Genomic DNA, 144179 nt, shown 5'->3' on the forward strand with positions numbered 1-144179 from the left:
TCTGGCATTGTCATTGCTGTGACTTGGGTCGATGTGATGGTTTGATCCCTGGCTGGAGCGTAGAACAAAAAAAAAAAAATGAATGAATGAATGAATAAAAATAGAGACTGATCTGCCTTTTCTCAAGTTTGACATATGCTCCATACACCGAGCTCCTAAATTGTTTGCATTATTGTGTCTACGCAATAAAAATGAAATGTAAGCCTGTTCTATTTTTACTTTGCTTGTTCTAAGTCATCTTTCTCGGGGAAAGGGGCTACTGCAAACCTAATTACATTGCTTCCCTCCCAATGAGGTATGTTCAACTTGCCTTACCTTAAACACTTAATCCAGTTCCATGGGGAAATAATACTTGACATGAATTCAATCATCGGTTCCTTACTATCTGCTATTCCTATTCCCTATTTGGTGATAGCCCACATCCCAGAGTGATCATCCCAAAATTTTCACTTCTCCTTACTTGCACATATCCATTAGACACCAAGTGCTGTGGGAGCTACTTCCTACTTATCTTTTTAAAAATTTTAATATGCTCTATTTAACCCAATATATCCAAAATATTATTATTTCAACATTTACTCATTATAAAATTAACAAGATATTTTAATTATGGTATGTAACAAAATGTTCTAAATATCTTCTTTCAAATCCATCCATCTGCTCCAGCCCCACAGTCAGCCCCTTAGTTCAGAACTTGATCTTCTCATACCTAGATCATTGAAATATCTATAGTCTCTCTCTATTATCTTTCATTTTCCTCACATTAGTCAAGCTGATCTTTGAAAATACAAATATGTTCATGTCACTTCCCTTTCCATGGCCCTCCTTTAGGATAAAATCCGAACTCCTTATCCTGGTGTAGAAGATCCCATTCTTATTTCCCTTTTTAGCTTCATCTTGTGATGGTACCTTGTTTTTTTTCATGTCTCCATGCCCTGCTTTCCACGTTCCCTTGTCTAGTACACACTTAGCCTTTGCTGACTAACACCCCCTATTCATCTCTCAGACTTCAGCATCATCTTTTCTAAAAATATTTCCCATGAACCCCTCCACCCCAAGTTGGTTTAATAGTCCCTCTATGTGATCCTTTACCCCGCATTCACTTAGTAGTGCTTAACACACTGGCAATTATTTAACTACATGTCTGTCAATACCTTTTCACTTTTAGAGTGAGAAACTGTATCTTTATCCCTTCTTTTCCCAGTGCTTAGCATAGAATACAGCATACAGGAGGATACTCAAAATAGTGTGTCCTGGGTGAGTGACTAAGTGAATCAATGAGCTCATGAATGGAGTATATGCTTGAATTTGCTTACCTACATAAGACTGATATATGGACCCTAACCCTTCTTGGGTTGGCATATAATTAATGAGAGAAGTTTTTTTGCCATTTTTCTCCTTCCAGGTAGGGCTGTACTGGGCTATACCCAAACCACTCTGGAGTGATTAATAATAGAAACAGATGAGCTGGCCTTTTGAGTCACAGGCCCTCCTTAGTCCCTAAAGCTATAGTTATAGAAGAATAGAGCTAGCCTGGAATTAATTAGGGAGGAGAGGGGAGACAAATTCTGTCCCTGAGAGACACCAAGTTCTTCTACACCATCCGTCAGCCTTGAGCACAGATGGGATGGAGGCCATGCCTAAAAATATGTCAGCCCTAGGTGACATCAGGACTGTGTTCTTTTATGTCTAACTCACCCCAGATGGAAGGGAAAGCACTTGATGAGTAGTGTTTGAAACTGGCAGAGAAACGTATTGTGCTAGGAATTACTATAGGGGCAAAAGGCCACTGTGGATTTCCTTGTCAGTAAAAATAAACTCTAATAGAAATTTCAATAAGGAGCCAGCAGAAACATCTTTTTCATCATCATCTTGAATTTGCGTTTATTGAGTGCACAACATATTCTAGTCTCTGCTCAGAACCCTTGATGAACACTATTTTTTGGTATCAATAAGGGACTAGGGAATACTTGCCACTATTTTGAAGCCAGTCACCCAGCCAGAACACAAAATGAACTCTTATGAATATTCTAAAGCATTTAGTAAGGAAGAGATCTTAGGCTTTATGTAAGCATCCCTGATTAGTGTTTTCCCCACTAGGAGTTGCCCTCCCCACAAGTTCCTCACAACTGGAAAGGAAGAGAAGCAGGGAAAAAAAACAGGAAGAATTGAGGTATGGTCCTGAGAAAGTCACAAAAATTTAGGCAATGGCACTCCACAGATGTTTAGAGATGGCAATAAACATCATGGAAGGGCCAAAGGAATGGAGTGGTAGGAACCAGCCTTGTCCATTTCCTAGCCCCTCCCTATACAAGTGTTTTTACCCATCCTTTGAGCTTTGGGGCAAGTGAAGAACTCCTTGATTGTACAGTTACCTTTCAGTTGAGGATCTTTTTTTCTTATTTTGTATGAAGGATGAGGTTGGGGCTTGGGTAGTCCACCAGCTAGGTTAACATTTGAGAGTATCATTGTTCTTAATGAATTTTGTAAAGAGTCACTGACCCACTGGCCTAAGGGAAAGTGAAAATGAATGACTGGTGAGTTGAAAAGCATACAAACTCTGGGTTATACTACTGTCAAGTGATTAGCAACTGGCTTAGTCTTGGTAGCTCTTTTCAAGGCTCCCTTCTCTCCTCTTCCCCACTCTCTCCAATCTTCTGCCAAAGCTCAAGGTTTGAGGCAGTGGTCAAGCTCCATGGCATAAGAATTGGTGTTCCTCATGATGCTCTCCACCAACATGACAGGCTTGGGGTTCCTTCCAGCAAAGCAAGAGAGCCAGGTGCAGATCAACATGGCTGCAGCTGCTCCACCTCCAGCACAGTAATAGGCCCAGCCAAGCCTACAGGTACCTATGGAAACAGCGACAGAGAGTTAGATTACCTTCTCTTATATTCTCTTTGAGATGTTAGGGTTAAACTGAGAGTAAGAAACAGGATGCAACCAGGCTTACTCTTTTCTCCTTTCCTCCTTTGCTGATAGCTGGTATTAGCTTTAGCAAAAGATTATAAAATTTTATTCTGTTAAAGTAGGAGCCTGGGGATGGTGTGGGTGGTGGTGGTGGTGGTGGTGGTGGTGATGATGCTAATGACAATGATGACAAGAACAACTCGATCAAGTGTCAAGAACAAAGGTTAGCTCCTTAGACACATATCTCATTGATCATTGCAGTAACTATACAAGATTGGTACACTTATGATCCCTGCTTTATACAAGATGAAGCAACCAAGGCACAGGTTAAGTTAATTGTGAAAAATCACACAGATAGAAAATGGTAGAGTCAGGATATAAACCCTGGCTCAGCTTGACTCTATAGCACCACATTATTATTATTATTGCTGTTTTAGGAATGCACCCGTGGCCTATGGAAGTTCCCAGGCTAGGGATCAAAGCTTCTGGCCTTCAGCCACAGCAAAGCCAGATCCAAGCTGCATCTGTGACCTACACCGCAACTCATAGCAACACTAGGTCCTTACCCCACTGAGAAGGGCCAGGGATCGAATCTGCATCCTCATGGATACTAGCTGGGTTCATTTCCGCTGCACCACAAAGGGAACTCATGAAGTGCCACATTATTAACCACATTTATATAATACAGTGCATGGACTGTTTTAAAAGAACTATGTTCTACAACATAAGGAAATTTGCAGGCAAAATCAAATTTCTTGCTCCTTACTACATGTCTCTATCCTAACCTAATTTTTCAACTTCCAGGAAGGAAATATGCATTGGAATCAAAGCCAAGTTTCTAAGGGCTAGTTTCAGTTTGAAGGATAATGGGAAAGGTCACCTGACCAAAAACATCTACTGCGCCATTTATCATTCATTCTACCAGAGGTAGTTTCTTTCCTTTGAAATATTTGAGTTTTTTCTATCTATGGTCATAGCACCCTGAACACGCCCGACCTCATCTGAAGTATTTGAGTTTTTTCAGAGATCCATCAGAAAAAGTCAATGCCCCCAAAAAGAAAAAGAGCTACTATATTACAAGGGATCAGAATAACAAATGCTAAAATTAAGTGCTTAAGCAAAAAGGACTGCAGAAATTTAAGCAGATGCTCAATGATAGAAAACTGCAAATGACTTCTGAGGAAAAAGCTGGGCAGTGACCTTTACCTATCTCACAGATATATATTTTCACATATATACCCAGGGATAGAATTCCTGCATCACATAGTACTTCTATTTTTCATTTTTGAGGTCTCTCCATGCTGTTTTCCATAGTGGCTATAGCAATTTACATTCCCACCAGCAGTGTATGAAGGTTCCCTTTCTTTCATATCCTTTCCAACATTTGTTATTTGCAGACTTTTTGATTCTGACAGGTGTGAGGTTATGTCTCATTGTTCATTTGAATTTCTCTGACAATTAACGATGCTGGGCATCTTTTTATGTTCCCGTTGGCCATCTGTATATCTTCTTTGGTAAAAAAGCCTATTCATACCCTCTGTGCAACTTTGATTGGGTTGTTTGTGTTTTTGATATTGACTTGTATGAACTATTTGCATATTTTGGATATTAACCACTTATAGATAGATATGATAGATATGATAGATATGATAGATCATATCATTTGTGAATATTTTCTTCCATTCAACAGGTTGTCTTTTGTCAATAGTTTGCTTCTTGTTTTTTGTTTGTTGTTGTTGTTGTTGTTGTTGTTGTTTTGCTGTGCAAAAGTTTTAAAGTTCAGTTAGGTCCCATTTGTTTATTTTTTGCTTTTATATCTTTTGCCTTGGGAGGAAGATACAAAAAAAAAAAACTGTTGCTACAATTTATGTCAAAGAGTGTTGTGCCTATGTTCTCTCCTAGGAGTTTTATGGTTTCAGGTCTTATATTTAGATCTTTAACCAATTTTGTGCTTATTTTTGTTATACGGTGGAGGAAATCATTGTTTTACATGTAGCTGTCCAGGTTTTCCAGCATCACTTATTGAAGAAATTATCTTTTCCCCATTGTATATTCTTGCCTTCTTTGTCATGGACTGATTGACCATAAGGGTGTAGGTTTATTTCTGTGCAATATATTCTGTGCAATATATTCTATGTGTCTGTTTTTTTTTTTGGGGGGGGGTATTTGTTTGGGGATTTTTTGTTTGTTTTTTTGCCAATACCATGCTGTTCTGATTACTGTAGATTTATAGTACTGTTTTAATTACTACAGCTTTGTAGTATAGTTTGAAATCTGGGAGGGTTATACCTTCAAGTTTTTTTTTATTTTTTTGCAAGATTTATTTGGCAATCTTTGGAGTCTTTTGTGGTTTCATGTGGATTTTAGGATAATTTTTTCTAACTTAGTGAAAAACGCCATAGGTATTTTAATAGGAATTGCATTAAATTGGTAGATTGCTTTGGGTAGCATTCCAGTTTTGCAATATTAATTCTTCCAATCCAAGAACATGAGATAGCTTTCCATTTCTTCATATCACTTCATCAATGTTTTATAGTTTTCAGAGTATAGGTCTTTCACCTCTTTGGTTAAATTTATTCCTAAATATTTTGTTCTTTTGATGCAATGTTAACATAGATTTTTAAACTTTTTGGATAGTTCATTAACAATCTATAGAAAAGCAATAGATTTCTGTACATTAATCTGATATCCTGAAAATATATTGAATTCACTTACTAGTTCTAATAGTTTTTTTTTATGGAGACGTTAGGGTTTTTTACATATAGTATGATGCCATTTGTAAATAATAATAGTTTAACTTCATTCCAATTTGGATGCTTTTTATTTCTTTTGTCTCATTGCTGTGGCTAGGATTTCCAATACTCTGTTAAATTGAAGTGGCAAGAGCAGGCATCCTTGTCTTGTTCCTAAATTTAGAAGAAAGGATTTCAGGTTTTTACTGCTAAATATTATGTTAGTGTGGGTTTGCCTAAATGGTCTTTATTATGTTGAGATATGTTCCCTCTATACCCATTTTGATGAGGTTTATTTTTTATCATGAATGGATATTGAATTTTGTCAAATTTTTTTCTGAATCTATTGAGATCATAATGTAATTTTTATCCTTCCTTTTATCAACTTCTTTATCACATTGATTGATTTTCATCCTTGCATCCCTAGAATAAACCCCACTTGATCACAATGTATGATCCTTCCCATATATTGCTCATACATTTGGTTTGATAATATTTTGTTGGGGACTTTTGCATCTATATTCATCAAAGATATTTGCCTTCAGTTTTCAGGTTTTTTTGTAGTATCTTTGTCTGCTTTTGGTATCATAGTAATGGTGGCCTCATATAATGAATCTGGGAGTCTTCCCTACTCTTCAGTTTTTTTTTTTTTGAACACTCCAGAATGCTATGTATCAGCTTTTCTTTATGTTTGGTAGAATTCCCATGTGAGGTCATCTGATCCTGGGCTTTTGTTTGCAGAGAAGGTTTTTTAAAAATTTTTATTACAAATTCAATTTTACTACTGGTGGTCATTGTATTCAAATTATCTGCTGCTTCTTGATTCAGTAATGGAAAATTGTATGTTGCTCTTTCTTCTTAGGCTATCTAATTTGTTGGCATGTAATCATTAGTATTCTCATTATTTTTTGTATCTCTGTGGTATCAGTTGTCATTTCTCCCTTTTGTTTCTTATTTTTCTTATTTGAGGACTCTCTCTTTTCTTCTTGGTGAGCCTGGGTAAAAGTTTATCCATTTTGTTTATCTTTAAAAAAAAACACATCTTGGTTTCATTGATCTTTTTTATTTTTTAAATATCTCTTTTATTTATTTCCTCTCAGATTTATTATTTCTTTCTTTCTGCTAACTTTGGCCATTCTTTGATCTTCTTTTTCTAATTCCTTTAGGTGGTTGATTAGATTTTTATTTGAGATTTTCTTTTTTCCTGAGGAAAGCCTGTGTTGCTATCATCTTCCATTTTAGAACTGCTTTTGCTCATAGATTTTGGAGTGCTGAGTTTCCATTTTCATTTTTTTTCAATTTTCCTATTTGATTTCTTCATTGACCTTTTGTTTTTTAGTAGCATGCTGTTCTAACTCAACATGTTCATTCTGTTCCTATTTTTATTTCTATAGCTGATTTTGAGTATTATACCATTATGGTCAGAAAAGATGCTTGATGTAGGAGTTCCTGTCATGGCTCAGTGGTTAGCTAACCTGACTAGCGTCCATGAGGATGCAGGTTTGATCCCTGGCCTCACTCAGCAGGTTAAGGACCTGGCATTGCCATGAGCTATGGTGTAGGTCACAGATGTAGCTCAGATCCAGCATTGCTGTGGCTGTGGCGTAGGCTGGCAGCTATAGTTCCAATTGGACCCCTAGCCTTGGAACCTCCGTGTGCCACAGCTGCGGCCCTAAAATACAAAAAGACCAAAAAAAAAAAAAAAAAGATGCTTGATATAATTTATAATCCCTTAAATTTGTTGGAGCTTTTTTGTGATATAGTATGTGACCTATCCTGGAGAACATTCCATATGCACTTAAAAAGAATGTATATTCTACTGTTTTTGGATGTAGTGTTCTATACATATAAATTAAGTCAAACTGGTCTATTATGTTATTTAGGATCTCTGCTGCCTTATTGATTTTCATCCTTGTGCTTATGATTATTACAGACAAGACCACAAGACTGGTGGACTGGATGATCTGTCTAGATGATATGTCCATTGATGTCAGAGGGGTGTTAAAGTCTTCTAATATCATTGTATTGTCAACTTTTCCATTAATGTCTGCTAGTATTTGCTTAATAAATTTAGGCACTCCTGTATTTGGTGTATATATGTTAATGAGCATAATGTCCACTTCTTATAGTGCCTTTCAACAATATTTAATGCCCTTCTTTGTGCTCATTATAGCCTTGTTTTAAAGTGTTTTGTCTGAGAGGTGTTTTGCAACCCCTGCTTTCTTATCATTTTCATTGGCATGAAATGTCATTTTTTATCTTCCCTTTCAGTCTGTGTCTTTCCCTGAAATGAATCTCTTGTAGGAAACATACTGAAGGGTCTTGTTTTTTTTTTTAATGCAATCAGCCACCATATCTCTTTTGATCAGAGCACTTAGTTCATCGATATTTAAGGTAATTACTATAAGTATGTACTTGTTGCTATTTTATTCCTCATTTTCCAGTTGTTTTTGTAGTTATTCTTTTTTTTTTTGGTCTTTTTTGTTGTTATTGTTGTTGTTGTTGCTTGTAGTTATTCTTTCATCATTTATTTTTGTTTTTCTCATTGTGGTTTAATGATTTTCTTTTGTAGTATGCTTGAGCCTTGAGTTCCTTTTTTTTTTTTTTTTTTTTTTTGGTTTTTGTGTATCTATTGTAGGTTTTTGATTTGTGGTTATCATGGGGTTCATATATATTGACCTATAATGATATCTACTTGTTTTAAATTAGTAGTCATTTAAATTCAAACACATTTTAAAAGATATACATTGTTTACTCCCTTCCCCTACATTCTGGGGTTTTGATATATTTTACATCCTCATGTTTATCATTTAACTATTTCTTGTAGTTATAGTTGCTTTTTATATTTTTTTTATCTTCATACTGGCTTATTTAAGTTGCTGATCCTTTCCTGGTGAGAGTTTTCCCTTTCCTATAGATTCAAACTTCTCTTCCACTTGGAGAATTCCCCTTAACATTTATTTTCAGGTAAGTTTAGTTTTAATGAACTTTTAGTTTTTGCTTGTCTGAGTTCTTTATCCCTCCTTCTATTCTAAGTGATAATCTTGTGGGTAGGATATCCTAGATTGCAGGTTTTTCCTTTTTAGCACTTTGAATATATCATGCTACTTCATTCTTTCTTGCTAAGTTTCTGCAAACAAATAAAAAAACTTTGGGGATATCCTTACGGGGATTCCCTTGTGTATGACTCTGATTTTTTTTTCTTTCTGCCTTTAGCATTCTCTCTTTAATTTTCACTTCTGCCATTTTTTGTATTTTTTTGAGGGGGACACAGCCATAGCATATGGAACTTCTCAGGCTAGGGGTCAAATTGGATCTGCAGCCACTGGCCTACACTGCAGCCACAGTAATGCCAGATCTGAGCCATATCTGCAACCTATGCTGCAGCTTGTGGAAATGCTGGATCCTTAACCCACTGAGCAAGGCCAGGGATTGAGCCTGCATCCTCATGAATACTAGTCAGGTTCTTAACCTGCTGAGCCGCAATGGGTACGCCCACTTTTGCCACTTTAATGTATGTCTTCATGTGGGTTTGGGATGTTCACCCTGTTTGGAATCATCCGTGCTTCCTGTACTTGAATTTCTGTTTCCTTCTTCAGATTGAGAAGTTTTTAGCCATAATTTCCTCAGATACATTTTTGATGCCCTTCTCTCTCTTATCTCTTTCTGGGACTCCTATAATGTGAATGTTGGTATGCTAAATGTTATCCTAGAACTCTCTTAAGCTGATTTAAATGTTTTTAATTTATTTTTCTTTTTGCTGTTCTGCTTGGGTGATTTCCATTATTTAACCTTCCAGATCACTTATGCATTCTTCTGTATCACTTAGGTATTGATTCCTTCTAGGTATGTTTTTATTTGAGCTATTGAATTCTTCATTTCTGATTGGTTCCATTGTCTTTTTTTCCCCTCTTTTTATGGCTGGCTGCAGCTACATATGGAAGTTCCTGGGCCAGGGGTCGAATTGGAACTGCAGTTGAGACCTCTGCCACAGCTTGCAGGAATGCCAGATCTTTAGCCCACTGAATGAGGATCAAACCTGCATCCTTACAGAGGCAATGTCTGGTCCTTAATCTGCTGAGCCACAACAGAAACTCCTGATTGGTTCTCTTATATTTTATAGTTTCTTTCTAAAATTTTCACGATGCAGTATTTTTTTCCCTAATTCAGTTAACATTTTTATTACCAATGCTTTTAATTTCTTTATCTGGTAAACTGTTTATTTCTATTTCATTATTTTTGTTGGGGGTTTTCTCTTGCTCTTTCAATTGACAGCAGTTCTTCTGCATTTTCATTTTGCTTAACTTTCTTTTTTTATTTTATAATGATTTTTATTTTTTCCATTACAGCTGGTTTACAGTGTTCTGTCAATTTTCTACTGTTACAGCAAGATGACTGAGTTACACATACATGTATACATTCTTTTTTCTCACATTATCATGCTCCATCATCATTTTGCTTAACTCTCTATGCCACTATGTGTTTAGGCGAAATAGTTATCTACTGCAGTCTTGAAGTGGTATTTTTATGTGGGAATGTCCCTATACAGACTGCGTGTGCACAATACCTTTGTTGGGAGAGCTGGATTTGATGTGGATACAAGTCATGTTTTTCCTCAAGGTGTGCTGACAGCTATCACTTGCTAGTGGGTGGGGATGGATATTGAGGGGCTACAGCTGGAGCTGGTATGAAGAAGACTTCCCCTCTGCTCAGTGTCCATCACCATCCTAACAGACAAGGGATCTGATCACTTGTTGCTAGAGCAGAAGCTCCATAAGTTCAAGCCCAAGCTGGCTCTGTTGCCTTTATTTGCGTTTTACCCTCTCCCCATTTCAGGACCCTTGCCCCAGAGGTGGGGAATGCTGAAGCAAGGGGGCCCCATGCAGGCTCTCTGCTCATGTCAGCAGCAGATAGAGATCTGAGTTGTCTCTGATAAACTACCCACAAATGTTTCTCTGCTCAGACACAGCCTGATATGTAAGTCCCCTTTGTTCCTTATAGCTGATCACTACCCCAGCCTCTGCACCCCTGCCCTGAGGTGGAGCTTACCCACACCACAGGGCAGAAAAGGGCTGTGTGGAATCTCAGTGTGTATTGGAGGGTGAGCTATGGTGGAGTGGTCACTGGCAGAGTTCTGGGCTGTTCTGATGCATTGCTTGAATAAGCACCGACCATAGCTACTGCTACTCCACCCAGGGTCCTGGGTCACCCCTGCCTCCCATGGTTGAGTCTTCTCCTCAGTCATGGCTGTCCCACATACAGTGCTGCACTGTTACTTGGAGTGAGTGGGGCTGCAGTGTTTGCTTGGCTCAGGTTGTGGCTCTACAAGGCAGTCGTGGGAAGCTCAACAGCCATTAGAGCAGATCTCTCTCTTCTCTGCCTAGAAAGCAGGCACGCATGCATGCATGAACACATGTTCCTCACGAGTGGAGTCCAGCCTTCCCACAGCCCTCTTGTTAGTTCCAAGGGTTCTCCAACCAGCCAAGGTGTTTTGTCTCCTATATGTAGTGCCCCAGGACTAGGGAACCCAATATTTGGCTCTCACCACTCACTTCTCATGTCAGGAGAGCTTTGCATTCTCCTTTTTCCTCTGAATCCCTTCCCAGAGGCATAGGTCTTGACTCGATCACTTTTCTTCCTTCTACCCCTACACAGATATCATTCATACAGCCTTAGTTGTACAGGAATCCTTCTGCCAGTTTCCCAATAGTTTTAAGTAAGAATTGTTCCAAATATAGATGTACTCTTGGTGTTTATGTAGGGGGAAATGAGCCTCATGTCCTCTCACTCCACCGTCTTGGTTGATCTCCCCCCATGACAATTTACTTGTCAATAACCAGTCTTTTTTTTCACATGGTTCACAGTGAACCTTAATTTTCCTTCTTATAATTGTCTGGATGGCATGTTATATAAAGAGTCTGATTTAACCCCAAGATAGGCTTCTTTTCTTTTCCATTAGGATCAAGATAATTTATCCCAAATTTTCTACCTCAGAAATAGTCTTTCTACCACCAGGTTATCACACACATTGCCTCTCCATGCCACAAAGTTTCTTTCCTCTTATTCACCAATTCATATCTTCCTCAGAACATTCTTTAGGACTCAGAACCTCCAGGAAGCCTTCCCTGAATAACTCAGTGGGCTCAAGTCACCTCAACCAAGTAGGCCACCAGGAATTCATGTATATACCCTTTACATGGGTGTACTTGTTAGGCAAAATGCTGGAAGGAAGATTTTCATATATGTATTTTTTGTCTGTCCTTTATCCCCTTCCAGACTGTTGGCTCAACAGTGTAAATGTATTTGTTTCTTTCTTGATAATGCTTCCAATGCTCTGTCAACAGTGGGTGCTCAGTATGATTTAGCCTAACAATACTTCAAAGATAGCCATACTTGTATTTTAAACACCCAGATCCATGACTTTCATTTTGAATTAAAATTTAAAACCATCCATAGTCTGTCTGTTTCTGGAATGTGCTATAAGGTCATGCGCATTCTGTTCCCTTTGCCTAAAATGCTTACTGCATGTGCACATGTATACATACACTTCCCACCACTCCCTTTGCCTAGTCAATGTTTAATCACTTTTCAGAGCTCAACTCAATCATTCGTTCCTTAATGAATTTTCTCCAGACCTCCCTAAAGCCAAATTCCGTCATCAGAGGCCCTCATTAGTACTGTGCACCTTTCTTTCTGTACTTGAATCGATGAATATATCCCTTATACCCTCCCATGGCAAGTTTCAAATCAGTTCTTCAGAGAAGATGGTACTTTACCAGTAGACTTATACAGTCATATGATTTCCTGAATTCCCACAGCCCCACCCAAAATCGTGGTGATAGCCAGACCATAATAACTATCAAAACAATGTCATCATCAGAGTAGGGGCTGAATTTGAAAAAGAAGTCTTCTTAAAGAAAGGAATCTAACTATCTACAAAGTAACCTCAACATGAGCAATAATGGTTGAACTCTAGGAAGAGTAAACTGAAGAATGCCATATTGAGGCAAATAGCCAATAGATCTGGATCCCTCCTACAACCTTGTCACACCTACCCTTAGACACTCATTCATTCATTCATTCACTCACTCATTCACTCATTCAGTAAAAACAGGAGGTTTTATACAATGTTTTGGGTTTTCTAGTGAAAACTCTAGAGATAGGCAAACCTTCAACTTTTGCCATTCTTGGGAGGAAGGCTACATACAGGCTCTACTACACCCATTTCACAGACAAGAATGTGAGGCTCAGTCAACAGCTCCAGGAATGCTCTCAGAGGCAGAGATAGAGGCAGGGATCCAGATCAAGTCTCTTTACTTTCAATCTGGTTCTCTGCTCTCTACTGTTTTTCTCATCCTCCTGAAAGTCAGTTTCCTCTTACAGGACCTATAACCTGTAGGCCCCAAAGAGGGGGCTCCTAAATCAATTTGCAAGAGATTCACTTGAACTTCTCTCCTAGCCCTGCCAACCAAAATCTCCTGTGCTTACATGGCAGAGTAGACAGGAGCCAGCCCTGGGGTGGGCCTGCTGTCAGGAAGCTTGCTCCTCTCTGACTTACTCTCAATCTAGTCTAGACAAGGCATCAGAAGTCTCATTCTATTTTTTCAGTTGCCTGTTATGTCACCCCCCCCCCCCATTGGAGTAGCAGGGCTTTTTTTCTATTAGATACATGCACACTGGGAGTAGGAAAAGACTTGTTTCTGTAACTGAAAGGAATAAATATACAGCATACCATTACCCCCAAAGCCTTAAGCAGGAAGAAAGCTGCCAGGGTGGGCAGCTCTGGAGTGAAGAGTTAGCTGGAAAGGCCTTAATAAACTTTATTTAAGTCAAGTCGGAACCAGGTATCATTGGGCTAGGAGCCAACACCAAAATGCCTCCTTTGCCACCCCAGTGCAGACACCTATGAGGTTACTGAACAGCATCTAAGCCCAAGGCTGCTGCTACACAGGAAACAAAAGAGAAATAGAGGAAATATAGCTTTTATTCAATCCTCTCTCCACAAACCTACCTGTTACCTACCTGCTTGAGGGAACAGAGAGGTTACATTACTAGCATTGCAAAAGGGTAAAAAGGAGAAACCTTTTAAGAACTATATTTCCAAGTTGAGAGCTGCTGTCATTACTTATCTACTCCACAGAAAGCTTGGACACAGATCTGATGGCCTACAGAAGAACTCATGTTTTCTATGGAAGGATGCAAAAGTAGGGAGCAGTGGCAATTAGCTACCCTACATTACCTCCAATCACCTTTTAGTGAAGTCCCGTGGACCATAACCAATCCCTAAATCCTATTCCTTGAAGTAAAGTTGATCCTTCTATTCATCTGAGAAATATTTATCAAATACCTACTACATGCCAGACATTTTGAATACACCATTTCATTTGATTCTCACAACAGCCGTGATTAGTTACATTTACAGCTAAAGAAACTGAGTCTCAGAAAGGTAAATTACTTTACCAATTTATGAGTATCAGAGTTAAGATTTGAATGTCATAGTCACAAGTCCATGGTCATTCATTTCAACCATGCCAGGAGAGTGGAGTCAAGGATACAAATTACTATGTTTCAAGTTTTATGAGAAAGCATGATATTTTCAACTAATCACTTCACCTTTCTGGATCTCAATTTCCTTTTCTTAAAGTGAAGGGAATTTTACTGGAGAGATGTCTAAGTACCTTCCAATTCAAATTTTACATTCTACTATGAATGTGATAAATGCTTTAAGAGACATATGATTAAAGCATTACATTAACATCCAGGGAAAGAATTATTTGTGGCTGGGAGAATTCAGGCTCAGGTAGGGTTTTATAAAGAAGATAACATTTCAACTAGACTTTAGTAGTGGAAAGTGGGCCTTCTAGGCGGTGGGAGTGGCTGCTGTAAGCAAAGTTACATAAGTGAGAAAGTAGACCACATGTTTCAGAAACAGCATTACATTCAGTTGTTTCAGAAAAGAAGCTGTATATGGCAAATAATAATCTGAATCTAGATCAGGAAGGACTATGAAATTTGTCATGTTTCCAACAAGGAGTAGGAAACAAAGGAAAATTTCTGATCAGAGGATGATATGATAGAGCATAGCTTCTCAACCTGGGTATAATTGACATTTTGGGCCCCCAAATTATTTGCTATAATGAGGGCAGTGGTTTGTGGGGAGGATTGTTTGTGCATTGTAGTACCCTGGCCTCAATCTACTTGGTGTCTGAAACATACCCCCGCTCCCATAAACACACTGAACTGCGGAAACTAAAAATAACAACAGGTATTGCCAAATATCCCTTGGGGTAGAAGTGGTGAGGTGGATTACTTTCCATTAAAAACCAGTGAGTTAGAGGTACGGTCTGGGACGTTTAACCTAAAAATTCTGTGTGAAAGGGACTGGAGATAGTTTTATGCTATAGACAGAGACTGGTTAACCAGAGGTCAGGGATGCTATTATACATCCAACAATGCATAAAGCAGCCTCCCACAACAACAAAAAATTATCTGGCCAAAAAGTCAGTATTTTCAAGGTTGAGAAACCATCAAATTAATCTTGATTACTGAAAGATTATCCCCAACAGAATGGATTATTCTCTCTTAAGAATAGCTGTGCATGGTTCCTCATTGACCTGGGAAGCTGGTTGGAACTAGGGCATGGTCAGTCTTGAGCATTCTAGTGTGCTAACCCAGGGAAGCTGGGGAAGGTCAAGGACAGAGAACTCATGAGGTATTGAGAAGGATTTATTGATTGTTTGGGAGTCAAAAAACTAGAGTTTTTAAAGAAATCTCTTAACCCCACTGGATTTAAGCTCTCTCACTCCTAAAATGAAAGAAAACAATGAAATACCTGGGTAAAATAGAACGATAGGATCAGAGAAGTTTTTGTGATCTCCTTCATAAATAGCCAGGCTCACTGATACCTTGTCTTTCAGATTGAATGCACTGATTCTGAGGCTCCATGCTAGAATTGTTCCAGGGCCTGTGTCTTCAGAAAATACTTCAGTGAGCTGACATTACCCCTGGGCACTATGTCTACATATATGCAAAGGTATTTGTGAAGAGAAAGATTAGGTGGCAGGATGGGGGTAGAGAAGAGGTCCTAACTGCAAATTAGCTTTAAGCAAAGCTTCTGGATAAGCCCTGAGATAAGCCTGTTCCTTTTTATGCTCTTCTGTATCATTTCTAACACCCTATCTGTGAGTCATTCTATTCCAGTGTTGAATTTGCTGTGACAAGATCCCTCATAAAAGTTATTAAATCATCACTCAGCAGTGGGCCTGACATTTAAATCAAGACATGTTGCTTTTATTCCAAGTTGCAAATCAAATTGTTTTGGAGTTTGACTCTGTTTCCTTTGATTCAGCATTAAGTTATGTTACTATATTTCTGCTGTTTAGAGAACAAACTGTCACTGCCTGCTACTTAAATTGACCCCCTCCCAGTCCTGTGCCCTTCTGGGATGAGGTGTCTTGCCAGATGTCAATGGTTTGTGGTGAGCTACTGGGAACAGTTAGCAACAAGCTGATGTTCTTGGTGGGGCCCAACACTGGTGTGAGGGTCAGAGTTGGGAATCAGAGTAGGAAAGAGTCTGACAGAATATTTCTTTGCAGGGAGGCATGGTCATAGTTCCAGCTTAGAAGCCAAAAATACCAGAGAAGTAATCCAAAAAAAGAGTCTTCATTGGAGGAAGAAATAAAAGGCATAAAAAGAGAGTGTGGCCACTTTGGAAGAAAGTTTGTTTCTTAGAAAACTAAACATGCTCTTAGCATATGATTCAGGAATCATGCTATTTTGTATTTATCCAAAGGAGTTGAAAACTTAGTGCCCACACAAAGACCTGCACACATATATTTACAGCAACTTTATTCATCATTGCCAAAACTTGGAAGCAACCAAGATGTCCTTCATTAGGTAAATGGATAAATAAACTGTGGTACATCCAGACAGTGGAATATTATGCAGTGCTGAAAAATAAGCTATCAAGCCATGAAAAGACATGGAGGAACTCCAAATGCATATTACTAAGTAAAATAAACCATTCTGAAAAGTCCACATACTATACAGTTTCAACTATATGACATTCTGGAAAAGGAAAAACCATGGAGGCAGTAAAAGGATCAGTGGTCACCATGAGTTAGGAGTGTGGGGTGGGGAATGAACAGGCAGAGCACAGAGGATTGTTAGAGCAGTGAAAATACTCTGCCATAAAAAAGAAAAAATAATGGCATTTACAGGAACATGGATGAAACTAGAGATTCTCATACTAAGTGAAGTAAGTCAGAAAGAGAAAGACAAATACCATACAATAACACTTATATGTGGAATCTAAAATACGGCACAAATGAACCTATATATAAAACAGAAACAGACTCACAGACATAGAGAACAGACTTATGGTTTCGATGGGGAAGAGGTGAGGGAGTGAGATGGATAGGGAGTTTGGGGTTGGTAGATGCAGACTATTACATTTAGAATGGATAAGCCATGAGGCCCTACTGTATAGCACAGGGAACTTTATCCAATCTCTTGGGTTAGAACATGATGGAAGATAGTATGAGAAAAAGAACATACATATATATATATATGTACAGCTGGGTCACTATGCTATACAGGAGAAACTGGCACAACACTGTAAATCAACTATTCTTTAATAAAAAATAAACAAAAATCACAAAAAAGGAAAAAATACTCTGTACAGTACTATAATGATGGATGCATGTCATTATATATTTGAGTGAGATAAGTCTGTCTTTTGTCCAAAGCTATAGAATGTACAACACCAAGAATAAACTCTAAAGTAAACTATGGACTTCAGGTGGTTATGATGTGTCAGTGTGTGTTCATCAGTTGTAACAAATCCACCCCTCTGGTGGGGGATGTTGATAATGGGGGAAGCTATGCATGTGTGGGGATAGGTGGTATATGGAAAAATCTATATACCTTCCCTACATTTTTGCTGTGAACCTTAAAATGTTTACCAAAGTCTTAATTTAAAAAATGAGAGTGAGCTAAGTCTGTCTTTTAGGTTTCTCAAGTCTTCTCTTTTAGAGAATCATCTGATAGAATTCTAGATCCTGAAAGGTTGGAGGAGAAGACAGAGAAGCAAGGATATAGCAAGCACATAGCCACCATTAACACCTTGAAACTGACTAGGGCTAGATGAAATGTAATGGAATTTTCAGATACACAAAGTTTCAATTTGATGAAAGCATTGACAAAAGTCAGGTTCCAAGAGATAATATTCCAGAAAAAGATTTGCTTATAACTTTGGGATCAGTGGTAAGATGCCCTGAATATTAGTGTGGTAGGGGAGAGGCTGATGGAGGCAAGCCTTGGGGTTGGGCAAGAAGGAATAAAGATGTTTTAAGAATGTAAACTCCTCAAGGGTGTAGGGAGGGGACTGAATTCCTACACAAATATGAGATTCAAATTCTAGGAACTCGTGGAGATAGGCTGTTGGGAGGTGGTACACTAGACTACAAAGAGAACAATATTAACACCTGGGTATTTTGTTTAATATATTCCAATAACCAGAGAATTTGAGACTCGGTTCTAGCCTTAGATAGGCAAAATAAGGGGAGGAGTGACTGACTGCAAGGATGGAAGAAGACCCGCAACAGGAACCAGCATATTGCCCTCAACCTCACCACCCAGAGCAGGACTGGACAGATATGTAGAGATATCTCTCTGGGGGCCACCTGGAGGGCCTTCACAGCCATAATCATATTAACTCAGGCTTCTTGCACTTGCCCTGAGGGCAAGACCCTCAGCTACAGAGAGACTCCAAGTTTCCTTTGGAATTCTATGGAGTGGGTGGGGAGGACTATAGAGAGATAAAGGAAACAAAGAGGCTAAAGGAGGATCAATGCAGTAGGGGGAAGAGCATGGGAAGAAAGGCAGGGGGAGCTTGTTTAGATAACATTAGGAGAAGATTAGAACTCTTGAGAACACTCATGATGCACAGGGACTCTGGAGTGGAGAGATTGAGATGTTTAGCAGACCTCTTCCTAGTGAGGCTCTTATTTTTTCCAAAGCAGACCCAGCTCAGGAAAACCAGGTGCTTCTCCCATCACTGCAGGATCATCTAGTCTTATGAAACCAGGGCTGCAACCCACCTCCCCGGTTGCTATTTGGTGTGTGTGGTTGATGTGGGAGTGGAGGGCAGGACAGTGAGGTAGAGGGCAGATTAGTATCTGTTTACTCAACATATTTTTGCTACGAGGACCTGAATTTAGTGCTAAGAAGACAACAGGGTTTTGGAAGAGGCTTGTGGTCCCATCTGTTCAGAGAGATACTGCTGACTTTAGGGTCTCTATAGGTAGCAGCATAAAATACATTTTCAATGCAGCCAAGACCAAGGCAAATGAGCAGAGAACCTTCTCTGCTAGATTCAGCACAGATGAATAATTGTCAAAGATAAAGCAAAGTCAATGAATTCCAAAGCAATTGCCAAATACTCTTCCCCCCACCACACTCTCCACAGCCCCAGTAAAAAGATAGTCTAAGCCATGAGACTAGGTGAGTGGGCTGGGTGTGAGTGTTAGTAGAGCTCAGATGGGAGGCCCAGAACCTACTGAAGATTCCAGGGGCCTATCAGGCTTCCCTGTCAGAGAAGAGGCCAAAAACAACAACAACTAAATCAAACCAAACCAACAAATAAAAAAGTATCTGAAAATTTCAGGAGTTCAGGTAACTGTGTTATTGCTAGTAGCCACTACTAGCCTCAGTCAGGTCTGTTATGGAGGTAAGAGAGTCTGAGTTGCCAATTCTCTCTTGGTCCATCCCAATGCTCTAAAAGACCGGGGCACCTGCTGGAAAGACAGGGTAGCACTCAGTAAAGAGCCAGATTCTCATGGTGACAGAGATGCCCTAATTTGGTTGATTTTTTTTCTCTCTCGTATACAAACTTCTACTAAACAAATTGAGTCCTTCTATTGAAGTCTTCTCAGCCACGACTGAGCATTTGCTTCTGACCTATCCTCATGCTTTGTCAGCCTGTCTTTCCTATTTATATCATTTCTTACACAGCTAGCCTGAGTTTTAACTACTTTGTTCATATTTTTATTCCATTGGGGGTGAGGGAGAAAAAGTATGTCTCAGGCCAGTTTAAACTATGCTACTGGGTCTTTCCCAAGATTGACCCCACCCCCCCCACCAGGCTGCCCCTGAAAAAACCTCCACGTCACTCTGTCCTTTGAACAGTCCATCAACTACACTTGGAGCAGCTTCTCAGAAGAGCTCTGGGAACTGCTATAGACTAAATGTCTCTGTCCCTGCCCCCCCCCAATTCATATGTTAAATGCTAATGCCCAGTGTGATGGTATTTGGAGGTGGAGCCTTTGGGAGGTGATTAGGTCATGAGGCCAGAGCCTTAATTAATGGGATTAGAGCCCTTAGAGTCCCAGAAGGCTCCTTTGCCCCCTTCTGCCATGTGAGGCCATAGCAAGAAGAGGGTCATGAATGAAATTAGGAAGCATTTCCTCACTAGACATTGAATCTGCTGGCACACTGATCTTGGATTGCCCAGCCTCACAAGTGTGAGAAGAACATTCTATTGTTTATAAGCCATCAGTCTTTGGTCTCTCTCATAGCAGACCAGACAGACTAAGACTGGTACTCGCCACAAAGAGATAGGTTAAAAAAAAAAAAAAAACAGCTAAGCAAGTATCAGACCTATTTGACTCAGCATGAGCTCTCTAGGACACTTGGCCTCAAAAAATTTGGCCCTTGTCCTTTAACGTCTGCTCAATAGACCTCTTCTTGTATCTACTTTAACTTTCTCAGCTAAGTAAATATGTAACTGGAATAGAAATAGCAAATATTGGTCAAATGCACCCATGTACCAGGCACTGTGTTAAGCTCTTTAAACATTTTATTCTCACGTAAGATCAAAAAATCAGAAGAGTGAAAGGGTGCCATAGAGAGATGTGGAATGAGTAAAAAGACCATTAGTATGACAAGTGTTATGATATAAGTGATAGAAGGATACACATGAGGGGCATTAAATCCAGTTTAAGGGCAGGGGGAGTTTTCAAGAGAAAGTAGAAAGTTAGGAAGGTGAGGAAGTTGAGAAGGGTATTTCTATCAAAGGTATTTTCAGAGGGGCTGGGCAAGACAAGCTTGAGCGATGATGGAAGTAATGACCAAGGTCCCTATAGACCATGCTAAGGAATCTGGAGTTTATCCTGAGCACAATGGGGAATCATTGATAAAGAGAGGGGAGTTCCCGTTGTGGCGCAGTGGTTAACGAATCCCAGAACCATGAGGTTGCAGGTTCGATCCCTGGCCTTGCTCAGCGGGTTAAGGATCTGGCGTTGCCGTGAGCTGTGGTGTAGGTTGCAGACGCAGCTCGGATCCTGCGTAGCTGTGGCTCTGGTGTAGGCCAGTGGCTACAGCTCCGATTGGACCCCTAGCCTGGGAACCTCCATATGCTGCGGGAGCGGCCCAAGAAATGGCAAAAAAAAAAAAGACAAAAAAATTACAAAAAAAAAAAAAAAAAAGAAAGAAAGAAAGAGAAAGACATCAGATTTGCATTTCTGAAATATCACTTTGGCCACAAAATGGGAGACAGATGAAGGTGGTAGTGTGCAGTATTTTAAGGAATAGGGGGGAGAGAGAGAGAGTTAGGGGCTATTTTCTGTAGTCCAGATGATAGTGATACTAAGGGAAAGGAGATAGATTATAGAGTTCTCATCATATGCCTTTGCTAGGAGCATTTATGCCTTATGATTACCATCATCATGGTTTGGGATTGACATTACTATGGTTTATTTCTTAGATGTCCCTTGCTTAATGTATATTATCATGTCTCCTCAAATAAACTGCAAGCTCCTTAAAGGCTCTATTCTTATAATCTATTAATTATATAATAGTGTTCAATTCAGTACTGTGTATATAGTAAGCATCCAGAATATCCTTCTTGAGTGACTATAATATATTTTTGACATAATTTTCAAATATTTATGAGTGCTAAAAGGCCAGACCCAGCGAGCTGACCAACCTCAGAACTCAGGAGTGAGTACACCCTCATTCCAGCCATTGACTTCACCCCATACCAGCAAGGCCAACTTTGAGCATCAGCTGTTTGCATCTATGCTCCATTGCTCAATAGATGTACACCATAGAGACTTTCCTAGGGCCCAAGCTCCCTGAGCAACGATCAATGCCACAAATAGTAAAATATGCATATAGCACTTTACAATTCACAAGGCAATTTTTCCATCCATTATCTCATTTAATCTTTCATTTGTGTTATGCATTCATCATGTCCCAGCCAGAGGCAGGAATACTATTATAGAGGAATCAAATGAGCATCCAGATGAAGTGTTTAACCAAGGTTCCCACTTAGACGATAGATACCTGACCACGCACATGTGTGCTCTGTTAAGTCATGTGGTACATACAAGGAGAAGGGCCTGGGGATGAGGGTTACAGGGAACTGCATTTAAAGCCATGCCCTGTCATTTATAAACCAAAGCTCTAGGCAAGTGATTTAACATTTCTGAGTTTCAGGTCCCCCATGGGTAAAATGGAAGTGATACCACCTACCTCAGAGCACCTGTGACAGTCAAATGAGATGATACAAATAAAGCACTTAGCACAGCACCTAGAATGATCAATACTTCTCAGCTCCTTTTTCTCTCAGGTAAACACTTTTCAGCTAGTCTACCAGTTCCCAAAAATGTTTGGGGAGAACTTGACAATAAGAATCCTAGGTCCTACCCCATATCTACAGAATCATTACCTCTGGAAAGAGGGCCCAAATAATTTTGACGCACAACTCAGTGGGAAACCACCTGAACTAGACCATAGCATTAGCCCAAACTGGTCTAGCTTTTACATGAAAAGTAGAAGGGAATCAACATTTATTGAGAATCTACAATGTGCTCCACACAGTGCTAGTGGCTTTCACATGAAAGCTATGTTTGTGTCCAGTTCCTCCCAACTCACCTGGGTAGGGCTTGGTGAAGACAGTTTGAAAAAGTCACATGACACAACAGACAGACATATATTTTCACCCTCATAACACTAACTTTGCTAGAAAATTGCTCATAGGATGTGCAGGAGTTGTCTCTGGTTTTCTTTCCAGTTCCTGCCTTTGAAACACATTTCATTTTATTTAAAAAAAAAACACCTTCTGGGGAAGTCTAACCTTAAAAATTATAACAATAATAGCAGTTATCACGACCATTTATTGAGTGCAGACCCTGTAATAAATGTTTTAGATATATCATTTCATTTTATCCTCATGAGAGCTCTGCGAAATCATTGCCGCTGTATTAACACCCCCAATTAAAAAATGATTTCTGGGAGTTCCTGTTGTGGCTCAGCAGTAAAGAACCTGACTAGTATCCATGAGGACGTGGGTTTGATCCCTGGCCTTGCTCAGTGGCTTAAGGATCTGGCATTGCTGTGAGCTGTGGTGTAGATCACAGACCTAGCTCAGATCCCGTGTTGCTGTGGCTGTGGCGTACGCTGGTGGCAACAGCTCCAATTCGACCCCTGGCCTTGGAACCTCCACAGGTGTGGCACTAAAAAGACAAAAAAAAAAAAAAAAAATTTCTGGTTTTAAAACAAAGACTTAGGACATAGTATAATTCCAGAATAGACAGGGAAACACAAACACTCACTAAAGGTGAGGAGAACAAAGAAAGCTAATGCTGAGGTTTATAGAAGAAAATCGAGTGGAGGAAACAGAAGCAAAGAAATTAAAGGTGAATCACATTCTTTGACCTGAGGACCAGAGGCAGGGCCAGGAAAAAAGCATAGAACAGAATGAATCTGCCTGACTTTACTGCCATCGTGTGGTGGTCTGATGTACAGACAACCGGTTCACGATTCTGCCCTCCTGTTTTAGTCAGTGAATCTACTAGACTCTGCAGGACACTGGGAGGGGAAAATAAGGCCACATTATGCTGAAGACGTGCTCTTAGAGCCTTGTCTCCCTCTTGAGTCACCGGGCTGGAAGTCACCTTAGGAATCAACTACTTTAGCAGTAAATACCTCTTCTCCTATGGGCAATTTCAAGAAAGACGGAAATATTTATAAGCCCCATCATTTTTTCTACTCAAAATGAAAATGGCTTAGCACTCCATGTCATGTATCGAGTTTCATTACTTAAAGTTTTTCTCTATTTTTAATAGAAGTCGGTCAGTGAGAAAACTAGCACTATATATCAGCTCCTGAAAGTAGATGGAGGAGGAAGTTAACAGATCAGCTTTCTCATTTTTTACACTTGTGGGGCATTGTTTTCTTAAAGCACATTCACATAAATTTTGTCATTCCGTAGCCAAAACAACTTCTGAGGGTAGATAAAAATCATCCTCACTTTAGTATGTAGAGGAATTCCTATCATGGCACAGCGGTAAGAAACCTGACTAATATCCATGAGGATGTAGGTTCGACCTCTGGACTCGCTCATGGGTTAAGGATGCAGCATTGCCATAAGCTGTGGTGTAGGTTAAAGAGGAGGCCCAGATCCCGCGTTGCTGTGGCTGTGGCATAGGCTGGCAGCTGTAACTTCAATTCGATCATTAGCCTGGGAACTTTCATATGCCACAGGTGTGGCCCTAAAAAGGGGGAAAAAAATCTATATGTAGAATCTAAAAAAACCAAACTTATAAAAAACAAAGACTAAAGTGGTGGTTACCAGGAGTTGAGGAGGATGAGAGAATAGGATAGATGCTGTTTAAGGATACCAACTTGCAACAAATATTAACTAAGCTCTAGAGATCTAATGCACAGTACAGAGAATATAGACAACAATACTGTATTATAATCACCAAACTTGCTAAGATGCTAGAGCATAATTATTCCAACCACTAAAAGTATATAAAAATTATAATTATGTAATGTAATACAGATGTTGATCACTACAGAGGCAATTATATTACAATATATGTATCAAACTAACATGTACAGCTTATATTTATACAATGTTGTATGTCAAGTGTATATCAATTTAAAAAAACACTAAAGATGAAAGGAAATGACTTGGCTATTGGTCACAGAGTAAAATGGTAACAGAGCCACCCTACAAGTTGTTCATTCCACTCCACAAGACATTTAGAGAGCACCAAGAGTGTGCCAGTCACCAGGGATATATAATTGAATTAAGCTGCTCTCTCACCCACCGACTCCCTCCTGCCTCCTCCAGCTTAGCACAGCTTCTCCTCTGGGTGGAGACTCCTTTCTGCATGGGCCAGGAGGGCAACTGAGAAGCTTTAAGCAACACCTGAGCCATAAGTTTTCCAGAAGGACTGGCTGCCCAGGGCATTCTAAGCAAACGCTTAGAATGAATGAGTTGCTTTCTGCAATCCCCCCTTGGCCAATCCCTGGCCCCCAGTCTCCTCTCCTCCAGGAGGGCTGCTTAAGTAGGCTGGTTTATCTCTTCACTACCCTGGTTTTTTAAGAACAAAATAAATACGAAATTAGATCAAAGATCTCACCACAAAGGTAGGCAGGTCACGACAGGGAGCCAGGGAGGTATCTGGGGCCTCTGGTTGTTCATCAGTCTAGTCCAATGCTCTCCATGTAAAAACCGGGGAACCAAAGCTGAGTGGGACAGGGATGTGCCCAAGCAGGCTTAGGAAAATTAAAACCTAGTTGCTGTGATACCCAGGAGAGGGTGGTTTCTACCACACTCTGCTGCCCCTCTGTGGACATGAGGATGCATTAAGCTGCCTCATTGTGCTCTGGTGAGCACAAGAAAATGCTGTCCATAATATGAGAAGGAAACTGACAGAGAGGAAAGGTAACAGGAAATGCCTGTAAACTGAACCCATAAAGGCCAAACCCAGAGTCACCGTAAAAGGCTTTGAACTGGCAAGAATGAGAGGAAATGATGGGAGAAAAAAGGAAATGTGCTTCTGAGACAGGAAACACAGGGAGCACACACAAGGTCATTAGGTAGCCTCTGTTGTGGGCCTTTGTCAAATTGAGTGTGTCCCACCCCTGCCCCCAGAAGCCAAGCCTGGGGCATCCTCTCCAAAGAAGCTCTTAAGAATTGGATCTTTACCTACTAACAGCAAGTTATATTTTATGCAACCAAGTGAGCTAAATGTTTTGTATGTATGTTTTACTTCATTTAATCTTCTCAATAACCTTAGGGAGAAAAATATTTTTATCCATTCCCATTAATGGAAGGAAATACAGAGAGGTTGAGGAGTGTGCCCAAAAATGCACAGCTAGTAAGTGGTGGGGCTCACATTTGAATTAACCTGTGTGATATAGATCCATCAAGCTATACACAAGTGGCTCCTTGTGGTAATAGGTGCTTTTTCTGAAAATTCAAGTGTTGGAGACCTTTTTATTTCAACAATTGGTATCATTATAATGATGACTATGATGATACCAGACAACTTTTGATTGGTTGCTACATACCAAACACAGTACTAGGTGTTTTGCATGTATAATGTCATTTAGTCCTCATAATCCCAGAACCCCAGGAGGTAGCAATAAGTTCCCAAATGCTGAAAAACTTGCCAAGGTCACAGAGCTAAAGATGTAGGTATGATAAAGCTCCCTCTCACCACTAGGCAATACTCACGTAGGTTCTTCCCTGGCTCCCACTGTTGATGACACCAATTAGAGGCTTGGTGTAGAATAACTAGAAGGTGAAGTTAAATGCATCTATTTAATGTTGAACTGAGATGGATTCATTCGTGTGGGATCAAGTGCACGAAATCTATATTTGATGACTAGAGTTCAATTAACAACCATCGAAATACCTTTCTCAGCTTAAATCTTTCATTTACTTTGTGTGGGGAAATTTGCACTTGGCTGTTGCTATAGGAGCCTTTGTCTGACTTTCCCCTTCTTATTTAATAGGTAATTCATTCAGTAAATACTGGATTGCCATTGAGCAATATCTCAGTGCATGTGACAGCAAACTAGTCCCAAATCCCTGGTTGTGGTGGCTTAAGAAAGTCACCTGTGCTTATCGGGTTTCAGTAGCTTTAGTGAGTCCACTGATTGATCAGCAAGGTACCTCCTATTGTAGGTTTCAGTTCAAGCTCATGATTAGGTTTTTTAATCTGTTTAAAATATTTGATTAATTTCTTATTTTTATTTAGATATAATTTAAATATATTATTTTAGTTTCAGATGTACGACGTAATGTTTCACTATATGTATATATTGTGAAATGATCACCACAGTAAATCTAGTTAACATCCAGGAGTTCCCGTCGCGGCTCAGGGATTAGCGAATCCTATCAGCATCCATGAGGATGCGGTTCGATCCCTGTCCTTGCTCAGGGGATTAAGGATCTTGCATTACCATGAGCTGTGGTGGAGGTTGCACACTTGGCTTGGATCCAGCGTTGCTGCAGCTCTGGCATAGGCTGGTGGCTACAGTTCCAATTGGACCCCTAGCCTGGGAACCTCCATATGCCATGGGAGTGGCCCTAGAAAAGGCAAAAAGACCAAAAAAAAATAAAAATAAAAAAAAATCCATCCCACACATAATTATACATGTTTTTCTTATGATGAGAACTTTTAAGATATACTCTTTTAATAACTTTCAAATACATAATACAGTATCATTAAAAATAATCACCATGCTATACATTACATTCCCAGGACTTATATATCTTACAGCCAGAAATTTGTACTTTTTGACATCCTTTACCCATTTTGCTCAATCCCCACTCCCTGCCTCTGGCAACCACCAACCTGTTCTCTGTATCTCTGAGTTTGTTTTCCTTTGTTGTTGTTTTTTTTTCAGATTATAAAGTATTTGTCTTTGTCTTACTTGAAACTTAGCACAATGTCCTCAAGGTCTATCCATATTGTTGCAAATGGCAAGATTTTCTTTTTTTCCATGGCTGAGTAATATTCCATTGTATATATACCATATTTTCTTTATCCATTCATCTGTTTATAGACATGTAAATAGCTTCTATGGCTGTTGTAAATAATTCTGCAATGAACAGGCATATATCTTTTTGAGTAATTGCTTTTGTTTCCTTTGGATAAATACCCAGAAGTGGAATTGCTAGATCATATGGAAGTTCTATTTTTAAGTTTTTGAGGAAACTCCATACTGTTTTCCATAGTGGTTATACCAATTTACACTCCTACCAATAGTGAACAAGTGTTACCTTCTCTCCGCATCCTGCCAACACTTGTTATTTCTTATATTTTTGATAATATACATTCTAACAGGTGTGAGGTGATATTTCATTGTGGTTTTGATTTGCACTTTGATGATTAGTGATGCTGAGTACCTGTTCATGTATTTGTTGGAAATCAGTATGTCTTTTTTGGGGAAAAAATGTCTATTCAGTTCCTTTGACTTTCTCCTTTGTTTGTTTGTTTGTTTCTTTCTTTCTTTCCTTCTTTCTTGGGCCACCCCTGCAGCATAGGAAGTTCCCAGGCTAGGGGTTGAACCAGAGCTGCAGCTGCTGGCCCATGCCAGAGCCACAGCAATGCCAGATCTGAGCCACATCTGTGACCTATGCTGCAGCTTGAGGTAATGCTGGATCCTTAACCCACTGAGCGAGACCAGGGGTCTAACCTGCATCCCCAAGGATACTAGTCAGATTCTTAACCCTGTGAGCCACAACAGGAACTCCGACCATTTTCTAATCAGATTTTTTTATTGACATATTAATTATTTATATATTTTGGATTTTAGCATCTTATCAGACATATGATTTACATATATTTTCTTCCATTTGGTATATTGCCTTTTAATTTTGTTGATGGTTTTCTTTGCTATGCAGAAGATGTTTAGTTTGATGTAGTTCCACTTGTTTATTTTTGCTTTTGCTACTTTTGTTTTTGGGGTCAAATCCAAAAAAAAAAATCAGTGCCAAGACCCATGTCAGGGAGCTTACTTCCCATGTTTTGTGCTAGGAGTTTTATGTTTCAAGTCTTAAGTTCAAGTCTTTAATCCATTTTGAATTAATTTTTATGTATAGTGTAAGGTAATGGTCTACTTTCGTTCTTTTCCTTGTGGCCATCCAGTTTTCCCAATAACACTATTGAAGAGGCTGTCCTTTTCTTGTTATATATTCTTTATTCCTCTGTTATAGTTTAACTGACCATATTCATGTGGGTTTATTTCTAAGCTTTGTATTCGCTTCCATTGATCTATGTGTCTCTTTTTATGCCAATACTATACTGTTTTGCCTGCTATAACTTTGTAATATAGTTTGAAATCAGGAAGTGTGACGCCTCTAGCTTTGTTCTTTTTTCTCAAGATTGCTTTAGTTATTTTGCTCTTTTGCAGTTCCAGACAAGTTAATTTCTTCTTTAAATGAAGAAAAAGAATAAAGGGACTCAATCCCCTAAACTCAACCAATGATTCTGTTGAGAGAGGGCCAGGTAAGTGATTTAGGGGAGTAGAGCAGGCATGAGGGTAGGAATGGGACAACAGAAGACCTGGAAAATGGACTGAGAGATATGAGAGGAGATCCTAGAAAGAGGAGTCTTAGAAAGAAAGAGTTCAAATTTTTGGAGGGCAAGGAGATTGAGATTCCTTTTGCAACTGTAAGTTTTTGTTTTCAAATCTGTGCCTTTTCCACCTACCACCTGCCAGATCATTTATCATTTATATGACTACCCCCAACATGATCTCTTTCTCTCAAGAAGAGATAAGAAGTACATATGGAGTACACAGATTTGTGGTTGCCAAGGGGGAGGAGGGAGGGAGTGGGATGGACTGGGAGCTCTGGATTAGTAGATGCAAACTATTGCATTTGGAGTGGATAAGCAATGAGATCCTGCTGTATAGCACAGGCACTATTTCAAATCACTTGTGATGGAATATGATGGATGATGATATGAGAAAAATAATGTACATTTATATATACTGGGTCATTTTGCTGTACAGCAGAAATTGACAGAACATTGCAAATCAACTATAATAAAAATTTTAAAAAACTATTAAATATAGAAACATGGTCCTACTGTATAGCACAGGGAACTATATTCAGTATCCTGTGATAAATCACAGTGGAAAAGAATATGAGGGGTTTTGGATGGAAATGTTGTAAAACTGTGTTGTGATGATGGTTGTACAACTATAAATATAATAAAATTCACTGAGTTTTAAAAATAATTTCAAGATAAAATAAGAAAATATGAAAAAGAGTGTGTATTCATATACATATATATGTATAACTGAATCACTTTGCTGTATAGAAGAAATTAACACAACATTGTAAATCAACTATACTTCAATAAAATTTTTAAAAAAAGGTTAACTCCTAAAACAAAGAAAAAGTACATAAGGAGTAGATATCCCAGAAGACCAGAATGAGGCCCTAGGTAGATTGTATATGATCTTAGAAAGTGGAACACAAAAATTTTTATATATATCTTTATATCTTGCTTCTATGATCAAGTCTGCAGGACAATTTAAATGACTTTATTAGTGCAAATCAAACCTAGAGGCATTTAAAAATTTCCCATGTTTATCCATTCAATTGAGAACTATTGAGAATCCCATCAAGTCCTGCCACTGTCTTATTTATTTGTACTCTGATTATACTAAACTATTGACAGTGAACTCAGGCTGAGCACAGGTGGTGGGAGCAGGGTGGAGACAGGATGCAATACTGGGTACTTCCCATGGTGTTTCAGATGTTTGCTTCTGAAAACAATAGAGCTAATGTGTATCTTAGGGGAAAAAAATTTCAAAGACTCAAGATACACTGTCACCAACAAAAAGGAAAGTCATTGTAGCACACCCAAGACAGTGAATTAGAAGACAGGCTCCACTCAAAGTTCTTAACTTGCTATTTGACCTACACAAATCACCTCTCCATATCTCAGGGTTTCCTAATTATAAAATGGGTGTACTGCCATCTGCTATGCATGCACTTTTGAGGAGAAGATTAGATCATAGGCATGAGAACATGTTGCAAATGCAAACCATTGATAGCAGATACATAAAAACCCTACCTTAGAATTACGTGCTGCTGATAACACAATGGTCTTAAAAGCTTGCTTGAAAATACCTATGTACCATTAGAAGTATTTAGGTTCTCTAAATTTTCCATGGGGCTTATTTGTATGTCCAGTGCTTAGAGGCCGTTGTATGTGAAGGAGTGCCCTAATAGTTTTGTAGATCTAAGAAGATTTTGAAAATCACAGAAAAGCTGGAATACATGTATAAGGAAATCAGTTGAAATCAACTGAAATCTCTATTCAAGGGTCCTGCTCTTTGCATCTTCATTTTGTCAAGGATCTTGCCATTCTGTATCAATCTGTCTCCACTATAGAATCATTAATATCATCATTGAATGATCTGGCCATCTTAGTAAAACCCTCTCTTCATCTCACATTCTCCTGCAGCTACTGCACAGCTTCTCTGCTCTCCTTCAAAGCAAAGTTTTTTGAAAGAACTATCTACATATGCTGTTTTCATTTTCCTCATCTCAAAATACCTCTAATAGCTATAACTCCAAAACTGCTCATCTAGGTCACCTTTGTCTAGGTGACTCCAATAGCTACTTCTCTATCCTCACATAGCAACTTGCAGCAGCATTAAACACTATGCCCTTTTCTTTGACACATTCCCTTTCTCTTGGCTTGACACCACACACTTGATTTTCTCCAGCTCCTCCTTCTGAGTCTCCTTAGTAGGCTCTTTCTTTTCTATAGAGGAGTGTACCAGACCCTCAAGTCCTGCTGTCCAAAGTGGTGGTCACTAGTCACATTGTGGCTATTTCATTTAAATTAATAAAATAAAATTGATTAATAAAATTAAATAAAATACTAAAATTAAATATTTCTTAAATAAAATTTGAATTAATAAAATTAAAAATTCAGTCTCACACACCTAACATTTCAACTACTCAACAATAACCAATGTCTTGTGGCTAACACATGAAACAGCAAGACACAGAACATTTCCATCACTGCAGAAATTTCTACTGGATGGTATTACCTAGACCAGACTTCTAGAATTCAAATTACAGCTCTGCCACTCTACCAGCTGAATGACTTTGGGCAAGTTACATAGTCACACAGAAAAAAATCCCTGCCCTCATGGAATTTATGCTATTCTATAGGAAAAATTTAGGGTATGTCTAAAATGTAGAGTGGAGATCTGTAAATATTGATAGCTCTCCAAGAGATACTGGTAAGTGAAAAACACCAAGTGCAGAATAGTATAGATAGCTAGATGGTTAGATAGATACATAATATGTTCTTGGTTGGACAAACTGAAGATATGCAGAGAAACATACATTCTTACATTTATTGAAAATTCTGAGATGGCCAACAAGCACGTGAAAAAATACTCAACATCACTATTAGAGAAATACAACTCAAAAAACTACAATGAGGTACCACCTCACACCAGTCAGAATGGCCGTCATTAATAAATCCACAAATAACAAATGCTGGAGAGGGTGTGGAGAAAAGAGAACCCTCCTCCACTGTTGGTGGGAATGTAAATTAGTACAACCACTATGGAAAACAGTATGGAGGTACATCAGAAAACTAAACATAGAACTATGACTCAGCAATCCAACTCTTGGGCATAAATCTGGGCAAAAATTTCCTTGAAAAATATACATGCAACTGCATGTTCACTGCAGCACTATTCACAATAGCCAAGACATAGAAACAACCTAAATGTCCATTGACAGATGAATGGATTAAGAAGATGTGGTACATATACACAGTGGAATACTACTCAGCCATAAAAAAGAACAAAATAATGCCATTTGCAACAACATGGATGGCACTAGAGACTCTCATACTAAGTGAAGTAAGTCAGAAAGATAAAGACAAATACCATATGATATCACTTAAATCTGGAATCTAATATATGGCACAAATAAATCTTTCCACAGAAAAGAAACTCATGGTCTTGGAGAACAGATTTGTGGTTGCCAAGGGGGAGGGAGAGGGGGAGGGAGTGGGATGGACTGGGAATCTGGGGTTAATAGATGCAAACTATTGCCTTTGGAATGGATAAGCAATGAGATCCTGCTGTCTAGCACTGGGAACTATATCTAGTCACTTATGATGGAGCATGATGGAGGATGATGTGAGAAAAAGAACGTACATATGTATGTGTGACTGGGTCACTTTGCTCTACAGTAGAAAATTGACAGAACACTGTAAACCAACTATAATGAACAAAATAAAAATCATTTAAAAACAGAAAAAAATTCTGGAGAGCTACAAAAGGAATGTAATGGTCTCTGAGGAATTGTATCAGGGTCAGGAAAAAGACCAACTTTGCATTTTAAACCTTTATGTACTGTTTCATTTTGTCACATATGTAAATTACTTTTGATTAAAAATAATTTTAAATTTGTATGCATACGATTTGGTATCTGTCTGCTTACACATTATTGTATAACTAACCACTTCCAGAACACAGTAGCTTAAAATATGGCCATGCTGTTATATCTCATATACTTGGCAAGTCACAATTTTATCAGAGCTCAGCTGAGCAATACTTCTGCAATTGGCATCAAGAAGGGTCATTCAGTGGTATTCAGATGGCTAGTATTGGAGGGTCCAGGACTGCTTCATTCACATGTCTGGTGCCTTGGCAGTATTGGCTAGAAGTTTTGACTCAGATGAGCCTCTCTCTGTACCCAAGTATTTCCAGGACTTTCCATGTAGTCTTTAGCAGAGTAGTCATATAATATAAAAAATTATATGATGGCTCAGAACTCCAAGAAATCAATATGGAAACTACAACTCCTTTAGAGGTAGACCTAGGACGACTTTGACGTTACTTCTGCCATACTGTATCAGTTAAAGCAGTTCTAGGTAGGCCAGCCCAGATTCAGGGGATAGAAGGTAGAGATCGACTTGGCCTTTCTATGGGAAGAGTATCAAAGCATATATGACTATCTTTTTTACTTTTCGGCCACCCCCATGGCATATGGAAGTTCCTGGGCCAGGGATCAAATCCGAGCCACATCTGTGATCTACACCACAGCTGCAGCAATGCTAGATCCTGAACCCACTGTGCCAGGCCAGGGGTCAAACCAGCACCTCCAAAGAGACAAGCTGGATCATTAACCCACTGCACCACAGATATCAAGATTGCTGCTTTAGTACAAGTTATATCTGTGATAATTCATATTAGGACTAAAAGCCATAACTGTGGAGATAGTTTAGGGTAACTTGAATGGGAAGCCTAGGGAAAGAGAACTTGAAGCTATGAGTGTAACATCTTCACAATGGAGGTTGCAGGAGGCCATTCAAAATGTCAGAGTGACCCCCTCACATCAATGGACAGATCCTCTAGACAGAAAACTAATAAAGCAACAGAGATTCTAAAGGAAACAATAGAAAAGTTAGACTTAATTGATATCTTCAGGACACTACATCCAAAAAAATCAGAATACACATTCTTCTCAAATGCTCATGGAACATTCTCAAGAATCGACCACATATTGGGACACAAAGCTAACCTCAATAAATTTAGGAGCGTAGAAATTATCTCAAGTATCTTCTCTGACCACAATGCCATGAAATTAGAAATCAACCATGGGAAAAGCAAAGAGAAAAAACCTACTCCATGGAGACTAAACAACATGCTACTAAAAAACCAATGGGTCAATGAGGAAATCAAGAAGGAAATTAAAAACTACCTTGAAACAAATGATAATGAAGACACAACCTCTCAAAATCTATGGGATGCTGCGAAAGCAGTGCTCAGAGGGAAATTTATAGCAATACAGGCCTTTCTCAAAAAAGAAGAAAGATCCCAAATTGACAACTTAACCCTCTACCTAAACGAATTAGAAAAAGAAGAACAAAAAAGTCCTAAAGTCAGCAGAAGGAAGGAAATGATAAAGATCAAAGAAGAAATCAATAAAATAGAGACTCAAAAAACAATAGAGAAAATTAATAAAACCAAGAGCTGGTTCTTTGAAAAGGTGAAAAAAATTGACAAACCCCTGGACAGACTCACTAAAAAGAGGAGAGAAAGAACCCAAATAAACAAAATTATAAATGAAAAAGGAGAAATCACAACAGATACAGCAGAAATACAAAAAACCATAAGAGAATACTATGAACAACTGTATGGCAACAAGTTTGACAATCTGGAAGAAATGGACAATTTTCTAGAATCTTACAGCCTGCCAAAACTGAATCAAGCAGAAACAGACCAACTGAACAGACCGATCACTAGAAATGAAATTGAAGAGGTCATAAAATCACTCCCTACAAATAAAAGTCCAGGACCAGATGGCTTCAGAGGTGAAGTCTATCAAACATATAAAGAGGAATTGGTGCCCATCCTCCTTAAACTCTTTCAAAAGGTTGAAGAAGAAGGAATACTCCCAAAGACATTCTATGAGGCCACCTTCACCCTCATTCCAAAACCAGACAGAGATACCACCAAAAAAGAAAACTATCGCCCAATATCATTAATGAATATAGATGCAAAAATTCTCAACAAAATCTTAGCCAACCGAATCCAACAACATACCAAAAAAATTATACACCATGACCAGGTTGGGTTCATCCCAGTTTCACAAGGATGGTTCAACATACGCAAATCAATCAGCATCATACACCACATTAACAAAAGAAAAGTCAAAAATCATATGATCATCTCAATAGACGCAGAAAAAGCATTTGACAAAGTCCAACATCCATTCATGATCAAGACCCTCGCCAAAGTGGGTAGAGAGGGAACATTCCTGAATATAATCAAAGCCATTTATGATAAACCCACAGCAAATATAATCCTCAATGGGGAAAAACTGAAAGCCTTCTCCCTCAAATCTGGAACAAGACAGGGATGCCCACTCTCACCACTGCTCTTCAACATAGTTTTGGAAGTCCTAGCCACAGCAATTAGACAAACAAAAGAAATAAAAGGCATCCATATAGGAAGAGAAGAGATCAAACTGTCACTGTATGTAGATGACATGATACTATACATAGAAAACCCTAAGGACTCAACCCCAAAACTCCTTGAACTGATGAATAAATTCAGCAAAGTGGCAGGATATAAGATTAACATTCAGAAGTCAGTTGCATTTCTGTATACCAGCAATGAAACATTAGAAAAGGAATACAAAAATACGATACCTTTTAAAATTGTACCTCACAAAATCAAATACCTTGGAATACACCTGACCAAAGAGGTAAAGGACCCATATGCCGAGAACTATAAAACTTTAATCAAAGAAATCAAAGAAGATGGAAAGAAATGGAAAGATATTCCATGTTCCTGGATTGGAAAAATCAATATTGTAAAAATGGCCATACTACCCAAAGCAATCTACAGATTCAATGCAATCCCTATCAAATTACCCATGACATTTTTCACAGAACTAGAACAAACAATCCAAACATTTATATGGAACAACAAAAGACCCAGAATCGCCAAAGCAATCCTGAGAAACAAAAACCAAGCAGGAGGCATCACTCTCCCAGACTTCAAGAAATACTACAAAGCCACAGTCATCAAAACAGTGTGGTACTGGTATCAAAACAGACAGACAGATCAATGGAACAGAATAGAGAATCCGGAAATAAACCCTGACACCTATGGTCCATTAATCTTTGACAAGGGAGGCAAGAACATCAAATGGGAAAAAGAAAGTCTATTCAGCAAGCATTGCTGGGAAACCTGGACAGCTGCATGCAAAGCAATGAAACTAGAACACACCCTCACACCATGCACAAAAATAAACTCAAAATGGCTGAAAGACTTAAATATACGACAGGACACCATCAAACTCCTAGAAGAAAACATAGGCAAAACACTCTCTGACATCAACATCATGAATATTTTCTCAGGGCAGTCTCCCAAAGCAATAGAAACTAGAGCAAAAATAAACCCATGGGACCTCATCAAACTGACAAGCTTTTGCACAGCAAAGGAAACCCAAAAGAAAACAAAAAGACAACTTACAGAATGGGAGAAAATAGTTTCAAATGATGCAACCGACAAGGGCTTAATCTCTAGAATATATAAGCAACTTATACAACTCAACAGCAAAAAAACCAATCAATCAATGGAAAAATGGGCAAAAGACCTGAATAGACATTTCTCCAAAGAAGATACACAGATGGCCAACAAACACATGAAAAAATGCTCAACATCACTGATTATAAGAGAAATGCAAATCAAAACTACCATGAGGTACCACCTCACACCAGTTAGAATGGCCATCATTAATAAATCCACAAATAACAAGTGCTGGAGGGGCTGTGGAGAAAAGGGAACCCTCCTGCACTGTTGGTGGGAATGTAAACTGGTACAGCCACTATGGAGAACAGTTTGGAGATACCTTAGAAACCTATACATAGAACTTCCATATGACCCTGCAATCCCACTCTTGGGCATCTATCCAGACAAAGCTCTACTTAAAAGAGACACATGCACCCGCATGTTCATTGCAGCACTAGTCACAATAGCCAGGACATGGAAACAACCCAAATGTCCATTGACAGATGATTGGATTCGGAAGAGGTGGTATATCTACACAATGGAATACTACTCAGCCATAAAAAGGATGACACAATGCCATTTGCAGCAACATGGATGGAACTAGAGAATCTCATCCTGAGTGAAATGAGCCAGAAAGACAAAGGCAAATACCATATGATATCACTTATAACTGGAATCTAATATCCAGCACAAATGAACATCTCCTCAGAAAAGAAAATCATGGACTTGGAGAAGAGACTTGTGGTTGCCTGATGGGAGGGGGAGGGAGTGGGAGGGATCGGGAGCTTGGGCTTATCAGACACAACCTAGAATAGATTTACAAGGAGATCCCGCTGAATAGCATTGAGAACTATGTCTAGATACTCATGTTGCAACAGAAGAAAGGGTGGGGGAAAAACTGTAATTGTAATGTATACATGTAAGGATAACTTGACCCCCTTGCTGTACAGTGGAAAAAAAAAAAATGTCAGAGTGAGGGAGTTCCCTTCGTGGCCCAGTGGAAACGAATCCGACTGGGAACCATGCGGTTGCGGTTTCAATCCCTGGCCTCGCTCAGTGGGTTAAGGATCCAGCATTGTTGTGTCCTGTGGTGTAGGTCGCAGACGTGGCTTGGATCTAGTGTTGATGTGGCTGTGACGTAGGCCAGAAGCAACAGCTCTGATTAGACCCCTAGTCTGGGAACCTCCATATGCCGTGGGTGTGGCCCTAAAAGGACAAAAAAGACAAAAAAAAAATCAGAGTGAGAAATCTAGTCATTTACTCTAAGATCACCCTGGCCAACTGGTAATGCCTGCTTCTATTGTCCCCCGCCACGGCCCCTGCCCCCTTCATCCCTTTATCTCTCTCTCTTAAGCTAGGCAATGTCAGAAGCTTTGTTCCTCAGGTAGGGTCCATGTCTTTCTTGGCTCTCCCTTCCCAAGATGCAGAGCACATAGTGGAGTATAGAGGCTACACCAGAATCAAAGTAATGAATGTCATCATTTGACCATCTGCCCTCCAGCACATTCTACTCTGCTATCTTGTAAAGAAAACCATTAAACACTGTATTAGGTACCTCAATATACCTTTTTATTATTCACTGTAAGAACAGCAATAGAGCAAGTATTATTGGTATTCACTATTTTATAGAGAAGGAAACTGAGACACAGATATCAAACAACTTTACTCCATACTACACAGATGGCAAAGCCTGTATACCAGCTGAGACCTTTGACTCCAAAGCCTATGATATTTCAGTATACATGCTGCCTATCAAGTAAAAAAGAACAACAAGCCTGTACACTGGACACTCAAGGTACTTTTCTGCTATTTCACTCATCTATCCATACAATATATAATGTGTGCAAGGATGCTCCCATACTGCCAGAATCTCCAGAGTGTTAAAGAAAGGTCTAAGGAGAAAGGCTGTACTTCTAGCACTGGCATTCCCAAATATTAGTATCCACAAGCTTGGAATTCACATCACATTGTGAAAGATTTCCTTTTAATACTATTACATGTTTTACTGCTGCTCCTGGCACCTCTGTGTTGCAAAAGAACAACGGTTAATAGAGTTTTCATTGTCATGTATGTTTGGGGATCTGACTAGAAATGGTGGGTTAGGAATAACACAGGTTGTCTCATTTTTTTTCAGTATTAACCAGAAGTTGCTAATATAGAGGCATGTAATTGGAAAATATGGGCAGGAGATGTGGGCCTCAGGAGAATGAGAGACACCTAACACAATTGGAAGAATGCAATGCAATTCAAAAAAAGAACTGGGAGGGCTTGACTCAGGCAGGATTCTGCAATCCTTTCATCCCTTCAGTGTCACAGAACAATACAGTGTCAGGTACACTAAGGAGAGTGGAGCTACAGCCCTTAGGCAAATGTACAGTGCTGGGCAGAGGGTAAGTAAAGGAGAGAAATGCAATGGAGAGAGAAACAATAATTTTTAAAAACTGAGTAAAAGAAAGAAGAGAAAAGGAACTGTCCTGTGGTAAACAGAATTGAAGGCTATCAACTTGGGAGAGGCGACCACATACAAAATTGCCCATTTGGGAACTAGGTCCTTGGTGGTGGTAATTGGTGCAGAAAACTGCCAAATGACATGTAAATCACATCTCTAATTTTACATTTTGGCATTTTATATTAATCAAAGTGGCAAGTCCTTCTATTAGAATAAGTTGCTAATACCCAAATCCAACCAATACATCACAAGGAAGAAATCTCCAAACTAATATTCCTAGTAAATATGATGTAAAAATCCTTTACACAATACTAGCAAAACAAATCCAGCAACATATATAATGGATTACACACCATGACCAACTATTATTTATACCAGAAATTCAAGGTTGGTTTAACATATGAAAATCAATCAATAAAATACTCACTAGGTGTGAAAAAAAGCATTTGACAAAATCTAGTACTTTTCACGATGAATACACTTATACTAGGAATATATAGAAGGGAATTTATCAACCTAATAAAAGCCATCTATGAAAAAAAAAACTAGCCAACATCAATATTTATTGGTCAAAAACTGGAAGCTTTACCCTTAAGATCAGGGATATGACAAGGATATTCACTTACAAGTTCTATTCAACACTGCCCTGGAGGTTTTATACAGGGAAACTATACAAGGAAAAGATTGGAAAGGAAGATGTAAAACTCTCTCAGATGACGTGATCTCATATGTAATAAATCCTAAGTAATCTACTAAAAAAATCATCAGAATTAGTAAAGGAGCTCAGCAAGGTTGCAGGATACGAGGTAAATACAGAAAAATTATTTGTATTTCTATACACTAACAATGAGTAATCCAAAAATAAAATTAAGGAAACATTTGTATGTATAACATCATCAGAAAGAATAAAATACCTAGGAATATATGTTACCAAACAAATTTAAGACTTATATATTGAAAATGACAAAATATCATTTAAAAAATTAAAGATAACCTAACTCGCTGGACCATCATCTTGTGTTCATGGGTTGGAAATCTTTTTTTTTTTTTTGTCTTTTTGCTATTTTTTGGGCCACTCCCGTGGCATATGGAGGTTCCCAGGCTAGGGGTCCAATCGGAGCTGTAGCCACCGGCCTACGCCAGAGCCACAGCAACGCGGGATCCGAGCCGTGTCTGCAACCTACACCACAGCTCACAGCAAGGCCAGATCCTTAACCCACTGAGCAAGGGCAGGGACCGAACCCGCAACCTCATGGTTCCTAGTCGGATTCGTTAACCACTGCGCCACGACGGGAACTCCTGGAAATCTTAATATTGCTCAAATAGCGATACTTCCCAAACTCAGCTATAGAGTCAACACAACCTTGATCAAAATCTCAGCTGTTCTGCAGAAATTGACAAGGAAATTCACACGGAAATGCAAGGGACCCAGAATATATAAAACAGTCTTCATGACCTTGGATTTGGCAATACTGTATTCTTAGCACAAGCAACAAGAGAAAAATTAGATAAATGTGGACTTCATCAAAATTAGATACTTTTGTATTTCAAAGGATGTCATCAAGAAAGTTAAAATACAACCTACAGAATGAGAAATAGTACCTGTAAATCATAAATCTGAAAGGAGTCTTTTGTCCAGAATACATAAAGAACTCTTACAAATCAACAAAAAAGGACCCAGTTAAAAACCAGCAAAAGATTTGAATAGACATTTCTCAAAGATATAGAAATAGCCAATAAATAAATGAAAAGATGCTCAACATCATCAGTCATCTGGAAAATGCAAATTAGTCACAATGAGATACTATTTCACACACATTAGAATGGCTATAATTTTTAAAATGTAAAATAAATGTTGGTAAGGTTTTTAGAAAATTGGAACACTTGTACATTGCTAGTGGAAATGCAAAATGAGGCAGTCACTTTGGAAAATAGCCTTGAATTTCCCCAGAAGGCTTAAATATAGAGTCAGCATTTGACCCAGCAATTCTACACCTATCATCCTGCTACCCAAGAGAAATAAAAAAAAAATCCATACGAAAGTATGTACACAAATTTCTATAGCAGGATTATTCATAATAGCCCCAAAGTGGAAAAACCCAAGTATTCATCAAACAATAATTGGATAAATAAAATGTGTTACATCTATATAGTGGAATACTATTCAGCCATGAAAAGCAGAAGTACTGGTGCAAGCTACAACATGGATGAACTTCAAAAACATTATGCTAAGTAAAAGGAGCCGGACACAAAAAGTTGCATATTATATGATTCTGTTTATCTGAAATGTCCAGTAGGCAAATCTAAATTAAGAGTGGTTGCCAGGGGCTGGGTTCAGGGTGTAATGAAGAGTGGATGCTAATGGGGAAGGGGTTTCTTTTTGGGGGGTATGGAAAGATTCTGGAATCGAGTAGTGGTGATGAGGGCACAACCTTGTGAATATACTAAAACTCACTAATTATACACTTTAAAAGGTCAAATTTTGGAGTTCCCATCATGGTGCAGTGGAAACAAATCCAACTAGGAACCATGAGGTTGTGGGTTCAATCCCTGGCCTCACTCAGTGGGTTAAGGATCTGGCGTTGCCGTGAGCTTTGGTGTAGGTTGCAGACACAGCTCGGATCCTGCGTCACTGTGGCTGTGGTGTAGGCCAGCAGCTGTAGCTCCGATTGGACCCCCTAGCCTGGGAATCTCCCTATGCCGCGGGTGCAGTCCTAAAAAGCAAAGATAAATAAATAAATAAATAATTCACATACCTTAAAATTTGCCCATTTATTTATCAATAAAGCTGTTATTTTTAAAAAGTAGAATTATAGGACTAACAACCAATGGGAGAAATGAGTTAAATCTTCAGCCTTTTCTACCTTGGCTGGCAGCATCAGCAGCATGCTTCTTTTTTCTTCAGCACCTACCCCCAAGGTATTTACTCATCCTTTCATCTATGGTGGAAGTATTATATTTGCTAGTCAACCCAGCCCTGAGCCAGGAACACTGGACAGGCTGGGGTCTACATGCATCATATATTCTATGTAGCCCTTCCCTTATGCTATGTTGTACAGGAAAAAAACTCTTTCCTCCGAAAGCGGGTTAAGTGAAACCCAAAGAACCGTCTCAAGCAACAGAAAGAAAAGCAAAATATTAGAGCATAAGCTATAGGGAATGTGTGGTCTCATTGTTACAAAATCCTCTCCTCCAATCGAGAATACTCAAGGAAACCCAGACATTTCCCCTCCTACTCTCTCGCATCATGGTAGGTTGGAAAAATAGTTTGAAATCTTCCAGTTAGAGTCTAACACAGTCCCAATTCACAGTAGTGAACTTACGCCATTCTCAGTGAAGTTGGCAGCCCTAGGAGAGTCCATAGCTACTCCTGTCAGCCATTTTAATATTTAATACCTTTTGTCATTAACATATCAGTAACAGTGTGAAAATGCCCATAACAATTCCTGATGTTTAACCAAAGTTTCTAATGCATGATGTAAAACAATTTACCTCTTGTTATATCCTCAGTGGAGAGTGAGAAGAGATACTGTTGATTTGCATTTGGAAAACAGTGCCTAGAAGGAAATACTAATGGGGGTAAGATGTATTCAGAGGATGACAGACCAGTAGTCTCTAAGAATTTGGAATCCCTTTATAGATAGGGTTGCCCCAAATCAGTCACATGACTCTGGGTAAAAGTGCATAAATGATGTGGAGAGACATAAAGTAGAACGCAAATTGGTACCCCACTATGGAGAACAGTATGGAGGTTCCTCAGAAAAATAAGTATAGAGCTACCATATGATCCAGCAATCCCACCCCTGGGCATATATCCAGACAAAACTTTCAGTGAAAAAGAGACATGCACCCCTATATTCATTGTAGCACTATTCATCATAGCCAAGATATTGAAACAACCTAAATGTCCATCGACAGATGAATGGATTAAGAAGATATGGTACATATACACAGTGGAATACTACTCAGCCATAACAAAGAACAAAATAATGCCATTTGCAACAACATGGATGGCGCTAGAGACTCTTATACTAAGTGAAGGAAGTCAGAAAGAGAAAGACAAATACCATATGCTATCACGTATATCTGGACTATAATATACAGCACAAATGAACCTATCTACAGAAAAGAAACAAACTTATGGACTTAGAGAACAGACTGTGGAGAGGGGCAGGGAGTGGGATGAACTGGGAGTTTGGAATTGGTAGATGCAAACTATTGCATTTGGAGTGGATAAGCAATGAGATCCTGCTGTATAGCAAGGGGAACTATATCCAATCACTTGTGGTAGAACATGATGGAGGATAATGTGAGAAAAAATAATGTATATATATGTACCACTGGGTAACTTTGCTATACAGCAGAAATTGACATAACATTGTAAATCACCTACAATAAAAATTTTTTTGTCTTTTTTTTTTCAGGGCCACACCTGCAGCCACAGCAATGCAGGATCCGAGCCGCATCTGTAACCTATACCACAGCTCATGGCAATGCTGGACCCTTGACCTGCTGAGCAAGGCCAGGGATCGAACCCGCAACCTCAGGGTTCCTAGTCAGATTCGTTTCCGCTGCACTACAATGGGAACTCCAATAAAAAATTTTTTAAAAGAAGTAGAATTTATGTTCCACCCTTGTAAATTAGCAAGGCCACTTGAGTCTGACCAAGCCACCATTTCCCACAAGCTAATATAGTGGCAGACTCAGGCAAGCACCACTAGCAAGTACCAGTCTCTCCAAGAGCACTTTGAAAAAACAGATTCCCAATGAACCATCACTGCCATCCTGCCCAGGCCACCTTACCTAACTGAAATTGATTGGAGACATTCCCACATGTTTGCATTATCTCCGGGCTATTCCATCCTAAGGGGTATAATGCACAGCCTGAGCTTATCAGCAATCCTGGAAAAAAAAAAAAAGCATACACACAGGTAGAAAAAAAAATATAACAAGTTTTCTGTCACCCCAACATTCCCTCTGGATTAGCTCAGCTCAAATTCTGCCTCTTCCTCTCAGAGTTTACCTTTTCCCTTTCACTCTAAATATCCGTAACACTACCAGCTCAACAGGATTCCTTTGCCATGCTGGAGGTGGTGAGTTGCAGTATGTTGTAGAAGGGACGACTCATAAAGAAAGGACAGTATTGGGAACTTGGACAGGCTAATGTACTTTTCACAGCCAAAAGGTTTTTGACAATGACCTCTTCAGCCAGACTCCTCTTCTATCTTGGTATGATTTACAGAGGGTAAAGGTAGAGACTGATACTCCTTCCTACAATTCAGCTTTTTCTAAGAGTTAAGTCAGTCCCTCCTAGTTGAAGGTAGGTCATGATTTCTGCAACTTCAAGTCAGCTGCCAGACTGTGATCTACAGAAAGTATACACATTATGTAGGCTTCTCCCAGAGAGTGAGGCATCACATTTACCTCTTCCAGAAACATTTCCTTCTTCTGAGAAATCATTCCAACTTCATGCTAAGCATTCCAACTTTCTTTGGCTTCTAATACCTTCCACTGTGCCCCTTGCCTTCATCTCCATCTCATTTAGGTCATTTAGTTACCACAGGGAGACTCTGTGTGATCTTAGTGATAACCTTACTTTTCTGACCAGAGATACAAATCTGGCTCAGCTTGCTGACACTGCTGTTTAAGGACAACTGCCTCATCCACAGCTTTTGCTTACTGCCTAAGTTTATGTTTTATAACCTATGACTGCTCCTGTGCCTTTGGTGACCATGGATTGTACTAAGCATTGGTATCTGACATAAAAACAAAATTCATTGGCCAGGAATGGGTGACATTGTATTGTGCTCTGAAGAGAATAGCTGGGCCAAATTCTTGTCTCTGGAAATTTTAATCAGGAAATGTAGAGATGCTGAGCTATTACCAGATGGAGCAGAAGTTAGGGAAAAACACCAGGAGGTAAAATCAAGTCTAAGTCAAGTTGAAGCCAAGTTCATCCCAAAATTATGAATGGACATCAATTCTGCATAACCTGAGCACACTGATTGGTAGAGGTAGAGAACACAGTGGCAGGAAGCAGATCCACCATGAGAGAAAAATCCATACTTCTCATGAAAGAGCTAGAGAATCCAATCCTTCCCAATGGCTTTCCAGTTCCACTTTTCTTATAAGAAACCCCCTTTTCATTGGGAAAACTCGAGTAAGTCTGTTACTTACTCCAAGAAAGCCTAAGTACAAGAATTCTATATTCGAGTGTGATACCAAAGGTCATGGGATACTCACCAGCCACATGTGTGGATGTAGAACCTAACACACAACACAGAGCCCCCACAAGGAGGGTGTCTCATTAATGATGACTGGCTGGCATATATAGAGCTTCTGGAGCTCTGTTTCAGCCAGTGAAATGCAGGATGCTCCAGGGACTGTTGGCCTCACCTTAACTTCTCTTTTCTCACTGAGGAAGATTCCATATACATTCTGAGAAGCTAATAAGCCCACTTTGCTTTCTGCGGAAGGCTTTTGGAAGCTCTCAAAGCACTCCCTACGCTTATCTGCAACATGGCAACCAGCTGTTCTCAATACTCAGTGAGGCCAGAGAAAAAGACAAGGACCTAAGGGAAATATCAAGAAGAGTTTAAACAGAAAAACAGAACTTTCTGACAGAGTTTAGAAACTAAAAGAATGACCAGTTAAGTTTAGAAATTCCCTCCAGTGGAATGCTTAAAATTAGAAGACACTGTTATCTTTCTCATAGTCTTCAAGGAAATGAAACTGGTCACTCAAAAGACTTTTCTAGGCTCTGGAATTTATCCAGTGACAATTGGACAACACTTCTATTTTTTAACCACTGATAAACTGAAACCCTACAATATGAGGAGATATGAGCCAGAGTTTGCTTGCGAGCCCAGGGAATACGCAATGGGTTAAGGATAAAGTTGGAAAGGAAACCTAAGCCTTTTCCTGCTTTCAGTGTCTACCTTCTGAGAGAAGAGTTAATAAAAAGTGAGCTTTCCCACACAGATGAGGAAGAAAAGAACACGAGTTTATTAAAGAAGTTCTGTTTTCCAACCTCCACATTCAGATCCCTGGGACTAGCATGAACTCTGATTTCTCAAGCAGGAGCCTGTGCTGGCCAAGAGCCTTTCTTAACATATCAGGAGGCTCCTTCCAGCTTCTTCAATCCCCCTGCTCCTTAAACCTTACTACACCAAGGAGTTCAAATCAATTAATTACCTCCTCCAGGAAACCTTTCTTCACCAATCCCAATGCCCACCCCAGGCTAAGTTTCATATTCTTTCCCACTGTTCCAGTAGCACACTGTGCTTACTTTTGTGATTAAAATATTCTGTGATGGAGTTCCCATTGTGGCTCAGTGGTTAACGAACCTGACTAGTATCCATGAGGACGCAGGTTCGATCTCTGGCCTTGCTCAATGGGTTAAGGATTCAGCGCTGCCATGAGCTGTGGTGTAGGTTGCAGACACAACTTTTATCTGGCATTGCTTTCTTTGGCTGTGGTGTAGACCGGCAGCTACAGCTCTGAATTGATCACTAGCCTAGGAACTTCCATATCCTGTGAGTATGGCCCTAAAAAGACAAAAAACAAAAATATTCTGTGATATATATCCTTCAACAACTGTTTGTTGTCTGCGTCTCTAACTAGAGTGCGTGTTCTTTGAAGGGTGGGGCCATATTTATCCTCAACTATACACCCTTGGCACCTGATGCATAATAATTGCTAAATAAATGCACCTGTTTCAGAGTATGCTCTGCCTACCCACTACCCAAAGGGAAAGGCTTCTGAAGGGATCTCCAGAAGCTAGGGGATCATCCTAGGGGTAGGAGATCATTCTAGACACCTGATACAGCCATAGTTTTTGTTTTTTTTTTAAATGGTCGCACCTGTGGCACATGGAAGTTCCCAGGCTATGGGCCACAGGCCTATACCACAGCTCACAGCAATGCCTGATCCTTAACCCACTGAGCAAGGCCAGGGATCAAACCCGCATCCTCATAGATACTAGCTGGGTTCATTACTGCTGAGCCATGATGGAAACTCCCAGCCACAGAATTTTAGAAAAGGAAAGCCCTTGGAGATTACCTATTCCAATCCCTCCCCATTACAGATGTGGGTGTTGAAACCCAGAGAGGGAAAGCAATTTACCCAATATCACATAGCTAATTGCTGGCAATGCTTTTTCTCATTAATTAGAGAGTTCCTTAGAAGTTCTGTCCTTCTAGATACAGGTGTCCAGAAATGACCACCTCTTGATAACAATATCTCTAGCAGGCACTAGGAATGTTATTGGTATTAGAGCTGGATAGACAGCACAACATGATGGCTTAAGAGAACAGTGTATTATCTACTTGCATGTTGCTAAGAGAGTAGATTTTAAATGTTCCCACCACAAAATAATTATGTGACATGAAGAATGTGTTATCTAACCTGATTGTGATAATCACTTCACAGTATACATGTGTATCAAATCATCATGTTGTACACCTTTCACTTACACAATGTCATATGTCAACTATATTTCAGTGAAGCTAGGGAAAGACAAAGAGGGACAGAGAGAGAGAGACGGACTAGGTTGTGTAGTCAGTCAACACTTAAGTTCAAATTCCAGCTCTGCTACCTAGAGACTGTGTGACTTTAGGCAAGTAATCTTCGTGTGCCTCAGTTACCTCATCTTTAAAATGGGAATAATAGTATCTTACAGGGCTGTTTCAAGAAGTAACACTCATAAAGTGCCCAGCACATAGAAAGTGCTCAACAAAGCTTTCGTAGTAGTAGTAAATAGCAACCTCTCGCTCTGGCTCCTCTCTCACTTTCCACTTATAGTCTCCATGCTAATTTCTCCCTCACCTTTTTATCCTCATAATAAACAGATGGAAAGTCAAAAGCTGAAAAGGTCTTGATTTAAAAGCTGCCTGGTTGGAGTTGTTATCTTGCAATTTTTCACAGGCACCAGTCCAGAGACCAGGAATCCCTGCCAGGTATGCTTTCTGCCCCAGCGCCCATGGCTCCACTCTCTGCCCAACCTGCCCTAACACCCTTCCCATCCCCCATCCTACCTCCTGCCTTTTAGACCAGTGAACACAGCACGTTGTGAATATACGTCACGGAGACATTGGACTTGTAACTGACAGAGGATTCAATTACATTTGCTCACAGATGGGGAAAGACATCCTGGGAGACATTTTTTTTAATGAAGTCACTGAGTAATTTATCCTCAATTATATTTGTCCCCAACAGTTCCAATCAATTTGGGTATGTGAAAATGTGCTTCAAATAGGAACATAGAAGTCATTTTCCAGTGACAGGCCCTGCCACCTCCTGGAAGACTGCAGGCTTATTAAAAATGTAGATTATTGAGCTTCACCCATAGGTATTTGACTCAGTAACTGTATCCCAGGAATATGCATTTAAAAAACACTCTAGTGATGCTGATGCATCTGGTCCTGCTACATAGACATAAGAAAAAAATCACTAAAAATAGTAAAAGCAGGAGCTCTAGCGGCAGAGGAAACTAGTTTAAATGCCAGCCTTGTCATGTGTGAGCTATAGCCCTGGCCCCTACTTCGCTACATGTCATTCCTAACTACAGGTTTTAGTACTCCTCCAGCCACATATGCCCCTTAGAGAAGTCTGTCCCAACTGCATATGCTCAACTGGGTACGTTCCTATTCTCACTTGCTTCTAGAAAGGGAAGGCTCTTTACAGTGTCTTACCATCCTTACTCCCCCACTGCACATGTGCAGGTAACCAGTGAGTTGCCATCTTGCTTCCCTTTTTCAACTGCTCCTTCCACAAGAATCCCCTATCACAAAAAGTACCAAATGTGCTCCCCAAACATGGTTGCTATAGTTTTCATCCGCTGCCCTGACCAAGCAGAGGCCTGTAATTGGACACTTTACTCAGCTTCAGCCGCTGTGGCAACTCAACACCAACACAAACCTTCGGGCGCACAATCTCAGACAGACCTCACAACACTCCCAGCAGCTACACCCCAGCTGCCCTCAATCTTCCCCTGCTTTCAAAATTACTACTTCCCCATATCCCAACAGCTATGTAGCCTCCTCTCCCAACCACACATGCTCAATTAGCTAGATGCCTAATCTTTGTCTCTGGGCAGGGAAAACCTCCTCACCTGGGTGTTATCAACTCCCTTTACCCACCACTCCTCCCATTCACAAGTACAACTGTTGAGCAGGCAGCCGTTTTGATGCACTTCACACCCCATTCCCAAATATTTGTCCAAATATGGCTGTTTGGTGGTTTGAATTGACTACCCTGAGCAGAAGTCTCATGTGGGTTAATTTGCTATTAATTTGCTCAATTTATTGCTTTTGTAGCAACTTCAACTCAAACATAGTGGAAAATTTATGTCTGTCCTCCAGCTATATCCCAGCTTTCCTTTCCCAGGGAACTCCCTCACTCAACTCTCTCATTCATTTGACTGCATATTCTCTCTCAAAGTTATAAGACAGTTCACTTCTGCTAGAAATGTTTAAAGTAGATCAGGGGAGGCTTCCCAGAGAGGATACATTTGACCTGGCCTTTCAGAGATAGATATTTACAGGCAGAGATAGAGGAAAAAGAAATTCCAGAAAAAAAATTATGAAGAAAACTGAGCAGAGGTTCTCAAATGTTAGTGTGTACTGGAATCCTGCTGGGCAATGATAAATAACAAATCCAAGAGAATAGTTACCTCTGCTGTGGCGACAAGGATATGAAGGAGACTCAACCACATTGGTAATATTCTATTTCTTAAACTGTGTATGCATGTATCTGAAATATTTCATACTATACTTTCGACAATAAATCAGCCTGAGAGGCTGTATTAAAATGCAGAGTGCCAAGCATCAATTCTGATTAAGTAGGCTTAGCACAGCACTAAGGAATCTGCATTTAACAAGTACCCCAGGAAATTCTCATACAAGTGCTTCATGAACCACTCTGGAAAAAAAAAATTGTGATAGTATCTCTTCTCCAAAGGGGAAAAAAAAATCAATAACACCAGTGTATAAAGCCCAGGGCTGAGGGTCAGAAGCCCTGGACCTTATTCTCTGCTCTAAATTGCTACATGAAAGTTAGAAAGAGAACGACAAATACCATATGATATCACTTCTATCTGGAATCTAATGTATGGCACAAATGAACCTTTCCTCAGAAAAGAAAGTCATGTACTCGGAGAATAGACTCGTCGTTGCCAAGGGGGAGGGGAGGGAGTGGGATAGATGGGGTGCTTGGGGTTAATAGATGCAGACTATTGCCTTTGGAATGTATTAGCAATGAGATCCTGCTGTGTAGCACTGGGAACTATGTCTAGTCACTTACAATAGAGCACGATAATGTGAGAAAAAAGAATGTATGCATGTATGTATAACTGGGTCACCACGCTGTATAGTAGAAAATTGACAGAACACTGTAAACCAGCTATAATGGAAAAAATAAAAATCATCATATTAAAAATAATTTAAAAACAAAAAATAAATAAATTTGCTACATGAGTCTTTGCTAGTAGGTAAACTTCTTTAAGTACCATTTCCCAAACAGAAAGCTACTTTTATAATCCTTGTTCAGCATGTTAGGGAAAAATTAAATGGTGCCTGCTGAAACTCTGGAAAACTTTCCAGGAAATGCATGGTTTCCAGAGAAGATAATGGTTCTTAGAAAACAGCACCTTTTCCTTGAATCAAGTTCTCATGATCTGTCTCCAATGGCAAAATTCGTTCAGCTTGAAGCATGTAGCATCAGGACCTTACACGGAGGAAAACATTAGTGCCTGTCTGGGTATATTGAATTCTATCTCCTTAACTAAGGGAGGAGGAGGGATGGACTGGGGATTTGGGATTGGCATATGCATACTGTGGCATATTGAATGACTGGCCCATGGGGACCTGCTGTGTAGTACAGAGAACTCTACCCAATATTCTGTGATAATCTATATGGGAAAAAATCTGAAAAAGAATGGATGTGTAAATATATATATATAACTGAATCACTTTGCTAGTAGAAATTATCACAAAATTGTAAATTTTTATATGTCAATAAAACTTTTTTTAAAAAAAGAAAGTTCCCATTGTGGCTCAGCAGGTTAAGAACCTGATTAGTATCCGTGAGGATGCAGGCTCGATCCCTGCTCAGTAGCTTAGGAATCCAGCGTTGCTGCGAGCTGCAGTGATGTTCACAGATGGGCCTCAGATCTGGTATTGCTGTGGCAGAGGACAGCAGCTGCAGCTCCATTTTAACTCCTAGCCTGGGAACGTCCATATGCCATAGGTGTGGCCCTAAAAAAAAAAAACCATCCAGGGTGGTGTTCTCACTTGGGTTGGGGAAAGGGAACACAGCACATACATCAGAGTCATTGGGGAAATTTTTCAAAACATGCAGCCTTCCACCTGTTGCTGTGTGTATCAGTACGGAAGAGAGGACTGGAGAGTTGGGGAGTCCACATTTTTAAAGCACTCTAGTTGATTCTGCTACATTCTCTGCTCTAGAAAGATTCTTGGCCTCCCCCGAGTAACCTGATCCAAGATCTTACAGTTTTTCTTGCCAAGAGTTCCTTACATTTACTTCTCACCTATTTCTTCTTGGGTTAGCTCTCACTGAAGGTAGAGGATAATTCAAAAGCATCTTGCATATGTATGCACAGGGGAATGTAAATAATGACCTTGTTCTCAGGGACCCGGGGCCAGCTGGTTGGAAACCTCAGCATCCCCGGGGTCGAAATAATCTCCTGGCCAGATGTTTCCTTCACCGGTTGGAGCAGGGCATGAAGGTCCCAGTGGAAGGCTCTCTGGACTCTACACTTGTCCAGCTGGATCAGCTGCAGGTGGAGCAAATGGGACCCAGGGGCCCCATCAGGTCACCTTGCTGAGTATGACTCAGGCCAGCAGCTCTTTATTTCTTCCTGTCTCTCCCACTTCCCACCGCTCATCTCTGTGGGCAGCTGCCAAACTAGGGAACAAAAATCAGGCACGGGGAGGGAGTAGTTCTTAATGGATACTCCATCTCTTCAGTGGTTTGGGGTCTGGCAGAGAGCAACCAGACCTGAAACAAATTGGCTCCCCACTCCCCACCCCCGATGTATTTTGGTTAATGCAGCAGCTGCAGAGAAGCAGCCAAGCCTGGAGCAACAAAATCAATTTCTCTCAACTGAACAACAAGCTTAAACTTCACCCCCACGGCTCGTTCTCTTGTTTTTTTTTTTTTTTTTTTTTTTTTTTTTTTTTTTTTTTTTTAAATCCATGGAGCTCAAAATGCTGTTCAGGCTTGGCTTCCTGCCACTAGCAGAGCCCGTCTTTGAGGGGTCAGATCCCAAAATCTCTGAAGAACCTTGGACAATTGTTGTGTGCCCAGGGGCTTCTACAAAATATACACTCAAGCAGTCTTCACCATTCCTTCACGTCTGATGTAAACTTGACAGGCACCAGTTTCAAAAAAGGAGGTGGGAATGACTCTTAGTTGGCTGGTGTTATGGATGGGAGGCTTTGGAAACTTAGTGACCTGTCCAAAATCATTTCCTTGCCCAGAGATAAACCTTGTAGCACATCTTGGGTCTTGAAACTTTCTCTGACTACTGTCAAATGGCATTTTATTCTTGAACTCTTTTTTTTTTTTTTTTTTTTTTTGGCCACATCCATGGCATATGGAAGTTCCTGAGGCCAGGGATCAAATCCGAACCACAGCTTTGACTTATGCCATGGCTGTGACAACGCCAGATCCTTTATCCACTGTGATAGGCCAGGATCAAACCCAAGTCTCAGGAGTGGCTGCTGCAGGGATAATGCTGGATCCTTAATCTGCTGCACCACAGTGGGAACTCCTATCCTTGAACATTAAAGACCCTCATCTAAGTAAACACCGTGACTATTTTCCTATGAGCAAGAGTCAGTGGGAAACATAGAATGGCAGAATCATGTGAGATGAAAATGATACTGATGCTTCTACTGCCTTATGACACCTACACTCAACTAAAATTCTTCCACATTCAGTCTTTGAGTGTCTAAATCTCCATCATCTACCCTCTTCTCCCCAAAATAATTTCCTTTGAGTTTCTGGACCTAGAAGGTGACATCAAGCAAAATGTATGATATGGAGAATCATAACGGCTTTATACAAATCTCAGTCAAAGGGTGCAAGGTAGGAGTAGGAGCTACTGTCAGTGCTTCAAGTCTGATGGAGGCTGTAGCTATGCGCCTTCTAAATCCTACTAGTTAGCCCCTTCTCACTCTCTGCTGGAAACTCTTGAAAAGCAATGGATATGTGTATATGTATGAGTGGGTCACTTTGTTGTACAACAGAAATTATCACAGCCTTTTAAATTAAGTATACTTCAATAAAACTTAAAAAAAAAAGAAAAGTAAGTGAGACGAAGTTACCACTCTCAAGTCAGAAGGGAAGAAAATTCAGGGTGATAAAACCTTTGAATGGAGGCCTGGGAAAAAAGAAAAGGATGTGATTGAACCCAGCTTTCACATGACCAACTTATCCTAAAATACACTAGCTGTTGCCTTAGCCATCCATACGTTCCTTCTTTATTCTGTAACTGAATAACTGCTTTGTGCCAGGCACTGAGCTGGGCCCTGGGGCTATAAATATGAGTTTCAAGGAAGACCATTTTCTCCCTCCAACTAAGTGTCACTTCCTGACATAATGTGCCCATAGACGTGCCGAGCTACACAGACTTTGAAAAATTTATGGTTTCCAAAGGAGACAGTTCGCGGGGTGGGGGTATGTGCTGGGGTTGTGGGATGGAAATCCTATAAAACTGGATTGTGACGATCATTGTACAACTATAAGTGTAATAAATTCATTGAGTAATAAAAAAAATTTATAAAAAGAAGTGCTGAGCTAGCCATGACATGCTCAAGAATGCAAGTGAAAGGTCAGTCTGCTTATAGTTTATTTGTGATATCTCTGGAGTCCCCAAAGGGAAATAAATTGATTGGCTTAGACCAGCCTTAGTTAACTGGTTCTGTCCCATGCTTTTCAAAGGGAAGAAAGCAATTAATCCAATGACTTTCCAATGTGGACAGAAAATTGTTAATAGTTAAAGAGGGCAAATAAAGGAGGCTAGAATATTCAAATTTAATTTTTTTACAATTAAAAAATGAGTCTGAGGAAAGAGGGATACAGAAAATATCAGCTTAACTGGTACAACAAAGAGAATCTGGTGCTTTTTATAAAAAGGCCAGGAAACCATGATAGCTTAGCTTGGGGTTTTTCAACTTTGGCATTACTGATACTTGCCGCCAGATACTTATATGTCTTGGGGAGTGGGCAGCTGTCTTGTTCTTATGCATTGTGAGATATTTAGCAACAGCCCTTGCCTTTACCCACTGGATGTCAATAGCACCTTCCCCAACTTGTGATAGCCAAAAATGTCCCAAATTGCCAAATGTCCCTGGGGTGGGGGGAGGTGCATGCAAAATCATTGAGAAGCACTGTCTTAGCCCATCACTACTATCTCACCCTCAAGGTTACCTGAATGCACTCATGGGAGAGAAGAAAGAAAATTATGATCTGGGCTGTCTTACCAGTGAACAAATTCAAGGAAAGAAGGGAAGTGAACACAGAGAGGTCACTGTCACTTGCTTACAGCCACAGGGCAACTTAGTGAAAGAGCCAGAAGTGGGATCTAAGTTTCCTGGCTCTAGTCACTCACACTGTGCTGCTAATGGAGATGACAGTCATAATGAGGAATCATTCTAAAACTTCATGGGCAACAACAACAAACCAGCAATAGGTTCTACCAGCACTTTTTTCCAATGCCCCATCCAGGTGTAAAAAACTAGCTCACACACTTACATATGTATTTGTCTTTCAGTCAAAACTGGCTTTTTCTTCTCAGTTCAAATTAAACTGCTTCCATTGCCTTCCTACAGTCTGCCATTTTTGCATTTTGCTCTTTCCTAGCCTATCCACACACTACTAGCATCCCAGGTCTCCTGCACTAAATTTAGAGGGAGCCAGAATGAGGAAAAAGATAAATAGGGTGTCAGGGCCACAAGAAACCTGGATACACTGTTAATTGCTACCAGACAGGGCTAGCCTTAGATGTAGGCCAAATGAGCAGTCACCTACAGTCACCTAGCACTTCACTATTTGAGACATGGTTTTTTTTTTGGGGGGGGGTGTTGGTGAGGACTGTACATTAAACTCTTGTTAGTAATTAGCACCTGTGCATGCATTTATCAGATCACTGTCCTCTGAGATAATTACCAGAGATCAGGGCTTTTAGAGATGAAATTTGTTTTGGAGCAGTAATACTAGACTGTAGGTTGCCACCCCTGGAAGGCAGACCTAATACTCTTAAATGGGCAGCCTGCGGGCAGAAGAAGGTGATGAGAATGAAGGCTAAAAAGCAGATCTCAGCTCCACCTACTAGACAATCCTGTTGTGAATGAAACCTTATGTAAATTGCACGTTGGGGAGTCCTAGACTGTTTATTTCAAAGGAGTCCCCATTCATAGCCTTAGAGTTGGACAAAGGGGAGAAACTGAGAGTGGATGTCCCCATAAGGCAACAGTCTCACTACCCCTGCCCCCTCAAAGCTCCCCTGCCCCCTCAAAGCTCACTACCCCTGCCCCCAATCCCAGCAACACAGTCTTACCTCCCACGAACTGTGCAGCTCCCATGCAACGTCCCATCATTCTGGAGATGAGCTCCTCCATGCAGCAGCCCAGGACAGCAGCCAGTGCCACGAGGAGCAGCAGGGCACATCCGGCTCCTGTCACCACTGTGCACATCTGCCAGGCCAGGCTTGGGATGGCACTGAAGCTGGCATAGCGCCCACACTCTTCCACCATGATCAGACTCTGCCCCTCTCCCCTCACAGGGTAGTTGCACCTCCGGAATGTGCTGAATGACACTGGCTTCCCCAGCTGGGATCCAAAGAGCCAGTAAGGCAGGAAGTAACTGGTAGAACTGGCCACAGCAGTAACAAGGGACAGGAAGGCCCAAAGGGTCCCCAGCAGAGTCAGGCTGCTCCTCATGGTCCCAGGTTTCTCTGCAGGGATGGGGAGATGAGTTGGGTCACAGCACCAGACGCAGAAAGTTATCATGTAGGCTTCCCTGGCCTATTTTTCATGTGGCTGGCCGGTCCTGGGGCTCAGTCATATGCTGCTTGGCCCTTGCTTCTGAACAAGATCATTGTCTCAAGGACCACTTGGGTCCCAATGGGATTCTGCTTTCTTGAACTTTTCCCGTCTTCCCTTCCTTCTGCCTGATTCAGAGGTCTATGGTCTTTAGGCTGCAATGGAAGAACCACAGAACCGAATTAGTGCCTGTTCTGCCCATGCAAAGACAGCTCAATCAAACATCTTTTAGTTCTTGACATCCAGCCTGGAACGACTAGCAGAAGGGAAGCCTGAATAAAACCAAGATGCTCCGGAGAGCAGCCTCCCAACTTCTGGTGGAATGGCCTTGAAGACCTGAAGTCCTGGAAAGAAGCAATACCTCAAGAGGGCCAGGAACTACGTTGTTTTCAGAGAGTGACGGAAGAAGGAAGACAACTCACAGGGCCTGTCACTACTACAAGGGAGAAGAGGAAAATGGAGCTCACCACGGAGTTATAGGATGTGCCCCTTTGACCTTGGTAGGATGTCCAAGAGAGCATTAATGTGGGCATTCACAGTACTACATGAGCTAGGTTGTAATGAGCAAATAAAATAAGCGGCCTCTTGAAGTTCTTGTTGTGGATCAGTGATAATGAACCCAAGTAGTATCTATGAGGATGTGGGTTCGATCCCCGGCCTTGCTCAGGGGGTTAAGGACCTGGCATTGCCAAGAGCTGTAGTGTAGGTCGCAGATGAGGCTCAGATCTGGTGTTGTTGGGGCTATGGCTGAGGCTGGCAGCTGCAGCTCCAATTTGACCCCTCGCTTGGGAACTTCCATATGCCATGGGAGCGACCCTAAAAAGACAAATACGATACAACACAATACAATACAATACAATACAACACAATACAATACAATACAATACAACACAACACAACACAATACAAGAGGCCTCTAGTCTCATACACTATGCTTATCACTGAGTGAGCACTGTTTACTTTTTCCCCAAAATCAAAATGGGGAGCACCTTTCCAACCAGTGAGGGTTAATACTAGGCTGTCTACTGAGAAAAGCTGCATGGTCCTTTGCTGAATATAGTCAAGAAAGCTTTTCATACCTCTGAAATGGATTGGGTACCCCCTTCCTGGAAGCAGGAACAGATATCTATAGCTAAAAGGGCCTCTCAAGGTGCCTTTTAGAACAAGTCATCTCAGATTCAGGACACTGTAAGTCTTTTTAGATCTAATCTCCTGAGCCCAGCTCACAAATGGCTTTCACAGACCCCTCTGTCAAAAACCAACCACTTCCCTCCCAACTCCATTAATCTGCCATGGCTTTCTGGCCTGTTTCTCAATTAGGGCAGCCAGAGACCACACTGCAGCTTGCTGACAGCACTGTGAACTTCTCCAGCAAGCAGCTGGTGGAGTTTGTTTCAGAAACTTCTCCATGATTCATCACCATGGCTTAAAGTTACAGGTGGTGGGAGAGGGGTTCAGGGGTCGGGAAGGCAAGGCAGTGGAAAGTGCTCAAACAGGCCATTTGGGGTCACCACATTGTCAGTTTGGGACACTGTCAGGAGAAAGCAAAAATTGTACTCAGGGTCTCAGGGACCTTGCCCAGCCAGGAGCTCTGTCACAACCATCCTCAAACAATGCTTGGCACAGAGTAGGCACCACAATTCATGTTTGTGTAATGAAACCCATTTTATAGAAGCATCCGATTTCCAGGGACCTTAATGAATCACCTAATTTAATCTTCTTGTTTTACACATGGGGGAGAACAGCCCTGTAAAGGGAGAAATGATTTTCCCCAAGTCCAGTTAGCAAGGAGCCACGCTGGAATAAGAAATCCAACCTGCAGATTCCTAGGCCAATATTTTTGTACTACACAGTGTTAACTCCCCCTCCCCTATCACTTTACTGATGGGAATATGGAGAGGAAATGATTCACCCAAGAGTAAAAACTAGTGAACTACACTGGCCGGACCAGAGCCCAGTTATTTGATTCTTAGCATAATGCTTTTTTTCCCCTCCACCGCAATTCCCCTCCTGAAACATATGTATTGTGTGCTATATGTTTTGTGCAGGAAGGGAGCAGAGATCATAAATTGCAGGTGCTTACTTTGGAATGTTAGGGCTTGGGAAGAAAGTGCCCTGAGCCGGGCCCCAGGGAATGAGGCTTCGTGCCTGAGAGCCGGGGCGGGGGGGGGGGGGGGGGGGGGAAAGAATGGAAGAAAGATGTGATGAGGGATTGAAAGCCAACAGGAGAAGTAGAACAAGTTTTGAGTAATTCCTGTTCAAAAGCAGGTACACTTGGCCACAATGAGGTAATGCCTCTGCTTGCTCTATTAGAGCATGTAAGATTATGGAACATGCAAGCAGCCCTGTTTTACGAACTCACTTCCTGGTGAAGAAACCCAGGCCAAAGGATGAGAGGACACAAGCTGATAAACAGCTGCTGGCTGCACCATTATATTCCCTCCCAAGTCTGTTATTTTGTGTGCTCTGCCCAACAATCATATTAAGCTGGTAGGAAAGATAGGGCCCCCAATTTACAAATGAGCGAGTAGAGGGTCAGAAAGCTGAGTGACTTGCCCAAGGTTACACCGTGATTCAATGGCAGAGCCATCATATCTCACTTTTCCTCCACCTGCAACCTTCCCCCATATTCTTCCTCATCACCCCAAAAGTATTCCAATGAAAAACCTCCATGGTTTCCCATCCAGGATTTCAAAAACTATTTAAGGATGGCAAAAGATTTAGAGGGGAAGGACAGGGCAGGAAGGAGGAAGGCCACGTTCTCTAAGCAGCATTTATCTAGCAAGAAAAGGGTACTAGCTGTCTCACATTTGTAGTCAGAACTAACCTCATCTTCCCCCTCCCCCCATGAATGTCATCACCTTGAGATCCAAAGTCCCTGTATGACAGCCAGTAGAAAGGAAGAGAACTTAAGCAGAGAAATGGACTCTATCAGTGAGTGGTACCCAGACGATACTAAAATAAGAGGAGAATTGTGATATAAGGTTATCATCATCTGTGACAAATCAAGCTGTTTAAAAAAAAACCCTACAAGACTACAAATTACTGTTAACATTATTTTATTTTTAAAAAATGGCATTTTGAAGCCAAGATGTAAGAAGGCATAATCATGAAGTTCAGTTGAAAGTAAAATATTTTTAGCTTTACAAAAACCCATTGGCCTTCAGAATTTTTTTTTTTTTTGGTCTTTTATCTTTTTGGGCCACACCCTGCAGCAATGGAGGTTCCCAGGCTAGGGGCAATTGGAGCTGTAGCCACCAGAGCCACAGCAACACCAAATCCAAGCTGCGTCTGCTACCTACACCACAGCTCACAACAATGCCAAATTCTTAACCTACTGAGCGCGGCCAGGGATCGAACCTGCATTCTCATGGATGCTAGTCAGATTCATTTCCACTGAGCCACAAAGGGAATTCCAGCTTTCAGAATTTAAATTAAATACTTTCAATTTCAGGAAGAACCCATTGTCCTTATTTCATTTAGGACTAGGATGTCCAACCATGCTGGTTCATTTGGGACTGAGGGATGCAGGACTGTCAGGAATAAAACTAGGAAAGTCTCAAACTTGGCTGAGTTAGACACTCTATTTAGGGCTAGAAGTGTGGTGAGTCAGCACCGTCCATGGGCAGCAGGTTGAGAATCAGCGCCACAGGTAATTTTCTAATGTTCTCTCTCTAGGACTCAAAAAATATAAAGTTAAAAGTGATTATGAAATTTGCAGTATCCATTGTGGCTCAATGGTAGCAAATCTGACTAGTAGGCGTGAGGACATGAGTTCTATCCCTGGTCCTGCTCAGTGGGTTAAGGATCTGGCATAGCCATAAGCTGTGGTTGTAGGTCACAGACATGGCTGGATCCATCATTTCTGTGGCTGTGGTGTAGGCTGGCAGCTGCAGCTCTGATTCAGCCCCTAGCCTGGGAACTCCCATATGCCTCAGATGCATACACCCGCCCCCAAAAAAGACCCAAAAAAAGTGATCATGAAATTAAATAATGGAGAGATGCCATTTTTATATTTTGAATGTAAACCTTTCTGAATCATAGGCTTGACCTCATGCAGTCAAGAAGGAGATCTTGCTTGCTCAATATTTTCTGTGCACAGCATAAGCTCCAGCCCAGCTTCTCCTGTGGCTGGGTAGGGAAGCAATGGGCCATGTGGAGTCTACATGCACATCGCTACATGTTCACATGTACTACACAGGGAAGTGCATTCAAGAAAATGCTTTTATAGCTACTACATCACCTGCAGTGGACTAACCTCCCTTCCTGACAGACCTCCAAAGCCATCCAAGTTCATTCCCAGGAGCTATCCAATTCTCTTTACATTCACATAAATAAAAGTTGCACACAGGAGTTCCCTGGGTGAGTTAAGGATCCAGCATTGTCACTGCTGTGGTGAGGGTTCAGTCCCTGGCTCAGGAACTTCCACATGCCGTGGGAGTGGCCAAAAAAAAGAAGTAGCACATAATGCTATACCTCATTCTATCTCTATCCCTCTTTTATATTTTATGTAGCAACAGCTTTATTTCCCTGTCCTGGAATGTCTAGCCACACAGCCACACTAGATTTAGGAAACCAAGTACTCACCCCGGTGCTCCTGCTAAGTGGTCCAGGAACCAGGCATTAATAGGATTCCTACTGACCCTCTCTCTTCAGCTGTCCCATGGCCCCTCATCCCTTAGTTGCTCCAGCTCTTAAATGGGTCACAAGCCTATTTCCAAGAGTGGTTGTATGAGTTGCACTAAGTGTGGCTAGAAAGCTGTAATGACCAGGGTGGAGGCATGACGTCTGTTCTAAATTTCCTGTTTTTACTAAAGACTAGTGGTAAAAATACAATTGTCATTCTAACACAGTTCCACGGGTAGACATCATTTCAGCTTATAAGATGCAAGAAACCCACATAAGTCTTACATGTCCAACAGTTATCTATACTGCTTTTAAAGAACTCTCGAGGAGTTCCCATCATGGCGCAGTGGAAATGAATCCAACCAGGAACCATGAAGTTGAGGGTTCAATCCCTGGCCTTGCTCAGTGGGTTAAGGATCCAGTGTTGCCCTGAGCTGTGGCGTAGGTTGCAGACGCAGCTCAGATCCTGCATTGCTGTGGCTGTAGTGTAGGCTGGCAGCTATAGCTCTGATTCGACCCCTAGCCTGGGAACCTCCATATGCCATGGGTGCAGCCCTAAAAAAGAGAAAAAGACCAAAAAATAAAAATTAAAAAAAAAAAACAAAGAACTCTCGAGAATTCAATATCCTATGAGAAACTGTAATGGAGAAGAATTTTTAAAAAGAAAGTATAGATATGTATAACTGAATCACTTTGCTATGCAGCAGAAATCAACATAACATTGTAAATCAACTATACTTCAATTAAATAAGTAAATAAATAACTAGAGGAGTGGTCCCTACAATTTTTCCCAGTAGCTTGACAGCTCTCCCTGTCAATACCTTGTGTGTTATGACTCCTTTTAAACCTTTTTCTGCTGCAACTTAAGACCAATTCTCCAATTCTCTCAGAGGAAATGAGAACAGCTTGGCCACTGTCCTCCAGAGGAGAACTCTTCATCAACTCAGATGAACGCAGATTGCTGGGACCTTACATTTAGAATTTCTCTCCCCAAATGAGCACTCTGCCTCTGCCTGTGGTGTCTCATTGCCAATCCTATAATCATTTGTTCTCACCTTTTCACTCCCATGTGCACATACTCCTCTGTGGGCCCTTAGTTTCACTTACTGAAACTGCAAACATTGCTCTTTTATGTTTTGGGGGAGAAAAACAAACCAAATTCTTCCAATACCATACCTCCTCCCCAGTCCCCACAGAAAGAAAAAAAGGTTCAAATCCTTTTGTCCCCACTTGAGCTTGTCACACCACTTCTGAGTTCAGGACAATGCTGCCTTCCCAAGGCTAACAGGGGCCAAGCAAAGAAACCAGTGAGTTAATGACCAGAATGGGAAGCGGCCAGAAATGGAGATTCTAACTTGCAGCTGCTGAGGAAAGTGGGACTACAACACTCCTGGTTTGGGACAGGTTTTTGAGGAGTGGTTTTGTTGGCAAAGGAATATGAACAGGCCTTTCTCCTCACACTCCGGGGCAGTGTGCACAGACTACCTGCCAACCCTGTGATAAATACATTATACTTGCTGTTGAGACATCATTAGAAAATAAGCACTATGCACAGACATATGGTTCCAGCAGGTAGAGTCCAGAGAAATGTCTTCCCTTATGTCAAGATGGGTATATACAAAGCCTGACCATTCTCAATCTTTCTGCTTCAGACACAGCCTGAAAATCTACAACCACTTTCCCAGCATTTCTCTCCTTCTTTTCTGCCACCTGAGTCCCCCAGAAGTTTCTCTTCCTCTATGTATCTCTACTATGGGAATTGCTCCAGGCTCTCCTCTGCTCGAAATCATCTCATGATTTAGTTACCCCCAGGGCTTTGTCTACCATTTGTATCTTGGTGACTTAAAGAAGACCTCTCTTTCATGGAATTCCCCTTGTGGCTCAGCAGAAACGAATCTGACTAGCACCTATGAGGATGCAGGTTCGATCCCTGGCCTTGCTCAGTGGGTTAAGGATCCAGTGTTGCCGTGAGCTGTGGTATAGGTTGCAGACGCAGCTCAGATCTGGCATTGCTGTGGCTGTGGTGTAGGCCAGCAGCTACTGTTTCGACTCTACCCCTAGCCTGGGAAGCTCCATATGCTGCGAGTGCAGCCCTAAAAAGCAAAAAAAAAAAAAAAAAAAAAAAAAAAAAAAAAAAAAAAAAAAAAAACTCAATTTCTGTAAGCTTTATTGAGTTATCATTGATATATGAAAACTCACACATATTTAATGTATACATCTCAATGAGTTTGAACATATGCCTGCATCTGTTATACCATCATCACAGTCAAGGTACTAGACATATTCATAACCTTCAAAAAGTTCCTCATATTGATTCGTGGGTTTCTGTGTGTTTTAAAAACACTTAACATGAGCTCTATCTTGGTAATGTATGTTAAAGTGTCCAACACCATATTGTTAACTATAGGCACATAGGTATACACAAGAGCTCTAGAATTTATCTGGCAAAACTGAGACTTTCTATCTACTGAGAAACAACTCCTCATTTCCCCCTCTTCCAGCCCTGACAACCACCATTCTACCCTATGCTTAAGAAGACCTCACTTTCAGCTTAAGTCTTGTCGTTTGAATCCTCAGCTTGCTTACTGATCATCTTTCTAAGTGTTCTCCCTCCTTTCATACTTTTTTATTTTTCAGTCTAGGGTAGAAAGACTAGCAAACCTAGCTGTGTTGGGTTTCTTTCTTTCTTTCTTTCTTTGCATCTCTCTATCCTGAGGTGAAGATGTCCACGAGCAGGTAAGGCATGAGGAGGCAGGAAGCCAGGAAGTAAGTGAAGGAGGAGGACCAGCTGAGTCATCATCGACCTAGAAGATCAGTTCTAACTAATCAAGTTGGCCATGCAGAGACAGAGAGAGCCCAGAAAAAAGAACATCTGTGTTAAGTCCTGTGCTATTCCCTTTCTCTCAAGTCTGAGGTTTGAAAGGTGGGAGTTGGAATGATTCTCCTAAATTTCATGAGATTCTCCCTTCTTTGTAAAATAAATACTGCTCACTGAGCTCCCCATCTGTCTTCTTCTTTGGAAAGAGGGCTCTCAAGTAGAGATATTCATCCCAGTTCTTATTCTGGCTGGACAGGTGTCACTATTTTTAGTGACCGATTGGTCGGCTGGGAGTCCTATATTACACCCTCCACCACTTAGGAACTGCTCCCACCAGTCTGCTCTGGCAACACAGTTAGGTCCCATCAACAATAGACTAACTGGTAAAGCACTTCCCCATCCCCTTGGGTTCATAGCCCCAGCCCTGCTATTGTTGCCCAGTAGTCCCTCTACTCATGGCCTCCAAAGCAAATAAAATGCCACCATAGCCAACATTCTCCATTCAGTAAATCCAGCCAGTGTAGGAAGAAGTGGGCTGAATGCTTCTCCAACCACTTGGGCAGACACAAGAGGCAGCCTGGCATATTAGGACTATTTCTCAAGATGGGGTCCCTAACCCCTCTGCATCAGAACCACCTTCAATGCTTGTCAAAAATGCAGACTATGACATAATTTTAGGACTCACTGAATTAGAAGTTAGGGGATTTGCATTTTTTTTACATGCTCAATTGACCTGGATGGAAACTAATGATTGAGAAATACTGTTATAATGGACGAGAGTTCAAATTTTGGAATCCAGATCTGGGATAGGGTCCTGCGGTCTGCCCCTTACAGGTAATGTGAACTTGAGAGGATCGCTTAAAAATCTCTGAATTTTCATCTATTAAACAGAAATGATGGAACATAAAGTTCAAGTGAAGAAACATCTGTCGTATACTAATAGCAGGCTAGGTGTTAATTCTCCCACTGACCAGAGAGAAGAGTTCATCCTCTCATAAGTAATAGAGAAGACTCGAAGTCACCCAAGAAATACATTCTGCGATAATCCATGTGGGAAAAGAATCTGAAAGAGAAAGGATGTGTGTACGTATATAACTGATCCCTTTGTTGTCCAGCAGAAATGATCACAACCTTGTAAATCAACTAGACTTCAATAAAACTTTTTTAAAAAGTGGAAAAAAAGAAAAAGAATATCATCCCACTCCCCTCTTTCTTTCCTAACCAGTCTCTCAGTGATTTCTCCTCGCTCATAGACTTCTTTCCGCTTTCTGTTTCCAACCACAAAACAGAATCATTTGACCCAGTGTTCCCTTTCAAGAATGGATTTTGAGTTAAACTACTTCAGGTTTTTCTGGAAATCATCATGCTTGGCACACAGTAGGAACTCAAATATTTACTGAGCAAATGCAAGCTTTTATTTCCAGCCCAGCTCACTCTGCATTTCCGTTTAACCCCATCATCCTATTTCAGTACCATAACCCCAATTTAGGCAAGTCTGAGAGCTCAGCCCAGCGTTATCAGCAAATCCAATCCACTTTTATTTCTATAGACAGGTCAGAATAAAATCCCTCCCTCCACTCCCAGAGACACTGACTTCCTCTCCTCAAATTACCAACTCCCCTGGGGAAACCAGCTAGCATTTAACCCTTAGGTCTTCACACCATGTCAATATGAAATAGGAATCCAGCCCTGATTCCTCTTAGCCTCTGTGCAAACAACAGATTTGAGGAAGTTAAAAAAAAAAAAAAAAAAAACGCACCAGGCTGCCTTTGGGAAGAAAACAGCTTCTCTGAGCTGTGAGATGAAAGGAAGGGAAGGCTGAGAAAGGAAGGGGAGAAGCGGGCCTGAGCAAAGGGAGAGCAAACAGTTACTTATCCAGCTGTTTCAACTGCATTTGGCCCAAGTTGCAAATTTACCTTCTGACCACGAAGGCTGATTGACTTGTTCCCTCTCTTCGGACTCAGATCTGAGAAACAACTTCTCCTCACAGCTTGCAGAAGAGGATGGGAATCCCAGCTGCTCTTTGCAGTGATGCCTGAAAATCTTGCTTTACCTTTGGGAGAGAGGGGCGGAGTCCAACCTAATGGGAATTAACTCCAAACACGCTGGAGGCTTCAAAGTCAGTCTCAGACATGCAGGCACTTGAAGTGGCTTAGCAGGCTCTGAACCCCGCACCACCAACCTCATGGCTGCCAAGTCAGCTGTGTGTGAATGTGAGAGAGAGAGAAGGAGAGAGAGAGTGTGTGTGTGTGTGCACGAACGCGTGTGCGTGCCCACACTTGAACTGCCTATCCCTCTCACTTCCTCACCTGCTGCCCAAATGCCTGCTGAGGAATGGAGAGGCTCTAACTCCAAAGCCCTAAAGAATCTCACCATGGATATTAGGACGCAGACCTATGTGGCTGGAAATGACTCAGAAGACACAGGCCTAAAGAGAGTAAGACAGAATAAACCCCTTTTCTCCAAACGGATTTCCACTGTGTGATGGGGAAGATGCTCTCATAGAGCCGTCTATGGCTCCAAGATGTGACAAATTTACATTTAAGAATCTTAAAATCACACTTTGAAAAGGATAAATAATACCTTTTTAAAAACATATCAGTACATTTGGAATGGATGGGCAATATACAGCGCAGGGAACTGTGTGTGACTGGGTCACTTTGCTGTACAACAGAAATTGAAGAAACATTGTAAATCAACTATACTTTTAAAAAACCTTTGGGAACTATGTCTAGTCACTTATGATGGAGCATGATAATGTGCAAAAACAGAATGTATACATGTGTGTGTAACTGAGTCACCATGCTGTACAGTAGAAAAAAATGTATTGGGGAAATAACTATTAAAAAATAATAAAAAAAGAGCAATAAAAACAGCATGTTAGTAAAAAAAAACAAACAAAAAACAAAAAACCTAATGAGGAAGTTCCCATTGTGGCTCAGAGGTAACAAACCCGACTAGCAACCATGAGGACACAGGTTCAATCCCAGGCCTTACTCAGTGGGTTAAGGATCTGGCATTTCCATGAGCTGTGGTGTAGGTTGCAGACACAGCTCGGATCCTGCGTTGTGGTGTAGGCTGGTGGCTACAGCTCCAATTCAACCCCTAGACTGGGAACATCCATATGCCGTAGGTATGGCCCTAAAAAGACAAAAAAAAATTTTAATAATAATAATAATAAATTTAAACAATTTAAAAACCTAATGACAAAAACAAAAATAAATAAAAAATAAAATTTAAAAATAACAGTACTGTCTCTCAAATAACAGTACTACTGGAAGTGTCTAATATCCTCAAGCACTAATAACTGCTTTTGTGTTTGAGAAAAGAGCTGAGAAGTCTGGAGATTAACGGAGCTTGGCCTGACACTCTGTTCCAACCTGATGTCGTCTCTTCCACCTGTAACGTCCCTGGTGGACCATATTTACTTTGGGAAACTTGTTACCTTCTACCTTGTATTAGTTTTTAGCCTAGGTGTCTCATTTCATCTGAAAGTTGCCTTGTGAACAGGGAACTTTGCTGAAGAAGATGAGTTATAAGAAGGAACATTTTGGGATGGAAATGCTATAAAACTGGGTCGTGATGATCATTGTACAACCATAAATGTAATAAAATTCACTGAGTAATTAAAAAAAGAAGGAACAGTAACTAGCTTAACTTGATGGCGCATACCAGACTGAGCCAAAGCATCTTCTCTTCTGTAATGGCTCACTTGCCTTCTCAGAATGCTATGAAGGTTACAGGCCTATTATCTTGCATTTTGTGGCAATAATTCAAAATATGAGAGGAAATGAACTAGCGGTTTAGCACATTCATTATACCCTGATTATTTACTGAAGTTGCTAGGGTTTTTCCTGCCTGCTGTGCATACAAGCGGGCATCCTGTCTTCTCAGTGATACAGCCTTATATTCATGCATGCATGCATTTGTCTATTTTGCTACTTTCCATCAGCAGTTTCTAACCATTTTTTTTCTGCCCCAACAAACTGATAAATCACATTCCCATCTGTAATAATGGCTTACTAAGGCACTTTCTGGGGGAAGGGAGAAAGATGACCCCCTTAGGTGGAATGTCAGACTTTTAGCAGTGTAAGCTCCTGAGGTAAGTTTTATAATCTCCCAGTTAGTGTCCCCTTAAGAACTACTGCTTCAGATAAAGGGCTGTCTAAAGAGAAATGCTAGACCCTCTCTCATTAAAGACAAGTCAATATTAACAGACACACAATAGTTGTGTGTGAGATAGGCCTGAACATTTTGACATCAGAAAGATAGTGATTCTACTCTATAAACTGATAGTGCCTTTTGCTTAGTGGCTACACCTGACATTTGGGTAACTGATAACTAATTGCAACTCTAAGAAGAGCTCATTTTTACTGACCTCTTTTTCTCTTTTCCCTGTGCTTCCAGTTCCCTTAAGGGGAATATTATGGAAACTTAAATGTATGCTAAATAATGGTCAAATGTATTGGATAAAATTTTGTTTTCTGTTCTTTTTTTAATTAATTAATTTTGGCCACACCCACAGCAAATGGGAGTTACCAAGCCAGGAACTGAACCCAAGTTACAGCTGTAACTTACACCACAGCTGCAGCTGGATCCTGAACCCACTGCACCGGGCCTGGGATTCAGCCTACGCTACCATGGAGATGATGCCGGATCCTTAATCTCTTTATCACAGTAGGAACTCCCATTGTTTCCTTTTCTTAATTTAACAGTTGATGGTTGTCTCAGGGGAAAAAAAATTGCTTGCATCTTGTGCCTCTTGATATGTTTTCACCTAGAAATGCTCTTCAGCTCTGCTTCCATAAGAGCATACGGGAAAGATCAAGAAAGAAACACTTCTTGTTATTTATTTAGGGGATAGGATGATATATAATATTTTTAATAATGCTGAAATGGGTATTGGCCAGGGACCCAGGGAATACCTAAATTCTGCCTTTGATCAGTCTGGAATAAGAGATCCTGCAAAGATGAGATGTGGTGACAGGTCATTCTGATACATATCCCCACCCCCTAGTCCTAGTTTGCAAAACAGGCTTTCTACAATAGAATTTCCCCAGCAAAATCAACACTCCCACAACATTTTGCAGCCTAGACAAAGGGTCAGCAAGCCAGAGTCTGTGCTATGCACCAAGTCCAATAGGCTGCCTGTTTCTGTAGTTATTGGCACACAGCCACAACTTATTCATTTATGTATCATCTATAGCTGTTTTCATGCTACAAGTGCAGAGTTGAGCAGTTGTGACAAAGATGTTATGGTCTACAAAGCTTAAAATATTTACAATCTGGCTATTTACCAAAAAAATATGCTGACCACTGGTTTAGACCCACACCAATAGATTACAGTAGAGATATTATGTTGTTATGAGAAAGGGCTTAAAAAGGGAGGGAGGGAAAGTGAAAGAGAAGAGCTGCTTGCTTTCAGCTTTGTTAAGGTGCCAGTCAACCCTCGCCAATTCTTTAGAATCTCTGATGTTAACAATGCACTAGAGATTAGTATTAGCCAAATATTCAGTAAGCTTGTGAAAATGTATTTCTGTTAACTATCCTTTGAACCTGTGTTTAGGTGGTTCACCAATATACCGTAAGTTTGGGGGTTTTGTTTTAATGATAATTTTATTGATAGATAAGGCACATATCATGAGATTCATCCTTTTGAAGTATAGAATATGTTTTTTTTCAGTGTATTCACGACATTGTGCGATCCATCACAACTATCTAATTCCAGAACATTTTCATCACCCCCAAAACAAACCCCACACTTATTAGTATATAAATTATTTTTTCCTCTTTTGTCAGAGCTGCTTCTTCTTTGGAGTCTACTTGGGGTTTTTTCGAAAAATAAACTTTCTTATTACTATGGCTCTATGTTCTATTCTAGTCTTACAGGAGGGGACCATTTATCTCCATCGCCCTTGAACTTTGGAGAATTTACATTATGTGCTTACAAATTTAAAACCACATAGACTCCATGACCTGTCGCTAGTGACGGCTGAATATGGAAAGTATATCTTGCTTTTACTAGTTTCACTTCTGGACTAAAAATCTAGAGATGAAATATATTTCTTTTTTGTTTAAAAATTATAACTGACAATCCTTTTGTTGAGTTTCCTTATTCACCTCAGAGGACAGCCTTATAGTGTCACCAGCGATGTGGTGTACAGGTAAATATTTAATAACTGGCTTTGGGTGGCAGGGAAGCAAGAGAGCTCTGATTCGTGGCATTTGCTGATTCCCATGATCTAAATATTCCCACCATGGCAAATTTCAAGCTTTCAACCTAAAATAAATGAAAATAGAGTTGAGAAGATATATACACAGTCTACTCTCATGAGCTGGTATAAGCCAGTTCCGGCACACTTCCGGAAGTCACATTCAAGGACTTACTTCAATCTTGGTTTGTGTAGATTTATAACCTATACACATTAACCAAAATACAATAGGTATCATAGTTGTTTATGGGTTGCACATGGACTTTTCGCCACTCACTATACACTATGTTAGCTGGCACTGAAACATTTCCAAAAGCTTTCGCTGCATCAACTTGAAGGCTTTAGAGTACACCATGTGTATTATTCAGAAGCAGATCAAAGAGAAATTGTTCATGGATCTGCTGCCTGCTTTAACAACTTTTGAGAGAGGATCTTTATTATATTTTTAACAGATAAAAATAAACCAAAAAAATAAAAAATATAAATAAACCAGATGGTAATCTCTTTAAAAAAAAAACTTAAATAAAGTACCATATTTGTAGTCCACATTGTACAGGGTAAATTAAACTAAACTGCATTACATTAACCACTGAGTATCTCCTTATAAGCCCACTTTTTTGAAATAAACTTTTAAAAAGAGAAAAATACAGCAAAATTTTCTGTCAACATGTTAAATGAATCTCTTTTAAAAGTCCTGTGTGGGAGTTCCCATTGTGGTGCAGCAGAAACGAATCTGACTAGTATCCATGAGGATGCAGGTTTGATCCCTGGCCTCACTTAGTGGGTTAAGGATCTAGCGTTGCCATGAGCTGTGATGTAGGTCACAGATGTAGTCCAGATCCCATGTTGCCATGACTGTGGCGTAGGCTGGCAGGGGCAGCTCCAATTTGAGCCCTAGCTTGGGATCTTCCATATGCCACAAGTGCAGCCCTAAAAAGCAAAAAAACAAAAAACAAAAAAACAAAAAAACAAAAAAACAAACTCCTATGTACTAGGTGGGGAGAATCCATCACCCATGCTGATTGTTTCCCTTTTGGAGAAAGGCAACCTGTCAACAATTACTTGCTAATTGCCAACATGTGCCAGGCTATGTGTCAGGTGCTAGAAACATGAATTAAGAAGATCTTTGCCCTTTTGATGTTTCTATTCTACTCAAAGAGATTCAAAAGAGTAAATAAGCAAACAAACATGATTATAATAGATAGCGATGAATCCTGAGTTGTTTAAAAGATAGTGATATCGGGAGTTCCCGTTAAGGCACAGAAGAAATGCATCCAACTAGTATCCATGAGGATGAAGGTTTGATCGCTAACCTTGCTCAGTGGGTGAGGGATCCAGCATTGCTGTAAGCTATGCTGTCGGTGAGAGATGCAGCTCAGATCCTGTGTTGCTGCGGCTGTAGCACAGGCTGGCAGCTGCAGCTCTGATTCGACCCCTAACCTAGGAACTTCCATATGCCACAGGTGCGGCCCTAAAAAGCAAAGAAAAAAAAATAGTGATATCAATAGAGTAATGAGAGGAAGACTTACCCTAAATAGAGGAATTGGGGAAAACTTCTCTGATGTGGCTTGGAGCTAAAAAGCTGAAGGGTGAGAAGCAAAAGAAGAAGTGGAAGAAGTTGGGTAAAGATTGTAAATTCAAAGGCTCTGAGGAGGGGGTGGGATCAGCATGTTAAGGAACAGAAGGCCAGTGGGGCTGGAGCATGGTGACCCAAGCAGGAGTGGTACCAGGTAAGGTTTGAGAGATAAGCAGAGGGCAGGTCTACAATGACAGGCTATGGCAGGCCTCCCATGAGCTCAGTGTGATACACACACACACACACACAAATAGACTGCAAACATAGGCAACTGTGACAAAATGGAGTAATAAACCATAGGCTGCTGCCGTAGCCGGTCTCCAGTCTTCAGGCCTCTAAGATCACACAACTTCACATGTACCTCTATGAAAATAGGAGCAGATACAAGGAAACAGTGGCCACCAACTCATATTTTTATCTCAGGGCTTCCAAAGTGCTATTGTTCACAGATTTGTTAGTAGTAAACTGAGGGTAACCACTTAGGCCTGAGGTTTACTACTCTATCACTTAGGCTACATTGACCTAGTTTAAGTCATTTTCCTCACCAGTCTTTGACCTTTGACCAGGCTTCCTGGTCTGGCCAGCTTAGAGCAATGGGAAGACATGGCCTTGTTTAAAGAATTATCTGATTTATATTTGAAAACTGTCTTCTTTGTAATATTAGCATTCCCAGGTCTCAGGTCTTCCCCAAAGCTTTCATCTTCTCTTAGTGATCATCTTGCATTTATAACCACCAAACTTCACTTATCGTTTCCCTTTTGGCCCATGCCATCAAGGTATCCCAATGCTGACTAATTATGAAATTGATGTGCCTAGGACCGGGAAGGTCCTTTCTCTCATGTTCCGGTTAATCAAAGTTTAACTAGACTTCTATTCCTAAGGCAGTGTCCTAAATATTGGTCTACGTAGTTGAAAGAACAACTGTCTCCTCTCAAGTCTCTCAGCAGTATTTCTGCTGTCATTCTTCTGCATCTCACCTCTCTTATCTCAAAGGCATCAGTGTCTCTTGAAGCCTTTCTAGCACTAACACCCTTGTCTTCACAGTCAACCAAATCATACGGGTGAGTAGCCTCTGATAGCATAACTGATTTCTAAACTACCATGATTCACTTCCCATAGGCTAATCTAACTGGGTTATAAGAGTTTCAGTGAAATAAGAGAAACAGCATTCCGGAACCAAGAAATCCTTATTATCCCTGCTGCCTCTGATTCCCAAAGCAAGTCACAGAGCTTTGCCAATTTGGGAACCCCACCCACAAAGATTGGTTTCTGGGCATCCATTTGGTTATACAGTATTATTATACTTTCCTGGCTTGCTGAATGGTGGAGCCAGCCAAGCCATTCCAAAAGACCTGGGCAACCACAGTACCAAAGGACACTAAAAGAGCTGAAAGGGTGAGTGTGCCTCCAGCCATTTCAGTGCTGGCTTAAGAGGCTGGAGGAAAAGTGAGGGTTACAGGATTACCAAAAAAAAAAAAAAATGCTTAGGAAATGAGATGTAGTACTCAGGAAATACATGACAGCCTATTCCACAGGGGAAATCTGATAGGGCTAGTGGCTAGCCAATAGAGACAGTACTATGAGCCAGACTACTTGCCCATGAAATCCCATGAAGCAACAGCTGCAGGAAGGAAGGACCACACAATAAGAAAGGCCCTGCTCTAGGAATTTCAGCCTTGCTCTCTGGGTGTGTATTTGGGTGCTGGAGTGAGACCAGCCCAGGGCATATTTGGGCATTGGCCTAGTTACCCTGCAGTGTATACAATGTTTTCTTGTCAGCTGTCAGTAAAATACAATTGGCAGCCAAAAAAAACTTTGTTCAATCTCTTCCTGGACTGTACTTCTGCTTTCTGGAGGCATCATAGGCACATCTGTGATTCTAAAATGCCTTCCATCTAGAAGACCTGCCCACAAGACTGCCAGCATGGATATTTGTTGGGAATGTGGGGCAAACATTGCCTAATCTTTGCAAGCAGGACTTGCCTTTTACTTAGCAACTAACGCTTATATTTGAGTAATACAGTTGATCCTTGCAACAGCCTTATGAAGTAGACATTATGTATCTGCTCTGAGGGCAGAAAACTGGGGATTAGAAGAGTTAAATGACTTTACCAAAGCAGCAGAGCTCTTAGGTGATGTATTCAGAAAAGGACTTGGAGACAGAAGATAGGTTGCATGGGAACAGAGGGGAGGGGCCAAAAGGAGTATTGAGGAAAATGAATTAATTATGGCATGAACCCTACATTTCTGCTTTGAGAAACTGGGTACATGGAGATAGCCTTCACTAAAATAATAACAAAGGCAGATTGCAGTATGACCTCCCTACACCCCTTTGGTGATGGACAGTGAAGAGCAGTCATTGAGCTCAGCTTGGCTATTAGGTTAGAAGCATCTCTGGAACATCCTACTTCATAGTAAATAAATAGATACATGAGTCTGGCGCTCAGAGGGAAGTTCTTGACTGAAAGTTCCAGTGTGGAAAACACAAGTCCTAAGAGCAGATTACAAGATCAAGGTGTTTGTCAAACATGAGAGCCAAGGTCATGAATAACCCTAATAAACATGCACATTTAAAGGACAGGTAAAGAGACAAGGACCTGTGAAGGAGACATAAACTGCTTAGTCCTCCTCTCACCGTCCTGTTTCCCACATACCACAACCTCTCAATAACAAGAGCTGGCTCAGGAAGAACTGGCTCAGGAAGGATGTGCGGATATGGAGGTTGAGGCGGACAGAGTGGTGAAAAACCCTTCAGTGTTAAGTGCTTTATCGACCAACCATTGTCCAGAGGTAACCAGGGATGAGCTGTGAGAAACCAATCTCCCTCAGAAATACAATAGCATCTCCAGCTTGTTTAACAAGTCTCTTTCATTTTTAATGAGTTTTAAGGGGCCATTTTGTAGCTGATGTTTGCTGTGCTTGGCAAAAAGCCATCAACTCTGGTACCACCTTTTTTTTTTTTTTTCCCCTTGAATTTAGAAATTTCAAGGAATGTCAGGGAGGCTGAAAGCAAGTTCAAGCACCTTGGATTTGGCCTTGAACAGTCTCCTGTGCCTTTCTCCTTTACTCTTGTGGGATACCACAAGCTAAATTAATGCTGTGGGAATCACTCCACAAATCAAAGACTCTGTGTTTGACCTTGGGGAGTGACTTATACCCTTCCCAGAACTTAATTTTCCTACCTAGGGAAAGAGTTTAGAAAATTAAAAACCAAACTCATATACAATGGGAACAGATCTTTTATTAAGTACCACAATGGCTTGAGGTACATTATTGTCAGTATTATACTACTGATGAGACCACTCTATTCATTCTACAACAAATTGTTGACCAGCTGTCGGGTATCAGGCATTGGAAATACAATAATAAATTGTATCAGATAAAAAGACCCTTGCTCTCACCAAGGTCTCATTCTACTGGGGAAGAAATTAAAAAAACAAAACAGGTGAACAATTAATGAAGCAGAGTGATAAGGTCTAAAACAAAGATAAAATTTGGTCATAAGATAGAGTGTTGGGGTGGAGTAGGACAATTTAGATGAAGTAGCTGAGAGAGGCTCTGAGGGGATATTTGACATGAGAACTAAAAGAAGGAGCCAGGCATGAAAAGAGCCAAGGTAAGAGACTGCCTCAGAGGAAAGACAGATGCAGTGGACATAGAAAATGAACAGACTTTAAGTCATTAAAATGCTCAGAGTGTTTAAGGTACTAAAAGCAGATTAAGGACAACTGGAGGGCCACAGGCAAAAGAAAGAAGCTGAACTCCTACCTCACACCATATACAAAAATGAACCCCAAACGGATTAAATATCTAAATATGAGAGCTAAAAACATAAAATTCATAGAAGAATACTTCAACTAAATCTTTATAACCTTGGATTATGCAATGTGTTTTAGATATAACACCAAAAACACAAGTAACAAAATTTTAAAAAAAATAGATAAACTGGCCTTTGTCAGAATTAAAAGCTTTTGTGCATCAAAGGATACCATCAAGATAGTAGGAAGACAACTCAAGGAATGGAAGGAAATGTTTGCAAATCCTATATCTGATAATGGACTAGTTTCCAGAATATATAAAGAACACTTACAACTCAATAACAAAAAAAGAAAGCAACCCAATGTTAAAATGGGCAAAGGACTTGAGTAAATATTTCTCCAAAGAAGATATGTGTGTGGCCAATAATCTTCTGTGAATGTAAAGTCATCCAGCTGCTGTGGAAAACAGCTTGGTATTCCTCAAAAAATTAAAAATAGAGTTACCATATAACCTAGCAACTCTATTTCTACCTATATGCCCCCACCAAAAAATAATAATAATAACAGGTGTTAAAAATTGTGCATGAATATTCACAGCAGCACTTTTCATAATTATCAAAAGTTTTAAACAACTCAAGTATCCATCAGTTGATAAGGAGATAAACAAATGTGGTATAGCCATACAATGGACAATTAATCATGTATAAAAGGAATGAAATTCTAACACATGGCTGAACCTTGAAAACAAACATAAGACCAAATAAAATAAACTAGATACAAAAGATCGTATATCAAACGATTTCATTTATATGAAATGTCCAGAATAGGCAGAGACAGAAAGATAGTGTTTGCTAGGGGCTGGAGGGATGGGTGAAGGAGTGATGGCTCAGTGAGTACAGTGTTTATTTTAGGAATGAAGAAAATAATCCACAACTAGATAATGGTGAAAGTTTCACAATTCTGTGGTTATACTGAAAAACATTTTAAATGGCTGGATTGAATGGTATGTGAATTATATCTCAATAAAGCCACAATCACAAAAAAATCAGGCTAATGTTATAGGAGAGTAGAGAGGGAAAGTGATAGAAGGGGCAGAGATGGAATTACCAACAGATATCATCCTCCTAAGGCTCCCTCTAAGGCTTTTAATGCTAAATGCATGCTGAGTACCATCCTTGGCCTCTGTGCTAAGCTCAAGGCCTCTAAACTAAAAGATCAGAGAAACTTCTAACACTTTCAGGGAAAAGAATACTTTTACTTGTATCTAGAGCAGAGGTAGTCCAATTACCCTCCCTAGTCCTATCCAGGACGGAAGCTTCCTCCCAACCCCACTAAACACTCCAGGGACATGAATCCCATCAAGGAAGCAATGGAGAGGGGATACAATATGCCTTTTCTAAAATAATGCCATTTGCAGCAACATGGATGGCACTAGAGACTCTCACACTTAGTGAAGTAAGTCAGAAAGAGAAAATCAAATACCATATGATATCACTTATATCTGGAATCTAATATAGGGCACAAATGAACCTTTCCACAGCAAAGAAACTCATGGACTTGGAGAACAGACTTGTGGTTGCCAAGGGGGAGGGGGAGGTAGTGGGATGGGATGGACTTGGAGTCTGAGGTTAATAGATGGAAACTATTTCATCTGGAATAGATAAGGAGTGAGATCCTGCTATATAGCACTGGCAACTATATCCAGTCACTTATGATGGAATATGATGGAGGATAATGTAAGTAAAAAATGTGTGTGTGTGTGTGTGTGTGTGTGTGTGTGTGTGTGTGTGTGTGTGTGTGTATGACTGGGTCACTTTGCTGGGTCACTTTGCTATACAGTAGCAATTGACAGAATACTGTAAACCAACTATAATGGAAAAAATAAAAATCTTAAAAATATGCTCATTATAAGGACATGGAGTTTAATGGTTCCAACTATATAACATCAAAAGTTCTACTGTCTAGAACAGTAGCCCAAGGGTCAGCTTGGCTAACATTAACAACTACATTTTCTTAAATGCTTATTCTATGCCAGTCATTATGCTCAGTAAGTTTACATAGGTGTATCTCATTAGATCCACACAACCATCTAGTAAGACTTTTATACATTTGTATTCCCAGTTTGACAAGTGAGGAAAGTGAGACATAGCTGAGTCAAAACCTTGCCTAAGATTTCACAGATCAGAAGGAGTAGCCAAGTTCTATCAATCTAAACTTGCTCTTAAGCTTCCACGTCCTACTACCCTGTCTCCTCTGACCCCCAGGGGTGCTCCTCTTTGTGGAGATCCTTCTAGAAGTTAGGGGTATGTTCCTAACACCTTTTATTCTTTCTCTGGTTAATTTAGTGGGATAAAGAGACAATGTTTTGGTCAACCAGAAGTATAGTGGATGTCTTAGAGGAGACAGGCAGAATATCAGAAATGTCCTATCTGTATACCTTCATGATGCTGCTTCTCTAACCCACCTAAGGTTTGTGAGAAAAAAGACGAAGAGTTTTTGGTCATCAGAGTTCAGGCTTTGTTTCGCTCACCACATAAAACCTTTACTCTAGAACTGTAGCTTAAAGGTGTCTTTACCTAGCAATCATTGTTTAGAAATACTAAGCAATCATTGTTAACAAAAACTAAGTTCTTACTATCTAGTAAACACTGTGTTAAGTCCTTTTCCATAGAGTATCTCATTTAATAGAACCTTGTGTAAGAGGTACTATGTTATCCTTTTTTATAATTGGAAGTACTGCAATATAGCTGTAACAAACTTATCCTAGATCACTCAGCTCGTAAAAATGCTGAAGTTTATGTCCACTTTCAGTCAGTCAGATCTTAGAGCCCTTGACTTTTTAAAGTTTTTTTAGAAAATTATGGTAAAACCACATAAATAAAAATCTATTTATCTTAACTATTTTAAGTGTACTGCTTAAAAGTGTTAAGTATTTTCACATTGTTGTGCAAAAGATCTCCCAAACTTTCATTTTGCAAAACTGAAATTCTATACCAATTAAATAAAAACTTCCTTTCTCTTCCCCAGGGTCCCTATTAATCATCACTCTACTTTCTGTTTCTATAAATTTGACCTAGTTTAGATACATCATATAAGTGTATTTCTACAATGTGTCTATTTTTGTGACTGGATCATTTCACTGAGCATGCTGTCTTCAAGGTTCATTTGTGTTGTATCATGTGACAGGATTTCCTTCCCACTTAAGGTTGAATAATATTCCACTGTATGTATGTCTTAGTCTGTTAAGGCTACTATAACAAAATACCTTAGACTGGGTGGCTTAAACAACAGAAATTTATTCCTCACAGTTCTGGAGGCTGGGAAGTCCAAGATCAAAGTGCCATTAGATTTAGTCTTTGGTGAGGATCTTCTTCCTGGTTCATAGGTGGCCATCTTCTCACTGTGTCCTTACATGGCAGAAAGGGCAAGGAAGTTCTTTAAGATCTCTCACATAAAGGCATATATCCCAGTTGTAAGCTTTCCACCCTTGTGACCTAATCAACTCCCAAAGCCTCCACCTCCAAATACCATCATATTGTGAGTTAGGCTTTAACATAAGACTTGGGGGAGATACATTCAGTCTCTAGCAATGTATTGCCTTATCTGACCTTTATACCAAGGTAATGCTGTCCTCATAGAGTGAGTTTAGCAGTGTTTGCTCCTCTTCAGCTTTTCAGAAGCATTTCAGGAAGATTGGTATTAACTCTTTAAATATTTGGTAGAAATATGCAGTGAAGCTGTCTGGTCTTGGGTTTTTGGTTAGGAGGTTTTTGATTACAGATTCCATATTCTAACTTATCAGTCAGTTCTGAGTTGCTGCTTCTTCATGATTCAGTCTTGGTAGGTTGTGTGTCTCTAGTAATCTATCCATTTTTTCTAGCTTATCCAATTTTTTGGTACATAATTGTTCACAGTTTTTTATAAACATTTAAAATTTTTTTCTACCATCATTTATACTGTCTCCTTTCTCATTTCTGATTTTAGTTAGTTGAATCTTCTTTCTAAATTAAGCTAGCTAAAGGTTTGTCAATTTGTTGATCTTAAAAAAACAAGAATTCTGGAGTTCTTGTCACGGCGCAGTGGAAACGAATCTGACTAGGAACCACGAGGTTGCAGGTTCAATCCCTGGCCTCGCTCAGTGGGTTAAGGATCCAGCATTGCCATGAGCTGTGGTGTAGGTCGTAGACGCGGCTCGGATCTGGAGTTGCTGTGGCTGTGGTGTAGGCCGACAGCTACAGCTCTGATTAGACCCCTAGCCTGGGAACCTCCACATGCCACAGGCGTGACCCTAAAAAGACAAAAAGACAAAATAAAATAAAATAAAAATAAAAAAGCAATCTTCATTTCATTGATTTTTTTCTATTATTTTTTAATTTTCTGTTTTATTTGTCTCTGCTCTAGTTTTTGTTACATTCTTCCTTCTGCTGGCTTTGCATTTAGTTCTTCTTTTTCTTTTTTTTTTTTTTTTTTTTTTTTTTTTTGTCTTTTTCTAGGGCCACACCCATAGCATATGGAGGTTCCCAGGCTAGGGGTCTAATCAGAGATGTAGCTGCTGGCCTACTCCACAGCCACAGCAACACAGGATCCGAGCCACGTCTGCGACCTACACCACAGCTCACGGCAATGCCGGATCCTTAACCCACTGAACGAGGCCAGGGATTGAACCTGCAACCTCATGGTTCCTAGTCAGATTCGTTAACCATGGAGCCACGATGGGAACTTCAGTTCTTTTTCTAATTTCTTGATATGTAAAGTTAGAGTGTTGATTTGAGATCTTTCTTTTCTATGTACACATTTACAGCTATAAACTTCTCTCATTACTGCTTTCACTGCATCATAAAAGTTTTGATATGTTGTGTTTTTATTTTATTTGTTTCAAGGTATTTTGTAATTTCCCTTGTGACTTCTTGTTTGACCTATCTGTTGTTTAAGAATGTGTTGTTTAATTTCTAAATGTTTGTGGATTTTCCAGTTTTCATTCTGCTGTTGATTTCTATTTTCATTCCATTGTGATTTGGAAAGATACTTTGTATGATTTAAATCTTTTTAAATGTTAAGACTTGTTTTTCCATGTGTATTTGCGAAGAAAATATATTCTGCCATTGTAAGATGAAGTGCTCTATATATGTCTATTATATTTCATGGGTCTATGGTGGTGTTCAAGTCCTCTATTTCCTTATTCATCTTCTGTCTGATTGCTCTATGTATTACTGAAAGTGGGTATTCAAATCTACTATTATTGTGCTTTTATCTATTTTTATCTTAAATTCTGTCAAAATTTACTTCATGTATTTAGAAGCTCTGAGGTTGGTGTGTAAATATTTATAATTATTTTTACCTTCTTGATGAATTACCCATTCATCATTACACAATATCCTTTGCCTCTTGTAACAGCTTTTGTTTTTTGGGTTTTTTATTTATGTTTAAGTTAAATGACTTTATTCTGATCTTGTAACAGCTTTTGACTTAGTCTATTTTATCTAATATTAGTATAGCCATCCCTGCTCTCTTTTGCTTACCATTTGCCTCAGAACCCTTATTTTCAGTCCCTCACATTGCATTGTTTCCCTTCAGGAATCCTTTTGCAGCATGAGAGAGGCAGACTTGAGTTCCTTCTAGAAGTTAGGTGTGCATTACTAAGATATTTTATCTTTCCCAGAAATTATCAGACTAAAGAGCAAGTTCTAGAGTCATCTAGGGGTCTGGCTAGCCCCCCTCAGAGAAGAAGTTCTTATAGATTATCTGAGAGGCTGGCCGTACATTCATGAGGTCATTTATCTAAAACCTCCCTCTGCTACTATGTCACCACCTCTGATCAATGAGATGGTGTTTCAACAACCCAAGTTCTTTTTATAAGGGTGTCTGATATTGCTTACTACTGAAATAGAACAGAGTACAAAGACTCTCAATGCTTTGAGCCTCCGTCATCTCATCTTTTGCCAAGAGTGCTCTGTGATCTTAAAATCCAGAGTTGGCTGTGGTCAAGGCTGATACAGTTCTTTGAAGTCTTTTCTGTGACGGAAAATCAAAGTATAAAATGAGAATTCTTGCTTGATCTATAATCAACGTCTCTGAAACCTAGGTCCTCTGAACTAATGTAAGACTCTGCTTTCAAGGTGAACCTTGTTGCCCATATCTGAGTGTTTGGCTTCCAAGGCTACTCCTGGGCCCCTCTATGGAGTATAACCCTTCAAAGTAATCTCTGAGAGCACTGCTTATAAGGAAGACCACTTACAAGCCAGGACAGTGCAGAAAAATTAGTTCCTGCAGCTATCAGGGTATCAGAACGGTGATATACACTTCCACTTTTATCCCTCATACCACAGCCAGCTACAGTTCTCACTGACTTCTATCCTTTGCAGAACAATATCTTCCTATAAATGCAAATATTCAGGTTGACCATATCTGGCTTTGTGCCTGTGGCTCTTTGATAGAAATAGAGCTAATAATAGAGTTTTATGTGAAAATAGAGAGCTGAATGACATCAAATAATCATGAGGCATCCTGCTGATTAATGGGTCAATTGTCCTGAAGGTCATCTGGTCCGAGCTTGGCTAGAAATCATTAAAATGTGGGTTGTTATACAAAGCAACAGCTGCCTCTTCAGAGCTTCCATTTTAGCCCAGAATAGGAGATGACAATCAAATTTCTGACTCACAGATTGACTGTACCTTTCATTGAGGCTTGCATCAGCTTTTCTTCATGTTTCCTAAAAAAGGAACTGATATTTGATGCATATAACTCAATTTTCCCTTTGTGGGATTCCCACATACCCAATCTCCAGGTGCTCTTTTTCTTACTCAAAGTAATTTCTATTAAAATTGACCTTTCCATATATATCAAAATATAAAAATGTAGAGTATATAGAAACTGTAAAGTTTACTGAACCACTTGTGTATAAGTTCCCGGTTTTTCCCCTAGCTTTTTTTTCTGTCATTTATTTTGTTTTCTTCTTTGGCACAGGGGTAGGGAATGTTTTCCAATATTCTTCTTCGGGGAAAAAAAGAAGGACCTCAATAGATACATTGTATCACTGAAAACAAACAAAAGCCTTGCCACAAGAGACAAACAAATACACAAAACACATCACTGGAAACAAAAACATCTTTGGTAGGTTTCAATGTGGAAGCTCCCATTTTAGTGAGTTTTTAGTGTGTGTAGTGTTTGTGTGTATTTTGTTTTGTTTTGTTTTTTGCTCAATTAATTTTATTTTCCTTTTTTAGTGAAAGGAAGCTATTATTATCTTTTAGTAATAGATGACCACTTTACCTTTGCTAAAGCAAACATTCAAGACAGATCAGAAAGTTTAAGAAACTTCCTCACTGATGACTGCCTATTCTGGGCCTTCTGCTTATCTTTTCCTTGAATCGAGCCAATGGGCCCTCTAACAGGGGGTTGGCCTTCCCAGGAGGTCTTCTGCTTCTTGAATTTTCCCAGCTTCTTTGCTAATTTATTTCATCTACCCCCTCCCCTCCCACATACTCACAGGAATCAATATTCCTGAGAGACTCCTTAGGCCACACCATGTAAGACATTTAAGCCATAAAGTTTTCTCTTATAGGTCCTGGCATCACACAAAGAAATTGTGACCTTCATGTGTGTTCCCTGCAATTGATATTTGTTGCTATTATTTTTTTTAGTTTTGAAAATGTTTCTTTTATTTTAAAAATATCTTTTGTTCATCAGCCAAGATGAACCCCTGTGGGTCCTAAAAACTTAAAAGACTTTCTCACCAGTGTCTACCTATCCTTTAACCTTTACATAATAGCACACTGTACTCCTGGGTCAGGCCAAGGTTCTCTCCTTGGGGCAGACATGGCACTCTTGGGATTTACAATTTAAATTATGAACAACCTGGGTGGGGGGTCAATATGGTAGAGTCCTCTGTCTCCATTCTTTCGCTTTCTGGCAAAGGGATGGATTTCTTATCTTTAAAACATAACAGTGCCATGTGGCTAGCCAGACCAAGTGTGCAGCACGCATTGGAGATATTTCCTCATGGATGACTGTATACTCTGAAGTCCCAAATGTTTGTTTTTTTTTTTTTTTTTTTTTTTTGTCTTTTGTCTTTTTTTGTTGTTGTTGTTGTTGTTGCTATTTCTTGGGCCGCACCCGAGGCATGTGGAGGTTCCCAGGCTAGGGGTCTAATCGGAGCTGTAGCCACTGGCCTACGCCAGAGCCACAGCAATGCGGGATCCGAGCCGCGTCTGCAACCTACACCACAGCTCACGGCAACACCGGATCGTTAACCCACTGAGCAAGGGCAGGGACCGAACCCGCAACCTCATGGTTCCTAGTCGGATTCGTTAACCACTGCGCCACGACGGGAACTCCTGAAGTCCCAAATGTTTTAATCTGTCAGTTCTTCTCCCTCTTGAACCCTAACTTCAGGTCTACTCAATGGAACCTCTAAACAAGGAGTTTGCCTTTCCAGGAATTCTCTGCCTTTTGGGTTGTTTTAAGGATCGGAAGCCAGAATTTTGGCAAACTTCTTTCTTGTACCACCACAAAAATCAGCATTCTCCCTTTATTATCCAATGAAGCCATAAAATCTTTTTCTAGTGTCCTGGTGCCACAAAAAGGAATGGTCGCTTTCAGGTGTTACCTCATGAAGGGATACTAATAGTTACTATATTTTTTGAGTGTTATAATTTTTTAAATTTCTATTTCAACATCAGGACCTCAGTCATGTGGTTGGTCAGGGTGAAATAATTTGTCCTAAAAGAGTCTCCCTCATCAATGTCTACCTATTCTGTTATCTTTATTTTGTTTTTTACTTTTTTTACTGAGATACAGTTGATGTGCAATGCTGTCAATATACAGCATGGTGATTCACAATTTTTAAATGTTATACTCCACTTAGAGTTATTATACATTGTTGGCTGTATTCCCTGTGCTGTACAATATATCCTTGTAGTTTATTTATTTTATGCATACATAGATATACATTATATCTCTTAATCCTCTACTCTGTCTTGCCCCTGCCCCCTTCCCCTTCCCCACTGGTTTGTTCTCCGTATCTCTGAGTCCTTTTCTGTTTTGTTATATTCATTAGTTTGCTTTATTTTTTTTTACATCCTACATATAAGTGATAATATATAGTATTTGCCTTTATCTATTTGACTTGCTTCACTAAGCATAATAGCCTCTAGGTCTACCCATGTTGTTGCAAATGGCAAAATTTCATTTTTTTATTGCTAATAATCCATTATTCATTCTTGCACTCCACCCACTGCCTCAGGAATCAGTGGTCCCTGACAAATCCACAAAAGTATGGTGGTTCTCAAGAATTATCCATGAAAGGGATACTTCTTAGTTGTCTTCACTTTTTGAAATTTGTGCATGTTTTCTCCTATTTAGACAAGAACCCCTAAGCCTTCAGTCAGCCAAAGTAAAAGCTTGGTGGATCATCATGTAAGCTTGCAGACTCCCTGTCCAATGTCTCAAAGTTCTGTAATTAACAATGATTTGCTGTTCCAAGAGTGTCCCCAGAGTGACCCTCTAGCCAACAGATTCCTGTCATTCTTCCTTTCTCTCATTGTCGGCTTAGATCCTACTCCCAGCCTTGTTCCAAAAGAAACACACACACTCAATGTGTCCATAAGAAATGTGTAGGTCTCTCACAGGCATGTAAGTATACAAGACTGAAAAGACATACATGAGAGCTCCTTGGGGTGTTTTTTCTTGTATGTAGGATATGTGCATTGTGCGAGGGAGAATTCATTGCTTTTTTTCATTATTTCCTTATTGCCTCTTTAGAAACATCCCCACTGGTATCTCCATTCTGTGTAATATTTTTTTTTGTCTTTTTGTCTTTTCTACGGCTGCACCTGCAGCATATGGAGGTTCCCAGGCTAGGGGTCGAATCGGAGCTATAGCCACCAGCCTACATCATAGCCACAGAAACGCCAGATCCAAGCCACACCTGCGACCTACACCACAGCTCACGGCAAGGCCGGATCCTTAACCCACTGAGCAAGACCAGGAATCGAACCTGCAACCTCACGGTTCCTAATCGGATTCATTAACCACTGAGCCATTATGGGAACTCCCATTTTGTGTAATCAGAAAACAGCAACACATGCTGTCCTCTTTGGTCTGGCAAAGCTGACCTTCCTCTACCTTGAGACCATCTTACTGTTTCTCTTCTCAACACCAGACTTTTATTTCTAGCCTTTCCCAAAAACATTTAAAAAATAAAAACTTGTCTCCATGAAACACAAATTCATTAAAATGCAGGCATAAATGACTTAAAACTTTGAATATCATAATCTCCCCTGATCCCATTTTTTTACAACTTTTTTTTTGTCTTTTTGTCTTTTCTAGGGCCGCTCCCACAGCACATGGAGGTTCCCAGGCTAGGGGTCTAATCAAAGATGTAGCCGCTGGCCTACGCCAGAGCCACAGCGACTCGGGATCTGAGCCGCGTCTGCAACCTACACCATAGCTCACGGCAATGCCAGATCCTTAACCCACTGAGCAAGGCCAGGGATTGAACCCACAACTTCATGGTTCCTAGTTGGATTCGTTAACCACTGAGCCACGACGGGAACTCCTCCTTATCCCATTTTTTATGAGGTTTTTTGTTTGTTTGTTTTCATCTTTTTAGTGCTGTACCCATGGCATATGGAAGTTCCCAGGCTAGGGATTGAATTGGAGCTGCAACTGCAGGCCTACAACACAGCCACAGTGACACCAGGTCTGAGCCATGTCTGCACACTATACCATAGCTCACGGCAAAGTCTTAACCCACTGAGTGAGGCCAGGGATCAAACCTGCATCCTCATGGGTACTAGTCAGGTCCATAACCCGCTGGAGCCACAATGGGAACTCCTTTTTGGTTATTTTTAAATAAAAGATTTGATTTTTTTTTCCTAGCTTGTCTCTTTAAAGATATGTTCTACAACATAAAGATAGATTGGCCCTATGTGTCAAGCAGAGGTGACTTTCTCTTAGGAGGTATAAATGACTGGGATGGTGCCCTATGGCAGCCCCTTCCTTTTTTGTTTCCTCCTCACCCATGGTATGTGGAAGTTCCTGGGTCAGGCCACCTCCTCTGGACAGCCTTTACATCCCTAGGCTTCCTATTTATGAGATACTGACCATAGAGGAAATAAAAATATTTCCTCAGCAAACTTTCTAAGTCAATTGCATGGAGGTATAAATGGCTGAAAAAATTCATCATGGTAACCCATGTTTTCATTCATTTTCCCTTATTTCAATGAAAGGAGGGGATTGGTTCCTTTCAAAAAGCATAATATGTCACAGTTAGGTAGTGTAAGCATGGTCTGTGTATGTGAATTGTTGAGGTTTCCTCACTGAGCACCATGTATTATTCAGCCATAAATGTTATAGCCCTAGTAATCTTGCTTCCGGAATTTGATTCTAGCCAATAAACCAATGAACAGCCATCTTACATTCCCAGGCCATTCTCCTTTAGAATTAGAAATCAGCATTTTTCCCATTCTCACCTTTCCTTGTACCCCACCTACCACCACAGGAATCAATATTACCTATGATCCCACAGGCCTCCTTCCGCAGACCACTTGAAATATAAGGTCCAGTGTTAGCTACCTGGGTACCAAAGAAAATCATAGTGGGTTTCATGTATTACCTTTCTAATGAAGAATTCTTCTATAAAAATACAATGTGAATAAAAATGTAAGCCACACATGTGAGTTTAAATTTTCTAGCATCTTACATTTAAAAATTAACTTATTTTTAACAATATATTTATAGCAATACAAATGTTTTGATATGTAATCAAATATTAAAATTTATTAATGAGATAGTTTACCTAGTATAAAATTTTGTATGTAGTCTGCACTCAGAGCATATCACAATTCAGACCAGACATATTTCAAGTGCTTATTAGTTATATGTCACTAGTGGCTTCTGTATTGGATATCACAGCTCTATGTGATATCTTTTGTTGCTTGTCTAAATCTTTTTGAGTTATAATACACATACTGTCAAATTCATCCTTTTAAAGTGTATAATTCAACACTTTTTAGTATGGTCACAATTTTGTGCCAAAATCACCACTATTTAACTTCACAGCATTTTAATCTATGCAAAAAGAAATCTTTTACTCATTAACATACATTCCTCTCTGCCCTGTCCAAGCCCCAGGCTACCACCAATCTACTTTCTCTCTGTGGATTTACCTTCCAGACATTTCATATAAATGAAATATAATATGTGGCCTTTGTATCTGGCTTCCATCACTTACAATATTTTCGAAGTTTATCCATATTTTAGCTTGTCTTAGAAACTCATTCCTTTTTATGGCTGAATAATATTCCAGTGTATGGGTATACCATATTTTGTTGCATCCATATATTGGTTGATAGACATTTGGATTCCTTCCACTCTTAGGCTATTATGAATAATGCTGCTATGAACATTCATGCACAAGCTTTCGTATGGACATATGTTTTCGTTTGTCTTGAATATATACTTAGGAGTGAAATTGCCAGCTCATATGGTAACTCTATGTTTAACATTTTGAGGAACTGCCAAAATGTTTTGTATATATAACAGCTAATCATTTTATATTCCAACAGCAAGGTATAAAGATTTTACCTCCTTCACATCCTCACAAATACTTGTAATTTCCAAATTTTTTATCATAACCTTCCTAGTAGATGTGAAGTGGTATTTCATGTTGGTTTTGCTTTGCATTTCCTGAATAGATAATGATGTTGAGAATTTTTTATACACTTACTGGCCATTACTACATCTTTTGTGCAGGAATGTCTATTCATGTATTTTGCCTGTTTTTTAATTGGATTATTTGTCTTTTTCTTATTGAGCTATAAGTATTCTTCATTTTCCGGACACTGTACCCTTAAACACATGATTTGTAAATATTTTCCCCTATTTTGTCCACTGTCTTCTCATTTTCTTGATGATGTAGTTTGAAGCAAAAGGTTTATAATTTTTATGAAGTTCCACTCATCTGTTTTTTTTCTTTTGCCACTTTTACTTTTGGTGTTATATCAAAGAAACCATTGTCTAATTTAAGGTCATGATGACTGACAACTCTATTTTCTTATAAGAGTATTTTTTTCCATTTTTAAAAATTGAAGCATAGTTGATTTACATTACTTTGTTATTTTCAGGTATACAGCACAATGATTTGGTACTTTTGAAGATTATATTCCATTACAGGTTATTACAAGATATTGGGTATAGTTACCTATGCTATATAGCAAATCCTTGTTGCTTATTCATATCGTGTATAGTCGTTTATATCTGTTAATTCAGTACCCCTAATTTGTTCTTCCTCTCTCCTCTTTGGTGACCATACTATTGTTTTCTGTGACTGTGAGTCTGTTTCTACAGTTTTACCTCTTACATTTATGTCTTTGATCTAACTTGAGTTAATATTTTAGTTAATTTTTTTATATGATGTGAGGTGAAGCAGGGGTCCAAATTCTTTATTTTGCATGTATATATCCAGTTGTCCCAGCACCATATCTTAAAAATACTAGTCTTTTTTCCCCATTGGATGGCATCAGTACCCTTGTCAAAAGTCAGTTAACCAGGAGTTCCTGTCGTGGCTCAGTGGAAAAGAATCTGACTAGTATCCATGAAGCCGCAGGCTTGATCCCTGGCCTTGCTCAGTGGGTTAAGGGTCCGGCGTTGCCGTGAGCTGTGGTGTAGGTTGCAGATGCAGCTTGGATCCCGAGTTGCTGTGGCTGTGGTGTAGGCCAGCGGCTACAGCTCTGATTCAACCCCTAGCCTTGGAACCTCCATATGCCGTGGAAGCGGCCCAAGAAATGGCAAAAAGACCAAAAAAAAAAGTATTTTATAATTTTAATGATATTTTAAATGAAATTGTTTCTTTAATTCTTTAATATAATTTTAGATTGTCATTATGAGCGCATAGAAATAAAATCGATTTTTGTGTCTTGATCTTGTATCCTGCAACGTTGCTCAATTCTAAAGGATTTTTATGTGAATTCTTTAGGATTTTCTATATACAGACATGTATATATATAGAAATTAGGAATTGTTTTACTTCTACTTTTCCAATATGGATGTCTTTTTATATATATATATAATGATTTTTATTTTTTCCACTATAGCTGGTTTACACTGTTCTATCACTTTTCTACTGTACAGCATGGTGGCCCAGTTACACATACATGTATACATTCTTTTTCTTTTATTTCTTTTTGTTGCATAATGGTCCTGACAAGAATCTGCAGTATAACGAAGAATAGTGGATGGTGAGAGCAGACATTCTTGTCTTCCTCCTGATGTTAGAGGAAAGTTGCTGTCTTTTACCACTGAGTGTGGTATCAGCTGTGAGTTTTTGTTTATGTGCTTTATCAAGTTGAAGAAGTTTCCTTCTACCCCTACTTCCTTGAGTATTTTTTTTTATTAAGAATAAATGTTGCAGATCCACCTATCAGAGTATTGACAATAAAAAGAAAAATAAACAAATGGGACCTACTCAAACTTCAAAGTTTCTGCACAGCAAAGGAAACCCTAAACAACACAAAAGGACAACCCACAGAATGAGAGAAAATCTTTGCAAGTGAATCGACTGACAAGTCATTAATTTCCAAAAGTTATAAACAACTTCTGCAGCTCCATACCAAAAAAAACAAACAACCCCATCCAAAAATGGGCAGAAGATCTAAACAGACAATTCTCCAAAGAAGACATACAGATGGCCAAGAAACACATGAAAAGATGTTCAGCGTCACTCATTATTAGAGAAATGCAAATCAAAACCATGATTCCAGAATGGCATCATCACCAGCCAGAATGGCCATCATCCAAAAGTCTACAAACAATAAGTGCTGGACAGGGTGTGGAGAAAAGGAACCATAGTACACTGTTGGTGGGACTGTAAATTGGGGCAACCACTGTGGAAAGCAGTATGGAGATGCCTCAGAAAACTACACATAGAACTACCATTTGATCCAGCAATCCCACTCCTGGGCATCTATCCAGAGAAAACCACGACTCGCAAAGACACATGTACTCCAATGTTCATTGCAGCACTACTTGCAATAGCCAAGACATGGAAACAACCTAAATGTCCATCGACAGGGGAGTGGATCCAGAAGAGGTGGTACATATACACAATGGAATATTACTCAGCCATCAAAAAGAACGAAATACCAGCATTTTTAGCAACATGGATGGACCTAGAAACTATCATGCTAAGTGAAGTCAGCCATACAATGAGACACCAACATCAAATGTTTTCACTGGCATGTGGAATCTGAAAAAAGGACAGACTGAACTTTGCAGAATGGATACTCACTCATAGACATTGAAAAACTTATGGTCTCTGGAGGAGACAGTTTGGGGGGTGGAGGGATCTGCTTGGGCTGTGGGATGGAAATCTGATTGTTATGATCATTATACAACTACAGATGTGATAAATTCATTTGAGTAATTTTAAAAAATGAAAAAAAAAAGAATAAATGTTGGAGGGAATGGGGTGAATGGGCAGCCTGGGGTTAATAGATGCAATGAGATCCTGCTGTATAGCACTGGGAACAATGTCTGGTCACTTATGATGGAGCATGATAATGTGAGAAAATAGAATGTGTACATGTCTGTGCAACTGGGTCACCATGCTGTACAGTAGAAAAAAATTGTATTAGGGAAATAATAATTAAAAAATAATAATAAAAAAAGAAAAAAGAATAGATATTGGATTTCATTGAATGCTTTTTCTTTATCTATTAAGACGACTGAGTGTTTTTCCTCTTCTTATTCTATAAATATTGAGTATTATATTAATTGATTTTTATATGCCAGATCAATCTTGCATTCTTGGGGTAAACACATCTGGTGTATAGTTTTTTTTTAGTATGTTCCTGTATTCAGTTTGCTTGTATTTTGGTTAGAATTTGGGGCCTATCTTCATAAAGGTTATTCATTTTTATATTTCTCTTCTTGTTCTATATTTCAGTCTAGTTTTAGTTTTAGCATGATACTAGCCCAATAGAATGAGTTGGAAGGTTTTCTTTACTCTGAATTTTTTAGAGTTTTTTTTTTGAACAAATATTACTAATTCCTTTAAATGTTTGAAAATTAACCAGGGAAACAAATCTGTGGGAAAATTAACCAGGGAAACTAATCTGTCTTAGGCTTTCCTTTTTATTACTAATTTCATTTTTTTTGGCTTTTTATAATTTCATTCTCATTTTCTATTTCTTCTTGAGTCAGTCTTGTCAGTTTGTGTCTTACTAAGTATTTTTCCTTTTCATTAGGTAATCTAATTTGCTGGCATTCGATTGTTCACAGTATGATATTATAAACAGTTTTCTTTCTGTAAGGATGTTAATAATGTTCTCTGTTTAATTCATTTAATTTCAAATTTACTAATTTAAGTCTTTTTCCTTTTCTTTGGTCAAAATAAAGTTTTATTAATTTTATTAATATTTTAAATATTTTTATTACAGTTGATTTACCATGTTCTGACAATTTCTGCTGTACACCAAAGTGACCCAGTTATATATATACATATATATATATATACACATATATATATATACATATATATATATATATATACACATTTTTTCTCATATTATCTTCCATCACAAGTTTAGATGTAGTTCCCTATGCTATACAGTAGAACCTTATTACTTATCCATTCCAAATTCAATAGTTTTCATCTACTAACTCCAAACTCCCAGTCCACCCCACTCCCTCCCCCTCCCCCTCAGCAACCACAAGTCTGTTCTCCAGGTCCATGGGTTCATTTCTGTTCTGTAGATGGGTCCATCTGTGCCCGATTTTAGATTCCACATATAACTGATATCATATGGTATTTGTCTTTCTCTTTCTGACTTACCTCACTTAGTATGAGAGACTCTAGTTCCATCCATGTTGTTGCAAATGGCATTATTTTGTTCTTTTTATGGCTGAGTAGTATTCCACTGTGTATATGTACCACATCTTCTTAATCCAGTCATCTGTCAATAGACATTTAGGTTGTTGTCTTGGTTACTGTGAATAGTGCTTCAATGAACATAGGGGTGCATGTATCATTTTGTGTTTTTTTCTTTTCAAAAAAAATTTTTTTTCTTTTTAGTGCCACATTTGCGGCATAAGTAAGTTCCCAGGCTAGGGGTCTAATCGGAGCTGTAGCCGCCCGCCTACACCACAGCCACAGCAACACCAGATCCAAGCTGTGTCTGCAAAATACACCACAGCTCATGGCAACGCCAGATCCTTAACCCACTGAGTGAGGCCAGGGATCGAGCCCACAACCTCATGGTTCCTAGTTAGATTCGTTTCCACTGTGCCATGACAGGAACTCCACATGTATCATTTTGAATGAAAGTTTTTTCTGGATATATGCCCAAAGTGGGATTGCTGGATCATATGGTAGTTCTATATTTGGTTTTCTGAGGAACCTCCATACTGTTTCCAATTTAAAGTGGTTGTACCAATTTACATTCCCATCAACAGTGTAGGAGTCTTCCCTTTTCTCCACATCTTCTCCAGTATATGTTATTTGTAGACATTAACCTTTTTGAAGAAAAAAAATGGTTTTGTTTATTTTCTCTCTTGTTTCTCTATTCTCTATTCCATTACTTTCACTCTAATCTTTATTATCTCTTTGTTTTGCTTACTTTGGATTTATTCTCTCTTCTTTTTCTAGTTTTATAAGGTGGAAAGTTTGGTTATGATTTGAAATCTTTCTTGTTCTTTAATTTTATTAATATTTTAATTTTCATTTATCTCAAAGTATTTTCTAATTTCTGTTACGATTTCCTCTTTGACCTTTTGGGTTTTTAGAAGTTTAATTTCTACATATTTATAAATTGTCCATTTTCTTGTTATTGATTTCTAATTGCATTCCACTGTGGTCAGAGTACATAATCTGTATGATTTCAGTCTTTCTAAATTTATAAGGATTTGTATTATAGCCTAATATATGCTTTATCCTGGAGAGTGTTCCATGAATCCTCATGAATTCCTCAAAAGAATATGTGTTAAGTGGTCAGGTATAGTGTTAGGTATAGTTGTTTTATAGTATTATTCAAGTATTCTACTTTCTTGTTCACCATCTGTCCCATTGTTTTATCTATTTTTGAAAATAGCATATCTCCTACAGCTACTGTTCATTTTTCTATTTCTCCTTTCAATTTTGAGAATATTGCTTTATGTATTTTTGCTCTTTTGTATGGCATAAATGTTTATAATTGTTACATCTTTTGATGGACTGGCCCTTTTATCATTATGAAATGTACTTCTTTTTCTCTAGTAAACATTTTTGTCTTAGTCTATTTTGTCTGATATTACTACACAGTCACTTTAGCTCTCTTTTGGTTACTATTTGTATCTACTATTTTAAAAAACAGTTTACTTTCAACTTATTTGTATCTTTTAATGTAAAATGTGTCTCTAATAGACAGCATTCATTGCATTGTGTTTTTTAATTCATCTTGCCAATTTCTTCCAATGAAAGGGTATAATCCATTTATATTTAATGTGATTACTGATATGTAAGATTAGTTCAGATTAATATAAACTTAATTTTAGTATTTTATAAAACTTTTCTCCTAGATACCTCTATTCACTCCTTCTTTATGCTATTATTGCCATATAAATTCAGTTATACTTTGACTGCCCACTAACACAATTTATAATTATTGACTTATGAATTTGCCTTTTAAACCATATAGAAAAAATCATTTTAAAAATGCATTTAATTATATGTTATATCTACTTAAATAGTTACCTTTTTTAGTACTTAGGTCTTTCTCAGATCTTTGATGAGCTGCACACAGCCTGAGCAGGTGTGTGGCCATCTGGACTCCCAGGAATACATGAGAGCATTTTAAAGTCAATGAATTTGGACATTTCATTCTCCAGTTTTTCATTTTAAGTTTTTGGTTAGTCTATTTCTTTTTGTTCTAACTATTATCCACCATTTAAGGCAATCCTGAAATTAAACAATGCTGTAAATAATTTGGATAAATACCCCTAAGAAAAAGGCTTTTAGCACTATGTGAGCTCTGAGTACCTCTTTCCAAGTAGGGGCATTCCAGAATCAGTCAAATAACAGCAGTTCTTTGGGAGTGAGGCTTTGAAGCAGCTCTAAAACTGTCCTGATCCCTCCAGTGATGCCATCATGTTGGTTTTTATTGTGATTATGAACTATTGGTTTTCAAGACTACTACATAGCTGGAAAGAATGCAATGTAAATAAGAGATGTTAAAACACCACAAACTCACTGTTCTAATCAAGACTGAGTCATTTTTTATTGAATAAACATTTCCAAAATTGCCATAAGCCTTTGTTAATTTCCAGATCTCTGAAAAGTTGATTCTAACGCATTTTTACCTATTTTCTCATTGCTTTTATGGAGGAGAGAATTTTCAAATGTCCTTTGCCATTTTTGACAACATTAGCCTGTTATTTAGTTTTCACAGTTATTTATTGCTTGTTTGTTTCTTCAATTTGTACAGAAGTATATGTCACTGGATCAGACAAGGTGGTTGATCCCCTGTGGATCCTGAAGTCAGAGACTTCTTTTCCTTTATTTGTCCTATTAACCCCTTGGTTAAGACAATTGACTCTTCTACAGCCTTCACAGTCTTGGGCTACCTAATTAATAAGATCTTACCTTAAGTGGAAAAAAAAAAACATGAATCTTCAGGGAACTACCTAGATATTACTGACAAGGCACCATATGTGGTTGGGAGTGATCCATGTGGAAGTTTGTTTTTATTTTCCTCTTTTTGTGATACATGGAAAGAATTCCTTTTGTTTAACAGAGAATAATATCTTTTATTTAATTAAACCAAACATTGTAATCATGCATATTTAGAAGTTTTATATGTTTCTTCACTGAGGCATATGCATTCTGCAGCCTTGTTCCAGTGTCTTGGCTTACTCTATTGAACCCTTGTTCCACTTGTCCTTCGGGTTAAATATTCACTTATTTTTTCCTTTCATCTATGAGTTACCAAAATCTACAATAACCTCCTTCTGTTAATTTGTATTTTGTTTCTAGTATCTGCCCATAGGAACAAATGACAACCATAAATCCCTAGGAAATGAACCACACCACCACTATATATGATTGGGAGGCTGCATGTGGTATGTCAAAGCAGGTTTTAAATTAATTTACCAGATTTATTTTTCTTGATGGACTATCCTTTTCTCTAGCTGCACCTAAAATCATATGGTCACCCAGGGTGAAGACACCCTGGCCAATGTCCCCTGTGCTACAATCTTTTCATGACAGTGCCCTGCAGCCCTGGGGTCCAGCTGACCCTCTAGATAGCTTCTTCAGCCTCTGGAGAAAGGCCTGCAGAACACCCCCAGGGGCTCAAAGGAGACTTCTGGGCACCATTCAAGTAGGAAGACCCAGGTTCTTCCTCTAGGTGCAGCATATGTGCTAATGGTCAAGGCCAAGTATTCAGAAGACTCTGAACTGAGACGGAACCTGGAGCCTCTCTGAACCTTTCCCATTGCATTCCTGTTCCTCTTCCCATTGCCCAAATCCATAGTGATTATCCATCAAAGATGAGCAAATTAGAGCCTTCCTAGGACCAGATCTGAGATGAATACCTAGGCAGGAAGGAGTTATCATCCATAAGGCAGCGATACTTCCATACCAGTCTTAAAGAAGCATAGTCTCACCTGAAGAGCAACATAGAATGTGAGTGGTCGCTGACCTCTAGACATGTAGTCCCAAGAGTGTGGTAGAGTTTGATACAGGAATGCATCTGTCTGGAGTTCCCATCATGGCGCAGTGGTTAACGAATCCGACTAGGAACCATGAGGTTGTCGGTTTGATCCCTGGCCTTGCTCAGTAGGTTAGGAATCCAGCGTTGCTGTGAGCTGTGGTGTAGATCACAGATGAGGCTCGGATCCCATGCTGCTGTGGCTGTGGCGTAGGCCGGTGGCTACAGCTCCAATTAGATCTCTAGCCTGGGAACTTCCATATGCTGTGGGTGTGGCCCTAGAAAAGGCAAAAAGACAAAATTAATTAATTAATTAAAAAAAATAAATAAATAAAGGAATGCATCTGTCAAGGAGGTCAATTCCCACAGGAAAGAATTATCACTCAGGGAGTTCCCGTCGTGGCGCAGTGGTTAACGAATCCGACTAGGAACCATGAGGTCGCGGGTTCGGTCCCTGCCCTTGCTCAGTGGGTTAACGATCCGGCGTTGCCGTGAGCTGTGGTGTAGGTCGCAGACGCGGCTCGGATCCCGCGTTGCTGTGGCTCTGGCGTAGGCCGGTGGCTACAGCTCCGATTCAACCCCTAGCCTGGGAACCTCCATATGCCGCGGGAGCGGCCCAAGAAATAGCAACAACAGCAACAACAACAACAACAGACAAAAAGACAAAAGACAAAAAAAAAAAAAAAGAATTATCACTCAGGAGGCAGCAGGACTTCCATACCTGTCTGGCACAAACATAGATACATTAGAGGACTGTTTCACTCAGGAAGAGCAGCCAAGGCCATCATTGCTGGGAATGTGCCCCTTGGGCACTTGGAAGCCCCACCTCTCTGACAAAGGAGGCCCATGGATCTGGCAGAGTCTGGTCAAGGAACAAGAATGGGACTGCTCTCCAACAAGTATAGAAAATGATGGTCTTCAGACAGAAAACACACCTGAGCCACAGGATGGGACAGAATAATTACACCTCATGCTAGGAGACCCCATCTGTTCCATGCCTGTGTGGAGAACAAAGGGATTCTGATTGTGAGGAAAAATGACGAACACACTGAAGGTCAGGCTGTCAATGACCAGGCTCTGCTCTTACTAGGCCAGTGACCTACATTTTTCCTTTTAAAAGCCTGTCTGCCTTGCACAAATGCTCTCTCTCTCTGGTGCTGAGTCTGAATTAACTCAGCTTGATTTTGTGACTTCTTTCAATGACAAGATATTTCCTTTGCTACACTATTACACACTATTCACCATAATATACTCTATATTATACACTAGAGTCAGACTGTGTTTGCTCAGCTTCTCAAGTCAAATGTGTGTGATCCACCAATTCTATATAGAAGGAATAAAACAACAAAATTCCATTTGCCCACAAAAGTATCTCATGGTGTTTCCAAGGTGGAAGATAGAAGCTTTCAAACTTTGGGCTTCTGAATTATGAATACCCCGCTTCAAGAGCAAAAAATAATCACTATCTCAGATAACTAAATGAATTATCACTCTCATGAAGTTATCAACGAAAGGGAAGCTTCCTTATAGTAGCTTGTTTTTCCTTCTTTTTATAGTGAAAAGCAAGAATCCCTATCTTTGGAGTTCCCATCGTGGCGCAGTGGTTAACGAATCTGACTAGGAACCATAAGGTTGTGGGTTCGATCCCTGGCCTTGCTCAGTGGGTTATAGATCCGGCATTGCCGTGAGCTGTGGTGTAGGTTGCAGACTCGGATCATATCCCACGTTGCTATGGCTCTGGCATAGGCCGGGGGCTACAGCTCTGATTAGACCCCTAGCCTGAGAACTTCCATATGCTATGGGAAGCCACCCTAGAAAAGGCAAAAAGACAAAAAAAAAAAAAAGAATCCCTATCTTTAATGAAGAATACTGTCTTGTAGATAAAGCTCATATCTGTATCTATTAAGTCATTTTAGAGCTTATCTTCTGCTGGCTGAATACTCTGCAAACTTAGTTGGTATAATATGATTAACTGCATGACCTTGGGCAAGTCCCACCCAGTTTCCTCATCACTAAAGTGGAAAATCTAGAGAAGAGAAGGGACTTTTAAATTTTGCTGAGTATGATCTACATAAGAAATACCTTTTACAAGGAGACCAGATTTATTGTCTAGAAGTCAAAACCATCTTTTTGTAGACCAGGACCCACAACTATTTGTGGGGAAAGAGACTGATAGATTCTGTTTTTCTTTTTAGGGCCATACCTGTGGCACATGGAAGTTCCCAGGCTAGGAGTCACATTGGAGCTACAGCTGCCTGCCTACGCCACAGCCACAGCCGTGTCAGATCCGAGCTTCATCTGCAACCTACACCACCGCTCACAGCAACACTGGATCCTCAACCCACTGAGCAAGGCCACAGATCAAACCCATATCATCATGGATATTAGTCGGATTCATTTCCACTACACCACAATGGGAACTCCTGTGATAGTTTCTGTTTTATTTACTATTTAAAAAAATATTGCGGAGTTCCCGTCGTGGCTCAGTGGTTAATGAATCCAACAAGGAACCATGAGGTTGCGGGTTCGATCCCTGGCCTTGCTCAGTGGGTTAAGGGTCCGGTGTTGCCATGAGCTGTGGTGTAGGTTGCAGACGTGGCTTGGATCCCACGTTGCTGTGACTCTGGCGTAGGCCGGTGGTTACAGCTCTGGTTCGACCCCTAGCAATGGGAACCTCCATATGCCACGGGAGCAGCGCAAGAAATGGCAAAAAGACAAAAAAATAAAATAAAAAATGTTGCTCATTGTGACCTATGAAACTGACTTTACAGTCCAGTAAGGATGGTGACTGATAGTTTAAAGAACATGGAATTCTAAGGTCTTTAAGATATTTTTTTCTGCTCTAATGTTCTAAAAATCAAAGGTATATGTTGGAAACATGGCAAAACAAAATGATGCCGATTCAAAGCTCCAGTCTTACTGAGTCTCTCTTTGACCTTCCTCAGCTTGCCAGCAGTAAAAAGCAGCTTGCATCTCCAGGCAATAAGGTCATCTAGACATGGGCCCAGGCTTAATCAACCCCCACAATGGCCACACAACAGCCCTTAGCCCATGACACTTAGCACCTCTAAACCCCAGCATTCTCACTATAAAAGCAAATGAGGTTGACTTCCACCAGCTATGCTCTAAAAATTGAGGAGGTTGTCCAAAGCAGAATCAGTCAGCTGAGCCCAAGGGCTGCAGAGCACCATCATGAAAAGATTGCAGCACAGCTAGACATTGATCAGGGAGTCTCCGCCCTGGGTTACCACGCAACCTCAGGTAAGGCTAGAGAAAAGAAAGGTTTACCAATCAATCAATCAATCAATAAGATGGTCGCCTTGCATTTGAGAAAATAGACCTCTTCACAGTCTCTTCTTTCTTGAGTGTTTTTTTATAGGCATTTCTGTCTTCTTACAAAATTTGAAAAAAATTTCACTATCACCACATACACACATACACCCCAGTCATTGGATCTTACCAATAAGGTCTGTTGCACATATCTCAAGTCTTTTAATTCCCATGTTTTCTACAAACTTTGTGCTTCATAGTATCCCAAAGTCGAACAGAGCATGGTCTCTATCTAGTAACACAGTCCCCTAATGAGCAAGGTAGCCCACTGCACTAACCTGCTATTTACAAAGCACTCTACTGCCTGTATTCTCCACAGTGCCCATTTTCTGCTGTTCCTTACCTATCCCTAGCACGATATCAAGGTGTTTTTATCCCTGAGCCACAAAACTTGTTTTCTCCCCTGGAATTCTATGTTAACAATGGACTTACTTACACTAATTAGTGACTACATCAATAAGAGCAATTTAAGCACATAGCTTTTTTTTTTGTGCTATTGTACAATAACTAAATGCTTCCTTAATTAATTAATTAATCATTTTAGGGCCACACCCATGGCATATGGAGGTTCCCAGGCTAGGGGTCGAATCAGAGCTATAGCTGTCGGCCTACACCACAGCCATAGCCACAGCCACGCCAGATCTGAGCCATGTCTGCAACCTACACCACAGCTCAGGGCAATTCTGGATCCTTAACCCACTGAGCTAGGCCAGGGATCAAACCCGCATCCTCATGGATGCTAGTCAGATTTGTTTCCACTGAGCCACAATGGGAACTCCCTACCTTATTTTATTTTTCTCATCATCACTGACCAGAACTCCTCTTGGGATAGTCCCACAGTGGTATCCATCCCAGATCACTGTAAGCACGCCTGTATTTCAGGATGCTAGAGAGAGTCCTTTCCAGCCTTGAAAGAGGACTCTTCCTAAAACCACAGGTAAGAGGCAAGTACATGCACTTTCGTTATACTTAAGGTGAAGACTGACATTTACTAGTGAAGATTTACAGATTTATAAATGGGACTTTTTGTCACATTTTCAGTTAGAAATCCCAAATCTAAAGATAGTAAGAGTGAACTACCTCTCCACATATATAAATTCTTACAAGAGCATCAAGCAGCTGCTAGACACTCACTCCAAGGCTTTCTAACAGAGATTTTAAATGTTCCTGTGAGGAGTTCCCTTTGTGGCTCAGCGGGTTAAGGACTATACTAGTATCCATGTGGATGCAGGTTTAATCCCTGGTCTTGTTCAGTGGGTTAAAGGATCTGGTGTTGCCATGAGCTGTGGTATAGCTTGCAGATGTGGCTTGGATCCTGCGTTGCTATGACTGTGGCATAGGCTGGCAGCTGCAGCTCTGATTCAACCCCTGGCATGGGAACTTCCATATGGTTACAGGTGGGGCCCTGAAAAATAAATAAATAAATACTCCTGTGAACCTCACCCTACCCTCCACCACTTCAGCTGAGTTAGATGGGAGAAGTACATTGAACTAAATTAAATCATAGGAGTTGTGAATGATGGGGCGACTGGGGTTTTCCCCACAGTCTGGATAGTTCCCCGAGCTAAGAGATGGGGAAAATTGAAAGCAAGAAGTATGTGGATCACAAAATAAAAGCCAGCATCCTGATTCTTAGCAGTGTGGACAGTGAGGTCTCACGACTTCACAAAGGAAATGGCTATGGAAAGTGTGTTCAAGATAGGGCCTTAAGAAAGCCCATAAAATATACCCATGTTCCAAGAGAAAGATTACCATATCCCAAGCAAGCAGTGAACAGCAGCTTCCTGCTGGGCCTCATGAGTTATCAGACAGTGACAGCAACAACAGGGCTATGGCAACTTGTGTGAACTAACAGACAAGACTAGATGGCTCCACTTTTCTCTCTTCTCCATGCCTTAGTATTTGTAAGCTTTCATTGGAAGTTGTGTCAATTACTCAGGCTGATTGTTGGGTGGGGGTAGGCTCTTAATAAAGATAGAAAAAATTTTTGAGTTCCCATTGTGGCTCAGCAGTTAACCAGTCTGTATCCATGAGGACGCAGGTTCGATCCCTGGCCTTGCTCAGTGGGTTAAGGATCCAATCCAACCATTGCCAGATAAGCTATGGTCGCAGATGCAGCTTGGATTCTGTGTTGCTGTGGCTGTGGCATTGGCTAGCAGCTATAGCTCTGACTCAGCCCCTAGCCTGAGAACCTCCATATGACGCAGGTATGGCCCTAAAAAGCAAAAGCAAAAGAAAAATTTTTACTGGGGTTAATGGAGAAGGGAAGAATGTAGCAGGGGCTCCAGGTACAATGTGAGCATTATCGGGATAACTTGGTGAGGCTGGAAACATATTATGCTAAGATCTTAAGGGTTCTTCAGGGAAAGAATCATATGGCAAGATGAACAGATATGATTCAATGGAAATAAATTAGTATTTGAGGATGAGAAGAGGAAGACTATGATTACAGCATGGTGAACATTAGATTGTATTTTAGGTCAGGCTTCATAGACTTCAGTCCGAATCCTTCAGCAAGGGGGTGCAGAAAGCAAGTAAATCTCCGTAGAACATTGGAAACCAAAGAATCAGCAGCATGCGTGCCAACAGCTTGGGCCACAATATGATGCACTATCTCTGGCACAGGGTCAGTACTCTAAGTGCAGGCATCTGCAGCACTGTCACAATGAGGGATTCAGCATATGCAATGTTGCCTTTGTCCAACAAAGAATTTAGGTATTGGTGTTACTTGTGAAAGCATCAGCAACCTGGAGCTATCTGTGGAAAGTAGCAGCAAAATACATCTTAAAAATAGATAAGGACAGAAATAGGTTGAGATTCTTTAGAGGGAGATAGTTGCAAGCTGGGCAAATTAGTCAGGAAGCTCACTTTTAGGATGCTATTCGGTTCCCCACAGTGTATTCCAACTCCATTTCACCATCTTGGTCAAGGCAAGCAAGAAATGGATACAGACTGGACAATTACAAGGGAGGAGATCAAGAAAGAAGAATTGACTTTGTAGTAATAGAAAGAACAAGAGTGGGCAGCTGGAAGTAATAAAACCATGTGAGATTCTAAAGTTGATTGATGGGAGTTCCCTTTGTGGTGTAGCAGAAACAAATCCTACTAGTATCCATGAGGATGCAGATTCAATCCCTGGCCTCACTCAGTGGGTCAAGAATCTGGTGTTGCCATGAGCCATGGTGTAGGTCATATACTCAGCTTGGATCCCTCATTGCTGTGGCTGTGGCAGAGGCCAACATCGACAGCTCCTATTCGACCCCTAGACTGGGAACTTCCTTATGCCATGTGTGCAGCCCTAAAAAGAAAAATGAATAAAATAAAATAGTAATAAATTGAAACTCTTCCAGAAATACCTGCATGTATTTTCACCTATTCGTGCAATTTAATATGTTGGTAATTATTTCAGCTATACTTCAAGGAGCATTCTAGAATCCATCAGTCCCTTACCCTTCCGTGCTATCTGCCTTGTCACCATACCCAAACATCTGTTTTGTTCATATCTGCTGTTCTGCAAACAAAGTTGGCTCCACTACAAATGTATGCCATTTAATCTGAGTTTAGCCTAAATACTGATTGGCAATTCTTTATTTGTCCATCCCTGTGTTGATACACCTCAAGCAGCTGTTCAAATTATTTCACTTTCCATAGGCTCTCAATCCACAAAGAAATCAAAGGAAAGAAACAGAACAATTGCAAAAAAAGTATAATTCATGAAAATGTATCTTAAATAGGACTTAAAACTGCATATTAAAAAAGGAAATTGACCAAACCAAAACAACAGAGACATATTCTAGTAAAATTACTGGAGTTTAAGGAGAAAAAAGTCAGTAAAAAGGACAAAAGTGCTCATAAGGAAGAGAAAGCCAGATTATTGTCAGACTTTGATAACAAATCATTATGCTAGCAAGAAATGGAATGGCATATTTAATATTCTCAAGGAAAGGAAAAGTGAGAAGAAGATTGTATACCTAGCCTGGCTTTCAAATAAAAAGGCTACAAACTCATTTATCAACATGTGAGAATTAAGGGAATATTGTTCCCACAACTCTCTCCTTATATTAGAGAATGAGTTTCTAACAACCAAAATATCCAGAAATATCAGTCTAAAGACTGATGGCATTGATCCTTAGCGGCAACTAAAATGATAGAAAAGAGAGGCAACCAAACATTGTGTACCTTCAAATAGAACACATCGCCACCTAAGAAGCCAAGAGAAAATAAATAAATAAACCCAGATCTGATCCAGCCTATAGAACCAACTACTAACCTACAGGAAATTCAGGACTGACAAACATATTAAACTGTAACAGAGGATGTCATCGAGTGAAATCAAGACTGCGGGAAACTTTGGAGACAAATGACACCATTTATTCAACAAATAAATTACAAAAAAAAGGTTAGTCTCTAGATTAAGAGACTTATGGGGGAGGGGGAAGGATTGCTAAACTAGTGCTTAGAAATGAACTTTTAGATGATAACCCTATAAAGAAAGTAAGGAAGGAATTGCTATAACAGTCAGGACTGATTACTTTTGAGAAGAGGAAAGGGGTTATGATGAGGGTAAGCAGATGGCAAAATTCTATTTTTTTAACCTAAGTGGTGGTTATAAGGTTGTTGGCTTCCTAAGAACTAGGTGACCTATACATTAGCTTTATGGAGCTTCTTGTGTCTGTTAGATTTTATACTAAAAAACTAATTTTAAAAATATACTAGAGGAGTTCCTGCTGTGGCACAGTGGGTTAAGAACCTGACTGCAGTGGCTTGGGTTGCTATGGAGGCACAGGTTTGATCCCTAACCAGGTACAGCAGGTTAAAGATCCAGTGTTGCCCTAGTTGCTCAGATTCAATCCCTGGCCAGTAAACTTCCAAATGCCATTGGTGCAGCCATAAAAAAATACACTGTATATTGCTTCATATAGATTACATTTTCATGTTACAGCATTGAAATATTAATAGCCAGCTCAAATACACACAATTTTACATAGCAGGGCACGTCTAGAATGGTCTAGTTGCTTAGGAGATAAAGAAAAACTCAGGCTTTATCCAGAATCCTGCAGCAAAAAAAGTGAAGAAGAAAAAGCAGCAGCAGGATGAGGAGGAGAGGGAGCAAGGGAGATGAGAAGAGAAAAAGAAAAAAAGAAAAAGAAGAAGGAAGGGAGGGAGGGAAGGAGGGAGAAAGGGAGGGAGGGAGGAAGGGAAAGAGAGAGAGAGAGAAAGAGAAGAAATAGAGAAATAAAGGAAAGAAAGAAGAAAGGACGGGGGGAAGAAGGAGGACGGGAGTGATGGAAGGAAGGAGAGAAAGGGAAAAGGAGAGGAGGGATAGGGAAAGGGGGAAGGACGCCACAACACACAGCCTCCTGCCTTGTCTATTAGAAGTCTCATCATTTACATTATTTCTGTTGTAAGTGGAGTTGTCTCATGCTTACAACAAATAAGCAACAGAGAACTGTTTAAGAAAACAGTGTGCACAGGGAGTTCCCGTTGTGGTACCATGGAAACAAATCCAACTAGTATCCATGAGGATGCGGGTTTGATCCCTGACTGTGGCTCAGTAGGTCGGGGATCTGGTGTTGCCGTGAACTGTGGTGTAGGTCACAGATGCAGCTCGGATCCACACTGCTGTGGCTGTGGTGTAGGCCAGCAGCTGTAGCTCCGATTCCACCCTTAGCCTGGGAACTTCCACATGCTGCAGGTGCAGCCCTAAAAAGACAAAGTTAAAAAAAGAAGAGTGTGCACAAATACAAATCCTACCAGTTAACAGAAATGCCTACAGAAGACCAAAGCTAAAAAAAAAATCAACAGCTGTGTCTGGAATTTTTATAATATCTTACTAAACTTTAAGTTCACAATGCTATGGTTGTACTTCAAAGTACAATCATATGGTTAACGGGAGACCAAATTACCTGGGAGAAGATTTGGGCTAGCCCCAGCTTCGCTTTAAATTAAATCACTTAAAACTTTGAGCCCTTTTCCTCAGAAGATGAGTGACACCAAAATTTTCATGTAGCTTTATATCTCTAAGTTTTTAACAAATTGATTTTGAACAGTATTATCTTTCTATGGAGTTAGACAATAAAACTTAAAAGCTCTTCGCAATCAGTTAACTGTAGTTGAAAACTGCTTTAAGAGAAATAAGGTTAAGATACATTAGCACTTTAAGAAAAACTTTTAAATATAAAAGTTTTAGCTAAATATATAGTCACTGGTATTCCAAGGAGCTTCTATTTCTGAGATTGTCTTTCTAGCACAGTTTTGGAGACTTGAGATACTGTTCTGTAAAGACCTAGAAAAGCATTGGAGTTCCCATCGTGGATCAGTGGTTAATGAATCTGACTAGGAACCTTGTGGTTTAAGGTTTGATCCCTGGCCTTGATCAGTGGGTTAAGGATCTGGCGTTGCCGTGAGCTGTGGTGTAGTTTGCAGACGTGTCTCGGATCCCACATTGCTGTGGCTCTGGTGTAGGCTGGCTGCCATAGCTTTGATTAGACCCCTAGCCTGGGGACCTCCATATGCCGTGGGAGTGGCCCTAGAAAAGGTAAAAAGACAAAAAAAAAAAGACCTAGAAAAGCATTGACTTGCTATATAATGAAATACACACCTAAGAAATGTGGGTGGGGGGAGAAGCAAGCCAGAATTCTTTTTCAGATAAATTTCAAGGCCAGATTTTTAACCTCAACTTAATCTCTGGAAACAGTAATGTTTACATTCAAATTATAATTAGCATTGTCATTTCTAAAAAAGTTCTGAAAGCAAAAATGTTTCCTAGCAGGAAAAAAAAATCTATGGATTGAAAATGCTTATAAACCACTAACTGACATTAAAAGTGTTTCAAACCCACCCTCCTACCACCATGAGAAAAGTCCAGAGCATGTCCCTAGATTGACCTCACTCTGAATGCCCTTCTTTAATATGTTTCAACTGCCATCTCACTTAGAAAAATAAAATGCAACCCCTAACCTCCTCCAAATGCTCACTAAAATTATTGTAATAAATTCAACTTCCTTTTTGATGTCTTACCCATCTGGAGAAAGCCTTCAGCTATCAGTTCAGATTCTGATCCTTCTGTTTCTGCTCTTAACTGGGAATGGGGTGGAGGGTTTTGCTGCTCACTGGCGCTTCTCAGAAAAGTCCAGTGGTCCAGTCTTCAAGGTCTCTGCCTCTATATTGCTGACCTTGCAGATTTTGGTCAGCTGGCCACTATCTGCACATATTTCTACTCACATGAAGATCTGATCAATTATTCCAGCCTACCTGGAATTCTTTCCCCTATATTAGTTGCCCATGTTTATTTCCACTGTAAGATTTCTAGCTGCTCATCCATAATTGGGATTCCCTGGCTTTCCTTTCCACTAAGAAAGCAGATTTGCTTTCTATTGTAGTTAGAATTTCCTATCCACTGACAGATTTTTTTTTTTTTGTCCACTACCACTGTAGCTGAAGTTTCCTGCCCACTTTAGATGTCCTTTTTCTTTTGCACTGCAACCCAGGATAACTTACTGTCAGAATTCTAGCTTCCTGCCAACTCTGACAGAAGACTTCCACCACTTCTATTACAGCTTGCTATTACCATACTCTGGTATTTTCCTCATACTAAGAGATTCTATCATACTCCTAGCTATTTTTCTTCACCAAAGTTGCACTTTGAGACAAAATTCCAATGCCAGTCACATCCACATAGTCTTTTTGATAAGCAAGTAGTATATAATACAGCTTATCTGGCCATCTATTTGCCTCTCCTTGTTCTTCAGAAAGCATTTACTTATATGGATCAGACAACATTAATAACTAGTCTAGAAACAAATGTTACTGCAATTCATTTGAGGTGATACTTTTTGCTCTCTTCCTTTAAATTAGAATTCACTTATATTGATCAAGCCCCATGACTAACTTGCCCATGATCTTTTACCACTGGAATTAATTTTGGTATTAGCATTTGTTCTCCTTTTTCAAATAAGCATTTACTTATCAGGATTAAACAACACAAATTCTAGCCTAAAACAAACATGACTTTGTGTAATTTAGGGAACAGCTTTTTTCTTCTCCCTCTTCAGAGAAGGGATTGCTTTTATGAATTAAAACCCATGAATACAGGCCTACCTTGGAGATATTGTGGGTTTGGTTCCAGACCACCACAACAAAGCAAATATTGTAATAAAGTTAGTCACACAATTTTTTTGGTTTCCCAATACAAATAAAAGTTATGTTTATACTTTACTGCAGTTTATTAAGTGTGTAGTAGCATTATGTCAAAAAATGTGCATACCTTAATTAAAAATACTTTACTGCTAAGAAATACTAACCATCATCTGAGCCTTCAGTGAGTCAAAATCTTTTTTCTGGTAGAGGGTCTTGCCTGGATGTTTATGGTTGCTGACTGATCAGGGTGGTTGTCTCTGAAGGTTGGGGTGGCTGTGGCCATTTCTTAAAATAAGACATTAAAATCAAACAAAAAGAATAAAATACTTAGGAATAAACTTAATCAAGGAAGCAAAAGATCTATACTCCGAAAATTTTTAAATATTGATGAAGGAATTTGAAGAAGATACAAAGAAATGAACAGATATCCCATGTTTTTTGGTTAGAGAGTTAATATTCTTAAAATGCCCATAGTACCCAAAGCAATTTACACATTTAAAGCAGTCTCTATCAAAAGATGAATGGATAAAGAAAATGTGGTACACACACACTCACTCACTCACACACACACACACACAAACACACACACACACACACACACTGGAATATTACTCAGCCATAAAAAAGAATGAAATAATGCCATTTGGAGCAACAAGGATGGACCTAGAGATCATCACACTAAGTGAAGGAGAAAGACAAATACCATGTAATAACACTTGTATATAGAATCTAAAATATGGCACAAATGAACCTATCTACAAAACAGAAACAGACTCACAGACATAAGGAAGAGAATTGTGCTTGCCAGGGGGGTGGAATGGACTTTTGGAAGAGTGGATTGGGGGTTTACAGTTAGCAGATGCAAACTGTTATATATAGAATGGATAAACAACAAGGTTATACTGTACAGCACAGGGAACTATATTTAATATCTTGTAATAAACCACAATGGAAAAGAATGTGAAAAATGATATGAATCACTTTGCTATACACCAGAAGCTAACACAATATTGTAAATCAATTATACTTCAATGAAAAATAAAAAATAAAGCCATCCCTATCAAAATACCCATTATACTTTTCACAGAACTAGAACAAACAATTCTAACATTGACCCCAAATAGCCAAAGCAATCTTAAGAAAAAAAATAACAAACCTGGAAGTATCACACTCCCTGACTTCAGAGTATACTACAAAGCTACAGTAATCAAAATAGTATTGTATTGGCACACACACACAAAAAACAGACACAGATTAATAGAACAGGATAGAAAGCCCAGAAATAAATCCATGTACCTATGATCAATTAATCTATGACAAAGGAGGCAAGAATATACAATGGAAAAAAGACAGTGTCTTCAACAAGTAGTACTTGGAAAACTGGACAGCTACACATACAAAATAAGATTAGAACATTGCCTTACATACATACAAAACTAAACTCCCATTGTGGTGTAGCAGAAATGAATCTGACTAGGAACCATGAGGTTGTGGGTTCAATACCTGGCCTTGCTTAATGGGTTAAGGATCCAGCATTGCTGTGAGCTGTGGTGTAGGTCACAGACGTGGCTCAGAACACTCATTGATGTGGCTGTGGTATATGCTGAGAGCTATAGCTCCAATTTGACCCCTAGCCTGGGAACCTCCATATGCCACGGGTATAGCCATAAAAAGCAAAGATTTAAAAAAAATAATAAAAAATAAACTCAACATATATCACTTTTATAAACAAAAATATTAAATATAAAAAATAAAATGAACTTATAATGAATTAAAGACCTAAATATAAAACCTGAAATATAAGCAGAACACTTTTGACATAAATCATAGCAAAATTGCAGTGGGGGGGCAGGACCTGTATCCCAAGGCAAAAGAAATAAAGCAAAAATAAACAAATGAGACCTAGTCAAACTTAAAAATTTTGTACTGCAAAGGAAACCATCAACAAAAATGAAAAGACAACCTACAGAGTGGGAGAAAATATTTTCAAACAATATGACCACAAAGGGTTAATATCCAAAATATATAAATATCTCATACAACTCAATATCACAAAAAACTAAACAACTCAATAAAAAATGGACAGAAAAGCTAAGTAGACATTTTTCCAAAGAAGACATACAAATTGCTAACAGGCACATCAAAAGATGTTCAACCTTGGAGTTCCCATTGTGGCTCAGCAGTTAACAAAACTGACTAGTATCCGTGAGGACACAGGTTCAATTCCTGGCCTCACTCAGTGGGTTAAAGATCTGGCATTGCCGTGAGCTGCGGTGTGGGTCACAGACGCGGCTCGGATCTCATGTTGCTGTGGCTGTGGCATAGCCCAGCAGCTACGGCTCCATTGGCCCCTAGCCTGGGAACCTCCATATGCCATGGGTGTGGTCCTAAAAAGTAAAAAAAAAAAGATGTTCAACATTGCTAATCATTAAAGAAATACAATCCAAACCCACAATGAGATATGGGTTTCAGAATGGCTATCTACGAAAAAAATATAGGAAATAACAAATGTTGGCAAAGATGTGGAGAAAAAGGAACACTTACACACCATAGGTGGTAATGTAAGTAGGTACAACCACTATGGAAAATAGTATGAAGGTTCCTCAAAAACTTAAAAATAGAACTACCACATGATCAGACATTCTACTCTCAGGCATATATCTGGAAAAAATTCTAATTTGAAAAGATAAATGCATCCCAATGTGCATAGCAGTACTGTGTACACTAGCCAAGGCATGGAAGCAATTTAAGTGTCCATCAACAGATGAATGGATAAAAAGATGTGGTATATATACACTGTGGACTATTAGCCATAAAAAGCATGACATTCTGCCATTTCCAACAACATGGATACACAGAGAGTATTCTGGTTAGCAAAATGTTAGACAGAGAATGACTAATACTCTATTATCACTTTTATGTAGAATCTAAAAAATACAATAAATGCATGTATGTAACAAAACAGAAACAGACTCACAGATATAGAGAACAAGCTAGTGGTTACTGGTGTTAACCCCAAACCAGGTGTATGGGATTAAGCGATACAAACTACTATGTAGAAAATAGATAAGCAACAAGGATATATTATATAGCACAGGGAATTATAGGAATTATAATAACTTTCAATGGAATATAATGTGTAAAAATATTGAATTACTATGTTATACACTTGATACTAAGATAATATTGTAAATAAACTAAACAAAATTCTGATACATGTGAATAAAATATTTTAATCCACAAAAAGAAAAAGAGAAAGACGATGAAGTTTGCTGCATTAATTGATTCCCTTCATGAATGATTTCTCTGAAGCATGCAATGCTGTTTGATAGTACTTTACCCACAGTAGAACTTCTTTCAAAATTAGTCAATATTGTGGGATGGAAATCCTATAAAATTGGATTGTGATGATCATTGTACAACTATAAATGTAATAAATTCATTGAGTAATAAAAGATTTAAAAATAGTCAATATTTTGTAATGCTGCTGCTGCTTTATCAACCAAGTTTAGGTAATATTATAAATCCTTTATTATTATTCCAAAAATCTTCACATCATCTTCAATGAGTAGATTCTATCTCAAGGAACCACTTCTGTTGCTCATCCATAAGAAGCAGCTCCTCATCCATTTAAGTTTTATCATGAGACTGTAGCCAATCAATCACATCTTCAGGCTCCAACTTTAATTCTAGTTCTCTTGCTGTTTCCACCACATCTGAAGTTCTTTCCTAAACTGAAGTCCTGAACCCCTGCAAGTCATCTGTGTGTGTTGGAATCAACTTTACACAAACTCCTATTAATGTTGATGTTTTGACCTCTTTCCTTGAATCATGAATGTTCCTCATGGCATCTAGAAGGGTGAACTCTTTCCAGAAGGTTTTTCAATTTACTTTGCCCAGATCCATCAGAAGAATCATGATCTATGGCAGCAATAGCCTTATAAAATAGATTTCTTAAATAATAAGACTTGAAAGTTGAAATGACTCCTTGATCCATGAGCAGTAGAATCCTGTGTTACCAGGCATGAAAACAACATTAATCTCATTGAACATCTCTGTGAGAGCTCTTAGGTGACCAGATGTATTGTCAATAAGCAATACTATTTTGAAAGGCATCTTTTTTTCTGAGCAGGAAGTCTCAACGGTGGGCTCAAAATGTTCAATAAACGATGCTATAAACCGATTGCTGTTGTCCAGGCTTTGCTCTCTCATTTATAAAACACAGGCAGAGTGGATTTAGTATAATTTTGAAGAGCCCTAAAATTTTTTGAATAGTAAATGAGCATTGGCTTCACCTTAAGATCACCAGCTGCATTAGCCCCTAATAAGAGAGTTAGCCTATCTTTGAAGCTTTGAATCCAGGCGTTCACTTCTCCTCTCTAGCCATGAAAATTCTAGATGGCAACTTCTTCCAATAGAAGAATGTTTAATCTATATTAAAAAACCTGTTCTTTAGCATAGCTACCTCCATGAATTATCTTATCTAGGTCTTCTGGATAACTGCCACCGTTTTTATATAAACACTTGCTATTTTACCGTGCACTTTCATACTGTGGAGATGTCTTCTTTCCCTAAGCTTCATAAACCAACCTCTGCTACCTTCCCTATCTCTCTCAGCCTTCATAGAATTGAAAAGAGTTAGGACCTTGCTCTGGATTAGGCTTTAGCTTAAGGGAATGTTGTGGCTGGTTTGATCCTCTATTCAGATCACCAAAGCTTTCTCTGTATCAGCAATAAGTCTGTTTCACTTTCTTATCATTCATGTGTTCACTATAATAGCCCTTTTAATTTCCTTCAAGAACTGTTCTTTGCATTCATGACTTGGCTGTTTGGCACAAGAGGCTTAGCTTTTGGCATAGCTTGGTTTTTGACATGCCTTGCTCATTAAGCTTAATCATTTTTCAGCTTTCGATGTAAAATGATAGATGTGCAACTCTTACTTTCACTTGAATACACAGAGGTCGTTGCAGGGTTGTTAACTGGCTTTCAATATTGTTGTGTCTCAGACTTATCTAGAGCCTCAAGTAATAGGGAGGTCCAAGGAGAGGGAGAGAGATGCAGGAATGACCAATTAATGGAGCAGTCAGAATATATATAATATTCATCAATTAGATTTGCCATTTTGTATGAGCATGGTTCATGGTGCCCCAAAACAATGACAAGAGTAACATCAAAGATCACTGATCACAGATAAGCATAACAAGTATAATAAACAGGAAAAAGTTTGAAATAAAGTTTGAGAATTACCAAAGTCTGATATAGAGGCACAAAATGAGCAATGCTGTTGGGAAAATGGTGCCTATAGACCTGTTTGATGCAGAGTTGACACAAACATTCAATTCTGAAAAATGCAACATCTGCTGAAGTGCAATAAAATGAAGCATGCCTGTAATTCATACAGAATCCAACATCATTTGGATTGATTTTGGTAGTGATGGTTTTTCCCCTCCTTCAAATAAGCACCTACCCGGGGCTTTGAGGTTTTGTCTATTTCTTTGTTCAGTTTCAACCTCTAGCCTTGCTATTTTCTTGCACCATTTTTTTTCTTTTCTTTTTATGGCCTCACCTGTGGCATATGGAAGTTCCTGGGCAAGGGGTTGAATCAGAGTTGCCACTGTGGCCTATGACACAGCATACAGCAACACCAGGTCCTTAACCCACTGAATGAGGCCAGGGATTGAACCCATACCCTCATGGAGACAATGTTAGTTCCTTAACCCACTGAGCCACAATGGGAACTCCTTTGTACCATTCTTACTCTTCTACTCTATTTAGCACTCTATTTCACCTCTCCACCCTGTAAGAATACAAGATACTTGGACTTGCCATCTCTAAATTACTTGATTATCTGGTTTAAGAAGTATCTAGGCTGACACATTCTAGCCTTGGGATTGGATGTACAGAGTCCATATTTTAAAATATAAAGTAGCACTGTGTGTAGCACTGGGAACTATGTCTAGCCACTTATGATGGAGCATGATAATGTGTGAAAATAGAATGTGTACATGTTTGTGTAATTGGTTCACCATGCTGTACAGTAAAATAAAAAAAAATTGCATTGGGGAAATAACTATTAAAAATTTTTTTTAAATAAAAAGTAAAATATAAAAAGAGAGAAAGGTCACGCAAAAGGAGAGCAAGATAGTACAAAGAAGATGGTCCCATCGTGTAGCTTACAATCAGAAAGCCCCAAAGAATGCCAGCTTTGATATAGGAAAGAAAATCCACATAAAAAGGAGCTGTGAAGTTCCTGTAGTGACTCAGCAGTTAGTGAACTCAAATAGCATCCATGAGGATGCAGGTTCGATCCCTGGCCTTGCTCAGTGGGTTAAGGATCCCATGTTCCCACGAGCTGTGGTGTAGGTCGAAGTCTCGGCTTGGATCCCATGTTGCTATGGTTGTGGTGCAGGCCAGTGGCTACAGCTCCAATTGGACCCCTGGCCTGGGAACTCCATAAGCCGTGGGTGTGGCCCTAAAAAGACAAAAAGACCAAAAAAAAAAAAAAAAAAGAAAAAAGAAAAGAAAAGAAAAAGGAGCTGGGCCACTGTCTATTTAGAACCTTAAGAGTTATGACCATATTTGATAACCAGTCTCCCTATCAGGAAACAGTCTCTGACAGGCTCTGCCTTTTATCACATAGCTCTTTTCCAGAAAGTTCTGCCCTCATTCCTCCACCTTCAGAGAAACACTCAGGGGAGGGGATTTAGTTCAGCTATTCTTCACCTAAACACATCTGACCTTCCACCCCATTGTTTGTTTCTTCCTGAATGTTCTGTCTTCATGCCCCTGCCCTTGCAGAAATTCACAGAGAGGGGGATTCTGCTCAGTTCTCTTTCAATCAATTACATTCTGAGCCAGCCCCTGATATTTTCCTCAACTAGTCTTCACAGACACTCCAGCTCAGGCTTCTCTGAGTTCCAGAGGCTAAGTTGTTTCATCTCTTCCTCAGAGTCCTGGGGCCAGAGAAGGCTCTGAGGGAAACCTGCTCAAGGGCTATAGCAATGGCAATAGAGGGTGGGGTTTGGAGTGAGGGGCCTCATGGATGCTGCCTCTGCTGTGTGCAACATGTGGCCCTCTCCACAGGACACACATGCGCCCAGACATTCAGGTCCTGAGAAACTGTCCATAGACACAGCTCCTCAGAGGGGGCTGTTGAGAAGAGACCTGAGATCAAACAACTTTCCTCTGGTTTTACCATAGCTCCCGCAAATAATGAAATGAATACATAATGTTGAATTGTTTACTCCTCTTTTAGCAAAATAGTCCCATTTCTAGGGTATGCAGTGATGCTTTTTTCATGAACCAAAATGTAGGGCACAGGAGTTCCCATCATGTCTCAGTGGAAACGAATCTGCATCCATGAGGACACAGGTTTGATCCCTGACCTTGCTCAGTGGGTTAAGGATCTGGCATTGCTGTGAGCTGTGGTGTAGGTCACAGATGTGGCTCAGATCTGACATTGCTGTGGCTGTGGCATAGGCCAGTGGCTACAGCTCCAATTCAAACCCTAGCCTGGCAGCCTCTATATGCTACAGGTGAGGCTCTAAAAAGACACACATGAAAAAAAGTAGGGCACATCTCCTGGTGTAAGGACTTAGAGCCAGACAGAAATTTTGGAACTGAGGCTACCTTGTGGGTCCAGGGCTTTGGGTTTCCCCGGAGTAGGTCTAGACTAATTTGGAGGTGGAATGTGAAGTCCAGTTCTCAAAAATGACCATAACTTATTCAGCTGGACTTCATAAGGTACTTATGTGGTCAGTGCTGTATGCTCTTAGATCAGAACTCTCATCATCCCTGCCCTCAAAAGGATTACAGAGATGATGCCAACTCCAACAGATTTATCCTTAAATGTGAGCATGTACAACAGCTGGACATGCAGAGACTCTGATGACTGAACAGTTTTAACATCAAGTCAACAGCCTCAGAGTGATTATTTATAAAAATATAAGTTTTGTTCATATATCACTGACTGAAAATCACTGCATATGGTAGAAAATCATGCCTTATATAATGACAGTAATGAGAGATAAGAGTTAGGAACTGGTCATCAAGAAACCCAAGTACTATCATCCACTGGCTGTGACATTCTAACCAATTTAAGTTTCTTAAAGCAGGTTATCTAAATATCTTTGCCAGTTCCATAATGGCCCAGAGCCTCCACCTTGGCAGTTTTGGAAATTCAATAGAGAGGAGAAGAGTAATAATTCAGGGCAGTAAATTGGCACTTGGCTCTATCAGCTCTCTTCAAGTCTAGGTATGCCTGGAAGTAGAGCAAAGGTATCTCAAAGGAAGAACAACTCCTCTCTTTTTCCAGACTAAGAAAGATGCTATGGTCTACACTGCTATGTTTATTCAAATATAAATGATCACTTTACCCAATGGAACCCACCCAGAACAAGGTTGAGACATGTGTTTTTCATCCAGAACAAGACCTGCACTGGCAACTTCTAACAACAGGCTCTCCAGGGGGAAAAGTGGTATCTATTTGTAGCATCTACATATTTTCATGGTGTAAAGATCTCCAACTGCGACATTAAGCCACCAGTGTGATGTCACTGAATGGGGAGTCAGGTAGAGGTGCACAGAATTTGCTCTCAAGAAATCATGTGAGCCAGTTCCAGCTCCGTGACCAGAAGTGTAATTCATTCAGAAGAAAAGAGAAAGTTAAAAGGAGAAAGAGCAGTAGCTTCTAATTGTGAAGGGCTCTCATAAAAATGATCTTTACTCATTTATTTTAATGGTGTAAAAAAAACAAGTGGACCTGTATAATGCAGGAAGATGAGAAATTGGTATGAAATATAGAATTTAAAGTCAATTTGGATTCAAGTCCTGATTCTGTCATTACCGACTTTGGTCACTTAATTTTATGGAGCTTTAGAATCCTCATGTAGCAAAACTTAATATGGTAGTATATGCAGAGTTCTAAGAACAACACATAGCCCACTCAATAAACTATTAGCTCTTACCATGAGCAGCAGCAGGATGATTATCTGTGGAATTGGTGTAACGACCAGCCTATTTTCCTCACAGAGGTTTTACAAACTGAAATGCTGCATGTGAAAGTAATTTGTAATCTACACACAGTATTCCAATCTGAAGTATTTCTATAATCATGTGCTGACCCCAGAAACTTAAGAAAACTAAATACATTACAAAAGAAAATGTCTGCTTTCTCTAGGAAGCTCTAAAAATAAGAGTCTCATTGTCTATGAAGTATCCTGTCACAATCACAGGGGAGTTTTTAGACTTTAGAGAGCATCTGATCCAATACCCTCATTGTGATGGATGTGAAAAATATTTGCTGAAAGTTTAAGTAACTTAACCTAGGCATTAGCAGCAGAATGAGGATTAGCATCTAGGCCATTTGACTTTCAGCACATCAATATTGGACCCTACACTCTTCAATCACTTGCAGATCCTGCTGACCAGCCATCTAAAGAGGGATAAATAAAAATGAAATTCTTAACCAACATCCTGAGGTCAGAAACTAGTGGCAGTTTTGAAAGATGTTATATGTTTAATTCAGCATCTCTCATGATATTTTCTTACAAGGTAGAGAAACTGAAGGATCTGGGTTAATCTAAGTTATTCTTGCTGCACTTGTATTCTGAGGTCACTTTTGCCTATTCTCTTTTTTCTTTTTTTTCAAATTTTATTTTATTAGACTATAGTTGATTTACAATGGTGTGTCAATTTCTGCTGTACAGCATAGTAAACCAGTCATGTATATGTGTGTGTGTATACATATACATAGATAGATAGATAGATTCTTTTTCTCATACTATCTTGCTTCTTTTCAGGGGCAAAAGGAAAGGTCTCCCAGTTCACTGGGATCCAAAGTGTAATTTCATCCAAAAAGTCCCATCGCTTCCTTGAGCCTCAGTTTCTTTATCTGTAAAGACAGATGGTTTGATTAGCTAATTCAATTTTCAGTTTCAGAAACATTTATTGAATGTCTATTATGTAGAAAATGTGCTAGACTCTGGAGGAGCCGAGAGAAAGCAAATAAGTCCCTATCTCTGTTGAGTTTAGGAGTCTAATGGAGGAAACGCACACATAAATTACACTACAAATGTAACTTACTACAATTTGTGCAATGACAGCAATATGTACCACAGAGGAGAAAATGACTCCTGGTAATGAGGAAGCCTTCAAATAGTGGGTGACATTTAAGCCAGGTCTCAAAATGTAAGAGCTTAATATGTGAAGAACTTAAGGGATTCCAGGGAGGTGAAACAGCATTCACAGAGGTAGAGAGGCATCAAAGTGCCTGGTTGGTTTTGGTGACATCAAGAAATTTGGGATGACCAGAATTGATTGTCCAGTAATAGTAGAAGCTAACATTTATTAAATATGTCACAGGATCCAGGAGCCGTTCTAGAATCAATATAAAAAATTAATGAGCTACTTTGCATTCTTATAAATCTGCTATGTATATCACATATACTCTGGATCTCAGTTCAAACCAGCCACCATTCAGGGGCTCAACAGCCATCTGTGACTAGTGACTGCTGTAGTGGACAACCCAGCTTTAAGTGATACTTTTTCTTATGCTCTAGTATTTAGAGGCATTTTGTTGATGCTATTGTTTTGTTGTTTCTTCTGTTTCAAACATATCACAGTTTATATGGTCATCCAAGGTGATCCCCTGTCTATCCTGAAAACTCAGAGACCCCCTAACCAAGCTGTTCCATAGTCTTCAAATGTACTACTCCTTGAGTCAGGCCTACTGATCTTCCTCTGGCAGCTTTTGTGCTCTTGAGCTTGTACAGTAAGTAAGTGAATAGGCAGATCTGGACCTCAGCATAGACCTCATAGCGGGAGATATGCATGGTGACTTATTCATCAGCACATAATGGGAATTGAATCCATAGGAATGGATGAGGTCGGTCAAGGAAAGTGGGCCTATGTTTCAGAATAAGAAGCCAAGAGGGCTGGGGGATAAAGAAAGCACCCTCACTGAAGAGTAGAAGAGAGACAAAGAAATAGCCAAGTTATGAGCAGAACTGGGGACAGAGTTGTGTCTCAGGAACCAAGGAAGGAGAATCTTTGAGGAAAAGAATAGGCAGAGTTCCCTCTGTGTCTCAGTGATAATGAACCCAAATAGTACCCATGAGGACTCGGGTTCGATCCTTGGCCTTGCTCAGTGGGTTAAAGATCCGGCATTGCCCTGAGCTGTGGTGTAGGTCGCAGATGCGGCTTGCATCTGGTGTGACTGTGGCATAGGCCGACAGCTGCAGCTCTGATTGGACCCCTAGCCTGGGAACCTGCATATGCCATAGGCACTGTCCTAAAAAGAAAAAAAAAAAAAAAAAGAAGAGGAGGAGGAAGAGGAAGAAGAGGCAACAATACCAACTGTTCAAAAGAGGTCATAATGGTTCAGAAGCCTGTCAGCTTTATCATCATATGAATCCATGATCAGTCAACTAATGTGTTTTCAAAGATAACAAATTCAAATGTCTTACTGAAAGAAAAACAAAGCTGGTAGAAGCTTCATGAAACGGCCTTTATTTTCATTTTAGCTAAAAGCTCCCTCTTGTGTCGAGAAGGGGTATTTCTTTGACAGTTGGCAAAAGGTTTTGAGAACATCTGTTGATTTATATTGTTTGTTCCTAATGTTCTTCTATAATATTCATTTTTGCCAGGAAATGTGTATGAATGTTAAAGTCAAACATAAGCACTATAGTAAGAAAAAAAAAAGAAGACAGGGTTTGCCATCCAGATTTGAGGCTGCATTAAAAGGAAAATCTTTACGTAAACACAAAAATATCCATGGAGTGATATACCTTTCTCAAAAGAGAGTTCACTGAGACTCAGTAACAGCTGGGAAATTTTGATGTGTTTAGCAATCATCTCAGGTGTTTCAGATCAGTTTAAGGTTTTAAAACTGCCTCTCTAGTCCCCCAAACGCTGTCATGGCTCCACTTTAAAAAAAAAAAAAAAAAAAAAAGGAGAGAAAAAGCCTCTCTTTGAAGGACCCAAGAGATCTGTAAGGCTCGCAGTCCAGGCACAGGAAATAGAGTAGCAGTGGAAGATGCCAGAAACAGAGATCGACTGTAGCCTGATTTGTTCCACCGGTGGAGGTGCTAGGGAATTAGGATCACCAATCTGGGAAGCTGAAGGCCTAGGGGCTAACATTCCAGCTCTGCTTCTAAAGGGTTCTGAGTGTGTGTGTGTGTGTGTGTGTGTGTGTGTGTGTGTGTGTGTGTGACCTTGGACAAAGCCCATCCTTTACTGGACCTCAGCTTTTCCTTTGATTGGACATTTCCATTCCTTGATCTGAGTCACGCCCTCAAGGAGGCAAGACTATAAAGCAGGCGATGTTTCCCATCCTCTCATCTCACCTGTTTTCAGAGCTATTAACCCCCTGAGAGCCCAAGGCCTGATGCCTCCCACCCTAAACTACCGAGGACCCTCTACCTCAGCACTCTGTGCAAACCAGGAGCAACCAGGACCAACCTCCTCTCCACCAAAGTTTACCTATGAGACAATGAATACTTAGCAGTGGTTCTGCAGTTACTTTTGGATGAGCGACTGAGGTTTGCTATAGAAGAGGGAGTAGAGACCTTTTCTTGTATCCCTTTTGTTAGGTTCGGATTGTTTATCCCGTCGTATGTGGACAAATGCGTGTAAAGCAACATACTTTGCCTCAGTTGGAATGTTTCCCTCATAGCCAAAGACCTTTGAGAAATGTGGGTTCCCGCTGAGATATTACTGGCATCTGATAATAATGGGTAGAAAACTATAATGATGATGATAGAAAACTATATTCAGCCCAAGAGTTTTGGCAATGCTACGGGATACTTGGATACAAACTTCTTAAGAAAGGGTGCTTTGGCACCGTAGGTCAGACACTGCCAGGTCCTTGAAGAAGAACCAAGAGTTACCTGATTTTACCACCTGTCCTCTTTCCATCCTATCATGTACTTTTCTGACCCCACAGTAGGGAATTTAAAGGCTGTGGTTCAAAAAACACCACTTGTTTAATGACTTCCTGAGCAGAGAAGCAGGGAAAGCCACGTGAGCTAGGAGGGGAGCCTCTGGACAACTGTTGCAGGAGTTGTATTTTTTTCCTTTCCTTTGTTTTTCTTTTCTTTTTCTCTTCTCCTGTTCCTCTCTCTCTCTCTCTTTTTTTACTTTACCTTTTCTTTTTGTGCCAAAAGCTGAAAAACATATCACTCACCTTCCTCTCCTGGAGATAGACGTCAAGAAATTGGCAAGAGCAAGAGACTCGGTGGTGATGAAGGCTGATGTGTTCTGTGTGGTAGCTACAGCCTGGCTAAGGTAAGGGTCAATGATCCTCAGCTGGTCCATGAAGGCTCTGCCTTGGATGAGAGCACAGCTTACTTGTGGAGCAGCAAATAGCAGTCATTTGTAGGGAGGGGTAAGATACTGGAACATTGACTAGAATGGTTTAAAAAAACAAAACAAAACACTGTACTTAAAATACAGGTATGGCGTTCCCGTCGTGGCACAGCGGAAATGAATCTGACTAGGAACCATGAGGTTGTGGGTTCGATTCCTGGCCTTGCTCAGTGGGTCAAGGGTCCGGCATGGCTGTGGCTGTGGCGCAGGCCAGCAGCTGTATCTCCGATTCACCTCTTGCCCGGGACCCTCCATATGCCACAAGTGAGGCCCTAAAAAGCAAAAAAAAAAAAAAAAAAAAAAAAAAAAACCCGGGTAGGAAGGAAAGAAACAACTCTATCCTTTCCTCATGAATAAATCAGGGGTCACTTTTGGGTTGGATTGTTACTACTAGTCATTGGGAAGGAAATAGCTTTGTGGGATGTAGGACGCACGTGGGTATTAACCATTCCAAGTACAAAGCACACACGGGAAAGTGGTGCGCGGCAAAGGCAATGCATCCTCTTTCCTCCCTTTCTCTTTCTCCTCCATCCTCCTCCTTCTCCTCTGTTTTCTTTTTCTTCATCTCTCTGTATCTCTTCACTCCTCTCTCTCTCTCTCTCTCTGAGGTCATCCAACCAGAGAGTCTCTTCAGAGATTTATCACAATTAAGTTAACAGAAAGCAGAGTGGTTTGTTTCCACCCCCCATAAAACCCTAGGCACAGATGGCAACTCAGTACTCACCAAGGAGATCTCTAACTCCCCTTCTCCCTGAGGAGGGAGAGGATGTAAGCGGCTAGTCGCCCCGCCTGCTGAATGGAGGCCAAGTGTGGGGGAATGACTGAGTGCTACTCCTGTGCTGTGGAATGGAGTTTGCCTTGAGAGCCAAACCCACTAAAATGGGGTCTGGAAGCTATCAGAGAAGAAATCCGATGCATGTATGTTTTTACCCACAATCGTCCATCACCAAGGATTTTTGCATTTGAGGCATGTTGCAGAGACTCAGGCAAGCTGCTGTACATCAACTGTGATCAGCTTTTAACATGCTGTAATAATCTAAAGGGCAACAGCCCCTGGAATCTACATAGACTTTTTTTTTTTCTAATTTGCCCTTTGGTGCAAACATATATATATATAAAACAAAAAACCTGGACGACAAGATTGAAATTGAGACATGACCGTTTCAGAAAGATGTAACTTACCTGCATGTGTGTGTGTGTGTGTGTGGTTACAGGATAGCGTGTGCATATTCAGGTAAAAATAGTGAAGTTAGTGCTGCTTGAATTGTATTCGCTACCTGCTCTGCTCCTAAGTGCTGTGCTTGCTTTGTACTTGCTGCTTTACTGAGGTGAAAATGAAGAGGAAATAACTCCCGCTGGGTCAAAAGGATGTGATACTTTGAACCATCTTAGGTTAATGACACAAAATCACTACAACCTTTCTGCTTTAGGGTCTTTTAGGGAGTTACAGTTGTGGCTCAGCAGAAACGAACCCATGAGGATGAGGGTTTGATCCCTGGCCTTGCTCAGTGGGTTAAGGATCCTGAGTTCCCACAATCTGTGGTGTAGGTCAAAGACGCAGCTCGGATCTGGCATTGCTGTGGCTGTGGTGTAGGCTGACAGATGCAGCTTAGATTGGACCCCTAGCCTGGGAACATCCATATACGACACCTGTGGCCCTAAAAAAAATGGAAAAAAGTCTTGTAGTTAACTCAGGAAACTTTGTAATGAACATTGTTGCAAAGCAATTTGCAATATTCAGAAAAAGTTACTATATTAGAAGTTTAGGCCAGTGGCTACAGCTCTAATTAGACCCCTAGCCTGGGAACCTCCACATGCCATGGGAGTGGCCCTAGAAAAGACAAAAATAAATAAATAAATAAATAAAATAAAAAATAAAAAATCTGTCACTCTTCAAAAAAAAAAAAAAAAAAAAAAAGAAGTTTAAAAATATGCAGCCCTAAAATTTGTTAAAATCCTCTATCATATATGCCACAAAAGAGTTTTAGGAAATTCCAAGCAGGTGGAGTTCCCATTGTAGCTCAGTGGGTTCAAAACCAATGTGCCTGTGAGGATGCTGGTTCGATCCCTGGCCTTCAGTGGGTTAAGGGTCTGATGTTGCTGTGAGCTGTGGTGTAGGTTGCAGATGCAGCTCAGATCCGGTGTTGCTGTGGCTGTGGCTTAGTCTGGCAGCTGTGACTCGACTCCTAGCCTGGGAATTTCCATATGCCACAGGTGCATCCCTAAAAAAAAAAAAAAAAATTCCAAGAAGGAAACATTGGGGCTCCTATGTTGGGGTTTCTCATTCAATCCCACAATTCCTAAAATGTATAATCCAGGACAAAAACCAACTTTTCCTGAACACTCTCCTCTGTCTGCCCATTGACTATGGAGACTCCAAAAAGATTTTATTTGGGGCCCTCCTTTATTCTCAATGTACATCTTTTCTCTAGGTGACCTCATCCCCTCCAATGACTTTTTTAAACCATGGTCCGTATTCTGGTGCTTTCCAAACCTAAATCTCCCCCCTTGACATTTCTCTGGAGCTCTAGACTCACATATAAAAAAATTTCCAGTAGTCCTCTCCTCTTGGATACCCCACAGCCATCTGGAACTCAAGATGCCCAAAACTAAACTCCTCATTTTTCTTCCAGATTCTGTTCTCCATTCTTTTTTCTCGGTTGATTTAACCAAAATTCAGTCGTCGTTAAGGCCCAAAACCCGAGAGTCCTCCTTAACTCCTTTTCCATCAACCACCCTGTCAAATCAGTCACCAAGTCCTGCCACTTTTAATTCCCCCAATCACTCCCTCTTCACTATCACGCCTCACTTTGATTGAGTCAGTCATCATCTCTCGTATGAACTCTTGCCATAATTTCCTACCAGGTTTTCCTACTTCTGGTCTTGCCTCTTTTATTTCACCTCCTCCAATCCCACCCCCAACATTACTACTAGTCTAATAGTGCATCGGTACAACTGGTAGCCCCTTAATTAAGTTACTTCAATGACTCCCCTTCACCTACTAGGTTAAGTCCAAACTCCTTGGCATAACAAAAAGTGTCCCCTAAACTTAGCCTCTGCCTTTCGCCCTAACCCCATTTCCATTTCCTTCCACTCCTATGCCTCACCCTTGATGCACTTTCTGCTCCATCTAGACTGAAATACTGGTGGATCCCCCCACATTCCATGCTCTCACATGTATCTCTGTCCCTTTGCTCCTGTTATTCCTATGACTGGAGTGACAACCCTATTTCCTATCTTTTCTTTGCTTGGATAATTCTCTCCACCCTTCAAGACTTAATTCCAGAGGTTCCTTTTATGAGTAGCCTTTCCTGACCTCCCCCCACCACCCCCAAACAATGTTCTTTCTCTTTACTTCTCCAGTGCCCTGTGTGCATCGCTCTCCCACTGCACACACCATGTTGAATTGGAACTGTTGGTTTGCCTTTGATTTGGAGACTGTCTTGTGCACAGTATTGCGAGGTCCTTGAAGTAAGAGCAGGGGCTACATTGCAATTGGACTTACCTCTCTATTCGCACTACTATGTTAGTACAGATCCTCAATATCACTAGCTTGAACTCCCTCCCTGTATGCAGCCTTTCCACTTCTTTGATGATTCTCTAGAGGATAAAGTCCAAACTCCTCAGTGTGACAGATACAAAGGGGTCTCCATCAACCTTCAGGCCTATTTCATGCCAATACCCACCTTGTCCACATCAGCAGTTCAGCTGTGCTCAATGACCATGCACTGGCCTTTGCACAATCTCTTCCCATCTTTTTTTTTTTCTTTTTTCAGGGCCAGACCCACGGCATATGGAGGTTCCTAGGCTAGGGGTAGAATTGGAGCTGTAGCCACTCGCCTACACCGCAGCCACAGCAACACCGGATCCTTAACCCACTGAGTGAGGCCAGGGATCGAACCTGTGTCCTCATGGATACTAGTCAGATTCATTTCCGCTGAGCCACAGTGGGAACTCCCTCTCTGCCCCTCATGACAAATCCTTGTTTGTCCTTCAGAGCCCAGCTTATAAGTTCTCCACTGTGATGCCTTCCCAAATTTCCCAGGAGGGACTAGGTAGTATACTATAGACCCTATACATCTTTGTATATCTATTGTACCTGTCTATTACAGCAACTTCTACACTCAATTACAACCATTCTCTTAACTCTCTTAGCCTCAATTTCCTCATCTGGAAAATCAGGGGATGATAATAGTTTCTACCTTATAGAATAGTAGTAAGAAGTAAAGGACACAATGCATGGAAAGCACATACCACAGAGTGTGGCACATAGTAAGCACTGAATAAATAGTAGCTGATATAAGTTGAGCTCTCGGTTTATGCCAGGTACTTTACAGGTATGAACTTGTTCCCCTGTCCTCCTGAGATGATACATCTATTGCCTCCATATCCTAAATGAGGATGCCATGATTCAGGGGAGGAAATGACTGGCCCAAGTTCACGTGGCTGGCTCATTGAAGATCTGGGTGAATTCATGTGACCTGGCATCAGGGCCGTGTTCTTAATCATTATACATCTGTGCACACTTTTCTCATTCCTAAATGTGAATTCCTTTAAGGCAGGAACTACTCCTGCCTTCATCTAAAAATGAGACTCCAGGGAGTTCCCTTCATGACTCAGCAGAGGTAAACCTGAGTGGCATCCATGGGGATGCAGGTTCGATCCCTGGCCTCGTTCAGTGGGTTAAGGATCCAGCGTTGCCATGAGCTGTGGTGTAGGTTGCAGACTTAGCTCAGATCCTGAGTTGCTGTGGCTGTGGTGTAGGCTGGCAGCTTTAGCTCCGATTAGACCCCTAGGCCTGGGAATCTCCATATGCCGCAAGTGTGGCTCTAAAAAATATAAATAAAATAGATAAAAATGAGACTTGGTAGTTCTCATTGTGGCTCAGCAGTAATGAACCCCACTAGTATCCATGAGGACACAGGTTTGATCCCCAGCCTTTCCCAGTGGGTAAAGGATCCTGAATTGCTATGGCTGTGGTGTAGGCTGGCAGCTGCAGCTCCAATTCAACCCCTAGCCTGAGAACTTCCATATGCCAGGGGTGCAGCCCTAAAAAGAAAAAAAAAGAGGTATAGAAGTGTCAGGATCTCAACTCTGCTGAGGCAACCAGCACTTTACCTCAATGCCTTTTTTTTTTTTTTTGTCTTTTTGCTATTTCTTTGGGCCGCTCCCGCGGCATATGGAGGTTCCCAGGCTAGGGGTCTAATCGGAGCTGTAGTCACCAGCCTACGCCAGAGCCACAGCAACGCCAAATCCGAGCCGTGTTGCAACCTACACCACAGCTCACGGCAACGCCGGATCCTTAACCCACTGAGCAAGGGCAGGGATCGAGCCCACAACCTCATGGTTCCTAGTCGGATTTGTTAACCACTGCGCCACAACGGGGAACTCCCTCAATGCCTTTAATGCCTTCCAGATCCACCTGAGGCCAGAGTACACTTCAGGTGAATAGAATCAGGTTCTACACCACAGAAAGATTTCAATCAATGTTTGTTAACAGTTTTCTTGAGTATAATTTCATAATGATTACAAACAGAACTGCAAATGCACCACAGAGGCTGTGATTCTGAATTGATATATCCAGGCCACAATCTGGGACCTATATACACCAGCTAAAGTCTACAAACATCGAAGTCCATTCCAAAGATGTTAAGTGTTGCTATTGCTTTGCGGTCTTGAAAAAGAGAGTAGCATATTAAGGGGATGGCCAGCTGTAGCTCCAGAATTTCTGTGCGGGGAAGCTCCCCCCTTATGTTTGGTGGGGTTTTTTTGTTTTGTTTTACTGTTTTGTTTACATTATCTATTTATGTGAAGGGGCTTGGTGGAGTTGGTAAAGCTTGAAGGATCTGTCTTGAAGGTGTATTTGTAGAGCAAGCAACCACACTTTCTGTAAGCTTATTTGGGGTAACTCAAGAGTGACTAATATCCCCTTCCCCCAGCCAAATGGCACTGTCACTGAGAATGGCTCATGGTCGCATAGTGAGTCTTGGGTAAAAAGATAAATTAGAAGTTTCCATTTCTCAGCTGCAATTGCTGGATAATAGAAAACTTAGTTCCACTGTCCTTTCCAGACACTTACTAATTTTGGAGAAGATGGAAACCCTTTGCTGGTGAGAAATCTCAATTAGAAAGATAAGAGTCAAGTCAGAAAGGAGGGATGGGGGGAAGAATGGGACTCGAGCCAAGAAGAAGGAACTCACACCCACACCAGAGTCAAGGCAAGGTTTGTAGTTCCCACTAAGAAACCAGAAAGCTCAAAACAGGAAGAACGAGGTGAGGTGCAATCCAAAAAGCAATCAGCTCACTGACATTTTATTTATTTTTACCTGGGGGACAGGGCTGTGGGGAGGGGTTTGGGCCCCGGGGCTGACCCAGCAGCTGCAGCTGCTAAAAGGAAGCGAGTGTTTGTGGGAGGGGGAGAGGGGACCAGGGCAGGGCCAGGCGGGGGTGGGGCAGTTCCTGGCCCCTAAAGGAGACCCAGCGAATCTGAAAGAAGGAACCCGAGACTGTGCGAAGCCCAAGAGAGGAGATATTTCCAAGCCTCACAGAAAAGGAAGCCGCTCTCCAAGGACACAGAATCTATCCCAGTCCAGACCTGGAAACCCAGGGGAGACCTCCCCACCCCCACTGCCTTTAACCTGCACTTTGCCTGGGCCATCTTAAGTGCAGATGAAGGCAATGGAAGGGCAAAGGGGATGAAGAGGAAGGCCTAAACTGTGCCAGTGAAATATACAAAAATTAACTGAAAACAAGACTTTCCTGGGATTTTCCCCCGGTCTTATAGCATCTGGTTTCATTTCTCTTCCCTGAAGGAAAAAAAAGAAAAAAGGGGTGGGAGTGGGGGTTGATGAACACAGCACATATGTTTTCAATGGAGTCCTTTAAAACATAGGCAGGCAGTTGGGAGCCGGAGCCCAGAGGTGGGGCTTTTGTTGCCTCCAGAGCCAACACCAGCCTGTCAGGAGGGTGTACAGGAGCCTGAGTGGTCCTGAGTAAGTCATTTCGCTCTCTGTCCCAGCTTCTGCCTCCCAGAATGGCTAGTGAGATTTTCAAGAGAAGTAATAGGAGAAAATACGTTGAAAGGTATAATAACACTAGCCCTAACATTTTCTAGAAGCTTGCCTGTGCTTTATGTGCATTTTCTCATTTAATCACCACAAAACTTGGTGATTACTATTCTTGTTGTTCCATTTTATAGATGGGAAAACTGGATGATAAAGAAATTGACTTGTTATGGTAAACAGACACTAATTGGAGGGATTTGAACCCAGCCGTACTGACTCCAGAGCTTTTAACACCTAGATTGTATAAGGTAAGATTGTTGGTATTGTTACTGAATTTTAAAGTTCATCGTTCCCACAGTTTGCCTGGAGGAAATGTTCAATCTGAATATAATTTTATTATCTGATTTTGGAAGATGAGGACTGGGGTTCTTCTGCCTGTAAAATGGGAATTGAGAGAGAGGGATAATTCTGAAGTTATAACTAGAGCAAGTCACAGCTCCCATCAGGCACTCTGGACTCAGGAATGTCAGCCTGAGCTAATCAAGGAGTACTTTTGCTAAGTACCTCCATTCTCAATCTCTCTGTAATCCAGTTTTCTCATCTGTAAAATGGAAAAGTAGTAGTACTTATTTCATCCAGTTTTGCAGGAATTGAAAAACTGCATGTAAAGCACAGGAAACTTCCATAAAATGTTAGTGCCTTTATTATTTGTCTTCTGTAACTCAAGAGTGCCATCCATGGGCTGCCTCTAACTGCACCCTCCTAAAATCCAGAGTGCATGGAGGAAGAAACATGTCCACTAGGTATGGAACAGTGGAAAGTAAAGGTTGAGATCCCTGAGTTTCTATCTGCTTCTATATTTGCCTCTCTCTCTAGCAGTAGGACAGCAGGCAAGTCGTTTACTTGTAGGTTTATGGGGTCAATCATACTTGCCTAGTCACCTCACAGAGTCATAGATGAAAAGAGAGAGAGTAGTACCAATAGAAAGTTCTAGAATTGGTTCCATAGGCCGCATTCTTGACTCCACCTTGTAATATTAAAGACAGATAAAATATTCTGAGTATTTTAACAGTGACACCACTATTTTTAATTGGCACTTCACAACAGTTTTCAATGAAGAGCTTCATTTTCAGCTTTGTCCATACTAAACAAAATGGGCCCCCCTTCGCTTCCTAAATTTTAAACACATGTCTGGGTGGCTGCTGAGAGAACATGACGATCAGAGGCTCAGTAGAGGAGAATGTGACCAGCCAGGAAATCACCCTGGAGAGTAAAAAATATAACTCTTTTCTGGCTACGCCTTAGCAAGCACATATGAAAAGGGAGTGAGAGAAGTGGGAGACAGAAACAGATAAAGGTACAGAGAGGCAGAAGGCAGAGCGGAGGCAAAGGGAGGCAGGCAGGGTGAAGGACAAGGAGTTGAAGAAATCCAGATGGAGTCTTGGGCTTTAACACATCCAGCAGATGCTTGACCTGGAGCAGACATGGAAGGGTGTACAGATTTTTAATTTCCTCTGTGAAAAAATACAAAAATGAGCCTTTGGCTCACATAAAGATAGCTTGTGATTTCTTTTGTTGTCAGTGCTTCCCTGAGTACAGATACCAAAGGGTGTTTCTCTGCCTTGAGCTGACTTCTTCTGTTTCAAGTCTTTCCCATCCCCTGTGCTTTGGGGCTCTCAGAAGGTGCTGGAAGTCCTAGGGATGGGAGCAGAGGAGGAGAGAGAAATTCAGAACTGAATGAGAAGGGACTTCTACAATGGTTCCCAGACTGGCCAATGATGCCGGTATAGTGGAGTTATTTCAAGTATGGGCCCCCAAGTTGGCCAGATGCCAGGCTTGAATTTTGCTTCTGCCCCTGACCAGATATGTATCCATGAACTAGTTGCTTCCTCTCTCTCTGCCTCAGTTTTCTCTCATGTCACGTAAGTGTAATAATAACTTCCATCTCCTAATGTTACCATGAGGATAAATGGGTAAAGCCAAGTCAAAGCCTTGGCTCAGGGCCTCGCACATAGGAATAGGCATCTAATAAATGTTCGGCATCAGTCTCAAAGTTTGGTGCAAGAAAGAGCTGCCACCTGAGCCATATATTTCGCAGAAATGTCTTGTCTCATTCAGAGCAATCGCCAGAACCAGCCTAGCTTGTACCCTCCACACTTTTTCAAACGCTTTCTCAAAATACTGAAAAGGGGTTTTCTTTTATCAATCTCTCTCTCGCCCCAGTGCCCTCTCCGGCTCTCTCACGCTCTCTTGTGCTCTCCCCTCACCCCCTCCCCCGCCATCACCAAAGAAGCCCCCAGTGCTCCAAATAGATAGAAAGATGTGACAGTACACAGGCCCTGTTTCATTTGAAGCTGGGTAGACTTGTCCAAAAGGGATGACAATATTGCTTTTGTTTCTCAGATCCTAAAATCTCCCACAAATCCTTAAGTGGACATTCCAGCGCCTCTTCAGCCCACTCCTAGCTACTTCAGCCCAGGCTCTCAGGAATCCAACAGGGCCACCTTTAAGGCCTCACTCACAATTCTGACACCTGCATCCTGGCTCCTATAGAAACTCTTTCCTTCTTCTCAATGTATGTGATGTTGAGAAAACCCCAGGATGAATGGGGAAGGCATAATCATAATGTTAATGGGACTTTAGACATGCAAATGGATGTTCAGAGCAGGGATGAGCCGAACAAAGTGGATGTGAGGGGCAGGAATGGACAAGGGCCTTCAGAGCCCCAGATGTGTGATGCTGGGAGGAGGGGACCGAGAAATGATGAAAGGAAACATAAGGGCTATTTAGAAAAATGAGGCATTTGAAGGACTCCATGAGAGGTGTGTCAATGGACAGACAGCATGAGAAAGTCGGAGAAAGAAGTCTGAGTGCCTGCAGAGAGCAGAGTTCAAAAAATTCTTACAAGCCAGAGAGCAGGAGAGAAGCCCGGGAGGGAAAATGCGTGAAGCTGGGGGCTTTGTGCACAAAGAGCTCCAGGATGGAAAGCCACAGGGGCCTGTCTGATCATGCTGCCAGGTAGATCCTGAACAGTTTCAACCTGGAACCAAAGAACCCACCTAGGAATCTGGCTGAAGGGATCTTGCTTGCCACTGATGACTTAAGCTGGACTATGAACCCAGCCTTTTCCTATGTGTAACCTTTGAACCTCACATTTCTTCCCCATGTAATAATGCATTTCAAACAGCTAGCTAAAAATCCTAACAAAGAGGATCGGGGGACACAGAAAGGACAGAGGAATAGCCTTGGTTCTCAGTCTAACCTGCAATATCTAGACCCCAATACATTGCTCTACTCTTAGCAGTGTTTTTCAAACTATGGACAAAATCAGGGTATTCTGCTATAAGAAATGATAGTCTTTTCTCCAAAGTTTTAAGAAAGAGCAATAATTTAATGGATAGAATGTGTTTTCATAGTTTGCTGACATCCTTGGTGTCTGCTCCCATGCGCCTATACTAGAATATAAAAGTTAGCATCTGAGTTGTCATGGAATTATATTTGTAGATATTTTATGATTTAGAGATGAAGACTTTGTGATATTCCACAAAGAGCTCTGTGATTTTCAGTGTTGTGGCACAGGCTTAGAAGCTCTAGAATTAAGGATTGGAATCATTATCTTTATTCTGCATGATGATTTTCTCCCTTTCATGTTTGCTCCCTTCCAATTCATTCTCCACGAAGTAGCAAGAATGATCTTTCTATAATGTCAACCACGTCATGTCATTTCCCAGATTTAATTTTTATTCTTTTTTGGGTTTTTTTTAAGGCCACACCCATGGCATATGGAAGTTCTCAGGCTAGGGGTCGAATCAGAGCTGCTACTGCTGGCCTATGCCACAGCCACAGCAACACCAGAACCAAGCCACATCTGCAACCAATGCCACAGCTTGCATCAATGTTGGATCCTTAACCACTGAGCAAGGCTAGGGATGGAATTCTCATCCTCATGGATACTAGTCAGGTTCATTACTGCTGAGCCACAAGAGGAACTCCCCAGCTTTAACTTCTTTGATGGCTTCTCATTGCCCTTAGACTAAAATAGAGTCCTAACCATGGCCCACAGGCTCTGCCAGCTAGCCCCTGCCTATGTCTCCACCATCATCTTGCTCCACTGTCCTCCTTGCTCACAATGTTCCAGCTACACTTGCTTTTTTAGTTGCTCAAATATGCCAAGCTGGATTCCAGTTGGATCCAAGCTGGATCCAGTGTTGCTGTGAGCTGTACGGTAGGTCACAGACAAGGCTTAGAACTGGCATGGCTGTGGCTGTGGCCAGCAGCTGTAGCTCCGATTTGACCCCTAGCCTGGGAACTTCCATATGCAAGTGTGGCCCTAAAAGGAAAAAAAAAAAAAAGGATTGAAAGATTATCCTGGATTAATTATCCAAGTAGGCCTAGTGTGATCATGTAAGCCCTTAAAAGCAGACAGATGCAAAAAAGGAAGTCAGATTGGAAGCAGGAGGAGGACTCAGTAAGTCACACTTAGTGACTTGAAGATGGAGGGGGCTGTATGGAAAACACGAAAAGGAAATGAGCTGGGAAGTGGATTCTTCTCCAGAGTCTCCACTAAGGAATGCAGTGAAGCCTACACTTGATTTTGGCCTTGGAAAACCCTGGGCAGAGAACCTAACTGAGCCACAATGTGCCTAGACTAGACTCAAGGAAACTGTGAAACAATTAATCAATGTTGTTTCCGTTCACTAAGTTTGTGGTGATGTATTACAATACTAGTACATCCATCATCCTTCCCTTTTCATGCTCATCTCATTCCCATTCTTTGGATCTTAGCTTAAATGTCAGCATGGCCGAAGCATGACATCCTACTTAAAATGAGTCTCCTCCCCATAGCCGCCCCAGTGTTCTCCTTCTCGGCCCCTATTGCTTGCTTCCTTCATGGCCCTTGTCATAGTTTTACCTATTTTACTTATTTGACATTTTAACATAAACATTCCAAGAATGGGGATTTTTGTTCACTGCTGTAGTTCTGGAATATACAAGAGCAAATGGCACAGAGTAGGCATTCAATAAATATTTGTTGAATAAATGAATGGATATTTATTGAGCACCTATTTTGTGCCAGATTTACATTCTGCTCTTGACCTGCCTTATTTCATTGGATCCTCACAATAGCAACTCACATTAGTCACTTTTGTTTCCCCCATGTTAGGGATAGATAATGCTCGGTGTCATTATGCACATTGTTCAAGATCGTACAGCCAGGAGTTTCCTTCATGACTCAGCGGTTAACAAACCCGACTAGGATCCATGAGGATGCAGGTTTGATCCCTGGCCTCGCTCGGTGGGTTAAGGATCTGGCATTGCTGTGAGCTGTGGTGTAGTCGCAGATGCAGCTTGGATCCTGAGTTGCTGTAGCTGTGGTGGAGGCTGTCAGCTGTATCTCCAATTCAACCCCTAGCCTGAGAGCTTCCATATGCCGTGGGTACAGCCCTAAAAAGCGGGGGAAAAAAAAAAGGAAAAGAAATCATACAGCCAGTAAGTGGTAGAACCAGAATTCAAAGCCCTGTCTTTCTGACTCTCAAGCCTCTGCCTTCCATTGTGCCACACTGACTCCCAAGTATTAACCCAACTGACTGTGCTCAGGCCTGATAAGACCTTTGTAAGGGGAAAAAAATTCACATAGGCATGTGCAACTTTGCATAAGATTTCAGGGAGGAGTTCCCATGGTGGCTCAATGGAAACAAATCTGATTAGCATCCATGAGGACGCAAGTTTGATCCTGGGCCTCACACATTAGGTTAAGTATCTGGTGTTGCTGTGGCTGTGGTGTAGACCAGTGGCTTAGCTCCAATTCGACCCCTAGTCTGGGAACCTCCATATGCTATGGGTGAGGCCCTAAAACAACAACAACAAAAAAGATTTCAGGGAATTCAGAGATGCCATAAACCTCAGGTTAATTTATATGCTACCTGGAAAGGGTAGTCTCAGGTTAATAGAGGTTAGCTTGGTTTGGACAGATACGCTTCAGATGCCCTTCCAGTTTTTAGATGGCCATTCCTGAAGATGGAGAAAAACCTCGAAGACTCAAAGACATTAAATGCCAACAGTAAGAGGACAGGTATGCTGGTGGCCACAATTTTAGGGACAAGTGTCTGCCTAATATCCCCTGTGACTAAAAACTAATGTGTCTTCCTGGTAGGACCTGTAGATGCATAGCTGTTCCTTAGTAGAACCTAATATCCCAAGTATTTGTGAAGTCACCAGAGATTCGAGAATAGCTTGAAGGAAAGCGAGTAATGAAAGCTGACCACAGAGTTGTGAATTTTGAGAGGGGCCAGGATTTCTAACCACCCAGCTCCTGTGGTTCAAGGTCTGGGAGCTGTGACAGCTTCCCTTTCTCCAAAAGCCCCCACCCAGCCCTGGCTCTGAGAAGCTTTTCAATCCCCTCTGAGCACTATGTCATCGAAACCAAGTATTTATGTTCCCTCTCAGCTTTGTGTAACACTTGAAATTCCTTCCAGATAAACAAAAGGATTGTGGTCAAGAAGGAGCCCAGTAAGAAGTAAGAGATAAGACTGTGAGGTTGGATTTATGAAGTTGAGTTTCTGAAAGCTGCTTGTATCCTGCAGTGGCCAGGCAGCAATTGGCAGATTGCTCCCTTTGAGCTTCACTGCCACTGTCCCAGGGTTTGCCAGGACCCACAGCCTTGGACAGCCACTCTCCCTTTCCCTACCTCCCATCCCCATCGTCACAGTGAGTCACGATGGCCACAGACGCTCGGGCTGGGCTTCCTGAGGGCAGCTGAAATTGTACTCTGGGACAGGCAGCCAGGAGAGCATCAGTACACCCAGTGCACATGCAAAGCTCGCTCGCTCGCTCACTCGCTGCAGACAGGGGCCGCCCCAAAGCCTGCGTTTTCGTAAGCGTCTGGACATTTTCCAGCTAAATCCCCTTCACTTTTCGAAATGGCCGGCTTGCTCCCTGAGAGCCTTCCCTAAGCTTTCAGCTTCCGATCTGCAAGGGGAGAGCATAGTGGTTAGGAATTCAGGCTTTGCAGCCACACTGTCTAGATTTATATCCAGCTCTGCTATTGCTTGCTGGCAGAATGCTGTGGTCTGCTGCCAGTTACCCAACTTCTCTGGGCTTCTTCCTCATCAGTGGAAAGTAAAGTTACTATGGAAATAGTAAGTATAGTCCTGAACTCTTGTTGTTAGAAGGATTCAACGAGTTAATATAGGTAAAGCACTTGGGAGTTTGCACTGTGGCACAGCCGGTTAAGGATCAGGCATTGTCTCTGTGGTGGTTAGGGTTCAACCCCTGGCCCGGTGCAGTGGGTTAAGGATCTAGCATTGGCATAAGTCAGCTTATGGGACGGTTTCAGCTGATATTCAGTCTCTAGCCTGGGAACTTCCATATGCCAAGCATGCAGCTGAAAAAAGAAAAAGAAAAAAAAGCACTTAGAACATTGCCAGGCCCACAGTTAGGACGCACCAAATGTTAACTATTATTCTTTACCTATTCTGAGAGCAAATAATTCTTGTGTATATTCATACCTTAGCTGCTGCTTTCAATGTCATATATCATATATAGAGCAATGTGTGATGGCCATGACTTGGGACTAGGCAGTGCCCCACCGTGTTAATAGCAGATATGACTTACTGAGCACGTGCTATGTTTTTGGCCCCGCACGAAACACTTTACATGCATTATTTCCTTTAATGCTCACTATAGACCTAAGAGGTAGATGCTGCTGTTTTCTTCAACTACCCCATCAAGGCACAGAGAGATTAAATAATTATGGGATATACAGAAAAGAAAATCATGGACATGGAGAACAGATTTGTGGTTGCCGAGGGGGAGGGAGTGGGATGGATTGGGAGCTTGGGGTTAATAGATGTAAACTATTGCCTTTGGAATGGATAAGCAATGGGATCCTGCTGTATAGCACTGGGAACTATGTCTAGTCACTTAGGATGGAGCATGATAATGTGAGAAAAAAAGAATGTATACATGTATGTGTAACTGGGTCACCTTGCTTTACAGAAAATTGACTGAACACTGCAAATCAGCTATAATGGAAAAAATAAAAACCATTATAACATTTAAAAAAATTATGTGATGTAAAATTTGAGCTTTGTGTAAGGCGTAACTGTCATGGGCTGGGGTAATAAATGAATACTCTGTGGAGGAGACAAAATTCTGATTTTGGATCACATATTAGAATTTACTAGCAACAACAACAACAACAACAAAAGACAAAAAGACAAAAAGAAAAAAAAGAATTTACAGAGGTAAAGGAGAAGAGGAAGGAGAAATCCAAGTTTAAAAAATCAAGGAGGAGTTCCCATCGTGGCTCAGCAGGTTAAGAACCCAATTAGTGTCTGTGAGAACTCAGGCTCAATCCCTGGCCTCACTCAGTGGGTTAAGGATCCGGCATTGCCGTAGCTGTGGTGTAGGTTGCAGATGTGGCTTGGATCTGGCATTGCTGTGGCTGTGGTGTAGGCCAGCATCTGTAGCTCCGATTTGACCCCTAGCCTGGGAACTTGCGTATGCCGAAGATGCAGCCCATGGGCTCCATGGCCCTCAGTTTTCAAGGACAAAATCTCTCTCAGCATCCCCACTAAGATGTAGCAAGGTTATGTAGGCTATATCAGGAGAGTAAGCCTTGTGATATTGGAGCTAAAGTGGATTCATTCCCTACCTTAGGATCCCAAAGCAATTCAAATCCACGCCAGAACCTTACCAAACCCCTATTCTTGTTTCATTTAAATTTCTTGCTTCCCTGCTGATTGTAATTCTTGGGTTTTGCCCCTAGGAGAGGAGAGGCCTTAAGAAAAATAATATTTATTTTTGCTACAAAAGCTTGTGAATTTCTCAGTCATGTCAGACTGTTGGTGGGATCAGGAGAAAGGAGTAAGGAGAATTGGATTTCTAAGGAAGGAGCTACAGCCAGAAGTTTCTTTCCAGGCAGGGAAGGGTTAATGGTAGCACAATGTTTTATACTGCAAGCAAAATTGCAAGGGAAAAAAAAAGCTTCTCCCACTGCCCCTCCCTCCCTTCCTTCTTTTCTTCCGTCCTTCCTTTCCTTCATCTTCAAAAATGAGGATATAGCAAACAGGAAGAAAAGAGAATGTCCACTTTCTTATCACTCTTACCCCTTCCTCCCTACTCCCACCCAACACTTGACAGTTAGAGACCCATTCTCTTGGAGTGTCAAATCCCATCTTGACAAGAATGAGAGGCTGGGCAGTATGTGAGAATTTTACCTTCTCCCTTGAGTCTGAAATGCATGCCCAGATGTTACCATGGTAACTCCACTAGTACTCAGATCTACACAAGTATGATGCTTCTTTAGTGACCACTGATGCCATAGTTTCTACGCTTGTTTCACCTTTTCTGGATGTAAATAACATGCTGGAGTCTTAGCAGATTGCAGGCTAGTCTGGGAAATGAATGTACCACCAGTAAACACAAAGGAAAGAAGAGTAGGCTAAAACTGATCTGTAAGGTGGAAGAGTGGGTTTTATGTGAAACTCTGCATCAGTGCGCAATGTGACTTAGCAAGATGCTTCACCTCTCATGAAATTATAGTCCCTTCCTAGTATATGGGCAGCGGGGAGAGGGTTAGCTGATTTCCAAAGGCTTTTCTCTCCCCAAAATGATTCCATGCGTATCTTTAAATATGCATAGAAATGTCAGTGGTAACTGTTTCTAGAGTATCAGCTAGCATTTTGAGAATTTTTTTTAAGTCTATTATTGAATGTGCTATTGTGGCCCAGCAATAATGAACCCAACTAGGAACCAGGAGGATGTGGTTTAGATCCCTGGCCTTGCTCAGTGGGTTAAGGATCCTCCATTGCCATGAGCTGTGGTGTAGGTTGCAGACATGGCTTAGGTCCCACTATGTGGCTGTGGCATAGGCTGGCTGCTGCAGCTCCAATTCGACCCCTAACCTAGGAACTTCCATATGCCACAAGTGTAGCCCTAAAAAAGGAAACAAAAAAAGTCTATTTAATGAAAGGCCTGTGAAAGGAGTGGGAAAGGGAAGTAAATGGTGGGTTGGGGATGGCTGACAGTAGGAGACAGATTGTAACTTTACACCCTCCTCCAGTTTGGAAGAACGCTCAGGGTCCAAGTGGGAAATTAAGCCACCTTTCACTCTTCCGTCCTTTGAAACTTCTGGGTAGGTGGTAGCCCTCACTTTACTGTCTCCCAAATTTCTAGATTATAGGAACTCAATCTTACTTTCTTGCCTTTATGTAGACTGCTTTCCCCAATTGAACTACTTATCAGCTCTACCAACCAAAACCTGAAAAGTCTAAATTAAGCTCCAATGCCCCCATGAAGGTTCTCCATAACTCTCTTAGGTTTTAGAGATTACTCACGCTTCTGAATGTATGTGGCTCCTGGGATGACCTTCTTCTTCTTCTTCTTTTTTTTTTTCTTTTTAAGGCTGCACCTGCCACATATGGAGGTTCCCAGGCTAGGGGTCCAATCAGAGCTACAGCTGCCAGCCTACACCACAGCAACATCAAATCTAAGCTGCATCTGCAACCTACACCACAGCTCACGGCATCGCCAGATCCTTAACCCACTGAGTGAGCCCAGGGATCGAACCCTCAACCTTATGGTTCCTAGTCAGATTCACTTCCACTGAGCCACAACAGGAAGTCCACTTCTTAATTCTTATCATAGACTGTTATCTTATCTACCTTTATTTGTATAGTTTTATTTATTTATTTATTTTTGTCTTTTTGCTATTTCTTTGGGCCGCTCCCGCGGCATATGGAGGTTCCCAGGCTAGGGGTCGAATCGGTGCTGTAGCCACTGGCCTACGCCAGAGCCACAGCAACGCAGGATCCGAGCCGCGTCTGCAACCTACCACAGCTCACGGCAACGCAGGATCATTAACCCACTGAGCAAGGGCAGGGACCGAACCTGCAACCTCATGGTTCCTAGTCGGATTCGTTAACCACTGTGCCACGACAGGAACTCCTGTATAGTTTTAAATACACTTTCTTTTTAAAATTTCATGACTTTCATATTATTTTTAATTAAAATATAGCTGATTTAAAATGTTGTGCCAATTTCTGAAGTACAGCAAAGTGACCCAGTCATATATCTACATACATTCTTTTTCTCACATTATCTTCCCTTATGTTCTATCCCAAGAGATTGGATAGAGTTCCCTGTGCCTATTGATTTTAAATATGGAGAGATACAAATAAGAAACAAGAATGAGCTATAATCTCCCTCCTAACTCTGTTGAAATTTTTATGTAATATACATAGAAAAGTCAGAAAATTCAAACTATGGAAAGGTACCAAATGAGAAGCAAAATTCCCCCCAAACATCCCTAGTCTCTTTTCCAAAGATCAATACAAAATATTACGTGATGTTGTCTGTAAAGAAAAAATATATATATATAGGAGTACCCGTCGTGGTGCAGCAGAAATGAATCCGACTAGGAACCATGAGGTTGCGGGATCGATCCCTGGCCTCACTCAGTGGATTAAGGATCCAATGTTGCCGTGAGCTGTGGTATAGGTTGCAGACATGGCTCAGATCTGCCATTGCTGTGGCTGTGGTGTAGGCTGGTAGCAACAGCTCCAATTAGACCCCTAGCCTGGGACCCTCCATATGCCATGGGTGTGGCCCTAAAAAAAGACAAAAAAAAATATATATATATATACATATACACACACACCAACATACATATGTGTATCTATAATAAAGACCATAATCCTTTATCCTAAATCCTTAAGGCCAGAAATATGTTGGAATTCAAAATTTTTAAGATTTTGACATGGTGAAATAGTGCCTGTGACATTTAGCATGTCATTCCCACAGTGAGATTTGGGACAGCAAAGACTTAGATTAGACATGTTCTGTATTAATCAAACACATTAAAATTTAAGGAGCACAGTGTTTGAACATTCACACTCTTTGAAGATAAATGAAAATTGCAAACAGCCACATGTCAGTTAATATCAGGTTTTTCCCCAAAGAATTTGTGCCAAGTACTGGGGGGAAAAATGCTGTTTTCGAGCTTTTAGGATTAAGAAAAAGCAGACAAGGGCTTGTCTTTACATTCATATTCTCCTCCCCACCTCCCCCCCGCCCACAGGGTATTATATACATAATGTTCGATTCTTGCTTCCTATTCTCCTAAATAACCTATATTAAGGATTTTTAATTTTTTTTTTTTATGGCCACACTTGTGGCATATGGATGTTCCAGGCCAGGGATTGAATCTGTGCCAGAGCTGCAACCAGCGTACACCACAGCTGCTGCAACACTGGATCCTTTAACCCACCACACCAAGCTGGGGGTCGAACCCGCACCTCCACAGCGACTGGAGCAGCAGGAGTTAGATTCTTAAGCACTGCTCCACAGCGGGAAGTCATATTAGGGATTTTTTTTAATGTCAGCCCATACAGATCTAACTTATTATTTTCATTATCCCCAACATTCTAATGTATGGCTGCACCAGTATTTACTTACTGAATCCCTTATGGTGGATATTGGTAATATCCAGGTTTGGGATTTTGGTTAGTTGTGTGTGGGTATTTCATTTTGTTTTGCTATTACAAAGTTGCAGGGGCTATCCTTCTTCATATTTCTTGGTGGACTTTTGCAATTCTATCTGTAGGGGAAATTCTTACCAATGTAATTTGGTAATCTTTTATGTGTTTGGATCTTGTCTTTTTGGATAAATCATAAGCTCCAAATAGAGTTTGCCTCTTTGAATTCTTTGTTATCCACCTCAGAGCTTGGCATATAGTAAATGCTAGTAAATGTTTGTTAAATGAGTAAAATTAATAAAAAAGTAATGAAAAATATGAAGATAATGAAAACCCTCATGAAGATCCTCATATAGATCTTAAAAATCAGACAAAAATATGTAGCAAGAGGGAGCTCCTATTGTGGCTCAGCAGGTTACAAGCCCAACTGGTATCCATGAGGATGTGAGTTCAATCCCTGGCCTCGCTCAGTGGGTTAAGGACCCAGCATTGCCATGAGCTGTGGTGTAGGCAGGTTGCAGACACGGCTTGGATCCTGCAGTGCTGTGGCTGTGGTGTAGGTTGGCAGCTGCAGCTCTGAGAACTTCCCTAGCCTGAGAACTTCCATATGTTGCAGGTATGGCCCTAAAAAGAAAAACATGTAGCAAGAGCTTAAAAACACCATGCCATTTGACCGTGGATTGCCCCTCCTAGCTATATTTTTCCTTAGGAAATAATTTTAAATGTAAATATTTATGAATAACAATATCAGTTGGGATAGTATTCACAATAGCAAAATCTGATAATATCTAAATGTTCAACTCTGCTGAATTTTGCAAAATGCACATTTGCAAAATAACATAGAGAAAATTTTAGGATGAAGGTGGGGGAAGCAAGCTAAAAGTTATAAATATAATTCTCAATGATCTAGAGGTATTTTAAAGGCACCAGATTAAAACTGGACGAAAGCATGAACAGTGGCTGCATCTAGGTGGAAGAATAATAATGTTTGTCTGTTTTTGTAACACTTTTCTGTACTATGCTTACTGTATTTCTACAATGAGCTTGTATTGTTTTGATAATTAGAACAAAGATTTTTCTTAAGTTAGCTAGAAGGAAAGGATCTTAGTATATTTGGGCTGCTATCCCAAAATACCATAGACTGGGTGGATTTAAACAACAGCAATTTATTTCTCACAGTTCTGGAGTCTGGGAAGTACAAGATAAGGTGCCAACAGTTTCAGTGTCTGGTGAAGTCGTACTTTCTGGTTCAATAGCCAGTGCCTTCTCTCTGTCTTCACATGGTGGAAGGGATGAGAAATCTCTCAGAGGCTTCTTTTAAAAGGCACTAACCCTATTCACGAGTGCTCTACTCTCATGACCTCAGCACTTCCGGAGAGCTTTACTTCCTAATACCATCACATTGGGGGTTGGGATTTCAACATATGAATTATGATTGGTGGTGGGGACACACATATTCAATCTAAAGCAGGAAGGATTTTCATTTCCATCTCCACATGGAAATGAGGGGACATCTTTCGGTACTTGCTCGTACTTCCCTCCACCTGGTACCCTAGTGAATTATCCCAAGTTTCCCAGGATGCATTGCTAGCCATAAGTTGTGCTCTGTCATGCAGCCATTTATAAACTCCAGCCCTGGTTGAATCATGCCTTTCTCAGAAAGCCTTTTTCTCCCCATCCCTGGCTCCATACATAACTATCCTTTGGGCTCATGCTAGTTCCAATTAGTCAGATTGGGTACTTAATCACTTTAACAGCTTTTTCATTCTTGGTATATTTTTCATGAGGATCAGCTGGTATCTCTCTCTTTCAGATGCTTGCCCACTTGAAGGCCCCTAAAGACCTGGGGAATAGTCGTGCCATTTATCACAAGGATGAAAGCCAAAGAGGTTAGCAAGAGAGGCTGCCTGATTTAGGTCATTGTCTGGCATCAACTTTCTTCTGCCTGATTGGTTTCAGATGGATGTCTTTTTCTGGGTTATTTTTGCCTTGCCCTGCCTTTATTTTTTGCTCTTGACTTCATGGAGAGTGGAGGCTGTTTATAAAGCCAGGTCTGAGTAATATCCCACCTCTAGTCATCCAAAATTGTGTCCCCAAGCCAGTCTTGCCTTTCTTCTAGCCATAACAGTATTTTCCTAGCTGGTATTCCTGGATTATATGTTCTAACTGTGGGAAGGGGGCCTCTGATCTACATGCCATGTACCATGTTAAACATATTGATTCTTTAGGCCAAGAACTGACAACCTACAGCCTATCAGTCAAATCTGCTCAAGCAGCCTGTCTTTGTGTGACCTATAAGCTAAGATTTTTTTTAAACATTTTCTAATGTTTAAAAAAACACAGGGAGTTTCTGTTGTGGCTCAGCAGGTTATGCACCCAACTAGTATCCATGAGGATTTGGGTTTGATCCCTGGCTCCGCCCAGTGGGTTAAGGATCTGGCAATGTCGTGAGTTGTGGTGCAGGTCACAGACACAGCTCAGATCTGGCATTGATGTTGCTGTGGTGTAGGTCAGCAGCTGTAGCTCCAATTGGACCCCAGCTTGGGAACTTCAAAATGCCACAATTAGGGCCCTAAAAAGCAAAAAAAAAAAAAAAAAAAAAAATCAAAAGAATAATATTTCATAACCATGAAAATTATATGACATTCCAATTCTAAGGTCCATTTATAAATTTGTATTGGGAAGTTCCCTTGTGGCACAATGGGTTAAAAATCCATCATTGTCACCGCAGCTACTCAGGTCGCTGCTGTGGCATGGATTCAATACCTGGCCAGGAAACTTCAGCATGCCACGGGTGCAGCCAAAAGAAATTACAAAATTATTTTTTAAAAATTTGGATTGGAACACAGCCATGCCCATTAGTTGACATGGCTGCTTTTGCACTACAGTGGCAGTGTTGAGTAGTTGATACAGAGACTGCATGGCCCACAAAGCCTAAAATATTTACTGTCCGTCCTTTTACAGAAAAATTTGCCAAGTCCTGCTCTAATGCTTTCCTGCCTATTCAGTGCTAGTGTTCTCCCAAAATTCTTTACTTGGCAAGTGCTGGGCCACTGAGGTAAATGATTGAAGTAGCCTGGACTTAAAGCAACAGAGAAGAAAGAGCACATGTCTATCTAAAAGTGACAACCATGCTTGCAATCATTCATGGTACAGGCTCAGCTTGGCCAAAGCTTCTGCTTTTTCAAGAGAAGACAGAAAAACTAGGTTGTTTTATGTAAACCTTTCTGAGTACGTTACGTTTGTAAACAGTGCTTGAGTCAAATACATCGTATCTGTCAGCTACCAGTTTACAACTCCTCCTTCTAGGGCTTCTAACATGCAAGGAGCTAGTTCACGTTGAAAGTCAGCCCCACATTCCACCATCTTTACAAACCATGGGTGTAGGCAAAGGAGAAACAAGCTCATTAAGATAGCCTGTTCTGGAGTTCTCATCATAGCACAAAGGAAATGAAACCGACTAGTATTCATGAGGATGTGGGCTCGATCCCTGGCTTTGCTCAGTGGGTTGGGGATCTGGCATTGCCATGAGCTGTGGTGTAGGTCACAGATGTGGCTCAGATCCCACGTTGCTGTGGCTGTGGTGTAGGTCAGCAGCTGTAGCTCTGATTCACCCCCTAGCCTGCGAACTTCCATATGCCACACAAAAAAGCATTAAAAAAAAAAAACCTGTTCCACTGCAGATACCAGCAGGCTTGGGGGTGAAGACCAGAAGTGAAAATGAGAAGTCCAGCACATCCCTCTGCTGTCTTATCTATATGACTTCTCTCGGTGGCCTTACACACTGGTGACCACTTTCTTTGTGGAAGTCTCCACATTTTCCCCTCCTTCTCTGGCCTATTTTACTATTTCTTGGCCTGGCTCCTCTTTGCTCTCTCCCCTTAAACTGGGGTTCTCTCTCTTCTGCAACCACTCTTTCAGGCACTTGGGTGGATAAAGGGGTCACAGAATCTCCCCTTGGCTCTGTTGTTTTTACACCATCCAGATTCTACACAGAGAGGGATAGTTTCTAGAAGGGATCAGAAGTCTCTGACCTAAGCTATGTACTTCAACCCAACTTTCCTAGAGAGCCACACATTGGATTTTCAGCTATTCTGTTAAAGAACTGTTTTGTCCCCCATTTGGCTACTCTTCTTTGAAATCTTTCCCTGGGGA

General features: G+C 40.5%; 1 protein-coding gene across 2 annotated transcripts; it reads right to left on the bottom strand.

Annotated features, from left to right (window-relative positions):
• Positions 1-1857: 1857 nt before the first annotated feature.
• On the bottom strand, positions 1858-121346 carry LHFPL1 (LHFPL tetraspan subfamily member 1). 2 transcript variants are annotated; one of them, XM_013986344.3, is made up of 5 exons: positions 121266-121346; positions 120360-120497; positions 55553-56191; positions 43774-43872; positions 2529-2849 (listed from the first exon to the last, which is right to left on the bottom strand). In XM_013986344.3, the coding sequence occupies exons 3-5, from the start codon at positions 56001-56003 to the stop codon at positions 2668-2670; spliced, it is 732 nt and encodes a 243-aa protein (XP_013841798.1). In that variant the 5' UTR covers positions 56004-56191; positions 120360-120497; positions 121266-121346; the 3' UTR covers positions 2529-2667. The 2 variants fall into 2 exon arrangements, with proteins under 2 accessions (XP_003360469.1, XP_013841798.1); XM_003360421.5 differs by lacking the exons at positions 120360-120497; positions 121266-121346 and adding an exon at positions 65397-65485 and having other exon boundaries at positions 1858-2849.
• Between the last annotated feature and the right edge of the window lie 22833 nt (positions 121347-144179).

This window comes from Sus scrofa, chromosome X (genome assembly GCF_054392235.1).
Source record: "Sus scrofa isolate SSC_HxYL_T2T_F1_AM1 chromosome X, Sscrofa_HxYL_maternal_Yorkshire_Landrace_v2.0, whole genome shotgun sequence".
Classification (NCBI taxonomy): domain Eukaryota; kingdom Metazoa; phylum Chordata; class Mammalia; order Artiodactyla; family Suidae; genus Sus; species Sus scrofa.

Coding starts and splice junctions, on each gene's coding strand:
- LHFPL1 (XM_003360421.5), bottom strand. CDS start 56,003: ATGATAACTTTCTGCGTCTGGTGCTGTGACCCAACTCATCTCCCCATC. Junction 43,873..55,552: donor AGCTGCACAGTTCGTGGGAG/GTAAGACTGTGT, acceptor TTTTTTTTCCAG/GATTGCTGATAAGCTCAGGC. Junction 2,850..43,773: donor CTCCAATCAATTTCAGTTAG/GTAAGGTGGCCT, acceptor CTGTTTCCATAG/GTACCTGTAGGCTTGGCTGG.